This window comes from Ovis aries, chromosome 4 (assembly GCF_016772045.2).
Source record: "Ovis aries strain OAR_USU_Benz2616 breed Rambouillet chromosome 4, ARS-UI_Ramb_v3.0, whole genome shotgun sequence".
Classification (NCBI taxonomy): domain Eukaryota; kingdom Metazoa; phylum Chordata; class Mammalia; order Artiodactyla; family Bovidae; genus Ovis; species Ovis aries.
The window spans coordinates 12,541,175-12,663,070 of record NC_056057.1 but is presented as its reverse complement, the minus strand read 5'-3'; the positions used below and the strand labels follow the sequence as shown (position 1 = coordinate 12,663,070).

Below are 121,896 nucleotides of genomic sequence, written 5' to 3'. Positions count from 1 at the left end.
TTCTCTGCTCTGAATCTCTTCCTGTCCCCCTTTCTTGGGAGTGTTGATGACTCCATCAGTTATCCCTTTGTCAGTCATTCTCTTTCTGTGTCTTCTTTAAACTCTTCCTCTCTCCTGGACATTTCCCTTCTACTAATAACTCTGTTTTGTTAGTGAAGCCCATCCATGGACTGTGTTTCTTTGTGTTTAACGCTCCATCTAGTTCCTTCTCCGACAAGCTCTAGGAAGAATAATGTTGACTTTTCAGTCTTCACTTGCTCGACTCCCATTCTCCCTTCTAAATAACTCAAATATGTTGCCTTCTCTCCATCCCCTTGCTGTTGCCTTGCTTAAGGCATGATACCTTGCTGGAATTTTTTATCCTTTAAACTTTTCTCTCTCATGTCTGGCTCAAAAATTCAATCTTACAGCTTCCTGCCATTCCTCTAACCAGACTGAACTTTCTTAAATATAATAATGCTAAAAACTAGTTAGTGGCTCCATGTTTATTTGCCAGAATGTTAACTAATGCTCAGCAGATTATCTCAATGGTAATAATATATAAAAGAAACGATCTAATAGGAGACAAAATGAAAAATACTGACCACACTTTACTCCTTCCCTTCTATTTTTTTTTTCCTTTTTAACCAAATATCTATTTCCTATTGTACCACAGGAGGTCATGAGGATAAAGAAGAGAGGAAACAGGTTTGAAAAGGACCAGCACCATAGGAGAAACACAGTTCTGAGGTGAGAATATTTTGATAAAAACTGTTCCTGCTCTACTGTGTCCATTTTGTTGGGATTTTAAAATTTGGGTATAATTGACATTTGGCATTGTATGAGTTTCTAGCGTACAATGTGATTTTCTATCTGTATATACTGCAAAATCGTAACTGGTTAACATTTGTCACCATGCCTACATACATAAAGAATCTGTCTGCAATATAAGAGACATGGAGATGTGAGTTCGATCCCTAGGTTGGGAAGATTCCCTGGAGAAGGAAGTGGCAACCTACTCTAGCATTCTTGCCCAGAAAATCCCAGGAGAAGAGCCTGGCAGGCTACAGTTCATGGGGTTACCAAAGAGTTGGACATGATTGAGTGACTAAACAGCAACATACATACATGGTTACAGGATATTTTTTCTCATGATTAGAACTTTTAAGATCTACTCTGTTAGCAACTTGCAAATATGCAATACAGTGTAATTAACTATACTTCCATTCTGACCTGAGAAATTCTTTCTCTTCTTTTCCGAAATTTTTTTCTCTTCTTTCATCTGTGTCCTTGATTGTATCAGTAAAATTTCATTTGAGAATCTGGTATCATAAGTTTCCCTTCTTTATTTTTACCAATAAACTGCTCCCTCTTCACTGTTTACCCAGCGTATAAGCGCAAATACTTCCTATTTAAAGCCACTTCCTTAATTCACCACACAATCTCTTCTCCCTTAACTGTCAAACTTCTGGCCTGATCTTTTTTCAATTATTTATTAGTTCTTTAAATACTTGAAACCTGACTTCTGCTCCTATTACTTTACCTACACTACTTTCTGTAGCTCTCATATTATCCAGCCATACTAAAGTACAAGCCAGAAAACATTACATATCCGTTGCTTTTTTCTTAATATTACTCACTTAGCTTGAATACTTTTTCTCCTGTACTTCATATGCTACTTATTTAAAACCTTTCTTCTTCCCCCACCTTCAGCCTTAGTAAGGTGTAATTGACAAATAAAATTGTTTATAGGGTACAAAGTAGTGATTTGATATAACCATCCTTTGTGAAACGATTAACACAATCAGAAGAACTTTCTCCTGTAAAGACCTGTGCCAGGGGCCAGCACGAGGAACTCCGCCCATGGCACAGGTCATGAGGAAGGAGGCTTGGCATACGCAAAGGCGTGATCAAGCCTCAGAAAACCCCCTGTTCCCAAGCATCTACCCCCAAAACCAGAGTCTATCTACTTTACTGTTTCATGCTCTCGCCTACACCTCTGAGTTTATGGGGGGCTGACCCCCATTACCTCTCTCGGAGAAGGAGTAAATGTGCAGCTCCAAGTCAGTAAAAATTCCTGGGCATGACAAGAGTGTTTCAGTTTATGGACTCCCCTGAAGGTTATCTAGCCCACCTGTATAGGTTCGTCCAGCCACATGTGATTGTTTACAGCCTCCTGACCGTGAGAGGCACGAGATGTTTTAGACTTACTAAAGGCAGATTCTTTTGGGAAGTTAAAAATTATTAGTGTAGTGGGTTGGTTAGGAATTATATTGGTGAAGGGTTTTTCATTTGTTGTGCCAATAATTGCTGCTAATTCCCTGCCCTGGGAGTGACAAGGGTGTCTCAGGTCAAACCTCTCTGCTGGCAGACTAGCTTGTGTGACAGGATTATCCATACTCCTGCCACTATGCACATGTTTGTTTACTACCTCTCAACCGTAAACAGCACAGAGAGTTTGGGAGTATTTTGAGAATCTTAATTAGCATAGGGCTTTTCTCATTGTTGAGTCAATGATTGCCGACAGGCCTCCATATCCTTAGGCACCTGGGAATATATTAATCAATGTATTTGGAATATAGAATAGGAAATATAGTAGTTTTTAAGGTTAGTAGTACTAGACTTTTTGAGTTAATGAATTTTCTCTTTTGTAATAGATCACTGTACTTTGTTATAAATCACTGTGTCCTTGCTATGTAAAAATGTAACTGTATCACTATCTTAAGACTAAATAGATCTTAAGGGGAACATTGATGAAAGGGTTTTCATTTGTTGGGCTGATGTTTGCTGCTAAATCTCCATATTCCCTGCTCTTATAATGAATATAACTAATGTATAGGAGAAATAAGTATTAACCTTTAAGCATATAGGAAAAATAAGTGTTAACCTTTAAGATTAATCATGTTAACCTTGGGTTAAATAAATTCATTTCTTGATTGTAACTCACTACACCCTCACCCTATAGGAATGCAACTTTATTTGGAGGGTGGTGCCTGGTTTAAAAAAAAACACCCTTGGAAAAAATAAGTCTTTTGGTTATCAGAAAGAAAGGGTCGTAAATGTCAGCAGGCCTCATGGCCAGAAGATGATGTAAACCCCTAAGATCTTTTTTTATGTAAAGCACCTGATTTTGATAAAGGTCAGGACTTCTGACCCCCACGTGACTCTGTATTCATCCCTATGTGTAACAAAAGGTATATAAGCAAACCTAAAAAATAAAGAAATCGGATCAGTTTCCGGAAAGACTGATTCCCCCATGTCACTTCTTTCTTGCTCTCCGTTTTTCTGGCTGAATTTCCATCTGAAATGTGGGTACTCACCAAGCCTGCTAATTTCACCTGGGCTTCTAAGATCGGACTGGGGAAGCCTCAGTGCCTCCTCTCCTTCGGGAGAACGGAAAGATGCCTGTGGCCTATGTACGTGGTGATTGGTATTCCATGTAAACCAAGTTATTCAGCCTCTTTTTCTCTGCTAATTTTCTAATCCCTCTCTATCTGTAACTAAATAAGTTATTTCCAAGAACGCCGACTCTGTCCCCACCTTCGAATCACCCTGGATCCACCGGGGCTGGACCCCAGCAGACCTGCAACATTTTGCCTCTTCGCCAAGGCTCCTTGTGGGAATATGGCTCTTTCCCCGCACAGGGTTTGTCGTGGTACTTTTGTTTCTGGGTATGCTTCAGTATGCATGCAGCACCAGACAGCACCCAATCAGAGTAGGTGTTATATCTTCCTTCCTTGTGCATGTTGTGTTTATTGGGAAACTACCAGTTCTTTTGGACTGTATCCCACTGTGCCTTGTAATCTACTCAATTATTTTGTTTATCTCCCTCTTCTTCATTCCTTTCCCCTCCAGATTTTGTGCAGTGGGGCACAGGGAATTAGTACTTTTTGTTTTATTTGTAGGGAAAACTTGTGAAAGACTTAGAAATATACCACGATATTAGGGTTGTCTTCAATGGGAAATTGGGCATTGTCCAGCTTATCTGCTTCTGTCCGGTCTTTTATTGTCTTTGAATTATTTTGCATTGCTGTAAGTTATATAATACTTATAGTAATGCAAATGATTCTTGTCCATAGAAATGCAAATTGTATCTCATTGGGATTCAGTTGATTATTGCTCTGTGGATATTGAGCAGTTTTGAAGTTTTACATTTGTTAAGCAAATTTATTTCACCATTCCTAATGCCCAGATATATGATTCTTTGAATTCTCTTTTGAACCAATTGTAATGTCTTTCTGGTTCATTCATTAATTAGTGAATTAAATTAAAGCTTTGACACATGTTAATTTTATGTTATGAAAATCATGCTATATTCTCTTCTAAAAATTATCTTTTAATACATGAATATGCCTTGAACTTAATAAATATTAATATTTCTTAAGTTCAGATCAAAAATCATTTTAATGAAGAACATTGGAAAATATTGAGACACCTTTCTTAGAATTTTTAAGACTATAGGATACAGATGTATTTTCCAAAGTGAATTTGGCTTGTTTGAACAAATGAACAATTTCCTATGCAAGACTGACAAACTTGCTTTTATCACAATGAATTTTAATATTGGCCTTTTGATTTTTTGACTGAGTGTACCTCAAACAAAACAAAAGCCAAATATCTGATTTGTGTGTATTTAACTGTCAAAAAAACTAATACAAAATAGTAAGAAATTATGAAGTATTACACCGTTATTTTATTACATGCTTTTAGTTTTTTTTTTTAATCTGGAAGATTTCACCTTAAAAATTATGCAGATCTCAGTAATCATTTGGGAATTGTATAAAGTAAAAGTTTATATACGATATTGTATTATAGTCTTCAATATCATGTGTAAGAAACATATCATGGTTGGGAAACAGCTGGAAGTCAACTTTAAAGTCTCAGGTCCTTTCTGTCTAAATTCTCTGTTTATCCCAATTATATTCTGGTTCTCACACCATTTCAGCGTCTCTTTGAACTTTGCTTCTGCTACCGGTTGTGGTGTTTTCCACAGTTATCTGTACTATTGAGAAAGCTCTTCATTTCCTACCTTGGTAGAATCATTCACTTCACTGTTTGCACAAAGGTGAAAGCAGAAGAGATAGGGGGGAAATGTGGACAGATCAGAGAGGTTTTAGCAGTAAAACCTGACAGAACATGCCAGTGGATTGCTTGTGGGAAGATAAGGGAGGAAGAGAACCTGGGGTGATTTCTGTTTCTGCTTGAGCAACTGGTGGCTTCAGGGATCACTTACCTACGTGGGAAAGATTGTCAGAACAGTTCTTCAGTTTCTTCTTCTTTACATCAAAGCCCAGACAATCTAATACATATTAAATTTTCACATGTGAAATTCTGCCCTGCGCCTCCGCCATCTTCAGTACCCTTTCTCCAGGACAGAAATATGTATCATCCACTTTATTCCCAAATTACACAGTTTTCTCTCAGGTGAAATCAATGTTTCCTATCAACAGTTAACAAATAAAGGGAGGCAAGGATGATAGTACAACAATAATTTTGCCCTGAGTCTTAGTGGCTGAGACAAATTCTCCTTTCTGTAGAGTACTTGTTTTAAATTAGCTGGAAATTCACAGTTCACTGCTTTGAAAAAATCCCTTAGGGAAGGCAAATATGAATAACTCCCCTTTGTTTCTAAGGTGCAGGATGTTAACCATTGATCAGATCAGAGTGGGGCAACTTAAAGAGAAGAAAAAAATTCTAAATGACCTGCCTGGTTTCCCACAGCCTTCTGGCCCAAGTGGTACTGACATTTTCATTAAACAGGTTAAGGAAAACAGTAGAGGTTAATTGACTTAGTGGTGTCTCAGCTGAAACAGACAACACTGCCCAAGGCCTCAGGTAAGTCTAATGTTGTTAGCAGCGTTCTGGCCTTCCACTTTACACACTCTCACCTTTGAACGTCCATAAACAAATTAGGATCGCTTCATGTATAGTGCTGTGGAGCTCACAGAGATGTGTGAAAATGTATTAGGTAATGTCTGTAAAGCACTTTAAATGATTTATTCTTTAGCCAGTTATTCCTAAGGGATACTTTGTCTCACAGGCTTCTAATTGCCATCTAGCTAGATGATAAAGAGCAGTCTTCAACGAAATACTTGGTGGGTTGCAGGAGATGACTCATAGGTCTTTTACTCTGTGCACACAGAATATAAACTTACATTTCCCATCATGAAATTCTGCTTTTCTAGCTAGCATATTTTTTGAGGTGACATTTAGATATCATTTTTGGTTTGCAGAAGTGGCAGGTATAACTTTGTGATTGTTAGTGGAAAGTTTTTACTATGGGAGTAGAATAATGTAGTTAAAAAAAAAAAGGAAAAGCGTAGGCTTTGAAAGAACATTCAGGGTTTGACACCTGGATCCACCATTTACTAGCTAAACAATGTGGCAAATTGTTTTACCTGTTGAACTTCAACTTTCTTACTTGTAAAAAGAGGATAATAAGACCTATCACTCAAGGTTGTTTTTATGACTAAGTGAGTAATGTATAGTTTTTGACACTTAGGTAATGCTTAATAAAAGATTCCTTCTTCCTTCAAAGTTCACTGTCACTGGTAAATTTGCCAGAAGTTTTCTTAAATTTGTTCTCTACTGGTTAGCATATGTGCCATGGAGACTGAGTGTTTAATTAATAGAAAATAGCCAAGTCAAACATAGATACAGTCCTTTAGATTAAATAATCTTTAACCAAAGTCTGTTAAATAATACTCCAATATGATAGAGGTCCTATCACCCATCTTTTGCCTTATTTATAAATTTTTAATAATTTCTGCTTAACAGTCTGTTCTTTTGATCATAAATAACCTTTAGAGATTTATTTTTGATTGCACACACAAAAGGCTAGATTCATTATGCTTTGGAGTGGTTGTTTATGTAGTTCAGCCAAAGGTATTAACTGTCTCTGTATGCCTACTTGAGTGTTCAGTACTGAGCAACCGTAGAGCCAGAATTAAATTCTGCTGAGTTTTTTCATTAAGAAATGTAAGATTCAAGTAATTTAAACGGATACGACTGACGCGACTTAGCAGCAGCAGCAGCACGCTGAAGTTCCTGGCCAGCAGTAAGTCTGTTGCTTCTGACTTGTGTGGCTTTAACCATAAAATAGGTACCAGGCTAGTTTTTCTAGGTGGGACTGTAGGCATTGCTTTCACATATAAAATATAGCACTTGCTTGTTAATGATGGGGTTTCCATATCTGATTGTAATTTATTTTCAAATATGACTCCCAGGTCTGACTTTGTATGATGATGTCAAAGTCTTCAGTGTTGGGGTGCAAGACATAATCTTTTAATAAGAATTTGATACCTGGTGAAAGGAAGAGGAACCAGAGATCAAATTGCCAACATCTGCTGGATCATGGAAAAAGCAAGAGCATTCCAGAAAAACATCTATTTCTGCTTTATCAACTATGCCAAAGCCTTTGACTGTGTGGATCACAATAAACTGTGGAAAATTCTGAGAGATGGGAATACCAGACCACCTGACCTGCCTCTTGAGAAATCTGTATGCAGATCAAGAAGCAACAGATACAACTGGACATGGAACAACAGACGTCAAGGCTATATATTGTCACCCTGCTTATTTAACTTATATGCAGAGTACATCATGAGAAATGCTGGGCTGGAGGAAGCACAAGCTGGAATCAAGATTGCCAGTAGAAATATCAATAACCTCAGATATGCAGATGACACCACCCTTATGGCAGAAAGTGAAGAGGAACTAAAAAGCCTCTTGATGAAAGTAAAAGAGGAGAGTGAAAAAGTTGGCTTAAAGCTCAACATTCAGAAAACGAATCTGGTCCCATCACTTCATGGGGAATAGATGGGGAAACAGTGGAAACAGTGTCAAACTTTATTTTTTTGGGCTCCAGAATCACTGCAGATGGTGATTGCAGCCATGAAATTAAAAGATGCTTACTCACTGGAAGAAAAGTTATGACCAACCTAGATAGCATATTCAAAAGCAGAGACATTACTTTGCCAAAAAAGATCCGTCTAGGTAAGGCTGTGGTTTTTGCGGTAATCATGTATGGATGTGAGAGTTGGACTATAAAGAAAGCTGAGTGCCGAAGAACTGATGCTTTTGAACTGTGGTGTGGAGAAGACTCTTGAGAGTCCCTTGGACTGCAAGGAGATCCATCCAGGCCATCCTAAAGGAAATCAGTCCTGAATATTCATTGGAAGGACTGCTGCTGAAGCTGAAACTCCAATACTTTGGCCACCTGATGTGAAGAGCTGACTCACTGGAAAAGACCCTGATGCTGGGAAAGATTGAATGTGGGAGAAGAAGGGGATGACAGAGGATGAGATGGTTGGATGGCATCACCGACTCAATGGACATAAGTTTGAGTAACTCTGGGAGTTGGTGATGGACAGGGAGGCGTGCTGCAGTTCATGGGGTTGCAAAGAGCCGGACAGGACTGAGCGACTGAACTGAACTGAAAGGAAGACAGCTGCTTTTGGACCTATGCAAGTAACTTGGAGATTCAGTAAAGATATTTGGTTCTAAATTCTGAAGGAACTCAAAGTTAGGAGCCATTTTTTAAAATGTTTCATTTGATGTTGAAAGTTACATTTGATGTTGAAAGTTAGAGATCTAGACATAAATTGTTAATCCCAAGTAAAGGACTTCTTCACAAAAGGATCAGAAAATAGGCAGTTAACAAATAAATGCTGTCAGTATTCCAAACCAGATAACTATAGTTAAACTTCCCATTATCAATTCATTTAGCTTTATGTACATATTTCTTCTTCTGCTGTATCTTGGGTCATCAGTCTGCTTTCATGAAATCATCTCACTCTGAAAAAAGAAAAGAGTCTTGAAAATCTCAACTCATTCCCAAATATATCTGACAGTTGTGCAAGCAATGTCATTTTTATGCTCGAAAGTTGTTACTCATGAGCCTATTCATTGAACTATCATCAATTAAGAGTACAAAGTATATTCTTTCCCATGAGATTCTGAGATTGTCCTTTGCTGAATATTAAAATTTTAACCTGTGAGCCTTTTGACAAGCATCAGAAGATAATAGGAGTCATCTGTCAATGAGACTAAATGATTATGGTTAATATATTGTGGTAACTAACAATGTCAAAGCTGAAGATAGTAAAATTCTTTACTAAATGTAGTACGTAATTTTTTGTAAGAATTTGATCAGTGTTTTTCCTTCGAGTAAGAACATATTATAGACAATGACAGCACTGACAAGTCTCCAAGACCTTCCTATTCATTTTATAACTCATACAGTCTCTGAAACATATGTGAATAATATTTTGTCTATATAAAAATTTACCCTTTAATGTGACCACTCTTTTGATTGGTTCTTACAATATAGTTGAGCTAGTCTAGAAATACAGAACATGTCAAGAAAATAATTTGGGGGCATCACCTCTTTTTATAACGCAAAAGAATAAATCATCATGAATTTCCAGGGATCTTATGGAGAATTTCAAAGAAGTTTTGTTTGTAATGAAAATCCTGAAAATTTGATTTTTCTGAATATAAGATATTGTGGGAAAGCAAAATCAAGAGAGTTATCAGAGGACATTAGATAATTTATTAAGATAGGATCAGATGTGCCTGAGAAAGATAAAGTTGGCTAGCTGTTAAGCAAACTGACAATACAGTACAATATTCTAAATAAGAAGAAAGTAACACAGTTGAAAGGAATCTTAGCTTTTTCAGAAATGAGGAATGTTATGTTTTTGTTGCCTAAAAATAAAGTAGTTGACAAAGTCATTAAAAAGCACAGAAAACTGTTCTGTTAGAATGTGAAATTTCCAAAATGCAGACAGATCACACAGAATGTAAAAGTGTAGCTATTTACCACTGCTTGTAAAGAAGAGACTAAAGAGTTCAAGACAAACTTGAACTTTTAATATATAGAAAATTAAATTCTATATTTACAGTCAGTCAGTTCAGTTCAGTCGCTCAGTCATGTCTGACTCTTTGTGACCCCATGAATCGCAGCATGCCAGGCCTCCCTGTCCATCACCAACTCCCAGAGTTTACTCAGACTCATATCCATTGAGTCCGTGATGCCATCCAGCCATCTCAACCTCGGTCGTCCCCTTCTCCTCCTGCCCCCAATCCCTCCCAGCATCAGAGTCTTTTCCAAAGTCAGCTCTTCACATGAGGTGGACAAAGTATTGGAGTTTCAGCTTGAGCATCAGTCCTTCCATAGAACACCCAGGACTGATCTCCTTTAGGATGGACTGGTTGGATCTCCTTAGAGTCCAAGGGACTCTCAAGAGTCTTCGCCAACACCACAGTTCAAAAGCATCAATTCTTCGGCGTTCAGCTTTCTTCACAGCCCAACTCTCACATCCATACATGACTACTGGAAAAAACATAGCCTTGACTAGATGGACTTTTGTTGGCAAAGTAATGGCTCTGCTTCTCAATATGCTATCTAGGTTGGTCATAACTTTCCTTCCAAGGAGTAAGTGTCTTTAATTTCATGGCTGCAATCACCATCTGCAGTGATTTTGGAGCCCCCCCAAAATAAAGTCTGACACTGTTTCCACTGTTTCCCCATCTATTCCCCATGAAGTGATGGGACCAGATGCCATGATCTTTGTTTTCTGAATGTTGAGCTTTAAGCCAACTTTCCCACTCTCCTCTTTCACTTTCATCAAGAGGCTTTTTAGTTCCGCTTCACTTTCTGCCATAAGGGTGGTGTCCTCTGCATATCTGAGGTTATTGATATTTCTCCCAGCAATCTTGATTCCAGCTTGTGCTTCTTCAGCCCGGCATTTCTCATGATGTACTCTGCATATAAGTTAAATAAGCAGGGTGACAATATACAGCTTGATGTACCCCTTTTCCTATTTGGAACCAGTCTGTTGTTCCATATCCAGTTCTAACTGTTGCTGTAGAATTCTATTATTAAAATTCTATTATTTACATTAATATTATATTTAACAGTAAAGGATTCATGAACTCCCTGCCGTATTTTTTAACTTTTCTTATAAATAAGCCCATCAAGACTGAGTAAACTTTGTCAAAATTTGAATCCATTTCATTATTTCTAGTTTGAGACAAATACAGTTTTTTTCCTAGAAATGTATGTACTTTTCTATATTCAAGATTATTCTTACACAATCCTTTTTTGGATTAAGGAAAAACCAGAGTTTTAAAGATAAGACTACTCTTCTTTTCTTGAGAACAAAAATACATTTCACTGTCTTACATTCAGTTGCAATTTTCTGCTAGTATTGCTTTAGCAATCTTTGACATTGGTTCATGACTTTCAGTCAAATTAACTGACTTCTGTTTCACAGAGAAAACTGGAAAGGAGTATCAAAGAATCTCATACACATCAAATTAACAAAACTCATAAATACACACATAAAATCCTCTACAGTCCCCTACATCCATTTTCACCTTATAAATTAGCAAAATAAAAATAATCACTATCATGGCCAACACATTTAGTCACCATAAGAAACAAAAACATATATATATATACACACACACAAATATATATATGTATACATATATATGACAAGAGTGAACGTCGACATTCTAGGAATCAGCGAACTAAAATGGACTGGAATGGGTGAATTTAACTCAGAGGACCATTATATCTACTACTGCAGGCAGGAATCCCTTAGAAGAAATGGAGTAGCCATCATGGTCAATAAAAGAGTCCGAAATGCAGTACTTGGATGCAATCTCAAAAACGACAGAATGATCTCTGTTTGTTTCCAAGGCAAACCATTCAATATCACAGTAATCCAAATCTATGCCCCAACCAGTGACACTGAGGAAGCTGAAGTTGAACGGTTCTATGAAGACCTATAAGACCTTTTAGAACTAACACCCAAAAAAGATGTCCTTTTCATTATAGGGGACTGGAAGGCAAAAGTAGGAAGTCAAGAAACACCTGGAGTAACAGGCAAATTTGGCCTTGGAATACGGAATGAAGCAGAGCAAAGGCTAATAGAGTTTTGCCAAGAGAATGCACTGGTCATAGCAAACACCCTCTTCCAACAACACAAGAGAAGACTCTACACATGGACAGCACCAGATGGTCAACACCAAAATCAGACTGATTATATTCTTTGCATCCAAAGATGGAGAAGCTCTATACAGTCAGCAAAAATAAGAATGGGAGCTGACTGTGGCTCAGATCATGAACTCCTTATTGCCAAATTCAGACTTAAAGTAGGGAAAACCACTAGACCATTCAGGTATGACCTAAATAAAATCCCTTATGATTATATAGTGAAATTGAGAAATAGATTTAAAAGACTAGATCTGATAGATAGAGTGCCTGATGAACTATGGACAGAGGTTTGTGACAGTGTACAGGAGACAGGGATCAAGACCATCCCCATGGAAAAGAAATGCAAAAAAGCAAAATGGCTGTCTGGGGAGGCCTTACAAATAGCTGTGAAAAGAAGAGAAGCGAAAAGCAAAGGAGAAAAGGAAAGATATCAGCATCTGAATGCAGAGTTCCAAAGAATAGCAAGAAGAGATAAGAAAGCCTTCCTCAGCAATCAATGCAAAGAAATAGAGGCAAACAACAGAATGGGAAAGACTAGAGATCTCTTCAAGAAAATTAGAGATACCAAGGGAACATTTCATGCAAAGATGGGCTCAATAAAGGACAGAAGTGGTATGGACCTAACAGAAGCAGAAGATATTAAGAAGAGGTGGCAAGAATACACAGAAGAACTATACAAAAAGATCTTCACGACCTAGATAATCATGATGGTGTGATCACTCACCTAGAGCCAGACATCCTGGAATGTGAAGTCAAGTGGGCCTTAGAAAGCATCACTACGAACAAAGCTAGTGGAGGTGATGGAATTCCAGTTGAGCTATTTCAGATCCTTAAAGATGCTGTGAAAGTGCTGCACTCAATATGCCAGCAAATCTGGAAAACTCAGCAGTGTCCACAGGACTGGAAAAGGTCAGTTTTCATTCCAATCCCAAAGAAGTGAAAGTGAAGTGAAGTGAAGTTACTCAGTGGTGTCTGACTCTTTGCAACCCCATGGACTGCAGTCTATCAGGCTCATCCATCCACAGGATTTTCCAGGCAAGAGTGCTGGAGTGGATTGCCATTTCCTTCTCTAGGGAATCTTCCCGACCCAGGAATTGAACCTGGGTCTCCCACATTGCAGGCAGATGCTTTACCGTTGAGCCACCAGGGAAGTCCATCCCAAAGAAAGGCAATGCCAAAGAATGCTCAAACTACTGCACAATTGCACTCATCTCACATGCTAGTAAAGTAATGCTCAAAATTCTGCAAGCCAGGCTTCAGCAATACATGAACCGTGAACTTCCAGATGTTCAAGCTGGTTTTAGAAAAGGCAGAGGAACCAGAGATCAAATTGCCAACATCCGCTGGATCATGGAAAAAGCAAAAGAGTTCCAGAAAAACATCTATTTCTGCTTTATTGATTATGCCAAAGCCTTTGACTGTGTGAATCACAATCAACTGTGGAAAATTCTGAAAGAGATGGGCAAACCAGGCCACCTGATCTGCCTCTTGAGAAATCTATATGCAGGTTAGGAAACAACAGTTAGAACTGAACATGGAACAACAGACTGGTTCCAAATAGGAGAAGGAGTATGTCAAGGCTGTATATTGTCACCCTGCTTATTTAACTTATATGCAGAGTACATCATGAGAAATGCTGGGCTGAAGAAGCACAAGCTGGAATCAAGATTGCTGGGAGAAATATCAATAACCTCAGATATGCAGAGGACACCACCCTTATGGCAGAAAGTGAAGCAGAACTAAAAAGCCTCTTGATGAAAGTGAAAGAGGAGAGTGGGAAAGTTGGCTTAAAGCTCAACATTCAGAAAACAAAGATCATGGCATCTGGTCCCATCACTTCATGGGGAATAGATGGGGAAACAGTGGAAACAGTGTCAGACTTTATTTTGGGGGGGCTCCAAAATCACTGCAGATGGTGATTGCAGCCATGAAATTAAAGACACTTACTCCTTGGAAGGAAAGTTATGACCAACCTAGATAGCATATTGAAAAGCAGAGACATTACTTTGCCAACAAAAGTCCATCTAGTCAAGGCTATGTTTTTTCCAGTAGTCATGTATGGATGTGAGAGTTGGACTGTGAAGAAAGCTGAACGCCGAAGAATTGATGCTTTTGAACTGTGGTGTTGGCGAAGACTCTTGAGAGTCCCTTGGACTCTAAGGAGATCCAACCAGTCCTGATCTAAAGGAGATCAGTCCTGGGTGTTCTATGGAAGGACTGATGCTCAAGCTGAAACTCCAATACTTTGTCCACCTCATGTGAAGAGTTGACTCATTGGAAAAGACTCTGATGCTGGGAGGGATTGGGGGCAGGAGGAGAAGGGGACGACTGAGGATGAGATGGCTGGATGGCATCACAGACTTGATGGACGTGAGTCTGAGTGAACTCCAGAAGTTGGTGATGGACAGGGAGGCCTGGTGTGCTGTAATTCATGGGGTTGCAAAGAGTCGGACATGACTGAGCAACTGAACTGAACTGAAGACTAAGAGATCTTATAATTTTCATGGAAACACAAAATTCTCTGGGTAACCAAAGCAATCTTGAGATAGAAAAACAGAGTGGGAGGAATCAGGCTCCCTGACTTCAGACTATACTATGAAGCTACAGTTATGAAGATAGTATGATACTGGCACAAAAACAGAAATATAGATCAATGGAGCAAGATAACAAGAGAAAGCCCAGAGATAAACCCGTGCACCTATGGCCACGTAACGTATGCCAAAGTAGGCAAGAATATACAATGGAGAAAAGACAGTCTCTTCACTAAGTTGTGCTGGCAAAACTAGATAGCTACATCTACGTTCTAACGGAATGCAATCAGCACATTTTCCTAACAGTATATACAAAAATAAACTCAAAGCAGAGCAAAGGAAACTACAAACAAGATGAAAGACAAGAATTGGAGAAAATATTTCCAAGTGAAGCAACTAACAAGGGGTTAATCTCCAAAATATATAAACAGCTCAATATAAAAAAAATTTTAAAATGTGTTGAAGAACTAAATAGACTTTTCTCCAAAAAAAGACATATAGATGGTCAACAAACGCATGAAAAATGTTCAGCATTATTGCAAATGAAAACTACATTGAAGTAACGCCTCGCCTTGGTCAGAATGCCCATCATCAAAAAAATTTACAAACAATAAATGCTGGAGAGGTGTGGGGAAGAGGGAACCCTTTTGTACTGTCCATGGAAATATAAATTGATCCAACCACTATGGAGAACAGTATGAAGATTCATTAAAATACAAAAAATAGAACTACCATATGGCCCAGCAATCCCATTCCTGGGCATAAACTCAGAGAAAAACCATAATTCAGAAAGGTACTTGTATCCCAGTGTTCATTGCAGCGCTATTTACAATAGCCAGGATGTGAAAGGAACGCCCGTGTCCATCAATACAGGAATAAATAAGCTGCGGTACAATGGAATATGCAATGGAATGTTACTAAACCATAAAAAGGAATGAAACTGTGCCATTTGCAGAGATGTGTCTAGACCTAGAGACCGTCATACAGAGTGAAGTAAGTCAGAGAGAGAAAAGGAAATCACTTACATGTGGAATCTAGAAAAATGATATTTTTGCAAAGCAGGAACAGAGGCACAGGATATAGAAAATAAATGTATGGATACTAAGGAGGGAAGTGGGGGTAAGAGGAAGTGGGAGATTGGGATCGACATATATACACTTCTGTGTATAAAATGGTCTTCCCAGGTGGCTTAGTGGTAAAGAATCCACCTGCCAATCTAGGAGACACAGGAGTTGCAGATTTAATCCCTGGGTCAGGAAGATCCCTGGAAGAGGAAATGGCAACCCATTCCAGTATTCTTGCCTGGAAAATTCCGTGGGCAGAGAAGCCTGGCAAGCTGCAGTCCATGGGGCCACGAAGAATCAGATGTGACTGAGCATGCAAATGTATAAAATAGATAACTAGTGAGAATCTGTTGTATAGCACAAGGAACTCAGTGCTCTGTGGGGACCTAAGTGGGAAGGAAATCATAATCTAAGGTTTTAGAGTTAAATAAGGATCTGAAGTTGACAGGTAACTATTTGCTGCTGCTGCTGCTAAGTCGCTTCAGTCATGTCCACCTCTGTGCGACCCCATAGACGGCAGCCCTCCAGGCTCCCCCCGTCCCTGGGATTCTCCAGGCAAGAACACTGGAGTGGGTTGCCATTTCCTTCTCCAATGCATGAAAGTGAAAAGTGAAAGTGAAGTCGCTCAGTGTCCGACCCTCAGCGACCCCATGGACTATAGCCTACCAGGCTCCTCTGTCCATCGGATTTTCCAGGCCAGAGTACTGGAGTGGGGTGCCATTGCCTTCCCCTTGTAACTATTTAGAAAATCACTTATCAGAATTATAATTTAAGAATTTATGTAGACCTTTTGTATTTGTATAGCTTAATGATTGGGACTGAGAACTGAGATCCGCTGTATCAGTTTAACATAATATTTATTCCAGGACATTCTTGTCCAGGAATATAAAAGCTATAGCCAATTAACAGTTTCACTACTTGCTTCAGGAAATTCCTGAAGAGCGATTTATCTATACAGTTTATCCATCTGGCCAGACAGCTCTATCTCCTGTCAGGATAATAGACTGCTCACTTGGCAAAATAGGTAGCTTATAAAAAACATTATTAAGACCAATGTCAAGAAGCTGACTTTCTTTGTCTCTCAGTCCTAAACTATTAAGTCAAGGACTGTCCTACCTTCAAGCATTTAAGCGCCGATCCTCAAGTCCTTCCCCAGTCTCCCCATTTGAGACATCCTTAGAATCTCTCAAGATAATGTTCTCCCTTACTGCAGTGGGCCTAATAAAATTAACTTTGATTGATAAACAGAAACTGTGAGTTTAATAAATGTGCGTTGCTTTAAGCTGAGAAGTTTGTGCTAATATTGTTATGCAGCAATAAACTCATAAGACCACATTGATAAAACCAAGGGAGCATCGTTGCTGTTTTCAACCCAAAAGTTATTAAACCAGCCTTGTTTATAAAAGACTAAACCTTATTATATGAACTTAAGTTTTTATATTGACCTGCTTCTGCTATTGAGGTTTCTGTAAGATTCATTTTAAGACCCAGTTTTACAAGTTTGATTTATTTCCTGAGAAATATGGGAATAATGAAGTTATATAAGTGCTTATTTTTCTTATGAGCTAATTAGAATGGCACTATTTGTATTTGAGAGACTTTATAGTTTATATATTCTACAGACAGGAAAACATCAAAAATGATGAGAGGCAAAGGTCTGTCTCAGTGACATACACAGACTTGCTGAGAGATTGCAGCTTGAGTTCTACAGCTTCAGTCATAGATTAACATTAAATGCAGAAACATAAATACTCATTAAAGCAGATCTCAAGGGATGTTCTACTTTCAGAGAGCGTAAAATGTTTTCTTGACTGAGTACAGTTCACATATACTCGTGAACAAACAAATGCTAGCAAACCAGACTCTTTATCATCTCTTGCCTGTTTGTTCCCCATTATATTCTGAGCAAGATCATCTAATGATGAGATCATAAAAGCAGATTCCCTAATACCATTGTTACAGTGAGGAAAAAATTGTTGACTGTGCATAAATGAACACAGGATGCTTTCTTGACTATGAAATCAAGACTGTCCCAGTGGTCCAGTGTATCAACTTGGTCCATGGGTGCAGCTGTAAAGTTAGACAAGACTTGACTAGATGAATAGCCTTGGCCAAGAAGGAGAAAAAAGAAACAAAAAGTGTCTATGGTTTACTTAGGAACAATGATTTAGGCTGTTTTGATATCAAAGAATTTACGTGGGGAGTAGGATGGGCAGAGGGGCCATGTTAACTGATAACCTCGAACCTTGTCAAAAAGTACAAGTGTATATTTGCTGAATGTATTAAACTATGCTTATTTTTTTTAAAGGTAAAATTACAGCTTTCATACAGATCTAAAAATGAGTTGATGTTAAAGATTTAATTAGGGCTTCCCTGGTAGCTCAGCTGGTAAAGAATCCGCCTGCCTCAGAATCAGACTTCCTCACCTAACTGTTCCCCATTATATTCTGACAGAGATCACCTAATGATGAGATCATAAAAGCAGATTCCCAAATACCGTGGTTACAATGAGGAAACAATTGTTGACTGTGCATAAATGTACACAAGATGCCTTCTTGACTATGAAATCAAGACTGTCCCAGTGGCCCAGTGTATCGGCTTGGTCCATGGGTGCAGCTGTGGAGTTAGACAAGACATGAAGAGATGAGTAGGCTTGGCCAAGAACCAGAAAAAAGAAGCAAAGAGCGTCTATGGTTTACTCAGGAACAATGGTTTAGGCTGTTTTGACATCAAAGAATTTACATGGGGAGTAGGATGGGCAGAGGGGCCATGTTCACTGATAAACTTGAGTGTTAGTGCAACTGTCTCTTTGCTGAATGTGTTAAACTATCCTTCTTTTTTAAAAGGTAAAATTACGGCTTTCACACAGATATAAGAATAAGTAGTTGTTGAAATTTTAACTCATTAATGGGAAACTGTTGAGGTATTATAAGTTCAAGGCAGGATTTAAGAAAAAGATATTTGCAAATCAGGAATATTGAAATAAATGTGCAAATCAAAGTAATATTGGGTAGAACTTGCACAATTATAGACAATAATTATTGTGCATTGTTACCAGCTATCTACAACTTACAGCGCTGTAAGATAACTCAAGAATAATGAAAGGCTAGAATCAGATACCTGGAAAGATGTGATCCAAATGATACATACTCTTTTACATTGAAGCATAATTTTTTCCCTACTGTGAGCTTGACTCGCTTAATAATAGACTTGAGAGCTGCTTTGGGAGTAGAAACCATGCATCTGGTAGTTGCTCAGATGTAGTAGTGAGTGGGAAGGAGACGTCAAGGGTCACTCATTACATGTGTGGTGTTTGCCACGGGGTTCAGTGGTTGCTTCACAGGGGCTAGGGTAATCACCTGTAGGGTGTTGGGGTCGATGAAAGGAAAAACAAGGGAACTATCTTAAGAAGGGGTCATTTTAGAAACGCACGTTTTGTGATCGTAAAGAGGTCTTTTGGTAGTGATAGGGAGGATTGCATTATCCTTAGACCCACCCTTTTTAAGGCCACATGACATAATCACACAGCCTAAGTGAAAATGGTGTGCTTACCCTGCCTGGAAGCTCCTGGGTAAATCCTTTAGCTGCCTTTTCTGGAATTGACTCAGAGTATATCACCTTTTTTGGTGCACTTGGTCAGGAATCACTTGTGGACCTACGAAAAAGTTAAGCGGGAATTTAGGAAATTCCTAAAGGGAATCACAGAAGTCAATACTCATTACTTTTCTTTTTCCCCAGTGTGCATTTGATAAGAGAGTATTCTAAGGGAGAAAAAAAGTAGGGGGAACTGAAGACATATTACCCTTTCTTCTAAAAGTTTGAGGGAAAAGGCAATTATGTGACCAGGAACCTTTTTTTTCATATTTAAAACATGAAGAACACTAGGTTCTTTGTTTATAACCATATTACTGTTTGCTTAGCTTAAGGTCCTTTGAAACTCAGTTTTAAAACAAACATCTGCTCTAAACTTGCTGTTCTGGTTTCCCAACATTCCACAATTTCACCTTAAATTAACATATATTCTCTGTTTATCCATTATATGAATATGAGGTACTATATATCTTTGTTCCTTAAGGAAGGAAGGAAGAAAGGAAAGGAGCAAGGACAGTAATGGAGAAAGAGAGAAAAATAGGAAAAATGTGTGTGTTGGGGGGTGCGACACTGTAGTTGCAGTTTGATCACTAACTTGATACAGTAGAGCTAGTCTGGTCCCTGCTGTAGATCTAGGGTCTCCTTTTTGAGCACTGAGCAGCACTAAACCACAGCTTTCCTGAAACTGCTGTTTCTTTCATACCATCAGTTAGTCGGTATTATTCAGTGCCTCATATGTGCCAAGTCATGTACAGGAGGCTAGGGATATGGAAGTAAATTAAGGCCTCTTTGCCCTATTTAGAGATTTGTTCTTATGGGAGGTACTGAAAAATAAACACGCATAAGTAAAAGAAAGTTTAATATAGGATGCCAAGTAAAGGAGACCTTTCTTGTTACTCCTATATTCATGATTTAGAAGCCAAGTGAAAGTGTCTCAGTTGTGTCTGACTCTCTGCAACCCCATGGACTATACAGTCCATCTTTCCCTTCTGCAGGGGATATTCCCAACCCAGGGATGGAACCCAGGTCTCCCACATTGCGGGCAGATTCTTTACCAGCTGAGCCACAAGGGAAGCCCAAGAATTCTGGAGTGGGTAGACTGTCCTTTCTCCAGTGAATCTTCCAAACCCAGGAATCGAACCAGGGTCTCCTGCATTGCAGAGGGATTCTTTACCAATTGAGCTATCAGGGAAGACAAATCTGAGGTTAAAAAATCTATTGAGTGCTTCAGATTCTAAAGACAACAGCAGAGAACTGGGGGCAGATGTCACGTCAAGGCTTGGTCTGCTCCCCTTTCAGTCTCTCTCAGAGGGGATTAAAGAGGAATGGAGAGAGAAAGAGAGAAGCAGCTGTCTAAAGTAAGAGTGATTGGCATTTTCTTCTCTTCTACTTGGTGGAATTGGGGAGGTACCTCCCAAAAGTCAAGTGAGTGTTCGTTAACTCCAAGAGCCAAGTAAGAGGAGCTGCACGAAAGCTGCCTGCAGAGGTTGGGGGCGTCTGCAAGAAAGTGAGACTGCATCTTGTTTTGTACTGGATCATCGACTCACCCATGGTGTTGACCAGCCTCTGTGTCATTTTAACATAGAAAGGAAAAAGTTGGAAACAAATGATAGAACAGAGAGAGGAAGTAGGCTGTCCTTGAACCTTTGCATGGCATGGATATGAGAGGTCTGCAGTTCAAGAAGATGTACTAAACTGTGGATGGACTCAGGCTGACCTGGTACCTCACCTGGTGAGTAGGTTTTGACACCAGGAGCTTTGTGATATACTCCTACAACAGCTGTTACGGGAAAGTTGGAAGACGTGAGCTGGAGGGGCACTAAATGAAGGATCTCTGTGGGTTTTCTGAAGAACCAGCAGTTGGAGACTGTTTGAAAGGAGAGCACGAAGGCTAGTGGTTCTTACCCAGAGACACCTCAGTGACTGAGAGAGAACCACTGACAAGCGGCCTGTTCCCCAAGATCTTGGCCATCTATCCTGGTTTTCTTCCCCTTTCACTCCCAATTCCAGAAGCCCTAATATTGGTAGAAATGGAGAGGAACTGTGAAGGAACATCCTGAGAAGAAGAGTGAGGCTTAAAAATGAACTAGACGGAGTTTTAATAACTGGAAGCAACCCAGCATCTTTGAGAGCTGCCTGAGTTATTGTTAAGAGGCAGGAAAGGAAAACTGAACAGTGCGAAGCTGAAGCCAATGATTGAAAAAAAAATAAAACTTCTTTCATGCTTATTCCTCTGTAGAGTTCAGACTGTAAATAAACCACTTAAAAAGAAGGGGGACAGTTTTGTTTGGTGTTTATGCTGTGAAGAAAATAGAGTGATGAGTAGAAAGTAACTATGAAGATGAGTTTGGGTAGGAGGCCACTTTAGCTATGGTGATCTAGGGAGCCTCTTTGGGTTGAGAATTTCCATGATGATAAAGAGCCATTTATTCCAAACTCAGGGGCAAAAGTGTAAAATGACCCAAGGTAAGATTAAAAAAAAAAAAAAAAAAAAGACGAGTTTAGATAGTTAGGCACTGATAGAAAATACTTCTGGTAAAATGGGCAGAAAGCCAAGTAACAGAAAGCCTTGTAGGCCACAGTAAAATATTTTGATAGCAATTTTGCTTTCCTCAAAAAATTTTCAAACATTTTCTTGGACTTAGCTTCTTTGTATTATGGAAGACTCTGAATTTGTTAACATAGTTATATTTGATGGGTCACATATACCATATAGTTCTAAATACTTCTGGTCTCAGAAGTAAGAAAATATAAATATATCTTACATTTGCTCTCTTATGACCATAATGCTGCTCCTTTATAAAGATAGTTATAAAAAATTCGTTTCTGCTATTCGAACTTTCGTCTCATTCAACTCTTCCTTGTTGAATTCTTGGCCATCATGGGGGTGTACATACTTAAGTAGTTATAACTGATAACTAGCTTCCCTTGTAGTTCAGATGGTAGAGTCTGCCTGCAATGTGGGATACCCGGTTTGATCCCTGGATTGGGAAGATTCTCTGGAGACGGGAATGGCAACCCACTCCAGTACTCTTGCCTGGAGAATCCCATGGACGGAGGAGCCTGGCAGTCTACAGTCCATGGGGGTCACATAGAGTGGGACACGAGTGAGCGACTTCACTTTCTTTCTTTGCTAGAAGACTGAAATGATGGGTCCAGGCTTTGTAAATAATTCATATTAATCATGCCCAAAGAAAAAAAGAACAAACTATTAATTTGATAGCGAATGGAAAATGTGTGGAAAATAATGAAATCACGGCAGCTAAAAGTTCTACTCTTTGATGTATATGATGTAACTCCCAGAAGAGTAGACCTTTTCCTCTTGGACTTAGCTATAAACTCCAGAGATGCAATCTTTCCCAGGAGCAGTGCCTGATGTCTCTCATTAGAGCCAGTTCCTCCATAACCGCATTAAAGAATGCACAGACTGTAAGGAGGGTGTGCTCAGCCTTCTAGCAGCAATGTTCTGGGCTTCTTCTCTAATATGAACTGAATGTATGGCAAAATCCACCACAATATTGTAAAGTAATTAGCCTCCAATTAAAAAAAACAAATTCAAAACAACTTCTATCTGCTACACTTATGCAAATAGTCACTCTAAATCCAACATGATACTTTTTAGTTAATCCTGGAACATGAACTATCACAGCTGTCTCATGGAAGAAACAGAAAAATTTCTGTCAGTATGGAAATAACTGTAAAGCTCATGATAAACGAAGACTTGTGAATAGTATATCAGTTATTGCAGTCATCATTATAGCAGTGTATTTCCTTGGGTTCTTATGGGGAATTACTTTCTTTGACACATTCTTGGGAATTGTTTCCTATGTTCCATTAGCTCTGCGGGATGACATCCTAAACTGACAGATGCCGTTCTGTTGTTTTGTTAGCTTGCCCCGTAACTGCTCTTAGGGCTCCTTGTTTGAATGCATATTGCTTTCTCTTTGAATATCACCTGAGAATATGATTCATGGTTTAGTCTTAATGTTTTCCAAAAAGCACCTGATGAATATGAAAGAAGCTGGTTCTGGTGGAAAAAGTAATAAACAGCAGAGCTGGTGATCCTTGTTCTAGTTTGTGATCCCACTGTTAAATACATGACCTGTGGCAAGTTACTTTATACAGCATTTGTTTCTTTTACCTGTTAGCTTATTTTTAAAAATCCCCTTCAGTTTATGTTTTCTATTACCCTAAGATTTTTCAGCGTTTAGTAAATATTAATTCTGTAACTAAAAATCCTGTTGGGGAGACAAAATTGAAGTACAGAAATTATGGAAAATATATAATCAATTACTCACATATAGTATGTTGATGAAGGATATTGATTGCATGCAACAGGAGTCCACTGATTAAGCAAAAACTGAGGTTGTTGCAAAAGCTATCAGGGACTCTCACAATCAGCTGGAGGCTAGGTCAGGGACCAGGCTTGGGGAAAGGGAGGATTCCAGGGAACTCTGTAGAGCAAAGAAGTGGGAAATGCAGTCTTGTCAGGATTCTGCTGTTATGTTGTCACCCTGAATATGACTATCAGCCATTTGTTTTATTCTTCCATTACTTGTTCATAATATAGGATGAAAGCATTCAGTGGGCTGATGTTAGGTCGTGAGCCCACCATCAGGGTGTATTTAGAGATAGGAGCCTGACAGACAGGCACAGTTATTCTCTAACTGTGATAAATACACAAAGAAGAGAACTTATTTGCTAAAAGGATATTGGAGTGCTATTAAGAAGTAGGATGTGCTTAGTTGCTCAGTCGTATCTGACTCTTTGCCACCCGATAGCCTGTAGCCCGTCGGGCTCCTCTGTCCATGGGGATTCTCCAGGCAAGGATACTGCAGTGGGTTGCCATGCCCTCCTCAAAGGGATCTTCCAAACCCAGGGATCAAACCCAGATCTCCCACATTGCAGGTGAATTCTTTTACTGTCTGAGCCACCAGGGAAGCTTAAGAATACTAGAGTGGGTAGCCTTTCCCTTCTGCAAGGGATCTTTCCAACCGAGAAATCGAACTGGGGTCTCCTGCATTGCAGGCAGATTCTTTACCAGCTGAGCTACCAGGGAAGCCCAAGATGTAGGAAGGCTAATGACGAATGTCCACTGTGTATTAAATTGCTGAGGCTAGAGAAGCTAGTTCAGTTTATCCTGGAATTATTGAGAGACTTTATAGAAAATGTTGGATAAATAGATGTTGAGATGAAGTCCATGAAGGGAGATTTAAAATGTTTCACCAAAGAATCAAACACAAAGAAAAACGTGCAGAAGCCATCAGAATTCAGTCTGTGGGATTTTCAGTATTGTATCTAGTCCACCACATTGCATCTTTTAGTTCCCAGAAGGGCCTTATGGTCCCTTGTGGGAAAAGGAACCGTGTACCTCTTGACACAACCTATTCTCTAAACCTAGTAAAAATGTATCTTCTCATCAGAGATCACTTGTTTTCCAAAGCTCTGCTAAAAAGTGCAGTTCCATTTTCCCTGGGCACTGAGGAATTTATGGTTCCTCAGTTTTCCCATCCATTGAGAAGATATGTCATCCCCTATGTTATAAAAATAATAAGCACAAAAGTATGTGTAAAAAGAGCTAATGCTGGTGCCATTTAGTTGCTAATTCTTGTCCGACTCTTCATGACCCCATGGACTGTAGCATGCCAGTCACTCTGTCCGTGGGATTTTCTAGGCAAGAATACTGTAGTGGGTTGCCATTTCCTTCTTCAGAGAGTCTTCCTGACTCAGGGAATGAACCTGTGTCTCCCGCTTGGCAGGCAGACTCTTTACCACTGAGCCACCTGGGAAGCCTTTAAAAGAGCTAATACAAGAGAGAAGAAATCATACACATTTATTGCGGTTATCATTTATTATTATGTAACATTTTTTCTTCTCCCTTTTGACCAAGATTTGCTGATTAATTGGAATAGGGTGGTTTACATGGTAATATTGCTCACGTTTCTAGTGACTCTTCCCACAAGATTCTATGGCTGTGCATGGCAGCCATAGATTACTTTGACTAACCGGTCTCGAAGGCTATTGATGACCAGTAGGCCTACATCTAAGACTTCTGTAGCTAAGACTGTTGATGTTTAAATTTTTAACTCTCCTTTGACTGTAATATGGTTAGATCTTATTTCATTTTTCATAAATAAAAGTGAAACCTTTTGTGACAGCAACTTGAGAACAAGCAATGACCTTAATTGTCTCTGTCTCAACACAATTTCCAATAGACACCTAAAGCATGCTTCAAATATAACATTTTCATGACTGAACTGGGGGATTCTCCTGTGCTGAGCACACATATTAGGGACTCAGTAAATATTGGTTGATTTAATTCACTATACACCCGGAAACTGATAAAGAAGTGCTTTTTCGTGTTGGCTGTCACGAAATTACATTATGGATGTTTGTGGTAGTCCTGTGAAGCAGCGCTTTTACTTTCCCCTAGAAATAGCTGGAAAAGCAAACAACTGTCTAGATAACATGGGTAAACATGAATAAAATATATTTACAGAATCCTACCTTGATGACAGATTTGCAAATCTGTCTGCTTAAATGTTCAAGAAAGAGAAAAATTGCACAGGAAATAAATACCTGTGTATTTTCCTATCAAAGCTGGTGAAGCTAAGCATGTATGGTAAATTGGAAAAAGCCTGTAAAAGTCTGGGTTTTTTTTTTTTTTTTTGGAATGTTATCTTTTCTGTATTAGCTTGCTGTTCTTGGTGGCAAAATAGGGGCAAAGATTATTGACTATCCCTTTTTAAATTTCATTTTTCTTGCTGAAAGTGACAGTTGACAACTGACACAAGTGGGATGAGGAAACCAGGAAAGTGCATTTTCCCCCAACTAGATGTGAAGAGTATGTTCTGTTTGTAATACATTTCTGCCCATAAGGCCAACTAGGATGCCAGTAGCTGTGGGCTGCTAAGGTTAACTCTGATGCACAGAAGGCATAGAAACGTGAAGGCAGATCCAGGCTGTGAGAGGTGTGTTGTCAGGGCCAAGCCAGTAGCTGGCTTTGCAGACACCTCACAGAACCTTGCAAGGGGGCTTTATTTTGGTGAATTTATCACAGTGAGTGATCTGGCTCTGACTTGTCTAGGCTTGAAGCCCTGAAGCTTTAGTCATTTCATGAAATGGATGCATTTCTTAGTGATGGTTTCATGTAAAACATGTTCACAAGGTTGATATCCAAGATTTAGTGCCAATGTATTAATTTTTAATGGGAAGTGGCGTTGTCATACTAGTTAGAAAGCTATAGTCTCTGATCTTCCTTTAGATAATTGAACATGAGATGTAAGATTATAACCTGAAGCTTATTTGATGAATGTGAAATCAGAACAAAGGGGATTGGTTAAATAAACCATTCCTTAACTGTTAATGCATTCAGAACACAGTCAACTTAACTGGCCTGAGAGCTTTTCTTCTCTCTTTTATATCTCTTCTTATTAGTCATTGTGTCCTAAGCTTGCTTAACCATTTAAGGTTCATAGTCCCTCATTTCTCAGTCTCAGGGAAAACTGTAATCCTTCATGTACTGACTTCAAGAGAATTTTACTTTTAACTTTAACTGGTTATCATTTGAGCTTCCCTGGTGGCTCAGACAGTAAAGAATCCACCTGCAATATGGGAGACCTGGGTTTGATCCCTGGGATGGGAAGATCCCCTGGAGAAGGGAAAGGCTAAAGTGTAGTGTTAGTCACTCAGACATGTCTGACTCTTTGTGGCCCCATGGACCATAGCCTGCCAGAGAATCCTCTGTCCATGGGATTCTCCAGGCTAGAATACTGGAGTGGGTAGTCATTCCCTTCTCCAGGGGATCTTCCCAAACCAGGGATTGAACCTGGGTCTCCTGCGTTGCAGGCAGATTCTTGACTCTCTGAGCCACCAGGGAGTATCATTTATAAACTAAAATATAAATTAAGATTACAAGTACAGTTTTTAAAACTTATATATAGGTAGCACATAGAAGTCACAAGTATTCTCAGAATACCTGCGAGTTAAGCAAATTAAGTAATACTGAACTTCTGAAAAAACGAGTGGACTATTCTCCACTGTTAAAGAAAACTAGGAAGTGATTTGTCCAATCTCAGTTTTTGTAAGTGGGATTTCCTGAGGGTGTTCAAGGTAAAACGACTGGTTACAGAAGAGTCTGTGTTTGAGGGGAGGCAAGCATGGTCCAGTTTGAAGGAGAATCCTTTACTCAGGTAAAGGGGAGAGGAGTGAGCTTATATTTCTGAGAAGAGAAGCAAGAAAGAGGGAACCTGTTTGTTGGGAGGGAAGGTTTTCCAAATGCAGTGGGAAGGATACGTGCTTTGAAGTTATACAAACTTGTGCTTGAATCCCATCTTATCACTTAGCAATAGGGTAATGGTCGACATTTGCACAGCTTCTCTGCTCGAGTCTTATCACTATAATGAGGGAAGAAGACATCTAGGTTACAGCATTTATTATAACATCAAATGAAGTCCCATGAACAAAGTGCCTAAACCACTGTGGTGTTCAAACGCTACTTTCCTTCTCTTCCTAACCCATGATGTTTAATTGTAACCAGATTAAAAAAGAGGACTTCCAGGGTAAGACCTTTTTATTCTAGTTGATTGAAAGTTTCTCTTCTCTTAATGTGATCACCCTGGTAAAAAAAAAAACTAGAGAAGAGCTCTTTCACGCCTTGTCTGCAGACATCCCTGCCGGCAGTCTCTTTCCCTGATTCGCTTAGTGTACTTACCCTTGCTGTGATCACTGATAAGAGAGGAGACTGGTTCAATTTGGCGATGAGGAGGATATTTCACTGTGCCACAGTGGCAGTAATGATCCTTCTGCCCTTGGGGAGAGATTGTAAGGGTTACTGAGTTGGTTGAAAGTTTCATCTATATGGTTTTGTCCTTTTTCACTTGTATCCATTTAATATAAAGCTTTTTCTTTTCTTTTCTTTTTTTTTTAAAAAAGAACTTAATGGCATTCAAGGCTGGGGTCTGGAAATAGTTCATTTCATACATTGTTATATTCTCATTTGTTTTTCGGATCTTTCAAAGTTGGTCTGGTTATCTTAGCTTTTTCATTTTTCATTTTTTCATTTTTTTTTTTAGAATTAAGTAACTAGTGGAAGCTTTGGTTCTTAGACTTCTTTATCTTCTGGATGTTTTCTGAATGCCATAAATACAATATTATAGGGAATCAACAATTTTCTCACCATAGAGAATCAAATCTAATCTCACTAAACTCGTTTTTAAATGTAAGAGCCAATGCTGCGGGCCAAGGGCATAAAATGAGAATAGGAAAACAAGGGTATAAAATAAGGCAGATTGTTTTCTAACAGGAATATAGACATATAATTAAAATGATTTTCAAGTTGCAGGCACAGCCTAGACTTGACTGTATCCGGGAGGGCAAGGGACACAATGAATGCCTTGTTTCTTTGGCTAACAGTGAAAACATCTCATTAAAAAAAGTACATTTTCAACAGTAATGTCCTAAACTGCAAAGCCAATCACCCAAACAGAAGATATTTAGGCAAAATGTGGTTACTAGATACCTGTAAAGAAATCTAATTTGGAAAAAAATGCTAATTTCTTGATTTTCTGCAGTTACTACAGAGACCTCAAAGAATAGATATTTGTAGTTGAATTTAAGTTGTTGAAAACTCTGGTAAAGTTTTTCAAGTTGTTTTTATATAATACACGGAGTGAATCAGAGGTGAGAAATGTTCTAAATCAATAACCAGCATTCGAATGTGACTTTTATATAATTTCTCAAGAGGAGATCTGGAGACCCAGTGCATTGTAGCTTCTAGTCAAGCCCAGACACTTGTCACCTTGTTCTCTCAAGAGAAGGGCTTGAACACATGGGGATGACAAAAGGCTACCCGCTTGGGAGTTTATTGATTTTCACATGTTATTTTCCCTTCTGCTTGCCTCTCCCACTAATTTCTCACTCCCTGCTATTTCTTTCACTGCCAGCATGGCAGAGAAAAAAAAAATGTGGTTATTGGCCCATCTTGGTGGGTATTGTACATATTAGAACTTTGAGCAAGTTCCTATTTCTGTTCACAGTGCAGGAGTGCATACAGAGCGTGGAAGTGCTTCTGTGGCCCGAACGGTCTCTTGGTCAGAAAATGACTGGTATCCAGCTGAATTTTGAAATTGTTATTTAGAATGACCTTTAAACGCATTTGCTTTACAGATAATTAGAATTTAAATTAGAATTAGATTTCAGAAAGCCAGCAAAACGAGGTGGTTAAGGCATAAGCCCTGGAACAGAGTCTTGACTCTACATCTTATTAAGTGTGTAACCTTGGGTAAATGACTTACCCTCTTTGTGTCTTCCTTTCTTGATCTGTGTAATGAGGATGATCCTGGTATCTACCTGATAGGCTTGTTGTGGGTCAAATGTATTGATATGTAAAGTATTTAGAGTATGCTTGCATCGTGATACATACAATCTAAGTGTTTACTCTCACAGGGCCATACAATCTCTCATTTGCAATTCTAAAATTGAAAACCTAAAAGAAACCGGCACCTATTGTAGTGAACTCATTAAGTGGTAAGATCTGACTGGGAATGACCTGTAGCAATTTACAGGGACACTTTTCCCTCCTTTGTGTAAATACAGTTGTCCCTTGGTATCTGCAGGGTACTAGTTTCAGGCCCTGCTGTGAATACCAAAATTCTTGGATGCTTAAGTCTCTAATATAAAATGGGGTAGTACTTGCATATAACCTATACATATCCTCCCATATACTTAAAAGCATCACTAGATTACTTACAGTACCTAACCTAACATAAATACTTTGCATATAGTTACCAGTCTGTGGCAAATTCAAATTTTTATTTTTGGAACTTTCTAGATGTTTTTTTTTAAAGAATATTGTTAGTCTGTGTGTTGAGGCCTGATAGAGGCCATGACTAAAATAGGCTGGAGCAAGCATCCCGGAAACAGCTGAGACACTGCCCAGGCCGTCACTGCCGGTGACGGGAGGACTCAGCCTGTCAACATGCTCCCTGTAGCCTGGTCTGTGCCAATCGGGACGAGGATAGAAATCTCCTAAGAAAGCCCGCGTGCGAAAATCTAGCCAATTAGTAGATGCAAAGAAACCCTTGTAACCAATCCCACCTTGCCAATTCCCTGTCTTTGTCCTAAACTTATAAATACTACTGTAATCCAGGGCTCGGGGCTCTGCCTCTATTCCACTGTGTTGGATGTGGCCGGGGCCCTAGCTCGAGCTAGCAATAAATTCCCTTTTTGAGTTTGCATTGCTGTGGATGTCTTGTTCTCTCAGTTCTGGGGATTTGGACCTTGGGCATAACATGTGGTTGATTGGATCCCCAGATGCAGAACCCATGGATACAGAGGGCTTATATACTAATGACTGAAGAATTATTAATATGTTTGATTAAAAGTACCTGATAGCCTCCACTAAGGTTGTTACATAAGATAGCCGTGATTTTCTTAAACCTGAGACATTCTGAATTCCAAAAAATATCAAGTCCCAAAGATTTTGCTGGGGGATAGTCGATCTGTGTAGCTATTATTTCAAGTGGTAGAGTAATAGATGCAGTCTTGTTTTTGATTTGTTGGGCACAAAACAAATGGTTTGAAAATGTAGAAACTTTCTTGTTAAAAAATGTATTTGTTGAAGTGTGGTTGATTTACAATGTTATATTAATACCTGTTGTACAGCAAAGTGATTAGTTGTGCATGTATATACATTCTTTTTCATATTCTTTAACATTGTGGTTTATCACAGGATATGAATATATAACATTGTGGTTTATCACAGGATATGAATATATTGATAAGTTCCCTGTGCTGTGCAGTAGGCCCTTGCTGTTTATCCATTCTATACATAAGTTTGCACCTGCTAATCCCAGACTCCCAACCCGTCCCTCCCCTATGTCCCTTCCCCTTGGCAACCATAAGTCTGTTCTTTATGTCTGTGAGTCTGTTTCTCTTTTGTAGACAAGTTCGTTTGTGTCATATTTTAAACTGAAAATGTGGAAGTTTTCGTAACTCAATAGAGTTACCTGACACAGTGATACATGAGATTGGGGAATGGATATTCTGGTTAATCAAATATTCTAATTAGTGTAGAGTTGCTATATTCATATAATATCCATGGATATTGTAAATTAAACAAATATTTGTTTGCTTATTTGGCTGCATCTAATATTAGCTGTAGCATCTGGACTCCAGAGCGTGGGCTTCAGTACTTGTGGCATATGGGCTCTCTAGCTGTGGCACATGAGCTTTGTTGCTCCATGATTTTTGGGATCTTAGTTCCTGGACCAGGGATCGAACCCATGTCTCCTGCATTGCAAGATGAATTTTTAACCACTGGACCACCAGGAAAGTCCCTGGATTATAAATTTTTAAAGTTTGTATTGGGTGTTCAGTAAGTGCAGCCTGTGTTTATGTTGCAGGAAGAGGGACTCCTTCCAGGGCCCGAAACTTGGTTCTTGTCTAACACTCAGAAATGAATCATCCGAGGAGACACATGTGCTGACAAAGCAAGAGATTTTATTGGGAAAGGACACCCGGGTGGAGAGCAGCAGGGTAAGGGAACCCAGAAGAACTGCTCTGCCGCGTGGCTCGCAGTCTCGGGTTTTATGGTGATGGGATTAGTTTCCGGTGGTCTTTGGCCAATCATTCTAATTCAGAGGCTTTCCTGGTGGCACACGCATTGCTCAGCCAAGATGGATGCTAGCGAGAGGGATTCTGGGAAGTGGACGGACAGGCGGTGTCTCCTTTAGACCTTTCCCGAACTCTTCCGGTTGGTGGTGGCTTATTAGTTCCGTATTCCTTATCAGGATCTCCTGTCATAAAACAACTCATGCAAATAATTACTATGGTGCCTGGCCAGGGTGGGTGGTTTCAATCAGTGTGCTTCCCCTAACATTTATTGAGTACTTTCTTGTGCCAAATACTGTATTAAGCAATTTACATTTATTTTTATTTAATTTTCTCAACAGCTCTATAAAGCAAGTTTGCTCACCATCTCACTTTAGACAAAAAATAAGAGGTCACACAGGTGATTAGTAAAACTCTAACCTAAGTTTGGGCACTCTAGAACCTGTGCCCTTATCTATGAATTGATTATTCTTTGGTAATTTAAAATTTGTCACCCATGGTATTCTTGTGTTCAAAGACATCATTAGGAACACTAATAACAGCCTTTATTATGCCTTTACTATATCCAGTTGTGCTAAAAGTAGAATTATAACTCAGCTGTGAGTGAGTGCCAGTTTAAAGTGTTGATTCAAAACATCTCAACAAACATTGTTTCATTATATTTATTTATTCATTAGATTCATTACTCTGTGATTTTTGATTCAGGATGAAAGACGAATAAAACAGGTCGTCTTTTTAAGAGATTATAATTCCAGGGTAAGTGGTTCCCCACAGGTTAATAGATATGCTTAACTTTTTATTTCAATTTAGAGTTAATAATGAGGTGGTTCACATAAAATGTAAAATCCTTACAGCTGTATAGGTCTATTATTCCCCAACAAATCTTTATGTAATAATTTTCATATGTATTACCTCTATTACCTCACAAGAAAATCTCATAATTTTTGACCTAAACACCTAGGTATATTTTAACACATATAATTTTAAAGAAATTAAGTGAGGAAATAATATTTTATATTAGCTCAGATATTTAAGTTATATCCAAGTATTTTTATTCCTTTTTGAAGATCTGAATTTTTCATTTCCCTTTAGCCTGAAGAATTTTATTTAGCGTTTCAGCATATCTGTTAGGTGGTGAATTTTCTTAGTTTTCTTTTACTTGAAAACATTATTTCATGTTAGTTTTTGAAAGATGTGTTTGCTGCATATGGAATTCTGGACTGACAGTTTCTTCTTTCAACACCCTGAATATACTTTCATGAAATTCTGGCCTCTATAGTTTAGATTGAAAAGTCTGTAATCATCAGAATTATTTTCTCCTGTGTAACTGTGTCATTTTTTTTCTGACTGCTTGCAAGATTTTTCTTTGATTTTCAGCAGTTAGATTATGATATTCCTACATATAGCTTTTTAAATATTTATCATGTTCTGGGTTCACCAACCTTTTATTTTTAGGCATTTCACCAAATTTGGGAAAATTTTGGCCATTTCTTCAAATACTTTTTTGGCCATACCTCTTCTCATCCTGGGCTTCCAATACACATGTGTTAGATCTTTTGACATTGAGGCTCTATTAGTTTTCTTCTAAATTTTTTGGTTTATTTTTCAGATTGGATAATTTCTATTGTATTATCAAGCTGTTTTCTCTGTCATCTCTATTATTCAAGCCTATCTAAGGATATTTTTTAATTTGAGATTTCATTTTTAGTTTAGAAATGAAATGTCCATCACCAACTCTTGGAGTTCACTCAAACTCATGTCCATCGAGTTGGTGATGCCATCCAGCCATCTCATCCTCTGTCATCCCCTTCTTCTCCTGCCCACAATCCCTCCCAGCATCAGAGTCTTTTCCTGTGAGTCAACTCTTCCCATGAGGTGGCCAAAGTATTGGAGTTTCAGCTTCAGCATCAGTCCTTCCAATGAACACCCAGGACTGATCTCCTTTAGGATGGACTGGTTGGATCTCCTTGCAGTCTAAGGGACTCTCAAGAGTCTTCTCCAACACCACAGTTCAAAAGCATCAATTCTTCGGTGCTCAGCTTTCTTCACAGTCCAACTCTCACATCCATACATGACCACTGGAAAAACCATAGCCTTGACTAGACAGACCTTTGTTGGCAAAGTAATATCTCTGCTTTTGAATATGCTGTCTAGGTTGGTCATAACTTTCCTTTCAAGGAGTAAGTGTCTTTTAATTTCATGGCTGCAATCACCATCTGCAGTGATTTTGGAGCCCCCAAAAATAAAGTCTGACACTGTTTCCACTGTTTCCCCATCTATTTCCCATGAAGTGATGGGACCAGATGCCATGATCTTCGTTTTCTGAATGTTGAGCTTTAAGCCAACTTTTTCACTCTCCTCTTTCACTTTCATCTTCACTTTCTGCCATAAGGGTGGTGTCATCTGCATATCTGAGATTATTGATATTTCTCCTGGCAATCTTGATTCCAGCTTGTGCTTCTTCCAGCCCAGCGTTTCTCATGATGTACTCTGCATATAAGTTAAATAAGCAGGATGACAATATACAGCCTTGACGTTCTCCTTTTCCTATTTGGAACCAGTCTATTGTTCCATGTCCAGTTCTGACTGTTGCTTCCTGACCCGCATATCATTTACCATACTATTTTTCTTTGCCTCAATGAGTATAGTTATAATAGCTGTTCTAAAAATCCTTGCCTATGTTAAAATTAAGTACAAAATGGAGCCCAGACTTGATAATTTCCTGAGCAGACAAGACCAATTAAATCATATAAGTGTAACTTGATTTAGACTATTTTGCCAAACTAGTGAAATTTTTGGTTTGGTGGTTTTAATTTTGCTGTTTCTAGATTTTTGACATCTACTAACTTCAATGTTTGGATCATCCGGGGTTGATGTTTACATTTTCTCTTTTCTTTTGTTTATACTTTTTGGCTATTTTGAATAAGCTTCTCTGAACATTCATATATTAATACAAGTCTTTGTGTGGGCATACATTTTTTATTACATATATCAAAGATACATGGGATAGAATTTCTTGGACATAAAATAAGTTTCCACATCCAAAAACCTGCCAGACCACTTTTATCTATCACTCTCCAGCAGCATAAAAGTGTTTTAGTGTCTCCACATTTTCAATCATACTTGATGTTGATAAGTCTTGACAATTTCAGTCATTCTAGGAAATGTAGTGGCATCTCATTATAGTTTAATTTGTCTTTCTCTTGTGACTAGTAATGTTGACCATCTTTTGTTGTGCCATCAAATCTTTTGCTCATTTAAAAAATTGAGTTGTATGTGTTCTTATTCTAGAGTTTTAATTGTTCTTTATATGTTTTAGATCTTAGTCCTTTTCAGATATATGTTTTGTAAATATTTTCTCCTAGTCTGTACTTTGTCTTTCTATTTCCATAAACAGTATTCTTTGAAGAATAAAGTTTAAAATATACTAATAAAATTCAATTTATAGTTTTTTTCTTACTGATTGTGTTTTGGTATCATATCTAAAAATTCTTTACCTAATCCAGGTCACAAAGATCTTCTCCTACATGTTCTCTTAAAATATTATAGTTTTATATCTTGTATTTAGGATTATGATCCATTTTGAGTTAATTTTTGTATGTGATATAAGATATCTAAGTTTATTTTTAACATGTGGATATTTTTTCTGTTTTTTTGAAAACATTATTCTTTCCCATCAAAGTATCTTGGTGTCTTTGTCAAAAATCAGTTGGCCATAGGGTCTGTTTAGATATTTGTTATTTAGTTTTGAAACATTTGTGGATTTTCCACATACCTTTGTATTATTAATACATATTTTGCATGACTTGAAAAAATCAGTTGGCTGTAAATATAAGTTCATTTCTGGACTGTCTGTTCTATATGTCTATCCTTATTCCAAGACCACATTGTCCAGGCTATTGTAGCTTTATAGTATATTTCGAAATCAGGTAGTATAAACTCTCTAACTTTTTTCTTATTGTTTGAAAGTTTTCTAGCTACTATAGATTATTTGCAATTCTATACAAATTTTAGAATCACTTGTTAACTTTTAAAATAAAACTACTGGGATTTTATCATTATTTTGTAAATTCTGTAATTCAGACTTTGAATGTTAGCTCAAACTTGAATTTGTAACTCAATTTACTGTTAAATTTTAATGTTACTGAGATTGTGATTGTTTTCTTCATTTTGTTTTTGGATTGTTTTGCTAATATAGAGAAATAATATTAACTTTTTATATTAATCTTGTATCTTATGACCTTGGAAAACTTCTCTATTAGTTCTATTAATTTCTAAAGCATATTCCTTGGGATTTTCTACATAAAAGGTTTTAATGTCTGCAAATAAAGACTTACTTCTTACTTTTCAACCTGTATGCTTATAGTTTCTTTTTCTTGCCTTGCTATATCCTTTTGATATCTTTGTCTGCTCTGATCATCATTAAAATTTTGTTAATATCTTCAGCCAGAATTGTGTATTAACTATCCTTTTAACTCTGTCAGTAATTGCTTTACATATCTTGATATTTCATTACTAGGTGCATACAAATATAGATTATTATAAAATAATTTTGAATTGACTGTTTTTTAAAATCATGCTCTCACATCTCTGTTTATTTCTAGTTATTGATTTTTGCATTAAAGTTTTCTTTGTCTTATCTATCTATAGTTTCAACATCTCCCTTTTGGTTAGTGTTTGCATATAATCTCTTTTTCCATACATTTCTTTCAACTTTTGTTTTCTTACATTTAAGGTGAGATCTTAAATAAAATACCTTAATTTAAGGTTCTATAAGCAGTATACAGATTTTTAAAAATCTATTTTAATAATTTTGTCCTTCAATTGGAGGATATGATCCATTTATGTTTGATATTACTATTATTTATGTTTAAATGTATTATATTAGGCTTGATTTCATTTTATTTCTTGTTTGTTTTTTCCTTTTTGCTAAATTATTTTGAATTAATAAGTATATTATTCTCTTTCTGTTTTTATTTTCTTGAAAATAATACATCTGAAAATATTCCAGATAATAAAGATATTGCAGTTAATAAAGAGATTACAACATGCATTCTTGAATTATTACTATCTACATTAAATTGGAATCCAGCTTGAATCAGTGCTTTTACAGCTTTCTGGACAATGGAAGGATCTCATAAACATTCTCACCAGAGTAACTGTCATTTTTTGTGCTGTTGTTGTTATATGCCTTAGTTTCCATGTATTTTAAATCCCATAAGTCACTTTAAAAAATCAACTAATATTAACTGAGATTTACTTATATTCTAAACTTTTGATCCTTTTCCTTAATTCCTATATCACAAGATTTACAGCTTCATCATTTTTCTAACAGAAAAACTCTTGCTAGTATGTTTTTTAGCATATACTTACATTGAATTCTCTCAGTCTTGTTTCTGAGTTTTAGTTTATAACAGCTTGATTCATATTAATAATTTACAGAGCATAAGATGCATCCTTTTAAAGATTTCCAATTCATTGTTTTTTGTTGTATTTGTAGAGCTCTAAATATTCTGTCTTTATTTGTCAAATTACTTTGCCAACAAAGGTCCCTCTAGGCAAGGCTATGGTTTTTCCAGTGGTCATGTATAGATGTGAGAGTTGGACTATAAAGAGAGCTGAGTGCCAAAGAATTGATGCTTTTGAACTGTGGTGTTGGAGAAGACTTGAGAGTCCCTTGGACTGCAAGGAGATCCAACCAGTCCATCCTAAAGAAAATCAGTCCCGAATATTCATTAGAAGGACTGATATTGAAGCTGAACCTCCAATACTTTGGCCACCTGATGCGAAGAACTGACTCATCTGAAAAGACCATGATGCTGAAAAGACTGAAGACAGAAGCGGATGACAGAGGATGAGATGGTTGGATGGCATCACCGAATCAATGGGCAGGAGTTTGAGTAAATCTGGGAGTTGGTGATGGACAGGGATGCTTGGCGTGCTGCAGTCCATTGGGTTGCAAAGAGTCGGACACAACTGAGCAACTGAAATGAACTGAACTGAACTGAAATATAATGTCTAATTTATATTATTTATACAGTGAGAGTTGGACTGTAAAGAAAGCTGAGCACTGAAGAATTGATGCTTTTGAACTGTGGTGTTGGAGAAGACTCTTGAGAGTCCCTTGGACTGCAAGGAGATCCAACCAGCCCATTCTGAAGGAGATCAGCCCTGGGATTTCTTTGGAAGAAATGATGCTAAAGCTGAAACTCCAGTACTTTGGCCACCTCATGCGAAGACTTGACTCACTGGAAAAGACTCTGATGCTGGGAGGGATTGGGGGCAGGAGGAGAAGGGGACAACAGAGGATGAGATGGCTGGATGGCATCACTGACTCGATGGACGTGAGTCTGAGTGAACTCCAGGAGTTGGTGATGGATGGGGAGGCCTGGCGTGCTGCGATTCATGGGGTCGTCAAGAGTCAGACACAACTGAGCGACTGAACTGAACTCAACTGAAATGCTGTCTAACTTCATCATCCCTGAAGAAACCTTGTACCCATTATCAATTCATATTCCATTTTCTCCTTGTCCTTGGCAACTGATAATCTCCTTTTTGTCTCTATAAATTTGCCTATTTTGGACATTTCATAAAAATAGAATCACAAAACTGTCACCTTTGTGTGGCTTTTCTCACTTAGCAAAATATTTTCAAGCTTTATCTATATGAGCATATATAAGGACTTCATTCTTTCATATAGTTCTTTTTATATTCTGTTTATATCTCTTATCAGATACATAATTTGCTAATATTTTCTCCCATTATTTAAGGGTGTTTTCTTTTTTCATTTTCTTGGTGATGTCCTTTGAAGTGCAGATGTTTTAATTTATTGAAATCCAATTTATGCATTTTTTTTTTCTTTTTGTCACTTGTGCTTTTGGTGGCATATCTAAGAAACCATTGCTAAAGCTAGAGTCTTGGAGATGTCTGATGACTTTAGCTTTACATTTATGGATATAAGCTATTTGGAGTTCATTTTGTATGTGGTTCAGCTTTATTCTGTTGTGTGTGCATTTGAGGCTGTCCCAGCGCCACTTTTAAAAAGACTGTTCTTTTCCCACTGAACTGTCCCTGTTGAATATTCTTTCTGCCTTTTCACGTGAATGTTTCCTAGTTATTCTCTTTCAGTTTTCTGATCTTTGCCTTTTCTGCTATTAAAAATATGCATTGGATTCCTGATTTCAATTATTATCAGTTTTCATTCATACGATTTATACTTGATTCTTTTTAGTAGATCCCTGTTTTCTTATAAAATTCCCACCCTTCTCTCTGTTATAAAGAATACATTAAGCATTGTTATTTTAAAATCTGGTGATAACTCCAACAGCTGAATCATCTTTAGTTCTATATCTGTTCTTTAATTTTTCCTGCTTTTTTGCTATATGTTCCGATTTCTTATTTTCTCTCGTAACATCTGATGAAGTTTTGATATTCTGAACGAAAAATCAGAGTGATCATAGGTGATGATCTCCCCCAAGATAGTTTAATTTCATTTGACAGGAAGAGAGAGCTATGGCAGATCACCTTGACCTAGTGGAAAATAGATTCTCTACTCTGATGGGATTGGTCTTATTCTAAATTGCCTTCATTCTTAGGACAAAGTCCTTACTTGTAAGGTATAGCTTTTCCGTGGTCTCAGTCATGAGGGTGTTTCCTGTATCACCTCTACTTTCTGAGCCCTGAATTATAACCTACACGTCCTCAGTACTACCATACTGCCAGGGTCTTTGCTTCGCTACCTGTCAGACTACTATTTTTGGCTAGGTTTCTACGAGTCTTGCTCTGTGCATACGTGGTTTCAAAGATGGAAAACCCTTTGCAGAGAAATTGCATGCAGAATTTCAGGTACACTTTTTATGTGTTTTCTCATTTTCTTCAAGTCTACCCTATTGTTTAGCCGCTGAGCCATATCTAACTCTTTTGCCACACCATGGAATTTAGCCCACCAGGCTCATCTGTCCGTGGGATCTTCCAGGCGAGAATATGGAAGTGGGTTGCCATTTCTTTCTCCAGTCTACCCTATTGGATGCCCTCAACTCTGAATCCTGTCTCTTCAGCCCAGTGAGAATGTTGCAGCCAGGTCTGTCTTTGTGTTTAGCCTCTGCTTCTCTCTGTGGCAGCTCCGCGGGTGTCTTGAGGAGGATCACAGAGCAGAGAGGCTCCTCTCCGTGTGCTTGCCTTCTCTCCAGGACCGCTGCTTCTCACGTTCTCCCTGCTGTCAGTATTCTCTAATGTGTCAAGCTATTGTTTCATGCATTTTATAATTAATTTTGACAAGAGAATTACTCTGATATTTAACTTTGCTGTATTAACTGGAAGCAGAGTCTTCCCAGCTTTCTTCTGAGAAATATACAAGGAGAATTCCTACTTTCTACTATAGTATAATACTGTCATGACAGCAAGTAATACTTTTTAGAAAATAAGATACTTTCCTGGTGTTATAATTTGTGGGTTTTATCTGTGATTGGAAGACTTGGCTTTAAATCATAAGGAGAGTGCCCGAAAACTATATGTCAGTGCTATAACATTTACACAGAGATATGATGACTCAAAATTTATAAAAGCAGGCTGGGTTTCTTTGGGCCATATATGAGACCTCAACATACGTGATGTGTAATATGTTAAAGAAAACCTTGTTGTACCAATATTTTGATCTATACTTAATATGTCAGTTATCCTTAGCATTTAATTCACTGTATTTTTGTTGTTTTAGACTGTAAAACATATTTCAAAAATGACAATTTGAGTGGCCCAAGTCTCTTTAAAATGTCTCTTAAAAAGTTTGAGCAACTTGCTAAATATTCTCTCAGTAACCCCTTTTTTGATTTGATTTGATTTGATTAAATCTGATAGAGTACCTATTGAACTATGGATGGGGATTCATAACATTGTACAGGAGACAAGGATCAAGACCATACCCAAGAAAAAGAAATGCAAAACAGCAAAATGACTGTCTGAGGAGGCCTTACAAATAGCTGAGAAAAGAAGAGAAGCTAAAGGCAAAGGAGAAAAAGAAAGATATACTCATTTGAATGCAGAGTTCCAAAAAATAGCAAGGAGAGATAAGAAAGCCTTCCTCAGTGACCAGTGCAAAGAAACAGAGGAAAACAGTAGAATAGGAAAGACTAGAAATCTCTTCAAGAAAATTAGAGATACCAAGGGAACATCTCATGCAAAGATGGGCACAATAAAGGACAGAAATGGTATGGGCCTAACAGAAGCAAAAGATATTAAGAAGAGGTGGCAAGAATACACAGAAGAGCTATACAAAAAAGATCTTCGCAGCCCAGATAATCACGATGGTATGATCATTCACCTAGAGCCAGACATCCTGGAATGTGAAGTCAAGTGAGCCTTAGGAAGCATCACTATGAACAAAGCTAGTGGAGGTGATGGAATTCCAGTTGAGCTATTTCAAATCCTGAAATGATGCTGTGAAATTGCTGCACTCAGTATGCCAGGAAATTTGGAAAATGCAGCAGTGGCCACAGGACTGGAAAAGGGCAGTTTTCATTTCAACTGCCAAAAAAGGCAATGCTCAAACTATTGCACAATTGCACTCATCTCACACACTAGTAAAGTAATGCTCAAAATTCTCCAAGCCAGGCTTCAATAGTACGTGAACTGTGAATTTCCAGATGTTCAACCTGGATTTAGAAAAGGCAGAGGAACCAGAGATCAAATTGCCAACATTCGCTGGGTCATCAAAAAAGCAAGAGAGTTCCAGAAAAAACATCTATTTATGCTTTATTGACTATGCCAAAGCCTTTGACTGTGTGGATCACAATAAACTGTGGAAAATTCTGAGAGAGATGGGAATACCCAACCACTTGACCTGCCTCTTGAGAAACCTGTATGCAGGTGAGGAAGCAACAGTTAGAACTGGACATGAAACAACAGACTGGTTCCAAATAGGAAAAGGAGTATATTGTCAAAGCTGTATATTGTCACCCTGCTTACTTAACTTATATGCAGATTACATCATCAGAAACACTGGGCTGGATGAAGCACAAGCTGAAATCAAGATTGCTGGTAGAAATATCAATAACCTCAGATATGCAGATGACATCACTCTTATGACAGAAAGTAAAGAACTAAAGAGCCTCTTGATGAAACTGAAAGAGGAGGGTAAAAATGTTGGCTTAAAACTCAACATTCAGAAAACTAAGATCATGGCATCTGGTCCCATCACTGCATGGCAAATAGATGGGGAAACAGTGTAAACAGCGACAGACTTTATTTTGGGGGGCTCCAAAATCACTGCAGTTGGTGATTGCAGCCATGAAATTAAAAGATGCTTAATCCTTGGAAGAAAAGTTATGACCAACCTAGGTAGCATGTTAAAAAGCAGAGACATTAAACAAAGGTCTGTCTAGTCAAGACTATGGTTTTCCAGTAGTCATGTATAGATGTGAGAGTTGGACTATAAAGAAAGCTGGGTGCCAAAGAATTGATGCTTTTGAACTGTTGTGTTGGAGAAGACTCTTGAGAGTCTCTTGGACTGCAAGACGATCCAACCAGTTAATCCTAAAGGAAATCAGTCCTAAATATTCATTGGAAGGACTGATGTTGAAGCTGAAACTTTTCACCTGATGTGAAGAACTGACTCATTGGAAAAGACCCTGATGCTGGGAAAAATTGAAGGCAGGAGGAGAAGGGGATGACAGAGGATGAGATAGTTGGATGGCCTCACCTAATCAATGGACATGAGTTTGAGTAAACTCTGGGTGTTGGTGATGGACAGGGAAGCCTGGTGTGCTGCAGTTCACAACTGAGTGACTGAACTTAACTGAACTGAACCCTTTTTTGAGAATTAACAGATTCCTTCTATTGATCTTAGTTCTACCCAGAAATATTATAGTACATATAAACATAGTCATTGATATTGCTGTTGATGACTATCAAGATGTTTCTTCTACTGAATATTATTTTTAAAGTAACGATTGACAAAATATTTTTCTCTTTATCCTTGCCTAAGTGTTTGCAAACTGTAAGTATATCTACTAAGAGTCAGAACAAGAACTAATTATTTCTGCCTACTCACTATCATTGATACTTTGACAATTATCAATAGTCTTGACATTTCATTATAATCCACATAAGTGATAAGCATTTCCTTTAAAACAGAACCTTTAGTTTTATTTGGAGAATTATGGAAATAGCTATGACATTTAAAAAATTGTTTTCAAAAATATTTGTAATGGGGAAATTTATGAGTTGAAGACAAACAAAGGAGTGACTGTCTATATTTTCAACATAGTTTTAGAGTCTTTGGAGATTATCTGAACCTATAGGGATATGCAACTTTGTCTCTAACTAAGCTGTTTTACAACTTTGTACAAAGTTGTATAAAATGGATGGGAGCTAAGTCGCTTTAGTTGTGTCTGACTCTTTGCGACCCCATGGACTGTAGCCCACCAGGCTCCTCTGTCCATGGGATTCTCCAAGCAAGAATATTGGAGTAGGTTGCCATGTCCTCCCACAGGGGATCTTCCTGACCCAGGGATCGAACCTGCATCTCTTAAGTCTCCTGCATTGCAGGCGAGTTCTTTACCAATAGCATCATAATGAAAATAATTCTTGTCTGTAGACATGTAAAAATATTTTTCTAATAGAAGGAAAACATTTTCCTCCTGTGGAAAAGCCAGTTTTGCAAATTCATCTCAGTATTACAGATTCAGCAGTATGTCTTCTTTGAGATCCCCCTTTTGAACCCATTGAAATGGGCCCCTCATTTAATTAATGAGTTAAGTAACATCTTTGACATGTGTTAATTTTACATTTGTATGAATGACATTTGATCTTTTGAAAATTATCATCTAACCTAATGCTCCTTTGGGCTTGCCATTTATGGAAACTCTTAATGGAAAGTGAATTCATGTGTGGATGGAATCTAGGTAGATTTGAATGAGTATAATGATGGTCAATGAAAGTATGAAAGACAAGAGCTTGTTTCTTTCCCCAGGCTTGAGATAAAGACCCACTCAGCACAGGAAATAGGTCCTTAAGATCACAGAGATTTCTCAGGGTATTGTTACTTTAGTTTGTTTACCTTAGTAGTACCTATACAGAAATCTTTTTGCATTAAATCTGTTACACACACTAAAGTTATTTTTAATATGATTTTTGTTGTATTCTTTATTTCAAAGTCTGGTTTGTTTCTTTATTTCAAAGATTGGTGTAGTAACTAAAACTGCCCACACTTCTGATAACAATTACCAATAAGGAGGAACATGTATTATTATATATTTACAAATCATTCAGAATTTGGAGAATCTCTTAAGCCACTTACAAAATAAAATCTTTCTCAGTTCTGTACCCCTTCATCGGCACCAGAAATGCAAGGAGTAATTTCCCCATCATTAATACTACTCAAGTTGTCCAGGATTCATCTCTCCTATCATTGGTTTTCCCAGGGGTTCAGTGGTAAAGAATCTGCCTGCCAGTGCAGAAGATGCAAGAGATGTATATTCGATCGCTGGGTCAGGAAGATCCCTGGAGGAAGAAATGGCAAGCTACTCTCGTATTCTTGCCTGGAAAATTCCATGGACACAGGAGTCTGGCAGGCTACCGTCCATGGGGTCACAAAAAGTTGGACGCTACTGAGCAGCTAACCACACGTGCATGCATCTTGAATTTAAGAGGGTCTGCAACATTATAATCAGGAGGAAGATTTCCTCTATGGGTTATTCAAACAATAAAATCCTATCGTCCAGAAAACATCATCAAGGCTCAAAATCAGTAGATGAACCACTGGGTTCTAAAGTCCTTTCTTGTTGCTAAGGAGAGGATCACCTGGAGTTGTGTGACATTTTTACTCAAGTGAAGACTCCAGCTTATTCAGCTTGCGTTCACCATCTGGACACTTGATTGGTGCTCTTGGCAGTGGTTCTTAATTAGAGCTACCTACTGGTTTCTTCCCAGGTTGCAAGCTCTCTGCTTGGGCTCCAAATTTCCCAGGGCTCCTTTTGTTACCCTCTTTCATTTCATTTTCACCTCTTTCCAACTTCCTTTTTGTCAGGAATAAGGGGTGGGAGGGGCAGATCTGTTCCTCTCTATTTGGACTTTCCTTACAGGCAGTTTTTCTTTCCTTGTTTGGTTCCCTTTTTTTTTTTTCTCACAGTAAACTTTGATGGCTCATTACCTTTAGAGGTTGAATCATTAACAAGCAAAATATTAGTTCTCTTTCTTAATATTCAAACCCTGCCTCTAGGCAAGGAAAAATATTTGCATTCCATTATTCTCTGCATGAAAGGAAAAAAATTAAATAGTTTTAGTTTGGGTATTATAATAGTCATAAAATTGGAGTCTTGCCACAGAAAAGTATTTGATTAGGATGCTTTTAGGAGGTAGAAAAATTGATACTGGAGTTGACAAGCTCCCTTCATTATGCTTTCTCTTAGGTTCAGAATATAGAAGAAATACCGTATCAGTCTACAATCCCTTTAGAAACCACTTGAGTTTGATATCTGTTTGGAGTTGAAAAATTCTTAGATTTTTAGAATGGTAACATAATTCATATAAATTTATTATGTAACTTCTTCCAGAGGGGCCTGGGATAGCACTGGTTACTCAGAAATATTTTTTTTTTTTGCCATCAATGAATGGCAAAAAAATGAATATTCATATTCCATAGGATTAAGTCTTTAAATGGTCTCCTGTCATTTCAGAATATCTTTTCCTACTAAAAATTTCATATCAGATTATGTTTTGATGCCAAATAAATTAAAAACTTACCTCAGACTTTTCTGAGCTTTCTGGGTTTTGCAATTTTGATTAGAAGATGTAGGTTTATATTTCTTCAATTTTAACATGTTATCAATTTCAAATGATAGTTTTGAAAGCCCCAAAATAATTTACTATTATCCCATGTGTTTTTACTGTTTTTTTGCTATCTTAGTTTGTATACCTGATTTTATTATATTTTGGGCAGTGAACATGGTGTGCATAATATATTTTTTTTGGTTTTGTGTTTGTATTTGTTGAAACTTCCCTTGTGGGTAGCATGTGGTTATTTATCATAAATTTCTTACTTACATTAAAAAAGTGTTTATTCTCTGAGTGTGTGTATGTATTCATGTATATACTGATCTCTCTCTATATATATGTTTGTGTATGTATAGAAATATCTAAGTAGACACACATGTACATATTTATATATATTAGCAAATGTTGTTGTATTATTCAGACATTGTCCACCACACTTATTTTGAATCTGCTTGATCTATTGCTATCTGAAATAGGTATCTTAAAAATTCTTACTATTTCTATAAACCTATTAGTTTCTCTTTCCAGTCCTGAGTTTTTTTCTTTTCATTCTGATACATTTTTCGTTGTTGGGTGATAATATATTTTATTGCTTTTATGTGAATGAAACCATTCCTTCATTTCTTAATGACTTTTGCCTTCAATTCTTTTATTAATCAGACACTATCAGGTTTCTTTTTATTATAACTAGCCTGGCATTTTGTTGTTGTTAAATAGAGCTTAAATAGTTTAAATCTGTTTTGAATAATTTAATCCATTCATATGCATTAGAATTACTGATATGTTTAGAATTATTTCTGCTCTCTTATATGAATTTTCAAATTATTATCATTCTTGTTTCTCTCCCCACCCATTTCCTCTTATTTTGCATATATTTCTCTAGATTAGGGCTTGGTAAACTACAGCCTGCAGGCAAATCCAGTGCAGTATGAGTCAAGTTCAGTCATTAATTTTTATCTGGGGGATGTCTGTGGCTCCTTTTGTGTGACAGCAACAGGACTGAGTTGTTGTGATGGACACCCTGTGGCTTGCAAGATCAAGAATGTATGCTCTTCAGTACGTTACTGATAAAAATTGCAGAAATCTGCCTTAAGTAATTGTTGCGTAGATCTTTGCTCTTGAATGACATTAAAAGATGTGCTGCCTTATTTCTAAGTTCTAGGTAATATTTTTGCCTAAAGTAACATTTTTTTTTCATTTTTGATTACTTACAAATAAGCAGTTTATAAATCTTTGATGTGTGATCTTTTTGCATTTCTATGAAAGTCATGTTTTTAACTTATTTTTGATGTTGACCCTGGTCATATTGGTGTCTTCTACTTCTCCATTATGAACGCTTCATTTTCCTTTTTGTAATTGAAAGCTATTTTGGAGGGAGATATTGGATTATATCAATATCCATTCTTCATCAGACCCAGAAACCTTAGCATCTATTGACTACTCCCACCTGAATCAACTACCATATGGCTGTTGCTGTATGGTAATTTTCTATTTCTGTCTTTTAGTACTTGTTAATAGGAATTCTACTAAGAAAGTAGTAGAATTATCACCCCTTTTATGTATGTGTATATGTATGTATCAACTCAGGGATTTCTGTTTTATTCACTGAGTTTTAATCAATTCCTATTTGGACTTCCCAGGTGGTGCTAGCAGTAAAGAATCTGCCTGCCAATGCAGGAGATGCAAGAGACACGTGTTTGATCCCTGGGTTTGATCCCTGGGTCAGGAAGATCCCCTGGAGAAGGGAATGACTACACACTACAGTATTCTTGCCTGGGAAATCTCATGGATGGAGGAACCAGGCAAGCTACAGTCCACGGGGTTGCAAAGAGTCAGACACGACTGAGTGACTAACATTAAACATACTACTATCATTATTTTGATGCTCAAATTGTTTAATTTGGCCAGTATGAACCTCTTCAAAGCTGGCTCTTATGTCCTTTTAACATGCCCAATTATTCTTCTGATCTGTAACCAGATATATTACCCATTATGTAACTGGCCCACACCCTGCCCAGTTATTCTTTAACTACTTTCTTATATTCTGGCACACCAAGATATTCCAGGACCATCTTATACTTTTCTTGCCTCCATCCTGGAATCAGTTATTTCCCCAAGGATTTTAGGTTCCTTTAGAGGAAGATGGAATTTTGAAACTACTCTCTGGGCACTCACTTATGTTCATTGTTAGTTACTAGAGCATCGTTGCTTCTAGATGCTCTCCAAAGAAGGTACGAAATATATATGTGCATATGGACATATGTAGACACATGTTACAACACATACATGTCTATGTCTATTTATGTATCTATCCATAGAAATGTATAAGGTATGTTCAAACGTGAGTTCGCACTGATATCTCCAATTCCAGTTTAACAGCTCAGCCTTCTTTCTAGTCGTCCTCCTTTTCCTATTTGTAACTCACTTCTCCAACACTGAAAAATCTGGCTCACAGTATCATTAGTCATCTTTATAGTGTCGTTTATTTATTTATTTAGGCCCTGCCACATGGCTTGTGGGATCTTAGTTCCTTGCCCAGGGATCGAACCCAGGCCCACAGCAATAAAAGCACAAGTCCTAACCACTGGCCCACCAGGGAATTCCCCTATTGTCTTTAGTATAGTTACTTCTTTTCTCAGTCTTTCTGTATATAACTAATCTCCTGACCACAGGAGCCATATATTTGGCCTTTGCTCCCTCATCAGCCCTTCGTCACTCCCTTTTCCATCCTCCCCACCTCATGTCTACTTGGCCTTTGTGTCTACTGCCACCTCCTTGAATCGCTTGCTTGCTGCATGGCCCAACCCCTCTTCCGCTCCAGACTCACTACTGCCTCCTATGCTTTCAGAAAGTGGAATAAACCTATTAAGTCGAGGAAGAAGAGGAGAAATAAAGGATTTTTTCTTTTTATCCTTCATGGTCTGAAATGTTTGTTTCTAGGCCTGTGTTTTTTTTTTTTTTTTAATTTTTTGAATTGTCTTTTTTCTGGTAGCAGTGATGAACTCTTTGGACAAAAGAATCCTGTCACTTAGTTCTTAGAAATTCTTTGTCTCTATTTCTCCAACCATAGATCTTCCTTTCTGTCTTTCTTCTCCTCTTAGGAAGATTCATTGTCAGACATTAGAACTTCTGAATCTATTTTCCGTGTCTTTTAAAATTTTCTCCAGAGTTTACATCTCATTACCTCTGTATTATGTCCTGGAGGAATTCCACAGAAGTATATTCCAGTTTTCCAACTTACTTGGAAGTAGACCAACTATGTTAGTCAGTTTGTTTATTAAGTTGTATATGGCTTCTCTAGGGGCTCATTGGTAAAGTATCCGCCTACCAATGCAGGAGAGACAGGTTCAGTCCCTGGGTCAGGAAGATCCCCTGGAGAAGGAAATGGCAGCCCACTCCAGTATTCTTGCCTGGGAAATCCCATGGACAGAGGAGCCTGGTGGGCTACAGTCCATGGGGCCGCAAAAGTGTCAGACATGACTTAGCGACTAACAACAATGAAATTTATTAATGAGTACATCTTTCATTTGACAGAGCTTTAACTGATTATTTTATTACTATTATTTTTGCTTCATAACCACTTTTTCTTGTTTTTATGTATTTTATTGAATTTCCTGTTTTGTCTCTCCTATAGTATTAAATATTCTTTGAAGACCTTTCTGTTAATTCGTCTCGTTAAGTCAAAGTTCTTTTTTGTGAGTTGAATGACTGAGCTTGATGACAGTCTTTCATGGTGTTGCCATGGGATTAGTAGATCTTATTTGGATATTTATCTTCGGTGGCAGAATTCTTCTGCATGTATGCCAAGCAGTGACAGTTGCCTGCGTGTCCAAAATGACTTCCAGTGGTGATGATGTAGTTCTCCTAACACCACATAACATGGCTACAGCAAGGGCAGTGTTTTCTTTCAGGATGGCTGTCTTGACTTCTTAGCTCAGCAGCTGTGGTGTGCACCAGATATAAAGGTCCCAAAGATTTCTTGCCTGTAATGACTTCCAGTTGTGATGGCTTCCCACACAATGGATGCCTCTTATACTTATTCCTGTGACCTTGGCCCACTGCTATGGCTGCCGGTGTTTCTTTTAGCAATACTCCACAAGTCCATCAGTTCAGTTCAGTTCAGTCGCTCAGTCGGGTCTGACTCTTTGCAGCCCCATGGACTGCAGCACACCAGGCTTCCCTGTCCATCACCAACTCCTGGAGCTTGCTCAAATTCGTGTCCATCGAGTCGGTGATTCCATCCAACCAACTCATCCTCTGTCACTCCCTTTTCCTCGTGCCTTCAGTCTTTCCCAGCATCAGGGTCTTTTCTAATGAGTTAGCTCTTCGCATCAGGTAGTCAAGGAGCTTCAGCTTCAGCATTAGTTCTTCCAATGAAAATTCAGGACTGATCTCCTTTAGGATGGACTGGTTTGATCTCCCTGTTGTTCATGGGACTCTCAAGAGTCTTCTCCAACACCACAGGTCAAAAGCATCAATTCTTCAGCACTCAGCTTTCTTTATGGCCCAAATCTCACATTCATACACAGCTACTGGAAAAACCATAGCTTTGACTAGACGGACCTTTGTCAGTAATGTCTCTGCTTTTTAATATGCTGTCTATATTTGTCATAGATTTTCTTCCAAGGAGCAAGCGTCTTTTAATTTTATGGCTGCAGTCACCATCTGCAGTGATTTTGAAGCCCAAGAAAATAAAGTCTTTCACTGTTTCCACTGTTTCCACAAGTTCATGCCCACCAAGAATTCCTTTTCTTGTTAAGAATTAATTGCTTTCTTTTCTCTCCCCTTCCTTCCTTCTTGTCTTCATTCCTTCTTCCCTCCCTCCCTCTTTTCCTCCCTTCTTCCTCCTCCTTCTCCTCTCTCTTCCTTCCTTTTTCTTTATTCTCTGGTTTTGTGTGTTAGTCTGCATCTTAGAAGGAAATGGCAACTCACTCCAGTGTTCTTGCACGGAGAATCCCAGAGATGGGGGAGCCTGGCGGGCTGCCATCTATGGGGTCGCACAGAGTCAGACATGACTGAAGCAACTTAGCAGCAGCAGCTGCATCTTAGAACCAAAATCTATAAATGAAATTTAGTACCTTTTTGTTAATGAATTTACATAAACAATGGCATTTTGTGTCTTCTCCTTCATAAAGATAGAGTTATAATGCTTCTTTGTATTTGGAGTTTAAAGACTTTTCTGAGTCATTCTCATCAATCGGCACTCAAATGTAGCACCATGTGGAAAACACACTTCCTAGGATAGTGACTTCTTTAGTATGTTTAGGCTTAACACAGTGACACTATAATGTGGAAGAGCACTGGGATTTTGTCTGTATTTCCTATTTGATTGAGTTCATGCTTTCTTTTTATCTTTAAATGACTGAAGTATTTCCGGAAGTTAAATAGCTTTTCTTGAAAGTCAGCCAAAGATTTTTAATAGATAACTATTTGGGCGCCTGACTGTGGTTCTTCATAATCATGTGTTGCTTGTAACAGTCTTTCCCCACTTTGAGAATTTGATGATCTATTAAAAAGATCTGGCAATTTCCAGGGCCTTTAATTGCATCACCTGACTTCTGCCAGGTATCCTCTCTCACAATACTGTTTCATTTCAGTGGTTTTATAACACAATCATTTTGAAAGCATGTTAAGTGAAAATTTGAAATCTGAATTTCAGTCTGTGAATAACAGCATAGCATGTGACACCATGGCTGAAAACAGGGTCACGACTCAATGACAAACTCCTTTACTGGAATGTGTACGGACATTGGCATCACAACTTATCCATCAAAGTTCTTGGGACACAAAGTATGAAAAAGTTTAGCTTTAGTTAAAAAATATGGTATTCTTGTTATTAATAAACATCTAACACACTGAGTTAGAAAATAGAAACAAAAAGGGTACAATAGGGTAAAAGCAAGTAACTCGGTCTCTGTGTCAGGCAGGTCTCCTCTGATAACATGGAAAAGGAGAGAGAATTCCAAGTGGCTTAAGAAAAAGAATATATTGACTTGTGTAACAGAAAATCTAGGGGTTTGATACAGGACTTAAAATACTATCATTAGGACCTGGTTTTGCCATCTCTCTTCATTCAGCTATCCTGTGTTGTTGGCTTCATTCTCAGGCTGGCTAAGCCTAACCTCTCCAGTGTTCAAGTCCAGAGGAAATGGGAGAAAGCGTCCTCTGGAAATTTCCATGTAAATCCTAGGATCCACTGTAATGGGACCAATTTGGATCCTATGGTCTCTGACCCAGACTCCTGGGGGAATCTTCTACTCTGATTGACTAGGCATCAGGATGACATGCCACCCAAAATACACAGATCGAGACTCAGAGGGAAGATAAATAGTTTGCTAAGGAAAATTGTGCAATTTAACTTTAAGCAGCATGACATGATATTGGAGAGTCAACAACAACATGTCTTATAGATATGGTTGAATATCGAAGACAGAGAAAATAGATAAATAGGCTAAAAACTCCCAACTGTAGTAAGTAAAGGTGGCTGTGAGTTTCTATTTGATTACAAGTTATTAAATTATAAAGATTTTTAAAGGTCTCTAATTAGCGCTCTGTCATCAGTCTTACATATTACTTCTGTTCTTATGTATAGACTAATTTATTTATTTAAAATTTATTTAGAATTAAACTAAACAGAAGAAAGAAAGGAATAGAAATATATAGGAGTAAATTAGAAAAAGTAAATGTTTCATTAAATTATCCAAGTATACTTAAGGCTCTTTTTATTTATTATGATGACCTGGAACACTTTAATTGCATTGCTCTACTTGGCTCTAGTGTGTAGGTAAATAGTAGTAAAAAAAAAGAAAATCTGTTTGCTAGCAACCTAGGGGTAAACCAAACTATATTATTTGCTGTTCCCATAAATCCCAGATACAGTGCTCTAGGTTCTGGTCAGAACTCAATTATTCTTGTTTACTGACTCACCCAGTAGTATAAATATATGTAAAATATGATTGTAGTATGGCATTCCAGCCTCAAAACTGATTTATTACGCCTTCCTCTGAGATCTTAACACAGATAAAAATAGAACAGCAAGAAAATAAGCAGCTACTCCCTCTCTTAACCAGCAACAGGGTTACCCTTTCTCTCTGCCTCCTGCATCCACACCAGTGGGACCAGATAAACACAGAGAAGTGAATTGTTCTCCGCTTGGTCATAATGTCAAAACTGTGCTTGAATGTTATCTGTCTTTCAGCTTCACAAAGGCTTTTGCAATGATGAATGTAAGGTGTGGTCTGTCTTAAGACTATTTGCGTTATGGAAGGAAATTCTTGAGGGCTCTAAAGAAGCCCTAGGAGCAGTAACTGGAATTGTGGGAAGAGAGATTCTTTGAGAGCGAGGGGAAATGTCCTATCCCCACATTTTTGGTGGAGCAGAAAACGTAAACCAGGTGCTTTTTTCACAGTGTTTCTGCTTATAGATTTAATGTAGCTGTCTCCAAGTGCACCCTGGGCGTGTGTGTGTGTGTGTGTGTGTGTGTGAGAGAGAGAGAGAGAGAGAGAGAGAGACCTAAAGATACTACAGCCCTTCCCTCTTCCAGTTCATGAGAAGTGAATAAATAAAGGCTTGGCAGCCATCTCACAGAGGCTGCTGACACCTGCTCCGGACAAATCCCAGGGCAATGTGCTTTCTATCTTCACTCCATGTTCTGCACGAAGGACTGAACTTTGTTTATCCTTATCCCTCCATCCAGCTAAAGAGATTGTATTTCATGGCCAGCTGGTTCCCTTTGAGGCTGACTTTGGCTCCTTAAATATGATACTTGTCTAGATAAATGTTTAAGTTATTTAACAAAGGACATAAAAGCCCACCTTTTCCTGATAGCTTTTTTCCACTTCTCATTACTCTAATAGAGATCATTCGTGTTTGTTGGCAAAATTATTCGGTTTTGTTCCCCGAGGAACAGTATTAAAAAGACTAAATATTTTATTACTGTAGAAGAAATTCCTTTTACTTCATTAGTATTTGTAGCACTGTCCTCTTGAGGCAGTGACTATGACCATAGTAGGTCTTAGAGTTATTGGCTTTTATTTAATATAAGTAATCTCAACTAATTTTTCTTTTTTGGGGGGGTTTCCTTTTGGTGTATTTCCCCTTAGTGGTATGTAGTACTTTCCATACTCAACTTACCTACTAAGATGAGAGTGCTTCGAATTAAAAACTTAAGTCGTAATAAAAAATGTTAAGTACACTTGTCTCTGAAGATCCGCAGAGGCTTTCCAAACCCTGCAGTGAATACCCATAATGTCTATTGCAGTGCCTTGCACATAATTTGCATTCTGCCTTGCTTGTTATTTGAGTGAAAAAAATGAAAATAGTTTGAATTATCTGTGTAACTACCCTCAAATCATAATATCAGTGCTCTTCATAAATCTTCTATTACGGGTTATTTTGATGCTTTCGCTGCTCACTTTCTCAGAGCCCTAACCCGTCAGCATGGGCTAGATCCTCACGAATGCAGTGGACTCAGATGTGAGAAAGCTTCAGACTGTTTCATTACAGCCAGTTTGCCTGGTTTCACATTAAAAAGGGAGCCTAGAAGTGTACGTCCCTGAAGATCAGAAAGCAGCCACCATGAACTAAGCTAAATGAGACACCTCTGATTTTTTGGGGCATGACTGTAAAGCCAGAGATACCACAGTTTTGCAGGGAGAATGTACAGCAGAATGGAGTCAGGTTATCTAGGTTTAAGAACCAAGTCTTCCCAATTACTACTGTGTACTTGTGGATAAATTCTTGAACGTCTCTAGGCCTTAGTTTCCTTGCTTGTAAAGTGGAGATAATAATAGTATTTAACTCATAGGGTTGATGTGAGGATTCAATGAAATCATTCTACTAAAGGACACAGAACAGAGTCTGGCACTAAATGAACACTCAACAAATGTTAGCTGTTAAGTCCTGTCTGCCACAACTACTCCTTGACTCTGAAATACTAAAGCTCTTGGAATCTGCAGTGCTCGTTTTGGCACTTGATCATGCATTAATTCATCCATCACCATCTAGTGAGTGATTTTAATCCCCCTTAGATTGCTGAACATGGCTCACAGTGTTCAAGAGAGCAGATTGCCTAGTGGTGCTGCTCAGGCTAAACTAATCTCTGATAAATATTTACTCGAAACTCTAGGTCAATCCTAGATGAGGATGGGATGGTTGGATGGCATCACTGAGTCAATGGACATGAACTTGGGCAAACTCTGAGAGAGAGTGAGGGACAGGGAGGTCTGGCGTGCTGCATTCCGTGGGGTTGCAAAGAGTCGGATACGACTTGGTGACTGAACAACAACTAGGTCAATACTAAAAAAGCTAAAGGAACGTGGTACCCTGTTCACGAAGAAAAAGTGTCTAGCTTATGGAAGCCCTGCTTTCTTCCTCATTACTAGAATATCCGGCTTAATTATGGGAACCTACACCCTGAGAATGACACGGATAACAGAAAGCAAGTATAGAAGAGTCTAGAAACCTTACGCGTTGTGAGAAATCGTGGAGAGGACTGGTGACGCAGCAGGTAAGAATCTTTCTTTGATGTTAGGCACTATTGGAGAGCCTTGCTCTTTTTAGATTTCTGTTTACAGTCAAGCTTTAATCTTTGAGCTCCCGAGGCTGGACTGGGGTTATTTAACCATCAAGAGTTACACATTTTCGAAGCCCTTATTCCAGCAGCTACTGTGGCTTTTTCCCTAAGTTTTTTTTTATCGTCCTTGCCATTTTTTTTCCCCTTCAAAGAGTTCTCCCTAGAGGTTCCTAAGTTTTTATGAGCTTCTTGAGAGTGCCGACCGGTTTGCCAGAGGGCTTCAGTGTTGCTAAATCCTGAGTCAAACTCTCTGCCCTTTCCCCCAGGCTTAATAGGCTCAGTGGAATAGAAACACGCAGGAAATGGAAACTAACAAACTGTAAGGAGACAAGGGGCCCCATCTTGAGCATGAACTTGGTTTGCAGATCAACTCTACAGCTGTGCTGCTAACCCTACCCTCAATTTTAGACTGCCCTGGATGTTGAAGATTCACTCTGTCTCTCTCTCAACTGATTTTTAAAATTCAAATTACTTTAAATTACCAGTGGGAAAGACTGTGGTTTTTCTATAAAATAAAAAAACCTGCCACATTTATACTGTATTCAGTTTGGAGACTGAGTGTATAAATACGCGGATGAAACTGTCCGTGAAAGTACCCAAAACTGCTTTTTCTCATGATCTGATGTTGGGCATTACTGAATTTTGCACGTAGAAAGCAATTACTTTGATTTTATGTTCATTTTTGTTTCTAAAATCAGAGACAGGTGCCCTTTCCGACTGCTATTTGCAAGCATTTCCCCACAGGTTTTCTTGGCCCTGCAAGCTTTCTACTATCCTGACTGACTGTGACTATCATGATGGCTCAGCTCCGTGTTTTGGATGTTTTGCTAACAGTTCAAACTTGCTGTTTTCCCATCACAATTATATTCTCCATTACTTTTCATTGTGTCTTGTTTTTTAGCAATAGTTGTAATTCATGTAATTGTGGGATATCTGTTAGATGTAAACTCTTAGTCCTGCCTGGAAATATCAAATATTTAAAACACTGTATTCTTTGGAAGCACATGAGGAATAATATTTTAACAGATAGCTTTTATTCACTGAGCTGACATTAAGCTAAGGTAATTTTGTTACATGTTGTGTAATGTTCTCACTTGTGATTATTCCTGCAGTTTTCTCATTTTGCTTTTTTAATCACAACAACTAAAGGGCAACAAACAGCTGCTGGAGTTAGGGCTGTCAGACATTTTAAGCAGTTTTTCCTTTTGCATGAAACAGTTCTGTTGAAAATACTAAATTGTGTATATGTTGAGATTGCCACCCGCTGGTGGAAATAGAGAATTTCCATTTTAATGAGTAATTTAGGAAAACATATTTGTTTTCTGTTTCTGGAGTATGAATTTATAAGTTTAGGTTTAAAAATACATATTTTAAACTTTGCTAGAAGAATAAAGATTTTTATTATTCTGGAACACTTTAAAGCTCTCCTGGAAAAAATTAAAAACTCTATCATTTGTAACCATTTAAAAATCTTTATTTACATCTCTTGTGGCCCCTACAAAAGGGAGAAGAGAAAAAAAACCCCAAAACTCAGAATATGCCTAAGCATTATCAGTGGTTGCTGTTGACTACTAAGATTGAGGGAATAAAATAAATTTTGTTGCTTCTTTACATTTGTATGGAGTTATATTTTCTCCCCCTATGCAAAGCTTGTATTGCTTTAAAAGAAAAATATAAATCTGAAGAAGAAAAATAGCTATATTCGAGTATACATAAATCTAAATGTAAGTCTCACAAGGGCACTTGATAGAGTGTTTAAAAAAAAAGCGCCACCCTAAATCAATGCCACATTTAACTAAAAAGATACAAAAGGAACAAAAGCCTGGAGATTGAACTGCAGCTTTCATCACTCCACTAGCACAAATTTTAAATTCAAATGCATACATAAGAATTTATTATGTGATAAAGATGCCATTTCAAATTCATGTGCAAGGGTACCTCACATCATTTACCAAATATATTCCAGATGTGAAAAATTAAAAATATGCAATGAAATAAATTAAAAAATATAAATTAATATTTAGGCTAAGCAAAAAACAAAGGAAAAATTATAAAGGAGAATGTTGAAAATGTCGGTGTATAAGTATCACCAGAAAAACAAACGATAAAATATTTAGGAAAAATATTTAGAGCTTACAGAACTGACAAGTAAAATAAGACTTTTAAAAACAGGCCTGTGAGCATTTGAAAAGAATATTAACCTCATTACTAATCAAAGGATTACATATGTTTTGAAAACTGAAAAATTTAACTATAAAATTGGCCAAGATTTAAAAAATGTTATTATACTTAGTGTTTTCTGATAAATGTTTTCCTTTTCTGATAAAGCTTTCAAATATATGACATGTTGAAAGTGTGTTGCTTGGTAGATGAAAGATGATACAGACAAAAGTACTCCATATTATAAAACTCTACTGCTGTTTAAAATTATTCCTTAAAATACATTTAATAATATGTAAAAACACTCAGCTAGAATTTAGATTACAAATAGGGTTTAAGTAATAACAGTTTTATTTATATCTATCTCTCCATAAGGATATTATTTCAGAGTTTTAATAGTGATTATCATACTACCAAAATTATTGGTGATAATTTCCTTCTTCATTTATTTCTGTATTAAAAAATTTTTTTGAAAACAGTAAAATTGCAAATACATAAAAGGCTTATTAAAAATTTAGGGTATGAAATAATACAAGTAGTTTATTAGTTTAATAAAAATATATGTTATATGTACCTATGTATATTCATAACTATAGATTTAAATTATTTGAGAGTTTAATAGTGGTTATTTATATGGTTATTTCTATAATTATATTTCCTAGTTAGAGGTGATTATTTTCTTTATGATTCATTTTGTAAATATTTTACTTCTGATAAACAGAGATGTGCATTTCATATATATATATATATATATATATATATATATATATAAAATCTTTTAATTTCCCAGGTGGAGCAAATGGTAAAGAATCTACCTAGCAATGCAGGAGATGCAAGAGATGTGGGTCCAGTCCCTGGATCGGGAAGATCTCCTGGAGAAGGAAATGGCAACCCACTCCAGTAATCTTGCCTGGGAAATCTGAGAGACAATGGAACACGGTGGACTACAGTCCGTGGGGTTGCAAGAGTCAGACATGACTTAGCGACTAAAACACCATTATACCTCAATAAAACTGTTAAAAAAAGAATACATACAACTCATGTCCTTTCTTTCTAAAAAGAAAATTTAATATTTAAAACATTCAGTGTTTACCTTTTACTAGCTCAATATTTATTTCATCCATTTATTGATGTATAGAATACCCAAGATATTTAAAATATTCCCTCATTGGCATTTGTCACTGCAATGAATCAGCATTTTAAATCAGTCTACACACATTTGGATCTGTACATTATTTTCTATAGTGGGATGGTGGGCGGGGGGAGTAGAGTAGAATATTTCCATTTATGAAGATAGGTTAGTCCTTAAAAGGAAATTAGCATCATGTACAAGGAGCTGACTGCTTTGTGGAAATATTCAACCATTATTTCATCAAAAGAAAGTAGTTTCTTATGATTAACAAACTTAAGCAATCAAATATGATGACTTTTCAGAAGGAAACTTCTTACCCAGATATTAGAATATCTCATTAATACAAACTTGGCTTCAGCAGTAATATTACTGATTTTGTGGACTGTTAAATAGTCTATCTGTAATGCAAATATAACCCTAGAAATCTGACATCAATGAATTTTCATCAAGCAACTTCAGAAATAAATTAAATAAAACTCGATTCGATGCAGGCATTCTTTTCTGATAAAGCTTCCAAATATCTGGCATCCTAAAAGTGTGTTGCTGAGTACGTGAAAGCTGATACAAAGGAAAATGCGGTCTCAATCATTTTTCAATAAAGGAAAATATACAGTTCTCCTTTGTAACTGCACAAGGCCTGACTGGAAGGTAACACTAATATGTGTCCAGAGGTACAACAGTGTATCTGCCAGGCTTGCTGAGCTGTTTGGAGATCTTTTGCTCAGACTCTCCTGTGGGACAGCTGGATGTGTAGTCTGTTCTACCTTACTTTGCAAGGCTGTCTCACTCTGAAGCCCTACCAGCTAATATTAAAATAGTAACGCATGGCATAGACCTAAAGAATGAATGAAAATACTCATCCCCGAGGCATCTCGAGTTGATTATAATAAAAATTGCTTAATTATTTATTACTAGTTGCTTTATAAATTACTCACTCTGGTTTTGCTGAAGGGTATAAACTGTGAGATGGGAGTGAAGAGCTCGAGAGGTGAAATTGTTAGGGGATCTAAAGTTAAGGGTTTCATATACCACACAGATGCCTTTTGACTTTATCCTGTAAATAACCGTGAAAACAGGAATCTTTCAAAGGGGAACTGAAAGGTCAGATTTGTGTTTTCTCTGTATGATGGAGAATGGATTTGAGGGAGTCAGGAAAAGAGGCAGATAGTCTATAAGGTGAAAGGCGATGAAAGGCTGCACCACGGATAAGAGGAAGCACCAAAATATTTAAAAGATAAAGCATGTAGGAAGAACATTTAGAAGGATTTAGTAGTTGGGTGCGTATGGAGGCCAGAGGTAAAGCAGAAGAAAGAATGAGTTTTCTTCCTTATATAATTGGGTAGATGGTAACATCCTTAAATGGTACTGAAATGACAGGTGCTGGTGCTGATTAGAATGGGACACATAAGTGGCCGGTTGAGCTACTTTCCTAATGGATACACGCAATCATTCAGAAATTTTACAAGAGCAAATTGTATGGACAGACATACAATAAACAATGACAGTAAAATTACCGACAAAGCCCTCCGACTAAATCACAAAGAGCCTGGAAAACATAAGAACCTTTTTATGATGCTGATGTTAGGGATGTGGACAAAGACGGAACAATTAAATTGCATTAATTGTATTTGTTATGTTGCAATGGGAATGATTTTGCTTGCTGTCATAATGAGCTCTGCTATAATAGGCATTCGCCTTGTAGCCCACCTATTCATTTAGTAGAATGAGGTTTTATTTTTCCCCCCTTTTACAAAGTAAATACACAATAAGATTAAATAAATTTTGATGATTGCCAACAGATGGTGAAGGGCTCAAACTCAGACCATCTGATCTTTTGGTTTTCAGTTCTTTCCGGCTGTTCTTTCTACTTAATTACCTTCCCCTCACTTCCTAATCCCTTCCATGTAATTCTACACCAATATTGGGTCTAGCACTCTCTTAATTTTCTGCAGCCTATACTGCTTTCTGATGAGATATTTGGTCTTAGTATCTGTGTTGCTAATATATCTAAACAGTCTGGTTGTAGCAGAAAACCTTTCAATCCTACTTGAACCATGTCTTTTCTCAATTTATTAATTCAATTTAATGTTAAGAATTTAAAACTGTTTGATTCACTTCATATCTGACACAATGGATCAACCACCAGTAATTTTATGTAATCAAAGAACTATTTTAATTGACTTGTCTTTTGAACCCTTCTCATGAGACATGTATTTCTTTCAATCACTGAAATAGCCTTACTAGAGTGATATATGTGTTTTAGTGAGAAATTTCCTCTATTACATGAATGCATCTGTGCATCTTTTGTGAATGAAGGAGAGAAAGTATTGTGTAATAGGTATTTTAATGATATTTTAAGGCAATGCATAAAGGGTATGAATTTATGGACACTTCTGAGGTAATTTACCATAGGCTATGTGTGTTTATATAATCCATGTCTAGATAAAACCTTTCTTTTCTTTTGACATGTATGTTTAAATGTCCAGTTCAATGTAAGGAGGCTGTTTTCGTGTTCAATAGACCCTAATAGCACTGCTTCACTGAGGTAACCTAATAGAATTCTGTTGATTGCAATTCCTGCATTACAAAGGTGTCCGTGTGTTTCAGTCATGTTTAGCAGTAGCTTGTTTAACCAAATGCTTGTTCACTAGACATAGAAATTACACACCAAAAACTACATATTGTTAAGTATTTGTAATAATGCTTGGTTTTAAAGATACCATCTATATTTTTCAAATATCACTTAAAATAATCAGTTTTCTTCTGGTAATAGAAATATTAAATGTTCATTTACATTTTTTTTGAAAATTTAAGAAGGATACAGGAAAGAAACCTGACAATACCCATTTCTCATTAAAGGTGATGGTTATTAAAATTTTTACATGGCTCCTTTCTGGATTTTTTATGCATATGTTTATAAAATGAAAAATTTTAAACAAACTTGAACTTTTATAATGTAGACAGACATTACTTTTAACTTGTGTGAATTTTATTCTGCACGTGTGAGAGAGAGAACAACTTAAATAGATTTAAAAATTTTCCTGTTATCATTTGTGAGTACATGAAATAAGCATGAGAAAGGGGATAGGTATCTGCTGTTTCTCCAATGCGTCTCAGTTTCTCTGGCTTTTATAGTATGTGCATCTTGCTACACTGACTATGATTCTAATGGTAAAAATACATATTTTTCCTACAACCTGGTCAAAACTTAAGCCAAAACCTTTGATGCTCAGTCACAGAAACAGTTATCTATTCTAATACTAAAAAGAAAAACTGTCTTGAAGTTATAGTATTTGGTGTCCAAACTGGAGATTTTCATGGGCAGTCTTAGCCATATGAGATTTTTTAAATCATGTGCTGATTTTAAAATCTATTGCATGAGATGCAACTTCACTGTAATCTACTTGTTGTATCTAGTTATGAATTTTTTCTCATATCATTAAGTACTCTTTGAGAACATAACTGCTTTAACCAATCCACTATTTTTTAGATATTTGATCGCTTTCCAATGTTTGGCATTAAGTAAGGCTAGGACAGCTGTTGCACCCAAGATATGACGTGATAATCAACCATCATTTTTGCACATGTACTTCAATGCTGTTGTGGTATCTTTCCTTCAGGCAATTTTAACACTTTCATACTCTTAAAGTATAGAAGCTACGGAAACGTGACTTCACAATAACCAATGGGAGATTGCCTTTAATGGAAGAGGAGGCAATATGACATGTATTTTAAATACAGTCTTTTGATATTTGGGGGGTAGTTCTTGCCACAACAGCTCCTGTTCAGAGAGTTGGAGTAGCAGTTAGTCACATGAGCCAGTTCACAGAGTGTCTTTGCTATGACGTTTTTTGAGAGCTACGGTGTTCTGGTTCTTTCTGTTGGCTTCGTTCTGCAAACACCCTGGCATTTTCTCAGACTTCTGTGATTCACGTGCTTGTCCTTCAGACTGGCATGGCTGTCCTTCAAAGCTTAGGTTGCGCTAAACAGTTTCATTGGAGGATAGCTGTGTGTTGCTGTGACTTGGGCAGTAGAAAGAAAACCAGGGTTTCACAGCGTTTTGGGAAACTCTTCATGTAGCCACTCTTGCCCAAAAATCTTTAGGGAAATCAAGGATTCATCTCCTAGGATACATTCCTAGATGAGGAATAGTAACTTGTCAAAAGTATAAACATTTACAATTCTTTTGATACATACTGATCAACTTCTTTCCAGAAATTTTGTACCCATTTATGTATGAGACTATATGTCATAGTCATATAATGTCACTATACACACACACACACACACACACACACACACACACACATCATGCCAGCTATACATGGGGCTGATCTTTTGTCTAAAACATTATTTTCAAAAGAAGCCTAGCCATAGACCAGGTGAAGTTTTACTTCATATTTCTTTAATTGTTAGAAGAATTGAACAGTTTTTTCACTGCTTAATGACCTTTCATTTTATATTTTTTAATTTGTGTTCTTTGTCCCCTCTCTCACAAGGTTTTTGGTGCAAGCATTTTTAAAATAAAAGCTAATGTGTAAGAGCACTTGGTATTTAAAAATAATGCTCAAACTTGGTGAAATAAGACATGTATTTATCAAGAGAAAGATGTGATAGGAAGAGTGTGAGGATAGAGAGACAACATACATTCAAACAGAATGGCCTTTCATGGCCTTTATGCTCTCACCCCCTTTAAAAATTGCCCCATCCGTGGCTTCTGATGCCTAGGTGGCCACGTGTTATACCACATGACTTTAATGATCAGAGCTGATGGGATGTCGACTCAAAGGTCATGAGTTAATAGGCTGCCAAGGGATTTATGAACTACACTGCAATGTCTCCCTAAGGAACTAGAATAGCAAGTTAAAAAAAAAAAAGATTGCCAATTAATAGCTGATCTGAAAGGACAAACATGCAGAATATGAATGACCCAGATTAGTGGTGGAGCTGTAGAGAAAAGAGCCACAAATTCCTGCTCCTGAGATTGCTAAAGCCACCTTGAATAGCCACATTCCAGCTCCAGCTTCAGCAAAGCTGTTCACCTTTGCTGCTCTTATTCGCCTCTACACCTCCCTGTCTCTTAAGCTTCCTTGAATGGACCTCTATTATTTACATTTAAGTGACCCTGAAGAAACAGAATGATTCTGAGGACAAGTAACAGATTTAAAGCGATCTTATTTACTACAACTCTCTATATATCCCAGCAGAGTTATTTTAATAGTCAACAATTCTTTCATTTAACAATTTGTTCAACATAAAATCATTGAGCATGCTGTCTGTATTAGGTGTTGGGCTAGGTGGTAAAGGAGATACAGAGACGAATCAGACAGTCTCTCATCTAGAAGCATATGGTTCAATTGCGCTTTTCTACGTAGCGTGGTCTTTCATTACTCCGATTGTCAGATCAATGGTGACCAACTAGTTGCTAGGCAACTTGAAATCCAGGAATACAGGACTGATGCAGCTTCATTATGATATGAATTCATCTTTGAAATGTTTGTCAAGAATTGTGAAGGGTCTGGAATTTTCTTCTCCTTTAAAGCGATGATGTTAGCCTGCCAGAGTTTAATAGATGCTGGCAGAAGACGTGTGACTTCTGAGTCAGAAAAGGACTTTGTTACTCACAGCAAGGCAAGTCACATGAGCTTTATGTTTCCTTCTGGTCCTCTTGCCCCCAGGTCTCATGGGGGCATGGAGGGCAACTCCATGAATGTGTCATAAATGAGGAACACCAAGTATAGGGAACCCCTATCTTTTACAGTGAACTGTGATCAGACCTGCCTGACATTTACCCTGTAGGGAAACATCTTTATTATACTGGACAGTAGCTTGCCCTCCACTGTGGAAGAAGACACTACCTCTGTCTCCCAAGGATACTAAACAAACATTCTTGAAAAGACAGTCCAAAACATAGACAGTCAGTGTATGGCAACCCACTCCAGTATTCTTGCCATGGACAGAGTAGCCTGGCAGGTTACAGTCCATCAGGTTGCAAAATGTTGGATACTACTGAGTGACTATCATACTTTTGCTTGCAAGACATTTTACAGAAATTTTATAAATCCATAGAGAATTGTGTTCCAACAATATTGTTTCTCTGGATACTTTATAAAACAGTTCAAATGTTTGGTGCTTATTTCTGTTAACTCTTAAGTATCTACTTATTCTGAAATTGTCCTGTATTTCCCCATTTTTAGCATATTCTTTTAAGTAGGTGTATTTACCAAAACTGTATTTTTTTTTTTGCTTGTTTGTTTTATTTGACAGAAACCAATTTTCTGTAACTTAAACAAAAAAGAAAGTTAGTTGAAGGACACTGGATTATTTCATAATTCGAAGAACAACCCCTGACTAGTGCTGTTCTGGCACCTCATCAACAGAAGTCCATCGTTGTCTCTGGAGTATAGTCATTAGCATGCCTCAACATCAGTGGCTCTCAGTCCCTGCCGTTCTCCACTCCAAGTTTTAAATTCTCAGAGGAGAGGAGTGGAATGGGCCAGCCTGGCTAAGACTCTGCCTCTGTCTTTTCAATTATGCCCCAGGGGGAGGGACCGAAAAAGCGCACTAACCTAGTAAAACTTTGTCGTTCCCAAATTAGGAGAGAATTTCTTGGCAGCTTTGGAAACCTCCCGATTGCTTTCTTCTATATCTGAATTTTTTTTTTTTAATTTGACTTTACAATACTGTATTGGTTTTGCCATACATTGACATGAATCCACCATGGGTTTTGATTGATATTCCACTGCTCATAGAAAAATACAGTTATTGTTTTATACATTATTCTAGTTCTTAATCAATTAAATATATTTTGGCTTTACGTGTCATTTTCTTAGCCATCTCCTGCCGTTTCTCAATTTTGGGGACTGATCTAAGCCAATTTACTGATTCAAGAGTTTGGGTTAAGTATAGGTATTTTTTGGTGGTTGAGAATAGGTTGGACTATATTGATTTTCTTATCAATCTTGTTGTCAAGTGGTATGCAACAAGCAGAGCAAGGTTTAGCCCAAATTTTGTTACTATTAAATATTTATTAGTCAAAATATCAAGATCATTATGTCAACTATGAAAATTTATTTTTAACATCTTTCATGCTAATTAATATATATATTCTGGTATAGATTTCAATAATGCTGTTTGAAATACCAGAGTAGCCACCTCTATAACTGTGAATTTTCATAATTAGGGTAATTCCAAGATTACTTATTCAGCCCTGGAATGTGGGGTAATGTTACCTTATTACATATATGCATATATATATACAAGAGCCCTCCTACAGAAGTATTTTTAAAATAAATTACCAGACAGACAATACAATAAGGTCGAGATATAGGCATTTAGTCATGCACTCATGCTAATTTCCAAACTCCTTTGTAATTAACATTCCTCCTGGCCAGATTAATTGGGTTTGCAATAAGTAATCACATTTGTAATATTGCAACTGTTCCCAAATTAATTGCTCATGTGTTCAATGAGCCATTACATGTTCTCATTTAAAGCAGCTTAAAGAGTCCATGATTTTAAAGCTGTAGTCCTAAACATTCTGGGGAGAGGGGAACAGAATCATCTAAGAATATGTCAATAATATGATGGGAGCAATAAACCAGTGGTTCCCGAACTTTGAGAGGACATGAGAATCACCTCACTACTCATTGAAAATATAGATACCTTGGCCCCACCACCAGCAGTTCTGATTAAAGAGTTATCATGTGGGGTCTGGAAAAACTTGGAGGAGCATCACACACTTTCTTTCTAGAAAAAAGCACATACTCACATACTTCCAACTTTACCAGTGATTTTACTGTGAGTTTAGTCTAGTACAAATTTTCTGGAGACTCATTGCATATTACAATGACTGAGGGAGTTTTAAAACAATATTTCAGACCAATTAAATCATAATATGAGTGGTATAGGGTGACTAAACTGGTTTTTTTCCCCAACTGAGAATGGAGACTAGAGATTTTCCCCAACATATTAATTTGTTTACTGAATTAGACTCGCTTGACAGATACCTAGCAAAAATGATAATAAAAAGAGCTCAGTTACCCTATAAATCTTACAAAATACACAGTTTAATTTGCGTATTGGTGAGAAGGCACATCATGTTTGGCATTGATTTGTCTTTCTCGCTTCAGAGGTTCAAAGGATTTAGTGGGCTTTGTCCTCTGATTTGATAGATAGTTTTCACAAGCTTGAGAGAAGAACATCACAGCTCTTTTTATAATTTATGACAGCAAGGTGAGTGTTTATTATATTATTTTAGCTGAAGAAAAATCTAAGAAAACATATGGTGCTTCAAATTGACCGTAAGTTCACTGTATTTTAATAACAGGCCCAAGATAAATATTTGTTGTGAATAACCTAGAAAAATGGTTAAATGGGGAATTTTCTAGATGTTATCTGAAGAAGGTTTTTAACAATTTTTTTTTTGATTAGGAACATATTGTAATGAACAAAGTGGTAGATGGAAACTTTAGTTACACTGATAAAGTTCTTGAAATTATTTTAGACTTCTGTATAACAAAGGAAGGGAGACTGATAATCAGTAATAGAAAAACCATGTTGGAAATAACTCTAATCAAAGCTTCTTCTATGTCTCTTTGAAGTGGATCTACTTATAATATTACTCATATAGACATTCAAAGCACTGGCAATAATAGGTGATTTAATGATGTTTAAAACCCTTGAATAAATTTATATAGAACAAGAAATTTCCCAGAGGACATGAATTTGATAATTATGATCATTTCTTGTACTGATAACTCTTGAGAAAGGATTACTACTGCAAGAGACAAAATTTAAAAAAAAATCAAATTGTGAAAATTAAGTATCAGAAGTCTAGATTATTCAAAATGTATGAATTATAGCCCATTTATATAGAAAAACTGGCTTCCAAGTAAGCAAAAGAACCATTTCTATGCTCAGAAACTTTCTCTCAAAAGTTGGAAGCTCCTAATGGCATAGGGCAGAGACGAGTTAAGTGCAAATTTGTTCTATTTGTCAGAAATTTTCTTTTTTTTAAACTGTCAAGGTGGAATCGTTATTGTTGTTTGTTGTAAAAAATTGAAAAGATTTCCAAGCTTTTAATAAAAGCACTTCTTAAAGCTGGATTGTGGAGTGGTATTCACCAAAATTGTGAGGGTTTGGAAGTTTGCCGGAATCCATTTGTGGAAGAAAAAAATTAAAGGGCAGTGGTACTGTTGTTTTAGGTTGCTGCTGTCACAGAAGATGGCACCTGTGGAAAGGTGATTGCTGTTCTTAGCAATGTAGTCAAGGGCTTTCGGAGAAGATCCAGCCTTGTAGGAGAATGATAACAGTGGTTGCTGGGAATTTGCTCTACACAGGTCTTACAAGTTTCTCTGCATTGGTATTTCCAACCCTAACAGTCCAATGGGTGGTATCATCATTATCACTATTTTATGGATGATGAAATGGTGGAGACAGGATTTAAATCCAGGCAGCTCTGCTTACGAAGCCCCTGTTCTTTCTCTCACACCATCTTCTCTCTGTTGCATATAATCTTTAAACCCTCTTGTTTAAACCCTGAAGGATTACTCGCTGTACTGGGGGGCAGAATTTGTAGCATGAGACAGCTCTGCTTACCTAAAAGACCATTCTCCTTTTGAGCTTTATGTTTGTCTCCTTGGGATTTCCACTTATTAGCTCCATGGGAGAGAGATTAAGGATAGATTAGAGGGGTAAATTGAATTTTACGCCAGCTTTTTCACTCTCCTCCTTTACCTTCCTCAGGAGGCTCTTTAGTTCCTCTTCATTTTCTGCCATTAAGGAGGCGTCATCTACATACCTGAGGCTATTGGTATTTCTCTCAGCAGTCTTGATTCCACTTTGTGTGTCACCCAGCCCGGCATTTCGCATGATGTGCCCTGCATAGAAGGTAAATAAACAAGGTAACAATATACAGCCTTGATGTACTCCTTTCCCAGTTTTGAACTAGTTCATTGTTCCATGTCCAGTTCCAACTGTTGCTTCTTGACCTGCAGACAGATTTCTCAGGAGGCAGGTAAGGTGGTCTGGTATTCCCATCTCTTTAAGATAGAGGGGAAGAAGGAAAAGAGAGCATTAAGGACATAAAGGTAGACCCCTGTGGACACTGTCTCTCCACCATCTGGAGAGAAGGCTATGTGTCTGGGCAGGCAGGAAATAAGTGCGGGAAGTTCTATTTTCTCCCAGATCTGAGTGTTCACTCTCTGGTGATGTGCACGCAGCAGTGTTAAAAGGCTGGGATGTTCTATTATCCCGTCAGCAGGGGGAGCAGCGAACTTGAAGTGGTATCCCGTAGGGAGAGAAAGGCAATCCACTCAGCACGGTGGTGTGAGTAAGTGTTCTTATCCTGCCTGGCATTAATAGATTCCATGAAAAAAATTACTTCCGTTTTCTTCCATGCTGTTTATGCATAATTAAGTCATTGGACACCACCATCAATGCTGCAGCAGAAAAAAAATTTAGTAGAAATATACATTTCATGTCTATGTTCAGTAGTAGGGAACATCTATAAATATGTACTGAATTGCAGTTTTAAAGATATCTTTCTAGAATCCAATGGGACTGCTAATTCTGTCCAAGATTAGTCTTATACCTTGGACTCAGAATAATATTTCTGCTTGCGGACAGCCAGATGAAGAAGAGATATTTGGTTCCATGAGGTGACTTGAGGGTCCCTGAAAATCGTGTTCCTATTATTGTCTTTACAACCTCTAACAGTGGCCAGGTTTTAATCCCTTTTAGGTTAAAACTTCTTTTTTAAAAAAAATAGATATCACCAGCATCTGCATATTTTACATAAAGAGAATAGCTCATTAATTGTTCTCCATGATTGACTTTGTTCTCCATGATTGACTTTGTTCTCATTTGAAGAGGTTTTGTGGACTGGTGTATTCTGATGTTGCGGAGTATAAGGCTGGGTCATAAAGCATATGCTGAGACTTGTTGAACATGGGCCAGAGGGTCTATAGGAGGAAAGTGGAAGTGAATGACAAACCTCCCTTTTAATTTGGGCCATTGGTTTGTTCTCTTGGGTCTTAGGAGAAGCAGCATGAGTATGAGACCCAAGATGAGATATGAGAGTCATAGTTTAGAAAAGTCCAAGTTTAATGAAGTGAGTAGTATTTCTTCTGGTTGGTGGTTTATGACATCATTTTCGGTCTTAGACCCCTTGGAGTAGCTGAAGAAAGTTGTGGACCCTTTTCCAACAAATATGCATATGTGCACAAAATTTAGCCCTCTGTTTTAGGAATTTATTGATGTTCTGCCCTGCCCTGGAGCCTGCCACAAATCTTTGTTTAGAACAGTGGTCTCAGAGATGTGGAGTGGATAGGTGGTGCACACCAAGGGGTGTGCCAAATGATCCAGAGAAGTGTGGAATTTTCTGTTTGTTTTTTTTTTTTTCTCTAAAAATTTTCTCTTTGTTTTTATTTTTTCTCTAAAAATTTTTTCCATTTAGGTTTTATATTGCACGTAATATATTAGTACACATAATGTTATAGTATACATATAACGTTAGTATATAAAGAGACTAACAAAATTAATTGTAAGAACTTAACATTTTTACTGATAGGAAGGCACAACTCAAAATTGATCGACTACCAATTTAGAGAATGGTGCTAATTAAATTTAAATTCTAATCGCTGCTCCCCCTAAACTGGAGGGCCACGGATAGGATCTTAAATCAAGAGGTGACTACAAGTGACTGGAAGTTTTGAACCTGACAATGACAAGCACCATTTGTCTACACTTCATTAAACACTTTCACACTTGTCCTGTGTGTTTCTCCCAGTGGTCCTGTGAGACAGGCAGAGTAGGTATGCTCATGGAAATCTCTGAGAGCAGAGATTCGTTAACCAAATTCTCAGAAAACTCTAGAGACCCTCCCAAGGGCCCTTGGCTAGTCAGTAGTGGAGCTGGTGCTCATAACCTTGGCTGCTGATCACAAATTATGTGCTCGTTTGACTGAACTGTGGGGATAAGCCAATCATTATGGGCTGCCTGTGGCCCCCTTGCAGCAGTCACTGGTGCTCCCTGAGGATGCTGAGTTGTTGGCTCCCTGGCTGATCCAGGCATATGGACAGAAAGCCTACTTTAGTTACTCGATCAGAGGGCCAGGAAGCTGAGCTCACAATTCAGCATTAGCTCTCTCCTGTTGGTACTGTAATACCAACATATTTCAAAACAGATAGAGGGCTCTGCAAGGGTTTAGATACTTCTATATACAAAGAAGATTTACAATGGGTTATTAAATGGGAGTTTTGAGGCTGGCTTCATGGGAAGTGCCAGCCACTCTTTCTCCCAAATTTCCCCAGGTGCCACTGTCAAAGGCAAAGCACTCATCTAGATGGGTCATAGTTCTGACCCCAAATGACATTTCCAACTTTCCTTATATATAATTCAATTTCTGAACTTCCTTTTCAGTGATATTAAGTGGAATAGGTTAAAAAAGTCTTTGGGCATTAAAGATATAGATGTGTTCAGCATTGCTCAGGTGTCTCCACTTTTTGCCAGTGCATTAGCTGTATTGATTTTAGAATTTTAAATGACCCTTTTTTACCAGACTTGATTAATATCTCTTCCCCTCATCTTAGCTACCTAGCTCCTTCACCCTCTCCTGTGTCATCTTCTTTCCTCTCATACTGGCACAAATTTGAGGCAGCTGACCTTCGTATGATCAAAGGTCAGCAGATGTTGTGAGGAGGGTCCCTGGAGTCTGGTGATTAGCCTTTAAAGAGGGGATCTACCATTCCAGGGCCAAGCCTTCAGGACATTGCCCAGCACTGGGATCAGAAACAGTGGGCCTCCTGGCTTGGTAAGTACCAGACTGTTCTACTATGTGGCCTCCAGAGAAGAAACATTTAGCCAGGCAGAGGGCTAGAAGGCGAAATGAGATCTCTGGCGAGAGCTAGCCGGCCAGTCCCAATATCACTGTTATTGCATGAGGCTAGGGTCAGTTTCTTGACACTTCATCGCATTAATTAACGGAGTTCTCTGCTACTGGAGGACACTTCATTTAAAATTGTGTTCGCACGTTATTTTATTCTCTCTCTGCAACTGAACTGCGAGATCCCTGAGGACGCTGCTGTGTTATGGGTTTGTGCTCCTCTCCCCAGTGTCCCCCAGAGTAGCTGGGATGTGAGGAATAATGACACGTTAGGTCAGGATTTTCCTTCTTTTTCAGAAGGAGGGGGGTGAGTGGGAGGATGATCACCCTTCCTCTGGGGTTGGTCACTCCTCAACCAGGATCGTTTTCACTTGTGACTGTGTATTTCTTTTCATGATATTTTAAATTTGTTGTAAATGACAAAAGTAATATAACTACATTGCAGCAAATTTGGATAATTTATACATAAAATCATTTCTATTGTTAATACATGAATATACCTACTCTTAGTATTTTTATATGCATTTAAAATATTTTTAATGACAGTGTACCTGAATATATTTTAAAGACTTTGACATTCTGTTATCTTTTTTCTTTTGATTATCCTCATAAATGTTACTGGGATATAAAATTTTATTTCACTGTTTTCTTATTATCTGTTAGATATGTCATTTTGTCCTCATTGGTATTTATTAGATATGCCATCATTTTTTTCCTTATTGTGATCTATCAGGTATACCATTATTTAACCATTTCACTATACTAGTCACAGGTAGATGAGTAAATGACTAGTAAGTCATTAGGAAATCTCCCTATTTGGATATAGTTTGACAAGTTATTATCATGGAGCATAGTTCAGGCTCATAGTTGGCAGGCAATAAATGTTGGTTCTATTCCTGCTTCTCTTTCTCCCTTCTTTATGCCGTCTTTATGGTTGTTTCTTATACTGCAAGCCTGAGCATAGCGTATTTTTAATCTAGAGATTTCTAACTGATTATTATGTAAATTTACCTTGGTTATTTCAATTAGCAATTTGTGGGGAGTACTAGTACTATGATCGCAAAGGTTCAGTTTTCTCTCTGTTACTTGGTCAAGGGTATTGATTCTTTCTTTCTTGCCAGACATAAAATGTTAAAACTACAAAGGATTGTTTGAAGTAACCTTATCCAATGGTATCCCAATTGGTGCACTGTCAGAATCTTTCAAGGTGCTTCAAGGAATGCTAATTCCTTACTAAGTCTTAATTTGGTGGCTGAGGATTGGGAATCTGCATTTCAATAAGCATTGCAGTGTTCTGATTTTGGTGGTAGAGGGACCATAATTTGAAATTATCGTTTGGTTAGTAGATCTTGCTAACTTTCCAGAGTTAATTTTAGATTTTTCTCATGTTCAGTCTTTTGCTTTTAAAAAACTAATTGAATCTCAAGATGACTTTATAGCAGGAGGCAAATATTACAATCACAATTATGTTCTGCAACAGGAAGTAAGTTCTAAATGAATCTTAACATTTTCCTTGACACGCCACTATGTTTAAGTGTATTAAAGATGTCATTGAAAGGTGCAGGGGAGGAGAACGAACTTGATTTGGCAGGTGGGTGTTCACGGTACTATTATCCACAAGTGTCTGTGCTGATTGACAGCTCACACATTACCTCTTAACAGGCACTGTACTCAGTTGCAGCAGACTTAAGTGTACGGCATTTTTCACTGAATATTTGAAACTGTTTTAGTTAATAGTATTAATTGTGCATAGACCAACTTGCAGCCACTGTTTCAAAGTGCTTAATGGATAATAAACCAAAAGATTCTATGGACCTCTACTTAGAGTAAATGTGGGTCAACCTCTGCCATGTTGCTTAGATGTATTTTGAGTAGGGCAAACGTTAGTTCAGAGAAGGAATCTTCCCCATACTGTAGATAAATAGCGAAACTCAGGAAGGTGAAATGCCCAAGGTCAGTTAGCCGGAAGGAGCTGAGCCGGAATTGGAGCTCAGATCTCCAGGGTCCTTGTTCTCTTCTCTTTGTACCATACCAAACTGCCCTTTTTGCAGAGTTTCTATCTAATGAGAAACACTTATGGCTGGTGGAGCTGCTATAATCTATATTTGTATTGAGAAGAGCACTGAAGCAAGGAATTCTACTCAATATTTTCTTTGGAAAACCAAACATGCTTTATTTCATTTTTTTCACAATTTATTTAAACATCTCACATATACAAAATAGGTACAATTTAATTTTTCTGCTTGTCCGAGAAACAAGACTTCTTGGGAACCATGGGAGAGGATGAAAATGAGACTGGCAAAGAACAAATGCTGAATTTAAAGAAGAGGACAATGTTGGGCAAATGATCCACTTACTTTGTGGGAATAAGATGTAAAGTACTGATGTTACGTCAAATGAAAAAAAATACACAATACAGCTCAACAGCAGAGGAGTGTCTCTCCTCGAATTCTCCTAGCACCATCAACATTCTTCAAGTATCTGAGATACTGTTAATTAGCACCTTCGTATTTTGAACAAAAAAGCACAAATACCTCAGCTCACGTCTGGTCAGCACCTCACAGTGTGGATCACACTCACAGGAAAGTGTTTTGAGGTAGTTTAAACCTTTGGAAGTTTGGGTTTTAAACTTCCCTCCGTGGAAGATACTCAAAAGCCACAAGTGGTGCAAATGTTCATGGTTTTTATTTTTCAATTTTTATTTTGGTTTTCTTACAAAGGTTGACATTTTCCACAACAGGTGTAAGAGTGTTGAAAAAAAAAAAAATTCCAAATCTTTTGGAAAGGGGGGAAGGGAGCGGGAATGAATTAAATTGTATTGCACAATGCTCTGATCAATCCTCCTCCTCTTTTGCCCACAATTTAAGCAAGTAGATGTGCAGAAGAAACGGAAGGATTCAGCTTTCAGTTAGGAAAGAAGAAAAAGAAATGGCCAAGAGAAATGTTTCAGATTTCCTTTTTCTTTAATTTAGGTTGAGTTTGTTTATTTGAAACAGACCGGGCCAATGTTCAATCTGATTTCTTGGTCAGCGCCACCGATGTCCAAAGGTGCAATATCAAGGATAGGCAGGCGAGATGGCTTGTTTGTTTTATACTCAATGATTGTCTTCTTCCATTCATTTGTCTTTTTCTGTTTAAAAAGAGAAGACAGGAATAGGCATAAAGCAGCACTGTTATGGAATCTAATCACCCTGTATCATATTATATAATTAGATATATTACACACAATTATATTGTATAATATATAATTATATAGAACACATATTTATAGAGAAATATATATCAGATATTATTCATATATAATTATTTTATTATGCATGTGTTGCTAAGTTGCTTCAGTCATGTCTGACTCTTTGCAACTCTATGGACCGTAGCCCTCCAGGCTCCTCTAGGTAAGAATACTGGAGTGGGTTCTCCGGGGGATCTTTCTGACCCAGGGATCAAACCCACATCTCTTATGTCTTCTGCATAGGCGAGTGGGTTCTTTACCAGTAGTGCCACCTGGGAAGCCCATTATGTACTATATTATAAATTACAGCCTGGGGCTTTTTAACCTCAAGTAATTGTAAGTTATGGCTTTACATCATCATTTTAAAAACATGTGAAAAGAAAAATAATACGTGGAACATAGTATATATTTCAGTATTTCGGAGAATTTCAGAAGGCAAGATCTGATAAGAATGCTCTGGATTTACCATCTGAATTTAAACAAATGTATTTATGAAAGAAAAATAAGTTAGGTCTCTCTTTCATCTGTTCATTTAATGGTCTAAGCTCCACTATCCCACTTCCCAAATTAATGTTATTCCCATATTCCACTATTACTTACAGAGCAGCCATCTACAAGAACAGTGTAAGTGAATCTGCTGTTGCCCTCGGCAACAAGTTCGACATCATTGGATCCTTGCAGAATGACAGCCTTTTTCAGGTTGCCAGTTTCCTCATCCATGTATGCAATGCTGTTCTTGCAATGATAGGTGATGTTCTGAGAGGCATGGTTGGCCAGCAGACGCATGAAGGCAAGTTGGGTAGCCATTTCCTTGGTGGTTACTCCTTCAACATTATATTCAAACTACAGAGAGTAAGATGGGAATTCCAGTTAAATGAAGGAGGACTCAGATACTAAAAGTCAAATTAAAAAAAATATTCTGGTAAAGAGAAGAAGAATGGACTCAGGTATGAACCTGTACTTTTAAAGGAGACTCAATTCACTTGTCTTTGAAATAGTGGCTACCTAGAAGGAACAGAGGAACTACCATGCTGAGGCAAGCCATCTCAAAAAGGGACCTATTTCAGATAAAGCTTCTCTCTCTCTACATATATGTTTCCTTTAAAAATAAGAGAGCAAGAAGGTAGAGATTTAGACCCTTTTATTTTCCACCAATTAAGTTGATGAAAACTTTCAATTAGAAATTCAGAAAAGCTCACATCTTGAAAACATATGTTCCTGGATACTGGACTAGATGATGGCTTGTACCCCTTCGCACTATGTGACATTGTCACTTTCTCCAGTGACTATCAGTTAAGTCATATTTGAATAATAACTTCTGGATTGTATGGACAAGTCCAATCAATCTAGCTGTAACATGCAATCCAGGAAGTAACAGAACCCAAGAACAGAGCAGGTTCTTTTAAAAAGCCCATTTTGGTAAAAGGCCGAAATGAGGATAATTAAAAAGCAAAGAGTGCTAGACAGTATTCAGTAGGAAAAGGAATGTTTATAAAATTCCTTACCTGGGTGCCACCATTGATAGTTTCTCCTACCCAGACATGCTTCTTGGCCTTGGAATTTCTGTACCAGTTCTTGACTGGGATGTCTTCAGGTTGAGCCCGGATGCAGGTTTCGCCAGTAGAGAAATCACAGTATACTTTGATAGCATCCATAGTACATCCTTGGTTAGGGTCAATCCAGTAGTAACCTTAAAAAGAAAAAGACCTAGGTCATAAAACCTCTCACTGAGTGAGAGGAGCATAGGTTCTAATAATTACTACTGAGAAATTCTGATTCCCAAAAGTAGCATTTTTGATCATACTGTTATATTGTCTACTCCACATCAACAGGAAGAGGATGACTATTTTCAGTATTAGACAGTGCTTCTTCTCCTCTCCATGAAAGTCAAAATCAGGGTAGGTATTACCATGGAAAGGGCAGAAATACAAATCGAGACAATCTTGAAAATGGGTGCTGGTTGGAAAAAGAAAATACTTTATTAACTGGGTAGGATTTTACACAATGCCATTTGGACTCACATACCCTTTCATATCAGTGGGAGATGACTTTGAAAGGCCTGACTTGTGAGAAGGGTCATTCTGACTGGATATCTCAACCTACCACTGCTCCATTCTGGGTGGCTGAGTCTCAAGTCTCGGCACGTGCGAGCTGGGTTCTTCCTAGAGCCTTCTGGAGTAAGAAGGGTCTCAATCTGGTTGTTGAGAGATTTCAGAGTAGCATCAACTTCATAATCCTTGGGTCTGAGAGAAGCTGGTGAGCGAGGCTGGTCAGCCCTGTAGAAGTCTCCATCAAAACCAAAGTCATAACCACCACCACTTGGGCCAGGAGGTCCAGGAGGGCCGGGGGGACCAGGAGGGCCCTGCAGAGGTGGAAGGGAGAGACAAGAGGCTCTGGATTTGGTCATGGTGAAAGACAACAATGATAACAGGTTTTCCATGGAGATTCACACAAAAGCATGCCCTAATAAGTAAAACAGAATCAAATTCATGTAATAACAACTTGCTCCAAGGCATACCTGCAGGGATGGGCTTAAAGAGTTCATCAGGTACAGATAATTTTTATATATTTTAGAAAGCAGGGAAATGGGGGACTACTTTAATGTGTTGTTATCACTGTCTTATATGCTTAATCGCTCAGTCATTTCCAACTCTTTGCAACCAGGTGGACTGTAGCTTATCAGGCTCCTCTGTCCAGGGAATTCTCCAGGCAAGAATACTGGAGTGGGTTGCCATTTCCTCCTCCAGGGGATCTTCCCAATCCAGGGATTGAACCTAGGTCTCCTGCATTGCAGGCGGATTCTTTACTGCTCTGAGCCACCAAGGAAGCCCTCCACTGTCTTGGTTTGGTCTAAAGAAGATATTCCCATAGGTCAGTGATGCCCTTTATTATTTCCCCAAATCATACTTACAGCAGGACCTTGGCTACCCTGAGAACCACGAATGCCAGCAGGTCCGACTGCACCAGGCTGTCCAGTGCGACCATCTTTGCCAGCGGGGCCAGTAGGACCAGCGGGGCCCTAGGAAAGAAGGACAGCAAGTCTGTGTGCGCCAGTGAACACCCCACAAGGGAGACAGCGGTCTGCCTGCCATAGGCTCTTCTCAGAGATAAACATCTCTTAGATCTACCTACCCTAGGACCAGCAGGACCCACAGCACCGGGAGCACCTTGATCGCCGTGATGACCCTTTAAAGAGAGAACAGGAAAATCACACCTTTAGAACATGTGTCGATGAGCAGATTTTAAAAAACTGAACAGAAAATTTTAGCTTCAATGGACTCTGGATTGAGGAAATTAAAAATGTAAAATGGGCCTCTTTTCTTTCATTATGTCTATTCAATTATTATTTTTTTTCTACAAGCTATTTCACAGTGCAGTATTAGTCATTCCTCTAATTATATTTATTTAAGTGGGGCTGAAGGACATTGTTGCCAGGAGATCTTAGTATATGTACATTTCTATCTCCTCTAACCCTCACCTTTCCATGTTGGGATGAAATAGCATTATCTCTGAGCTATGGAATTGGCCAGAGAACAGGAAATGAATATGATGTAGGACATTTTAGAACAATAGCAGTAAAATTCAGAGGAAGTTCATTAGCTGAAGGACTTTAAGATCTATATAGACATAAGCTGTTTCTCCATACTGTACTTACAGCAAGACCCGGAAGACCTTGCAACCCATTGTGTCCCTTTAAGCCAGGAAGACCTCTGGGACCCTTATCACCAGGCTCTCCCTTGTCACCTCGAATACCTTGTGGGCCCTATGAAGAAAAAGAAGGACACACAGGACATTTACGGTTAAAAAACAACACTCAGTTCTTCACAAATATTGTTCAGTCTATTTACAAACATAATTCAATATGTGAAAAGTCTAAAAGCCAGGTGGGTGATACTCCCACCTCTTTCCTTAATCCTCTTTAATTCAGCTCTCTGTTAAGTGGCTAATCTTTGTGATTGAAAGTCAAAGTGTTAGTCACTCAGTCATGTCCCACTCTTTGTGACCTTATGGACTGTAGCCCACCAGGTTCCTCTGTCCATGGAATTCTCCAGGCAAGAACACTGGAGTGGCTGCCATTCCCATCTCCAGGGGATCTTCCCTGACCTAGGGCTCGAACCCGGGTCTCCTGCAATGCAGGCAGATTCTTTACCCTCTGGGCCACTGAGGAAGTCCAATCTTTGTGATTATTTAATATCAATAAGAAGAGATTTGAAATACAAGAGATTAAAAGCTGTCTGTAGCAACTCTCAACATGGACTAAATTTTAAAAATATATATATAGTCTATGTATTATTTGTCTTCTTAATGGACAGTCTAGACTGATCCTCCCTAAATGCTGCGCAGAAACCTATATGTACATACACTGGGACCTCTTGGGCCAACAGCACCAGCAGGACCAACAGCACCGACAGGACCCTGTGAATCAGAAAAGAAAAACACAACTTAGCAGCCAAGATCCTCCTCCCTAGGCCGCCCCCAGTTCCCAAGCATGGGGAGGCCGGAGTGGAGCCCGATAAGGATGACAGCATTAAGGGGATGCTGTTGACACACTTACCGGTTCACCACGGCTTCCGTGTTTACCAGTGGGACCCACGGGGCCTTGAGGGCCAGGAGCACCGGCAGCACCAACAGGACCCGCATTACCGGGGTAACCACGCTCTCCCTATGGAAGGCAAACATGAAGCCCAGCATCAGTTTGGCATGTACCGCAGCCCCCTTTGAAGTCACAGACAATGACGAGGTATACTGACCTTGTGTCCAGGTTGACCATCGCGGCCTGGGGGACCGTCATTCCCAGGGTTGCCCTGTGAAGACATCACACCAGCTTAGGCACTTAGAGAGACTGTAGCCCACCGGCCCCTTACAGTTGGGCTACCTGCCATCATCACTCCCAGTGCCCAGTAGAGAACCCGCTTTCAGGCTGTTCAAAAACAGGAACGAGAAACTTGCAAACCTAGATTTTTTTTAGAGGTGTTTTTATAATCTTTTGGCCACCTTGAAGTATGCTACTTAAAGACTCATTCCAAGTTATCTTTAGTATTTTCAGTCCTGAGAGTGGTTAGTACAACTAGACTTCAGCTCAGGCTACAAAGTTGCACACAGTGATGTACTGCTAAGTTAGATTTTACAAACCAAATGTTGGACTCACGTCACGACCAGCTTCACCAGGAGCACCATTGACGCCAGGATTACCGACATTACCAGGGGGACCACGGGCCCCAGGTGGGCCTGCAATGCCGAGGGGGCCAGGTTCACCCTAAAGAGGCAGAGAAGACAAAATTCCTTTCACTGGATGGAGGGCTAGTCTCATTCTCCCAAAGCAGTCCTAGTCAGGGGATTCCAGTTTTGAAACAGAAGATAAATGGAAAGTGAGGGGCCACCTAATGGTAAGCAATGTCATTAGCGTCATCCTTGCCCTCCTCCTATACACTGAGATGGTCAGTTGTATGTACTTTGGGAATATCCTAAACAAAGTGAGCCTCATTTCATCTGATACTCCAGATTAAAATGAATTCATCAAGGTGAGAGAGTTTATGGAGATTAGATGCTTCCTAGTTACTGTCACATACTAGGTTTAATGGAATGATTCAGACCTTGCAGAGTTTCATTCTTGCTCTGGGATAAATGACGCTAGCATTTCGTACTACAAAGGAGTAAATGCAATTAGAGCTTGCATTGTTGTTAAGCATGTAAAAAAGAACAAGAATTGTTCTGCATAATGGTAAGCTGTGTCTTTCTAACATGTGTCTAAGGGAGGTGGTATTAAAGCTTCTCAGTTAAGTGACATGTGATCTGTATAAAGAAATGCCATGAATAAAAAAATCTTAAGTGGAGTTATTCAGTGATCAATCTGTCACAGTTGAAGTGGCAGCTTTTAACATCTTTTATTATGTTAATGAGGATAAGAATGGTGTCAAACACTTACCACAGATCCAGCGACACCTGGTAGACCACGCTCACCTCTGGAGCCTGGGAGACCCAGAAAACCAGGAGCGCCAAGAAGACCTTGTGGCCCTGGGGTTCCAGGAGGTCCCTAAACAGCAATAAAAATAGTGGGCATTACTGGAAGGCCCTATAGGATAATACAGGTTGGTCTGAGATTCTGAGAATGGGTTTATCCTTAGTGTAGAAAAAGGCTGTGCGCCTGCAGAGTCACTGCAGTCATGTCTGACTCTTTGTGGCCCCAGGGAGTGTAGCCCACCAGGCTCCTCTATCCATGGGATTCTCCAGGCAAGAATACTGGAGTGGGCTGCCATGCTCTCCTCCAGGGGATCTTCCCAACCCAGAGACTGAACCCATGTCTTTTAAGTCTCCTGCATATTGGCAGGCAGGTTCTTTACCCCTTGTGCCACCTGGGAAACCCAGAAAAAAGGCTAGTGACCTCCTATTAGTAGGACATATCTTTGGCTATCTTTTCTCCAGTGATGACAATTAGTTTCCATTTTGGCATGTATATTTCTTTGTACCTGGTTTCTCCTTGTGACCAGTGGAATGGCATTTAAAAACACGAGGTTGGGATTAACGAAGTCATCACAGAGTGGGGGAATAGAGTCATAGAATTTACGCTGGGAAGCAGAAATTTTTGACCTTGGCCTCTAACTAAACCAGGTCTAGTAAAATCACTTTTCAGAGGTGGCAATAATACTGCACACTGCGTGTTTTAAAAAACTGATAGCTTACTGAGATTGATTAATTTACAGTAGGATGACCACAGCGATAGAAGTTTGCTCTAAATCCAGTACCAGTAAGGTACCCTCAACAGCTTAAAAGGCTCTATTGATAAAACAGCGGGTTCACTCACTTATTGTTACCTCCACCCAGTGCCTTCTGAGTATCTACTGAAGCCCTGACACCTCGATATCTGTTGGATAGATTTCCTGGCTCAACTGAGTTCTACTTGAGAACCTGCAATACTCATCAGCCAATATATATGCTGCATGAAGATTTGTATATGGGACTTATTTTAATTCAACACAAGGTATTAAGAAAGAAGAGTCTGAAATCACTTACAGCAGTACCAGGCTCTCCAGAGGGACCCTTCTCACCAACAAAGCCAGGAGGGCCAGCAGCACCTGGCTCTCCAGTTCGACCAACTGGACCTTGGTCTCCACGAGGCCCACGGAGCCCTTCTTTACCAGCAGGACCAGGGGGGCCAGGGGGGCCAGAGATACCCTGTGAGCAAATGTATGAGGTCACTTACTTTCTGTTAATCATCATGGAGCAGGGAGAGAGCAGCTGAGGTTTTAATATTAAAATGTCAACAATTTGAAGCCACAAAATAATATCCTGGCCATTTTGGAGAAATGTTTAGACCTTTAAACAATCTTTCTTATAGAAAGAAGCAATTTTCATCTTCCTTCCTGAGGCTGTAATAAACTGAACAACTGAGGCAGAGGGTATGGCAAATGTCTGTGAGGAAAAGCAATGCTGTGGCCACAGTTGCCAGCATATTGGAATCAGAGCTATGCTGAGTTATAGTAGTCAGCTGCAAATGAATGGGACTGTGGGTTTTGGCTACTTGTTTCTTTTCGAAGAAAGCCAGTACGGGCATTTTGTTCATAATTGAGGAATCACATATGCTCCCAACTAGGTTTAATTAAATGCCTACAGGGAATGAAGATTTTCCTGTTATGAACCTGTGAAGGGGTTCCAAGAAATCAACATCTCTGCTATTTTTTTTTTTCCCCTGAAACCTTAACCGGAAGACTTAATCCTTGGTAATTAATTAAATTCTCTTGAGTCCTGACAGGAGAGTCTGAATCAAAATTAAATTAGAGGCCAAACCACCTTTAAATTCAGGAACAATTATACTTTAACAATGGAGGCAGAATGTTGGCCATAAAGGGTAATTAGATATAGAAATAACTGATAAGTGACTAAAACTGTCTTGATTTTTAAACAGAGACCATGCCCCTAAAAGGGGCAAGGGGACTTGTGTTCATATGAATAAAAGCCTCTTAAACTGATATTAGAAAATATAACTTCTGATGATTTTGCCTTAATGATTCAGAACAACTGATTTCAGATGAGGAAAGTCATAGCAAAATACTAGTAGCATGTTTCTCCGTAGAGAGTTTCTTAACAGTTTCCTACTAGAGGCTAGGGGTTTTGGCTAGAGTAAATAAATGAAGACACGCTTGGGAAGTGATTTACTCACAGCGGGTCCAGGGGGACCAGTCCGTCCAGCAGCACCAGGGAAACCAGTAGCCCCCTAAAAGCCAAGCACATTAAAATTCCACAGTCAGCACCAACTCCGGTAATCTGGGTAAGAAGGAAAATCCTCAATACATGTAACCAAGGGTGGATCAAAGAGCAGGGAGTGACAGCCCTGGAGAGGGTATTATTTTAACCAGGACCCTGAAGACCCTCCATCTCCGCACATCTTCCTGACCAGCATGGCCCAGATTGCAGTGCACGTGTTTTGCATTAAGGCTCTGATAGTTCTTTCTGAAATGCTATCAGATTATATGATGGTTATAAAGGCAAGACACTATCCTATATACATCAATGTGTATATATTAGTAACTCTTAACCACCTGGCTGGGTGCTAAGGGAATGGACATGGAGTAAGTCATTTTGTTTTCAGAGGAAGGTACAGTAAAAGACCAAGGGTATTAACTGCTGTCCAATGAGAGGAGGAAGGAGTCAGTGGAGTTCATTCCTAGGGAGCTCTGGGTCTCTAGGGAGTCAGTGTAACCCAGGGAAGGGACTTGGTCAGGCAGAAGAGGGGTGTATCAATAGAAGGATAAAAGGTACCAAAGAAATATTTTACCCGTTTCACAATGAAACTACCTGGGTTTAACCTTGTTATTACTACCTCAGGTGAAGTGGTAAGAATATACAGTACGCTGAGTTCCAGCTGGAATTTAAATTAACATTCCAGGAACATGACCCTTAATTTCAGTATCAGAATTTCTCTAAACAAAGTTAGCTTGAGCCTCAAGACTCCCCTTATTAGAGTCCAAATTACCCAAAATTTCCAAACTCTCTAGTTGTCCCTAATAGCTTCTGAAGGAAGAAAAACGATACAAATCCAGGGTAAGTACTCACAGGGGGCCCTCCATCACCACGACTTCCAGCAGGACCAGGTGGGCCATTTGGACCCTACATGGAAACAAAGAAAGATGGGGTCAAATCACAAAACAACCTTTTTCACTCTTTTCTTCAAATGGATTATTTCCATGTCTAGTAGAAGTAAATCTAGAGATTATCTTTGTTACATAAAAGTCCCACTTCAATGTTACCACCTTTAGGGGGTTATCCAACAAATGAGATAAAACAATATTTATGATACTTTTATAATATGTAAAGTGGGTACACATGTGTTAGCTCAGTGTAGTCTTCTATCTGATATGTTCCGTGATGTAAGCACTTGATTGATACATGTTGTTACAAAATTTCATGGGTAACTGCCCAGGCTGTGTTGACCACTTGTGGGTTCAACTTACAGACGGACCAGCAGCTCCAACGGGGCCTGTGGGACCAACAGGACCATTTTCACCCTTGGGTCCTTTGGTTCCTCTCTCCCCTTTAGCACCAGGTTGACCAGCAGCACCCTGTTGGACAGAGACAGTTACAGTTCAGGTGTTCCAATGCACTCTGCTTGTTCACTTGGGGTGTTTCCGGATTAACTTTCATCGCGTGATACTCACAGCAGGACCAGCAAATCCGTTGGGGCCAGCGGGACCAACCTCACCACGTTCACCCTAGGTGGGAGAAGGGATTGCAAAATGTCTTAGCAAATCTCAGATTCATCGGTGTCTAATAAAAGTTATGAGTGTCCAAAGTGATCCAGGTTTCTACTTACAGGGCTACCACGAGGACCAGCAGGGCCAGCAGGGCCGGCGGGACCAGCTTCACCCTACAAGGGGACCAAAAATGAGTGCCTCAGTGCACCTCCCGCAGATGCTCAAAGAGGTAGGCAGGAAAGAAAACAGAGGTAGCCAGTGGGTTCTCGTCAGAGTTCACAGTTGCATCCAAAAAGGTGACTAATGCACGTCTCAGAGATAGAAATGAAATGGACTCTTACTCTGCCTAATGTTGTATTCATTTTGGAGGTTGAAGGGGTATTGGTCATAACACGTGTAGAAATATTATAAATCAGTGTCCACAATACCAGAAGGAGGATGTTTTAATTTTGAGATGGACACGAGGCTGATCTACTTGCGGCAATTTGCACAATATAATAAATAATGTCTATTTTAAGTGGATTGTTCGATGTGAAATGGGAACACATGTATTGTATTTTTTTTTTTTTTTTTACAATTGAAGGCTTCAGCAAAGCTCAGTACATTAGGATATTGTTAATGGGCATCCCCAAAAGACTTTCAAACAAATGATAGGGATTAAAGTATAGCTCAGATACCAGGCACATGTATAGAAAGGAAGAGAACTTTAACCAAGGAGCATTTGTTCTCTGCTGCCCCATACTAACAGGTGTGTTTTTGAATAGATGGGCTTTATACAAAGGCATAAAAATGAATTTTTAGGGCCCTTTGGGGCCAGGGCAGCAGGGAATTTTCGATATTACTATCAGTCAGAGAGTTGCAAGTCAGTGAAAATGCATGCTTACCCGGTCCCCATTGGCTCCAGCAGGGCCAGGAGCACCAACAGCACCGGGAGCACCCTAGACCCCAAAAGAGAAATCTTGTCAATAACACCCCATACCGTCAGAAGGAACACTTACCCTCTCCCCTTGCTGTGCTTATTCAGTAGTGGAACACTTTCACTGGACACTTGGGACAGACCTCAAGAAAGCCTTTGATGCACTTCAGTTCTAATTATCAAGGCCGCAGAAGCCACTCCAAGGAGTAGAGTTACTGCAGCGGTGAAGGTCATGGAAATGTCTAGGTTATGGTCAGATTAGGAACTGCAGAGATCTGAACTCTCTGCTCTTTTAAAATTCCCTGGAGGGTAGCCAATGACTAGCCTTGTTAAGAAGAGTTAGGACTATGTGATTCAGAGACAGGACTATGATGAATGTGTCCCAGCACTGAGAGAGAGGGGAGAAGAACCAAAGGGGCTTATGGCCCAGAAAAGCCATGATGCCAGTATTCCAGAGTAGGATTATTATACCTTCATGGGACTCTCATTGGCACCTCCACGCCATTAACAGTTAATCTTGGGGCTGCTCTTAAATGATAAATTCTTAGGGTATATAGAACCTTGTTAGAGGATATGGCTTCTTAAAATGTAAGAATTACTGCTTTTTTTTCCCTAAAGCCCTATGATAGTTTAAACAATAATGTTCTGTTAAAGCCAGAGATTTTGGGGTGGTAGTTTGTACTTGGTACAGTTAAAACTAAGGAAGGGAGACAATTCATAATTTTCATAATTTTCAAGGGAGTAAGTCCTCTTCTGAATTTTTCTTTTGGAACATGTAAAATGATGTGATTGGAATACCCTTTTACTAACCTTGACTCCCTCTTTTGTCAGTTCCATTTTGGAAAGCTTCTCAACTCAAATGGAGTGAAATGTTTCAAAAAAAACAAACCAATGTAAGTACAAACAGAATTCTACTCACACGAGCACCATCTCTGCCAGGGCTACCAACGTCACCTCTGAGACCAGTTTCACCCTAAAAGTATAAAGCAAAAGCAACTTTTTATTTCCCAACCAAACTTTTGAATCAAAATTGGTTTTTTTTTTTTCCTACAGAAGAGGCTATAATACCTTTATTCCTTTAAGATATTTAGTCATGTTTTGATTTCCTACCATATTCTAAAAAATCGAATGGCAATACTCATCTGATAGAAATATGGAAGGAAAAAAATAACAACAACAACAAAAATTCAAGTCCCTTTCCAGATTAGTGTTAACTATTCTTTACTAATTTCCATGCACCCTCCTGAAGCATAATCAAGTGAGGTACAAACTCCTGTGGACAGAATTATAAGGCAACATCACAATGGGCTTCAGCGGCCGATCCCTCTTACGGCTTAAGTAGTGCAGCAGCACGGTTGACAGCTGTTCAATATAGCTTCTTCCCATTAATTAGGGCAGGCGGAGGCATTATTGTTAGTGGCATTAAAATGAGCCTCATGTATTACTCAACACCATCTGTTTGCGTGAAATTCCATGGTAGCAAGGAATTTTGCCAGATTGGTGAGTTTAGAAACACGTAGGTGCTAGGCGGCAGAGGGAAATGTATACAGATAAGATATCAAAATGCTACCAGACCACCTGCCAAGAACTGTTTAAAAAAAAAAAAAGGTTAACCTTGTGCAGCCTTGTTTGCTAGAGTTCATCAACAGTATGTGTTAAGGCCCAATGCGGAGACAGTACCTTTTCTCCCTTGCCTCCAGGAATGCCGGCCGCACCCCTCTCTCCTGGGAGTCCGCTAGGACCAGATGGACCAGCAGTGCCTGGAGCACCAACCACACCGGGTTCGCCCTTGAATCAAACACATGCGAAATCAATTATTTCTGTGGTGAAAAGAAGAAAGGGGAGAGAGGAACTCTTGAAGGTTCCAATTGATACATTTAATGGAGAGCATTCTCTCCTGCTTAGAGAGACACAAAGGAGGCCTACGGAAGGAAAGAGGGGGGCTCTAAGTGAGGGAGACGCTGTTAATGACCGGGGACTAAAGAGAAGGGGGGGGGTGGGAATGGGGGCCGCCAAGTTTTCTATAACCTGCTCTTAAAGGAAGGCAGGCCTGCAGGAGAAGACAGGACGACAATGGGAAGCAGAAAGTGAAGAATGTGTCCCACAAACATGTTTCAAGGTGAAGTCTCTTAGCCTAGACAGGAAATGTGGAAAGAGACCTCATCAACCAGGGAGATGTTTACATTTTAATCTCCTTAAGAGTGGGGACTATAGCTTCCATTTTTCTATAACGCCTTACAATTCCATGTACTTAAAACCTGTTGACTGGCTTCCGAGATAAAACCCTTTGAAAGTACTTTCTCAGAGAACCAGTATTTCCATTCTTCCTTCCTCTCGCCCTCTTACCTTATTGTTATGTTTTCCAATATCCTTCCATATACCAAAATAGCTTTTTATAGTGACTCTTTACCCCTTAAAGGTAAGAATCAGAAGCAGTATAAATTGCCTTCTCTTTACTGCAGTTGAAGTAATCTGTTTTTCAGAAATGTATAATTCCATCTATTTTAAGATCTAAATCACAGGTTCTATTTTGAAACGCAAGTTTTCAGGCTTAGGTTTTGGAGATGAAAGTACTGTCCAGTTAGTTTTTATCATCATAAATTCTCTTATTAAAATTTAGTTACTTTTTGAAATTTTACTCTAGGATGTTGGGAAAGTAAAATTTCATTCTCCAAAAATTGTGTCCAGATATATATGGTGTTTCTAGATTAAGACAAAAGTATGAATAATGTAATGAAAAAAGAGTAAAAACCCGTACTAATTCATTTATGTGTGTAGAACACTGGGGTTTTGCTTCCTTTGGAATAATTTGGGTCTACTAGAATCAGACTGTTATTTACTGTGGTGGAAATCATTACCGTACTGAAAGTAAATTTTAAAAATCTGAGAAATAATTCATTTACTATTATAAAGGATTTTACTTATTCTAGAGCATACTGGGCCAAACCAGCAATATAGAATATCACATTTTACCTTGTTCCCATCAGGCCCTGGGGGTCCAGAAGGACCTCGGCTTCCAATAGGCCCAGTAGGCCCAGCAGCACCGCTTTCACCTGGGGGCCCACGCTCGCCCTGTGGGAAGGAATCAGAAGTGTTGTGCTGTTCATCATTTTCCGAGATATCATGTTATACATCAGAGTTCATGCTTGTTTAGCTTCTGAATCCCAGCTCTCCATTTACAAGCAAATTACAATTACTTTCCCATAATTTCTCTACTAGTAAAACAAAAGGATGGGATGAGATAATCTCTAAGGTTTTATTCAGTTCTAGTGGTCTATGGCTACAAAGTCAAAATCTGTTGCCTCTCGGGTGTAATGTTCAACTTTTAGAATTCATTTCCTCTTTTTGTTTTTTTTCTGTGATATTAATAGATCCATAGGTAAAAACAGATGCCAGTTATACACAGTATTCAAAGGGAAACATTGTATCATTTTCAGTGAAAAGCAATACCAGGTGTAAATAAGGTTATATATCTTCATATCTATGTTCTCTTTTTACAATTGCACACAATAGGGGTATAACAGGTATAAATATGTATATATGTGTGTGTGTATACATATATATATAAAACAAAAAATATATATATATATGAAATGTGTATATTTGTATATATGTCTCTTTATTTTTCTACCTATCTAAACACGTCCCAATTTGCATGTAAATATCACTACAACATAGCATTCTATGGTTCAGAATATTTAACATGTAAGTCCACACTGTAACTGTTTCAAACACCCTTGTTACAATTTGGTTCTATGGTCCTAAAGAAGTGAAGTTGCTCAGTCCTGTGTGACTCTTTGCAGTCCCATGGACAGTAACTTAGCGGGATCCTCCGTTCATGGAATTTTCCAGGCAAGAGGACTGGAGTGGCTTGCCATTTCATTCTCCAGGGGATCTTCCCAGTGGTCTCATATCACTACATTTGTGTGGGCATCCCAGCTCTATGGTAACTAGCTACATAACAGGATACTATAGGGGCCAACTAATCTTTCCAGTTAGTCTAATGACCACAGACAAATTATATAAATTTATTTAATTTTTTAAACAAGAGTATGCTCATGATTTCAGATTTTAGGCTTTGAGTATCAACGGGCATTGGAAAAACTGACTTTAAATCTTAATAGGATATTACTTTTCCTTAGCTCAGGTCAAGTCACTGTCATATAAACATATCTCACATGTATGTATAAGTCACTGGATATAAAACATATATTAGTTCACTTATTTTTTTATACCTTGTGGATTTTTAATAAGAAATATGGGCAATTAGATACAAAAGTCTATTATCAATTTAGAAATCAATTTGACTACAGAAGAGTATCAGAAATTTGTTGTTACAAGGTCATCAGTAGTTTTTAGAAGAAAGCACAATATTTGTTTTAAAAATATTGTCAGGAGTTTATGAAAGTAATACTTACTCTTGCACCAGCAGGGCCAGGGAGACCAAATTCACCAGGGATACCCTAGGCAAAACATGGGAATAAATAAAGTATGACATTTACGTATTTTCTCTAGATCCACTTACGTTTACGATGTTTAGAAAATTTTTGAAAGAGTAAAATAAAGCCAAGTGGGCTCTACCTCCATGAGTGTGTAAGTACACAGGCTATTAGGAACAAGAAAACTTTCTTGGTATATGGAAAGATAAAAAAAAGTGAGAATTCCACTGATATGAAAGATAGATCTCCCCTAGAACCTGGTAGCAGAAAATTTTAGTTTCTCATTATTTAGTGTATTGCTTTTTTAAAGGTGACAGAAGACTCTTCTCCTTTGATAATATAATAAATAATGATGATGAACAGTATCAGACATTGCCTATTTTTAGTTATATAACAGACTGCTCTCTTAATAGAAACAATCATATTCTGCCCATTACCTAGTTAATTGTATACCCAAGTGTATCTCCTTTATTACTGACCAGCTGTCTCCTTAATGTGCCCCACTGTTGACAAAGGAGAACAGGCCACAGAATGTAACTGAATTGAAGCACATTCATCACAATTATAGATAAAATGACTCAGAGCTCATGCCCTGATTGTGAATAGCGGTGTCATGTCTGAATGCCAAGAAAAACATTAAAAGCAATTTTTCAGGGCCTAGTTTGATGGAAAATCAGTGCATTCACTTCTTTTCTGTGGAGAGGGAAATAATCTGTATTTTAACGTTACCAAGAGCAATACCAAAAAGTAAGGCTATTAAATGGAATGTTCATGATATATTTCACTTCCATAATATGATGTTTCATTCAATCCTTAAAACAAAGTAATTTGAATGAAAATGAGTAACTTGGCTCATTCTCTCCAACAGTACCAAAACACGTGGAATACTATCATTAACGCATGAAATATGAAGTTTCCTTTTGTACATCATAATTGCACTGCAGTAGGATATTAAACAGAGAAAAAGTCCCAAGTTTAGGTAAATTTATGATCACTTGTTTTACTCACCCTTTCTCCTGGTTTGCCAGCTTCACCAGCTGTGCCTGCAGGGCCAGGCAGACCCTAGATGAAAAAAATACAAACCTCCATCTTTATGACTATATTTGGGGGGTTTTCTAATAATTGGTTTTGGGGGCAACTATCTAATATCAGTATGATCACTAACCACTGTGTGTTATGAAGGGCTTATAGAAAAGTTTGCCTTGAAAAATATGTACCCTTCTTTGCTTCAGTTCTTTTTAAAAACTTTTAATTGGAGAATATTTGCTTTACAATGCTGTGTTGGTTCCTGCCAATATTGTAAATCAGCCATAAGTATACATAAGTCTTCTCCCCCTTGAGCCACCCTGCCTCTCCCACCCCAATCCCACCCCTCTAGGTCATGACAGAGCACCAGGCTGGGGGCCCCTGTGTTACACAGCAGCTTCTCACTTGCTATCTATTTGCTTCAGTTCTGAAATCATGTTCTGTGTGGTGGTGGGGGTGGGGGGAGTGGTATAGTGATTTACAACTGGACAGTCTGACCAAAGTAATCATACGGACCCCGAGTCTGTGTGTTTTAGCTGACTTACCTGGAAGCCTGGAGGACCAGCAGGACCTTGTTCACCCTTTCCACCTTGGACACCCTGAAAGTGATAGGAAAGATTACATAGAGGCATATGCCACCCTTGCTTTCTAGCTACATAACTTTCAGACTGGAGGAAAAACAGAAATGGCCATATTTGTGGGATTAGATTCATTTTAGGGCAGAATAGGACAAGAGTGGGAGAATACTTACCTGTAGTCCAGGGGGTCCCTGAGCACCATTGTTGCCATCAGGACCTGGAGCACCCTAAAATGTTTAGCAGAAGGGCTCAGTGTTAGTCACTCCTGAGTCAGACAATATAAGGTTCCCTAAAGCACGTGTGACTTCCTCAAAACAAAGCTTGACATTTTAGCATGAAATAAATATATTGTGGGTCCCCAGCCAAAGCCCAAATACTGCCTTCTGACTTTTTGATATGGCTTATGGGAAATCCATGGATGAAGGGCAACTTATGAAGGCCAGAGAATTCTACTAGCATATTCATAGCTTTTAAATCACAAAATGAATTAAATAAAAGCCAAAAGCACCCATAAATATTTCTGACTTAGTATACATTCTAATTTGTTCTATAGCTCACTGCCTTCTAAGTGTGGTTAAAGAGAAGACATTTTTTGATTGTATAAAGAACCTTGGGGGTACCATCGTAGAAAGAAAGTGATGGAATGATATGCAATGGCCTCAAAGATGTGTTGTTGTTGTTCAGGCGTGTCCGACTCTTCGTGACCCCACGGACTGCAGCATGCTAGGCCTCCCTGTCCTTTACTATCTCCTGGAGCTTGCTCAAACCCATGTCCATTGAGTCGGTGACGCCATCCAACCATCTCATCCTCTGTTCCCCCCTTCTCCTCCTGCCCTCAATCTGTCCCACCATCAGGGTCTTTTCCAAGGAGCGTATCCTACATGAATAAATACCACGTGGATAGAGCCACACAGAAATGAGCACCTACCCGAGGGCCAGCAAGACCAGCATGACCTTTTTCACCAGCTTTGCCAGGATCACCCTATAATAAACATTTTAAAAACATACATTTAATGTCAAATTAACCATGACAATTCTGAAATATGAATGTCTTATTTTTTTTAAGCTTCCTCATCCTTGAGTTCTGTTATCTGAGGCATGACCCATTGTTGTGCAGCTCTAGATTACAATAAGGTCCACCTGTAAGCAGCTCAGGATGTGAGCTTTCACAATGACATACTGGAGGCCAACTTTTAATGTGGTAACTGGTAAACTGCAGTTTTCTTGTGTTGAAAGGGACCCCTTGAGGTAGAGGGGACTGATGCCAGAGAGAAATGAGAGTTTTGATGAATTGTGATGTAAAAAAGTGCTGAGGGAGAGGAGGTGGTGGTGATTCTTACAGTGGGGCCTTTGGGTCCAGGGAATCCGATGTTGCCAGGCTCTCCTCTTGCTCCAGCTGGGCCAATGGGTCCAGGTCTGCCATCAATACCAGGGAGACCCTGAAACCAGAGTTTATTTCATGTTCACTCAGCATCTACAGGCTCTCACAACCTCAAGCTTGCGATTCTGCCATGGGATGAAACAGAATCATCTTCTGAATGCATAGAACTTCTTCTAGAAGATGTCAGTAAGTTACGAATCCATTTTCCTTTTCTGAATAGGATGTCACACACGCACCCAAGTCAATCTCATCTGTACACAATTCCCCCCTTCTCTCTTTTCCAAACCTTATCACCCTCTTCAATTTTCCCTGCCCTGTTTTTCTTCTTCCTTTTGCTCCTGTGCTCATTTGGACTCTGTAATTACAATCTATTACTTTGCATTCCCAGATTTATGTGTGGCTGATACTTATTTTCAGTATAAACGTCTTCATGTGTAAATAAGCTACAGAATAGACTTGATAAGGGTGCAATAAGTGTCCTTGAAAATATAAGTGATACTTACTGCAGGACCTTCTTTACCAGCTGGGCCAATATTTCCAGGGGAACCTGGGAAACCCTGTAAAACAAATGAGGATGCTTTCCTATTGGCACTTTCAACATGTACTCAAGGTTCCAATGAATTGAAATGTCACAAAAGCACTTTCCTCCCAATTTTTGTTTGTTGCCTTAGGGCAAAAATTAGGGATATTAGCCCTAGCCAGGAGGTATGAAAAAGCCCTGAAAACTTTCTTCATTCTATTTTTAATGCCTTTCCTTTTATTGAATTTTAGTGCAACCAACCCATTTAAAGATATCTCAAGAAACTGTTGAGCAACACTGATGGGCAAAACATATATGTTTTTCTATCTTGTAATAGAAAAACAAATACTTTTAGTAAGCAGTTTTCAAAGTGGATTTTTTTTATTGCTATGTTTGGTGTCTCTATTACTTATTTATGGTACAATTACAGTTGATACCCATCCATAAGAGATAATGGAGGCAAAAAATTACTCTATTGCTATGGATTAGAGTGTCTACAGCTCTCAAGGTCATTTCTCCATGGCTAGTGTGATGCTGAATACATTATAGCACTTTGTGATTGCTAGAAAAATGACTCACTTATGAATCTAATAAACTGATAATGTATAGTCCTAATACATTTTGTGAACACCTTATATAAAACTCACAAATTGAGATAAAAGATTCATGCTGATAGGAGAACCAACCTAATTTGGATATATTAAAATAAATCTATTCTTCCAAAAACCTCACAGCCATTGTATCAAGTAATAAATAGGACATTTATGAGCTAACTAAATTCATCAAAATATCTACTGGGCTTTGATAAAGTTAAATTAAAGAGAGAACTGTCAGCAAGTTTACTAACAAATTAACTTTTGATTTTTTTTTAATTGTTGTCTTCAAATATTAATCATCCCTTTAAAAAAGGAAACAGTGCCAGGTGTGACTTTCTCAGAATCAATCTGAAACTTACTCGGGGTCCCATGAGGCCAGGCTCTCCAGGGCGACCAGAATCTCCATTGGGGCCTCGCACACCAGCAGGGCCAGTTGCACCACGGCTACCAGCAGGGCCCTATTTAAAAGAAGAGGGAGGGGAGCTTGTTAAAGCCAATGTCATAGCCACCACCAGAAGCCTCAAGTTCCTTTCCAGGATATGAATAATGGACACCCTACCATGACACCAGCTCTGCCGTCAGCTCCAGGCAGACCACGGGAGCCTGGATTTCCCTGGAACAAAGCACATAAAACACAGAAGAAAATCAGGGAAAATTCTTCCATCAGGTAGAGTAGAATTTATTAAAACATGGCACACATGCAAGATATCTTGATGCCCTTCAGCAGGGGATACAATAACAAACCAAGCCAAAAAACTTCCTCCAAACCCCGAAGGAATGTGTGGGAGAAGCATTCTGCAAAGTAGGTCAACTCTGTTTCCAGACCAATTTTATAACATATCAAATTGAGAGGCAGTGATTTAAGACAGCAGATGGAAAGCAGATGCCTCCTTCATCTAGAAAATGCACTTGGTAATTCTAACCAATTCCCAATGAAGGAGTGCCTCTGGCGTGTCTGGGTGTCAAGAGCGTTTGGACCTACCCTCAGCCCAGGAGGTCCTGGGGGGCCAGCGGGTCCGATTTCTCCAGTGGAGCCTCTCTTTCCTTCTTCACCACTGGGGCCAGGAGGACCTGGCTGTCCAACAGCGCCCTATTTAATGAAAAAAAAAAAAAAAAGAAACGCAGGAAAATAAAATTTGTCTTTACATCCAGCTAGAGAAAAGCAATAACTTAAAAAAAGTAGAAGTATTACTTTTTGGATTGAAACAGTAGTAATTCCATAAAATTGTGACTACAGAACTACTCACAGGCTCTCCCTTGTTGCCGCTCTCTCCTTTCGAACCAGCTGGGCCGGGCTCACCCTAGGGTCCAATACAAAACAGTGGTCAAATGACAGACAGCTGTCACAATCCTCTCTGGGAGACAAACATCAGGGACTGTTCATGAGTCAAGGTAACGCGAGCTTTAGTTCTCTGTGAAATTCGCTCAGTTCACATGTAAACGACCTACAGGGGAACAGTCTTGACTTGAAAGGATGAGACTGGTACAGCAGAGATGTGCTTCCCTGACCTCTGGGTGATGGTCCAGGAGAACAGGAGGGGTGTGTGTGTGTGTGTGTGTGTGTGAGAGAGAGAGGGGGGACACACAGTGTGTGTGTGTGGGGGGGGGGAAGACAGTATACATACAGGTGCCTGAACTTATAGAAAAAATCCAAATTAAAAATGCTGGAGAGAAAGAGAATGATTAGATGGTAAGCGTAAGTCTAGACGGGGATGAAATGATGGTAGGGACGGCATTTGAGAATGAGGGGAGCATCAGCCACGGCCACTTACAACAAGTCCTCTGGCGCCAGTAGCTCCGGCAGCACCAACAGGGCCAGGAATACCCCGGGGTCCAGGGAGGCCGGGAGCCCCAGCAACACCGGGAAGGCCCTGGGGAAGAAAGGCAGCAAGGTCCATCACCAGACAATGAGAGACAGCGCCCATTAAACACATTTAAAGCCACAGCGGCATATTTTAGCCATATACTCACAGCAGCACCCTTAGCACCAGGAAGCCCATTGGCTCCGGGGTTGCCCTGTAAGGAAAAGGAAGGGAGAAGGATACGGTTCATAGGAGTATTTCTGTTCTTCTATGATCCTGCCTTCACTCCTTTCATTTCCTTCCTCCTGCTTGGTTAGATTAACGACAATGGCTACTTACAGGAGGTCCAACAGGGCCAGAAAGGCCTGGAAGACCCACTTCACCACGGGGACCCGCGGGACCAGCAGGGCCAGGGTTACCAACAGGTCCAAGTTCACCCTAAAAGCAGGAATAGACACCGAGGCATTAGCGAAAAATGAGACAGCATATCTCTGGTTTTAGGTCACCAAGTTTTATGACATTTCTTCAGAACTGCAATACTTTCCCTTATGAGGTCTGGTACCACAGATAATTCCAAGAACAGAGGAGCCTGGCAGGCTATAGTCCACGGGGTTGTAAAGAGCTGGACACAACTGAGTGACTGAGCACGCACCCCAGTTGCGGGTCTGCATTTCTATATTTCTGGTCCGGTTTGACCATCTTGGCTACCACTGTTATCTACATCTACGTCTGTCTCTCTTGGTAGAGACTCTGGATCTCAACTACTCAGTTCCAGCTCGTCTGAGAGAGTACACCAGGGGAGCCCCGTGGAGTCAGTTTCCATGCTACCATCTTTATCTATGCCCACCGTGCTCAGGGTGCAGAGAGAATCTATTTCAGGTTTAAAGAGAGAAAACCAGCTGTTCTATACCCAGTTTGAAGGAAGGACCAATTAAGCTGCTGTTCTGTAACTGGCTACTTGCAAACATAGTCCCTTTCTTTCACATCACAATAAAAAGTGTTCAAGTAATGACAGTGGTCACCGGCATTCTTACCTTGGGGCCAGGAGCACCTGGGAAGCCTGGAGGGCCGGCAGACCCAATGGGACCCTGAAATCACAGGAGAAGGTGGTGAGAAGTTTCCTCCCAGTAAATTCACAAAACAGTAACAGGAGACTGAAGCGGCTTAGAGTGGTGTGGTCACCGTTGATGTTGGCCAGAGAAAACTGACAGCTAGTTTGTTATCAATGGTATATTATCAGAGGGAAGCCATTCCAGGAATCCCAAGTGAGGTAGATTTTATTTTACATATCAATTTCAAGCCTCGAGGATAGTAGTTCTTATAAACAGACCCTTCAGACAATATTTGGCAAGGTGTCTAAAATGGCGTTATTTCACAAGGAATTAATAAAGAAGACAGCTCCATCCCACACTCCCAATCCTTCCAAATTCTTCAGTGTCACAACTTACAGCAGGGCCCACAGGACCCACACTTCCATCACTTCCACGGGCACCCTATGAAGAAAAGAGGAAAAAAAAGTCAAGTGCAAAGTTAAATGGCAGATATTAGAAGCTTATAAAAAAGAACCAAACTGGAAGCACTCACAGCTGGGCCAGGGGCACCAACACGTCCTCTCTCACCAGGAAGACCGCGGGCTCCCTAGAAGCAGAAATATTTCCAATGAAATCCAGAATTGCTAATTCAAGGAAAAGTCACAGGCATCATTTGCTTTTTTCCAATTTCTAACATATGCAAGAATCCACTGGAAACAAATAGGTCTTGTTCTAATTCCAACTAAAAGGTAATGGATTTCAATTAACTAGGCAGAAGGCTATTAGAAAAATATCAAAGACTACAATGCCAAGGGGAATGGTAATTAGCAAAAACATTAAAGAAGTTCCAGCTTGCAAAGAGTCTACACATTTTTTATTTACAGTAAAGTAATCAATACTTACCGTTTGACCTGGAGTTCCATTTTCACCAGGGGCACCAGGTTCACCCTACATGGAAAAGGAGGATTGAGTTTTCATTCATTTTATATATTTATATATATATATTACTTTTTTCTGATTGGGTAATTTTTACACTATCATTTCAGTTTCAGCCATTCATGTATTCAGGTAACATTTCTTATATAGACTGTTTCTCAATTATGCCAACCACGTAAATTTTAAAAATGTATACAATATGGGTTTTTATTGAGATAATATAATATACCACAGTATTAGGGAGATGTGGTCACATGTTATTTACCCTTTCCCCAGTTTTCCCCTTCGATTTTGGATATCATTTAGACGAGGCTTATGTATGAGGCATGGTAACATAAAAAGAGACAATAGGGTAAATTGCTTGCAACATATTTACCCTCTTTAAAGTTATTTTGAACACAGTATTTTTACTTTTATAAAATATGCATGAAAATTCGAAGTTTCCTAATATTTTACAGAGCTGTATTATTTCCAAGCTACCTTCTTGAGTGAAAACCACGGTGGTGGTGGTGGTGGTGGTAATCTAATACTATGGCATGTGAAAAGGAGCTTTCCTTCAAGATAATCTAATTTAGATATAGAAGAAACCTGGTCGGTGAGACCATTTAAGATGCTTCATTTCTAGGATTTTTATCTGAAGTGTATTCTTTGTGAGTGAGCCCTAGAGTGGGAGTCAGGAATTCTAGCCTGTGCCCTCCTACTGGATGTGTGACTTTGGGCAAGTCACTCATTCTCTTTAGGCCTCAGTTTCCTGCATCTGCGAAAGGAGAGCGCCTCCAAGGCTCCTTGCAGCCCTAGCATTTGATGGTGCTGTGATTAGTAGTCTGAGCTATTATCTTAGGCTCCAGGGAGGGGAAGTTTGACCTTATCCATTTGTGTGGCAGCTGCAAAGTTAGAACATAGTCTCCATATTCATGTTCATTTCTGGTCCCACTAGTATTCGTTACTCATTAATTTGTAATTACGTTGGTATTCACTTTAATATCACATTATCTCCTTAATAGAAGAGAGAACATTTTATAGTTGAAAACGCTGTCAGAGAAGAGCCGGGCCAAGAGATAACACACTTCTGAGACTTTAATTACCTAATTAAAATTTTTTTGAGTGTGCACAGATAAATCACAGGAAAGAGGCTGAAAAGTGTATTGTGACATGAATGTACCTATCTAATTAGTGCATGGCAGAGGGGAATTTGCAGTTTAAACTAACACAGTGTTCTAGTATCTGATTATATGTTTATTTACTTTTATTGTGGCTGCAGAGAACAACTGAAATTACAGGAGGAAAGGAAATGGAGGAAGACACTATTGACATTATTTTTATCTTAATCATTTAATAGGTATTAAATTAAATGAATATTATTCATAATTGGCCTTTTGTTATAGAATCCCATAGTCCTGACCATTGAGGGATTTAAAGTATTGAGGGAATCAGATATTCTTAAGAATATGAGTAGCCTTCAGTAAAACATATTTTTTGATGGTGACAGGAAATTACAATCGTTTTAAAAACAGGACTTCTGATTTAGTATTTACCTTCACACCTGGGGCACCAGGCTGTCCCTTCAATCCATCCAGACCGTTGTGACCCTGAAAGGCAAATCCTCATTATTAACATGCTATTCCATCACAGTGATCGGTCAACTCAAACATCTTTTGTCTGTGCAGTTACTGTTTCTCTAAGAACCTTGTGACTGCTTCAGGAGAGTATGAAGTCCCAGTGCCCCAGCCCCTGACAAACTCCCTCTGTCGCCCTAGGTAAGTCACTAAGCCTCCCTCACTTGAAAGAGAAGCATCAAGAACTAGATGCTCTCTCACGTACTTTCCATCATTAATAATTTTATGATCTTCAGACAGCTTTAAATGCCTCTTAAGTTCCACCCATCTTATGTAGTTTTCTCTGTAGGATCCTCATTTCTTGGAAGCTATGAACAGACTTAAAAAAAAAAAAAAGAGCTACATTCCACTTTACTTTCTGGCCACTGTACTCTTTAACTCTCTCTCCACTTGGGCAAATTCCAGGAATTTGGAACCAATATGTGTTATCCAGAAGTTTAAAGGTACCTGAGGGGTTTACTAAAAGTAATCAACATTTTCTCTTTTGTGGGTAAAGAAGGTGCTCACCCTAATGCCCTTGAAGCCAGGGAGTCCAGGAGTTCCAGGAAAGCCACGAGCACCCTAAAAAGAAACACAGACGACAGATGACATTTTTATCCTAAATAAAAAGATCCTGATTTCTTCCCTCCAAAGTGTTTCTTCTCATAGAAGTCCAAGCTTGGAATCAAAGACTAGCATATGTGTAAGCACAGAGAGGTGACTAAGATGCTATAATTTGAGTAACTAATCCTATGATACTCTTAGAACCCACAATTTAGTTGTTTACAGTAGGCTTGCTGTCATTAATGTTTCATTATTAGCATTAATAAAAACTATGCATTCTCAACTCTTTAACTTAACTATTCTTTTATTTGTTGGATGCCCCCAGTGAGTGTCATAAGTACGACATCTACATTGCCACTTAGCCTGATTCTAGTTTTAGCAATTATTTGATACATGAGATACCTCTGATGTTTGGACTAAATGCTGTTATAAAAAAAAAAAATCTTACCTGTGGTCCAACAACTCCTCTCTCACCAGGTCGTCCAGGTTTTCCAGGGTGACCCTAAAACATCAAAGCATCATAGGGTAAACCTTTTCTTAGTAAACGATCAGCTCAAAGTGGGGATATCTTGGTTTTTACAGTAGGGGGAAAAATGCATTATATAAAAATATGGATCCAGATACGTATCTAATTAACAATGATATTTCCTTAAATACAAGAAAATTAATCATTATTTCATTAAAACATTATTTTCCATATGGGGAGAATTACATCAGGCATATTCAGCTTTTGGCAGAATCCTTCATTTGGATCTAGAGATTCAATTTGAGGCAGGAGAATTTAAATGGTACACTTGGAAATGCTTAAGAGTAAATACTTACATCCTCACCAGCCTTGCCAGGAGGGCCAGGTGGGCCACGAGCACCAGCAGGACCCTAGGAAAACAGAAGACCCCTCATTTTGTTAATGCTATATTAATAAATCTTTTGAAAAAAATACTTATCACACAGGGGGAAAAGTACTCACAGTCTGACCAGGTTCACCAGGCTCACCAGGAGGTCCCTGGAAACCTTGTGGGCCCTACAAGAAACACAGCAAGTCACATTCCAAGCCTTTATTTAATTCTCTGTCTTCTTTACATAAGAGACAGTACAGGCTCCCGGTACTTACAGGGGCTCCAGAGGCGCCAGGAGGGCCGCGAGGTCCCATCAACCCCTGTGAAGAGGACAGACACAGTCAGCACTGGCAAGTCATCCTGGCTTTGGGGTGGGTTAGACAGGACCACCTCGGCAGTGCCACAGTCTGTGATGCACTAATGAACAGAATTGTCCTGGTTTCATTTCTCAAGTTTTTGTCCCTCCCGAGGAAGCATTTACTGATCCAAGTTTCTTCACTGTTTCTCTGCCTTTGCTTTCACCTTTTCTCCTAACCCAGAACATAACTTGGTTAGATGGCCTGGCCACCGGTTCCTTAAATTCGTGTGCAATTGGGCATACTGAGGTTCTTCTAATGAAATGAAGTGACTCAGTCTTTGCTTGGTACAGACTCTACAACTACCGTGCACTCAGCCAGTGAAGCATTTCCACCTGGATTTCCTTAATCATAAGTCATCTCCTCATATCATACCTAACTAAGAAACTGGTGTTTTTCTTGCCACAAGGGGCATAAGTTGCAAAAGATTGAAAGTCTTTCTTAATGATTAGAGGGAGGTTATAATCTTTTGTTTAATAATCTTATGTTATAATCTTATGGCTCCATTAAAGGCTATTAGTGGTGCTGAAAATGTCAAACCAAAGTGGATATAGTAAGGGGTGAAGGAAAAATAAAATACTATTGAAAGTCCTACTGGAAGAATCTATTATATGTTACTATTATTGAAAATATGGCCCAAATGGCAGCAGACTGTTCTCCCCTTGGTTCTTCATTCTGTAGCACACAGAGTCAGACCAAGTGTTGCTGGTTCGGGAGCTGCATACACCCGTGAGCCCCCTTTGCAAGGCCCATGCAATTTCTTCTCTAGGGGCCATGCCTCTAACGCTGAAAATACTGTACAAACAGGCCTCAGGTAATTTGTCTATGGGGACTCTGCAGTCAAGTCTGCCCCACTATATTAATGCCCAGAGTGAAACAATACAGATTTTATTAAAAGCACATCATTTTAATTATAAGAATTATGGTGTTTTTTTTTTTTTTGGTTTTAGAAATTGCTTCCACGTTAAAAGAAAAACTGTCACTATTCAATCAAAATAATATTTTCAGGGGTACATTAAAAAATAATTTTCCTTGACGCCATGAATTTTTTTATTATATTTATTCATTTTTTCCGTGTATTTGCAACAATTTCATTTACATAAAAGGTAGTTTATTTTGTGGAGGCTGTTGGGTAGAGGATGATTACTCATTAATTCAGAGAAGAACCCTTTGGGGTTTTATAGTTACTGATTTTCCAACATGGAAATTTATTTTAATGCTTTATTGCTGCCTATCTTGCCTGTTTGTGAAACAAATATCTGTTGATTACATATGTCTGTGAATGCCTGTCAATGTGCCAGCTTAAATTATATTTCACTGATATTTAAAAGTAAAACATGACACTTTCTGCCCACCAGAAAGATGTTCCGAAGTCAGGGAAACCTAAAATCCATATTAACTTTCCAGACTTATGTAGGTGTTTTGTTTTTTTTTTTAAATTAATGAGTTACTTTTTTTTTTAGCTTCTTCTTAAGATATGGGTACTGCTTTTAATGCCCAGCATTAGCTGAAATGGCTAGTTTCAAATATCTAATATAAACAAAGCCAAGAGAAAATCTCTACTTCCTCATTTCAGCTATGAATGCTTTAAATTACCAGCAAAATCAGGAAATTGGAAATCATCAATTAAAGGCATATTACTTCTCAAGTGAGAGTTTTAATTTACAGAAAATATTGTCTTGCCCTTACAGTGTATTAGCTTATTGCGGACCATTAGCTACAGCAGAACATCTTTTGAAGACAGAGCATTGCATACATTGTCCAGGTAAAATTTATATTTTAAGGACTATCTTAACTTTGGGCAGATAAATACTTTTGTTTGCAAATAATTAATTAAAAAATCACTAAATTATGTGTGGATATGTACTAAACTGCAGCGTTTAATCAACTTAATGTTTTTACTTGTAGCAATTTTCCCCTTTATTTTATACACATGAGTATATATTTTGCATTTTCTTATCAGTTTTTTTTCCCTAACAAAACTCACTAATGCTTGTGAGAAGGTTTACTTGTAAAAGACAGACTTTTATCACCACAGTCATATTCTCTCCTATACTGATTTATAATTAATCAGACTTTAAAAGGAATTTTTTAATCAAAAATGGATAAAAAGAAACATTTCCTATGTTACTAATTCCTTGAGAGATGGTGAGAATCTGTCACAGTCACTGTTTGTATCCCAAAGGCATAATAGAGTTTGGGTCTCATCGAAGATAGCTGGTAAATACTTGTTGAACGAAGTAATGTTTTATTCAAGTACTAGATACATAAGCCATGATGTTGAATATCAGACATCTTGCCTGACGTTCTGTCGTTAACCACATGTATGTCCTTGGGAAAGACCTTAAACTCTCTAAATAGAAAATGAGCTTCCTCGGTGACTCAGATGGTAAAGAATCTACTTTCAATGCGGCAGACCCGGGTTATATCCCTTGATTGGAAAGATCCCCTGGAGAAGGGAATGGCAACCCACTCCAGTAATTGTGTCTGGAGAATTCCATGGACAGAGGAGCCTGATGGACCCTAGTCCATTCGGTCACAAAGAGTCAGACACCCCTGAGTGACTAATGCACACACACACAGAAGATGAATGGGCTAGACTAGACCTTGCTGATCTAAACTAGAACTTGCTGATCCTTTCCAGCAAGTTCATAGAACTTAATAGTTCTGGGTCTCTATTGGTTGCTTAGAATTCTATGCAATATTAAAGGGCATAAAAAAGTTAATTAGAGTGATCACTCTTCTAAATTAAATTGGTTTGCTTAAATTATGGTTACTATGTCCACAGATTATTTCTTGGAAATAAATATCTGATCTATTATAAGGAGGCATGTTTGTAGAGAAAATGGAACCCCCTTACCTAAGCTTAGATTTTTATAGATTTGTATACAAAAATAGCTACTGCTTTTATCTGATCTGAGTACTATTAACCTAGGTAGCTAAATAAATGGCTATGTGAACTTTAAAAATAAAGTAAATTCCCTATTTAGTACTTTTTTGGCTGAGATAAAAATTGGAGATAAACATACCATTGGTCCAGGGCCACCTCCTTTTCCATCAAACTGAGCAGCAAAGTTCTAGATGGGAGAAAAAGAAAAAACATATATATAAAATAATTATTGGCCATATAGTTCATTTTTCTCATTCTATTTTTAAAGATTTTTCTGTTGATGTTTAAAAGGGAGCAGTATTTTTTACATCATTCTCAATTTAGACTTCCCTACTGAGCTAAATTCCTAAAAAAATTCAAGAATTTAAAATTTAGGGCCATCCCTAGTTTGAAATAGGGAGCTTCCCTACATTATTTTGAAACTTTTCTTGCCCTGTTAACCCTCTCACTTCAGTCTCTACCTGTACACTGAGGAAGAGAGCTTTCTAAACTTTAAAAGTCAGTGGGAGCCCCTGATAAATTAAGCAGAAACCAAGAGAACAACTTTGCATTCCCACCTGTTGCCCTGTTCCTCCGGAACTACACAAAACGACTAAGGGATCTTTTTCTTGCTGTAGTTTCAAAAAGAGTATAAAGAGTATTCAAGTTTAGAGGAAAGTTAAATTAAAATGCCCCTTGGAAGATTAAACTTTTAAAAAATAATTCACAGTAATAGCTTTACTGTTAAAGATCTCTCTTATAGTGGTAGATCTATTAAAGAAGGTGCTTTTTAATGCACTCAGTAGATAAGCAATCATAATAAGATCTTTGGGGGAGAAAGGTCTTCTTTTACTGGCATATAGTTGGGTATTAGAATCAGGCTTCTGATTCATAGTGCTAACCAATTAAGCAAATATGTTTTCCTTCCTGCAGTGAGGCCATTTGGCGCTCATACCATTGTTAAAGCATAAAGCTAAAAGAAGATATTAATGAAAAAGGGAAATGTACTTTTCTCAAATTAGTTTCAAACAAATTAAACCCAAAATGGCTTTGAATGTTGGTTCTGCAGACTTCAAGCCAAGGAGAATAAAAAGAGTAGGATGTTTGTGAAACTGCTTAAGATCAGGGATTTCATTTATAATTCAATCTAATCAAACTTTTTAATAATGCAACACCTCTTATTTGTGCCCCATTGATAAAAGATATTAAATTCCCAAGTTAAATAATGGTCGCAAGGGCTGCAGCTACCTTCAGTGAACACAAAGACCTGTCCTGTAATTGACAAGGGTGCAGAAAGAGACCTGCCAAAGCAGACTCTTGAATGAAGAAACCAAAGAAACCAAACGAAATAAAATACTATGCTAATATCCAAATAGCAGACTCTCCCCCAGAACCACTAAAAATAAATTCCCCAATGAGTCTTCTTCCAATACAGGTATAAGAAACTGAAGTTAACGATACTTAAAGACACCTTACCCCGCCAAGACCAGGGGGGCCAGGAGGGCCAGGGGGACCAGGAGGGCCTGGGATGCCGTCATCACCATCTCTGCCTGGTGGGCCTGGTGGACCCTGTGATGGAAAAAGTGAACTACATTAGGGCTAGACAAACTCCATGGAGACCTGTACTTCAAAAAGGAGCCCTCAGAATCCATGTGACAAGATCGGAAGTTGGTCAGAAGGTACACGTGGTGTGGATGTTTAAACTGCCACATTCGTCACTATTGACATGGGTCTGTTTTAGAAGGAGGTTTAGTAGCTGGTGTCCAAAGAAGACACAAGACAGGATAGTTCCTCTTGGAAGAGGACTCTGTCAGCCATTTGATATTGAAGCATAAAGGAGCTCCAGTATTCAAATAAAGCTAAAACTTATAGCTATAAATTCATATGGTTAACAGTGCACAGTGATATACTATGTATGTGTGAAGTTGTTCAGTCGTATCCGACTCTTTGTGAGCCCACGGACTGTAGCCCGCCAGGTTCCTCTGTCCATAGGATTCTCCAGGCAAGAGAATACTGGACTGGGTTGCCATTTCCTTCTCCAGATATACTGTGTATATTGACTGTCAATTTCTAATTGATGAATTTACTCAATTATTTTAGTATGTTATGTGTGAAAAGTAGATGAAATGACAATTAATAGTCATCACAGCGTAGAAAATCCTGCAGTTTTCCTACCATTAATACTATTTATGTTAAAGTAATTTACTGACATAATCCTACCTGTAATAAATTGCTTGAGTGGAATACATTTAAGTCTGCACTTCTCAATGGATACAAGGTATGGGTATTTATATATTGATATCACATAAATATAGCAAGGAGATCTAAGAATACCATGAAAAAAATGCAAGCCTAACTTATACATTTATTAATTTAAACAGAAACATGTTGTTGACTGCTGGCTTACTATTACATTCAGCCTACATCAGAGATCTTACTTGAAAAGTAAACAAAGCATGTTGGAAAAGGGAAGGGTCATGTTGTAGTGGGTAGGCACATCTCCCTTATGGATGTGTTGGACATGTCACCTTAAAGCAAAGAAAGACCATGCAAAGAATATGGCTGTCTATAATAGGTTTGCTTTCTTAAAGGATAATCTTGACCTAAAAATAATATTGATTATATAGAATTATGTTCATTCACTTTCTGTAAGGCATTATCTGCTTAAAAGGTAGGCAATTATCTGGATACATAACATTTTGATAAACTGTCAGACTCCTGTATTCTAATATGTAGTTATTAAAATATGGGCCAAAGCTCTTTAATGGTTCAAAAATTACACACCCTTTCTCCGCGTGGTCCTCTATCTCCACTTGGGCCCTATAAGGAAGATACAAACAGCACAATAATAAATGTCTAAGCAATTTCCAGTGAATGAGCAAAGCATTCTTGATAATGATTAGTCAGGAGGCTGATCTAACCATAGTGTTATCAGATAGGAGCTATAAAAATAGCACAATACAATAGATAAAAATATTTTGTTTTTATTATAATTACATATAATTTTGTTTTACACTGGGAGATTGGAGGCTATAGTCTCCCGCATTAGGGCCAATATTGTAACCACTATTTTTAGAAAGATAATTTCTGTGGATAAAGTTATTATTTTGTAATGTCAATAATAGCATATTTATATAGTCAAAGCTCTTTAAAATAAACTTTTGTCTACTACCTATAATTAATACTCGGTTCATCTCTAGAACAAAAATCTTTTCTTTTTTTTTAGTATGTAAGTCACCAGTTGTATAATATAAATATAATTAGAGATGACTCTGGAAGAGAATAAAGCTTTGTTATCTTACATATCAAAGCTACTTCATTTTATGGTTTAGCTAGTGCATATTCATATGCACAAAATCTTGACAAGGTATTTTCCTTCTGTAGTGTACCATAAGTTTAGTTAAACTCTAAGTTATCTCTGATCATTTCAGATACAGAGACGTATTAGAGTCTTACCTTTCTTGCAGTTGCCTAGAAGAGAATAAGTAAAAAGATTATTATGAGGAAAATTGTATAAATTTTAAAATGGCTCCCATTTCCATGTAGTATACAAATATACTTACAAATTATACATACTGCACATGACTATTATCTTAATATTTCAAAGTACAATTTACATTTTACCAATAAAAAATACGTACAGATCTCAGATACATACTTACCTATAATTATACCTGAAATTCAGTTCATGAGCTAAGAATTTGTTCATAATAGTCTTGCAGGTGACTCCAGGGAGTGACAAAATTCTCTAGCTCGATGAAGTCTAGCTTCCAACCTTCTACTGAATTATTTATTCTTCTTTTCTTGTGGGTGTAGGTTTTAGGGTGGCCTTATTCAGTAGCCCCGCCCACTTTGGAAACTGGGGTGGGTACTTTCTAAGGCAACCAGAAAGGTTGGACTACCTTAACTCTTCATATTTTTGGAAATTCAGGTTGGTCAATACCAATATAGCTTCCTTTTCCTTCCCCAGAGACGACTAGTGTGGCCAAGGTAATCAAAGTCTAAAATTAAAAATTCTAAAAATAATTTTACTCACCTCTTGTAAGGCTATAGAGAAAAAGGGAAAAAAGAAATAATCATTAGTATTATTTCACTGATCGCCAGCAGTGATTAACAAATGGGTATACTCGTCTATAAAACTGACTGACTTAATTAAAGGACCAGTTGTATTTTTTATTAAGAATATTCTAATGACTTGGAAATTATGCAGGTCAAAATTATGGCAGGGATCAACAGGACCGTTTGTTTTACATATTAATATGTAAATATATTTTGAATTAAATTGTTAATTATTTACTATTTTATAAATGCTGTGAAATATTAATGTATCTAAAGGATACTTGTAATATTTAGTAATTATGATGGTAAATTGCACAGTGACTCACTGAATGCGAGCAAAACCAGTAGATTGATGAGGAGTAATTTGTAGTTTAGATAATTTCTGATACTTAGAAATTTAAAAGGGGGGAGATTTAGGAAACTACATTACCTAAAGCAGATTTTGTTTTTTTGTATAACATTAACATTACAGTGTTTGTACCATTCTTAATGTCCTTTTTCAAAAGGACTAATTTGTGAATTAGTCACCATGAAAATGGATTCATTTGGACATCTGAAGTTTTGCTTTAAATAGGTTCACTTAAATTAGGTAAGGTCATTTTACCAACATATATCACTTTTGGCCCTGAGAAAGAATTGCTCTGTATAAATGGAAAAACTGCATTAAAGATCTAGAAAAATAATGGGGAAAATACACCAAAGTAGTATCCTCCCCCTTTGCCATAATTGCTCTAAGTCCTTAAAGACTGAATTCCGCTCCTACAGTATAAAAATTACAGGCTAACACAGGATATAAATGTGGCCAAGTTGGCAACAAAATGAATCACCCCAAAAATTGCTTTAATTAGGTGGCCAAGAAGTGTGTCATTTGGAGTGAGAACATCTGTTGTAGCAGTCACAATTGAGGAGGGTGGACCACATCCAGCCCTGATATTTAAGGGCAATTTATGAGAATTACTTTTAAATTAGGAAAATGATATGTTTACTTCATTGTGTTCATCAGTAGGAAGAATAATTATGCCTGGGCTTGATTAACGGAAGTCCTCATGGTTTTGGAAATTTGCCTTCTAATTATTCAGACTGAGCCATTTTGAAGAATGTGTGTTGGGCAACTTTTATTCAGACTGGGGTTGGATATTGATTAGAAGTTGAATTGTCTTTTGTATCTTCAAACTTCCCTAGGTCTATTTTCATCTTTAGGAGAAGACCCTTTTTCCCCACCACTCTCAGATCTCATAAAAAATGAACCTGGTAATGTGAATTTGTTCAATGCAATTATTCCTTAGCATTCACAGTGTGTATACTAAAAGTGGATGCAGGGAGGAAACACACACACACAAACGCTTCAGTGATGATGCAACGGTAGACACCGTGGCATATGGGTGGAGCCAAGTTTTAGAGTGTTGGGTGTGGCCAGATACCCAATCGAGTCATAAAACCTACAGCTGGAAAGCAGCCTTGGAGTCCATCCAATTTCTATCCTGTGTCTTAGAAAAGGCTCAGTTTGACTCGCCCACAGTCACATGATAAATTATTGGCAGAGTCATGGGGAAAACCTGGGTCTCTTGAGACCCAGATCAGTGTTGATAATTTCCCAACTTGCTAAGTTCAGACTGCCTATCACAGGGAACATGTTAAAGAGATAACTCTCAGGCTCAACAAAAGGCAGGGCAGATTTTAGCTAAATCATGTTACCATTACCATGATCAGGTAATGAAATGAGAAGTTAATTACATTTCAGGAAGTATCCATTTTCCTTGCCGGGAAACACTGGCTAGCTTTTGGGACTGGGTTCAAGGAGAAATGCAGACATACTCTGTATAACCCTGTGGAGTCTTTAAATTGGGGATTCCACGAGCCTTAAGCCCTGGTCCCCTGTGCCCTCCTTGTCCTCCCTCCAGAGGGCGCCTCATGGTCACCATCATCCAGACCAGTCTTAAAACACCCAGAGAAGAAAAGTCTTTAGGGCGTGAGTGTTTTTTTTTTTTTTTTTTAATAACTTAATTAAAAGGTTTTCTAAGCCAGGCCTCAGGTTTCGCAGAGGTGGGCATCAGGGCAGTTATAGGGCCTTTTAGGTGGAGGCCTTTGGCTTCCTTGCTCATGTCAGATAACATCTCATCCTTAAAAGAAAAAGATTCTCTGCTCCCTTTGAGCTTTACTAGCTGGAGGATCCAGATGGAAGTTCACAGCTTCAGTCCGAGTTAAGAGAAAAGTTCCCTAACTTTTGGCGAGAGTCAGGAACCTCTTTTGATTTTCATTTCTACAGTATTTTCCACGTTTCTCCTATATGCCAGCGTTTCTCCACATGCCAGAGAGCCTGCCCTCCTAGCTGTCCCTGAAACTTGGCGAGGTTTTCCATTTCAGACCAGGTTTTCCTGCCCACCCCTCTAACCTCTTCCCCAGACTGCCCGAAACAAGCTGAAGGCACTTACATTGGCATGTTGCTAGGCACGAAGTGACTGCAAGCAGCAACAAAGTCCGCGTATCCACAAAGCTGAGCATGTCTACCACTCAGACATGCAGACTCCTTGTGTCGCAGAGCCCCTGGGTCACCGGCGGAGGTATCACCTGGCGGGCGCAGGCATGCAGTCGTGGCCAGTACCTCCAACTTAGCCGAAACCTCCTGCCGCCTTGGTGCTAAAATAATAAAGCCCGGATCTGCCCTATTTATACGGCCCAAGTTTCTCCGGCCCGAGGGTGCCTCCAAAAGCGCTTCCACCAATGGGAGGGCTGGGGCTGGGGGCCCGGGCAGCCACAGCTGGGAGGAGACTGCGGGGGCGCCGAGGAGGGAGTGCAGCGGGGGGAGGGACGTGGCCACGGGGCTGGCTTCTTAAATTGGTTCCATTCTTTTTGAGGACGTGGACACTTTTGAGGCTTTCAAGGGGAAACTCTGACTCGCTGTCTGCATACCTCCGCCCTCCCCATCCCCCCTCGCCCCGGCCTTCCTCCCCGCCTCCCCCCCTCCCCGCCCTTTCCAAGTTTGGAAACACTTATGGACACGTCGGAGGGCTCTGCTGACACCGACGTGGGCAGAGTTTGCAGCTCTCGGGGGCAGCCCGGCAGCTGGAGAAGGGACGGGAGCCCAGAGATCAAAGCGGGAGCTGTCCAGCCCTGCCTACCTTGTGCCCTGCGGGCCACCGGCAGGGTGGAGGGCCCTGGGGGCAGAGGACCCGAACGGGTCCGACAGCGTGGCGCACCCGGAGGCCGCCCTCCTTCCGACCCCTCCACCCTGCCCCTCACCCCCGCCCCGCTTTTCTCCAACTCTGGGGCGTGTGTGCGCCCACTTTTTCAGAAGTAACGCTCCCTCTCTCTTCTGACTCCGGGGAAGGATGAAAGGGGGTTCCGTTTGTTGGAGGGTGGACCTGGAGTCCCGAGGAGCCCCACTGTTGAAAGGGAGAGATGCGCGCTGGTGGCAGCGGGCCTCCCGCACCGGGGAGGATGGGCTTTGCCAGCAGACCAGATCGACCAAGTCATCGGAGAAATCTTAGACCTCCTGGCCACTCTCTGCTGAGGCTGATCCTAAACCGAGGCTTTGGGGATTATCTGACCCTGCGAAGTGATTGTAACTGACCGACCTGGACTCCTCTCTCACTCGCAGCCTCTTCCTGAGGTTGCATGGAAAGTGTACCCTCTCCCTTTCAGGTTTCTAGTCTCCCCCCTCCTCTTCTCCACAGACTCCTTGTCTGGATTTACCAGCTCCATCCCAAGTCCAAACTCAAGAGTCCCCCAAACCCACCCATCCGTCTTCCCCTCTCTGCCCATTCACTGACCCCACTCTGAACAGGAAACGCCCAAGCACCTCCCAGCTCCTCTCCACACCTTGGAGAAAAACCTTAGGCCATCTAGAGGGACTTCTGATTTGAGTTTGGGATATAGGCTGTCTGCTCTGGTAACACCTCAAGAAAAGCTCCCACCAGCGTGGATGTTAGACCTCTCCCCAACACCCAACCTCCTTCACCCACCAGGGAGAGGAGGAGCTGGGACCTTGACCCTGAAGGACTGGAAGTGAGACACCGGAACTCTTGAGAATCCAGGATACTGAGTGCAGTCAACGTCAGCAGACGGCCCTTTCCCCAGCCCTTTAGAGATTCATTTCAGGCCCAGAGGAAAGGCCATTGGTCTGGGGCTGCGTCCCTGCTTGCTCAGCACCCCCAATGAGACAACCATTCTCTCCCAGAAGGTAGCACAAAAGGGGCATCTTTAGGTCAATTCTGTCTCCACCAAACAGAAATGAGTAGGCTGTAGTTCCTTTGTAATCTTTTTTCCTTTCTTTCCCCCATCTCTTCTCTCCTTCCGCCACCTCTCTCCTGTAAGGAAGAATTTCTGCCTAAGTTAACTCTATCAGCAGCTGCTATAAAATAAACTTTTCTTAAACTAGTTGCTTCCTCTAAACTTACAAAGTTAGTGGAAATAAAAGAGAAAAATCCCAAAACTAAAAAAAAAAAAAAAAAAAAACCACCCCCAAACCTCTTATTCTAATTAAGAGCACTGATGTGGGAGATAACTTTAGAAGACATTTTGAAATTGCAGTAACTGTTTGGGAAATGTGATTATAATTTACCTTTTAGCATAACAAAATTCCCAGCAAGTTTTGGAGAATTCGAGAAATTCGAGCACACGTTTATAAACTAAAGGAAAAATCTCTCTGCAGAGTAAACTGATAACTGGAAAAGCATTCCTGGAACCTGATGCAAATAGCTAACGCTGCCCGGCTCCCTCCCTGTTGATGTGGCAGAGTTTGAAGCTGGCAGTCGTCAGCCATTTGGTGGGAGGCCGCGGATCCAGAGGAAACAATGAGAATGGAGAAAACTGAAAGGGGATTTTTAAAGAGGGAGACATTTTTGTTCCAGCAGTTTTTTTACACATTATTTTGACCTTCTCTTTCTCGCCACTTAGTGAGGAAGATAGCTAATTAAATGTTTGTGTTATTGGAGGGGTTCTTTAATGCTTATAAATGTAAGCATTTGTAATCTAAACGGATTTGTAATCTAAATAGATGTCTGTTCACTATTTTGTGCTTCCAAATAAAGGAGAATCTTTGTGAATGAGTGGGAGTTGGGGGTGGGGGGGGGGGGGGTGGAGTGGGACTGGGAAGAAAACTGACCCAAAGCCTAAACTGAGTGTCTTGGGGATGGCTGTGATGATGTGGGTGAGTGAAGGGAAGCCTAGGTGATGGGGTGGGGGGGATTGGAGGCCCAGTAGGAGGAAACAGAAGAGTAAGAGAGTAAAGCAGGGTTGAGGCAGAGAGCGGAGGAGGGGAGAGGAAGAAGAAAAGAGCTAGATAGCAAAGACCTCTGGATTTTGCCGTTAGGCAGTTAACACCTGGGTTCCTGTTCCTAAATTGTTCTCCATTGAAAATAAGATGATCACTTCAGCTCCCTGCAACTCTCAGTTTACAAACCAGGCCACACCATATAGTTTGGCAAGAGGAGGGTCAAGAGACCCACTGATTTAAAAAATCCAGAGCAGACCTAGAAGGGTAGGATGCGGGGAATGGAGGCGGGTGGCAGATGCCTAATCATGGCTGATCCTGTTGTATGGCAGAAACCGAAACAACATTGTACAGCAATTTTCTTACAATTAAAAAATAATTTAAAAAACATGCAAAAAAAAAAAAAGTAAAACAGCCTGATAAGACCATGCTGTCTTATGCTTTTATTCCTTTTTTTCCTTTGATCAAGCTTCAAACTGACATTGCCTTTCAAACATTTCTGAGGATCCACTCTGTGGAAAGCACCAGTACACTGTCTTATTCTATTTCTAGGTAGGATGGTCTTTTGCTAAGAAGGTATTAGCTGATCATTAAGGTGGTAGCTGAAGAGGTTTGAGGGCTGGCTTCTCTCCGTGACATTTGTTTGGAAGACATGGAGATTCCTGCCCTACATCTTATCAATTGGAACATTTGGTTATTTGCACAGGACCAGAGGAGTATTCACTGAATTATTTAGTACTGGAACCAGGCGTTGTGCTAACTGGTGGGTACAGAACACGGTCACTGCCCTCAGGGGCCATGGCATCTGTTGGAGATCAAGAGACAAGTGCAGGGACTACTGTGATGGGGAAGCACAGGGTGCTTCCAGGTGTTTATGGGAGGATTACATCGACACCTAATCTAGATTTAGGTGGTTGTCGTTCAGTTGCTCAGTCATGTCTGATTCTTTGCCACCCATGGACTGCAGCATGCCAGGCTTCCCTGTCCTTCACGATCTCCGGGAGTTTGTTCAAACTCATGTCCGTTGAGTCAGTGATGCCATCCAACCATCTCATCCATCTCGATCTTCTGTTGCCCCCTTCTCCTCCTGCCCTCAGTCTCCACCAGTGTCAGACTTAGGCGGGTGAAATCAAAGAGGGCTTCTTGGAGGATGCAAGAAGCTCAAGCCTTAAATATGAATAGGATCAGAAGAGATGAGGGAGAGACCCAGTCACAGAGGGATTAGCAAATTTGGCAGTTCTTAGGAATGGAAGCCTTTTAGCACAGTAGGTTTGTGAAGGGAGAGAGAGCAGAGCAAGGAGCTGGAAATGAGACCGGTGGATTCAGAAGGAACTAGATCAGAAAGCACCCTTTCAGCTGTGTTCTGGAGTCTGTGTTTTCTCGACTAGGCTACGGACAGTGTTTGGATGATTTTAAGCAGAAAACTTGTGTAATTAGAGAGTGCTTTTAAGAAGGATGATTGTGGCTGCAGTGTAGGGAAATGAGTAGAAAGAGAACTCAGTGGAGACAAAGAAGCCAGTTACGAGGCTGCAGGTGTAGTTCTGAAGGATAACCATGGGGGCCTGGGGTCGGGCTGGTAGAGTTGGAGAGGAGCTGGCAGGCTCTGTAAACCTTTGGGAGTAGAAGAAAAAGACTGCTGTCTGGTTGTGGGTAGTGAGGGAGAAGGAGTTGGGGAGCATCAGGAGATTTCTTGCCTGAGCAACTGACTGCCTTGGAGGTACCACCCACTGAGCAGGGAAACATTTGAGGGGGAAGACTTGGAGAGAAGGAGGGGGAAGATAAAGAGGTCAAGTCTGGCTGCGTTCAGTTTTAGGTGGTTATGTCCTATCCACAATGGTGGACAGGTCTCATAGTTGGTTTAGGCCTGAAATCCAAAACCCTTGTACATGGCCTAGACTGATGAATAAGGGAGTCAGCAGATTACTGATGTCACAGGAGTGGATGAAGTCCCCAAGGTTGTACATGCAAATGGAAGTTGACATCAATAAAACCTAGGACAAAAGCTTGAAGAGCTCCAGCATGTAGGCAGCCAGCAGTAGAAGAGGAAAATCTATCCTGATGACTGAGAAGGAACATCCACACAGGATGGAAGAAAACCTTAGTGTCTCCATCACAGAAGGAAAGGAAATAGGTTGTTTGGGGGAGGAGAGCAAGAAAGGTCAAGTAAGGCTAGAAAGACAACAAATTAACAAATTGGAGATCACTGGTGTCCTTGGTGAGGGTGGTTCCAATGGAATGAAATCCCACTGAGAGAATGTGGAAGAATGAGGAAATAAACACATCTACAGTAGAATTTATGTTACATCAGGAGGATAAAAGAGTTGGGAGAGAGCTAGGGTATAGGTTAAATGTGATGTTAGGATTAATGTGGAAGGGAATTTTCTGTGTTAGAATGATACTATCAAAGCAGATGTTAAATCTTGACACAAACCTCATTTTACTTTTTTAAAAGTTTTTTAAAAAAGTTTTCTATTTATTTATTTTTTTAAAATCTATGTTAAATTTGTTGCAATATTGCTTCTGTTTTAAGGTTTGGTGTTTTGGTCTAGAGGCACATAGGATCTTAGCTCCCTGACCAGGGATTGAACCCACCCCTGCACTGGAGGGTGAAGTCTTGATCACTGGACCACTAGGGAAGTCCCCAGACCCCATTCAAAGCCTTCCATTGAAATGTTCTCCTTCCTTAGGTTTCTGACTTTGTATTCCTCCTTATCTGCTTCATGCGAAGAGTTGACTCATTGGAAAGGACTCTGATGCTGGGAGGGATTGGGGGCAGGAGGAGAAGGGGACGACAGAGGATGAGATGGCTGGATGGCATCACTGACTCGATGGACGTGAGTCTGAGTGAACTCCAGGAGTTGGTGATGGACAGGGAGGCCTGGTGTGCTGCGATTCATGGGGTCGCAAAGAGTCGGACACGACTGAGCGACTGAATTGAACTGAACTGATTGAAGCAAAGAACACCTAAGAGCTTGCGGGATTTTTTTTTTTTTAACTTGGTAGTGAATAATCAGTTTTGTTTTTTTTTTCAGGAGATCCCTTTAAAATGTGTAGACAGAGTCAATTTATATCACAGTTTTCAAATCCCACTTTCATCTGAGGGACTCATTTGGGATTCAGTGCCCTATTTTTCATGTTTGCTGCTGCTGCTAAGTCACTTCAGTCGTGTCTGACTCTTTGCGACCCCATAGACGGCAGCCCACTAGGCTCCCCTGTCCCTGGGATTCTCCAGGCAAGAGTACTGGAGTGGGGTGCCATTGCCTTCTCCGATTTTTCACATTTAGAAATATGAAATAATCACTTCTTTACTTAAGTACAACTCATGTTCTGGAATGCACAGATTGTGTGGCTGTAGGTGTTTTGTGGCATCTTGTTATTGACTATTCCAAAACCGGTAATTCAGAGGGATATATTAGGCTACGTAAATTTCAGCTTTTAAGCCCACCTTTTTCTTTGAGGTGGTTTCTTATAAGCTATCAAGGAGAAATTAGGTGTTACATTTCTTCAGCTAGTTCCAAATCCATCCCTAATTTGAAGAGCACCATAATGCTGGTGCATTCCAAAAGACCACTCTGGCTATTTGGGACTTTGGTTGTCTTGGTTTCCAGACTCAAATTTTTCAGTTCTTTTCTAGTGGCTGAAAGAAATAAGGAGACTTCAGCTTCAGTTGCAGTGGAATTCTGGGTGTTGTTAATTGATTGATTCACCTATTAAGTTGAGAAAAAGAATGATAAAGACTTAATTATATATGATACCACATTTAGAATTTATATAATTTATATTTCATTTAAAAATAGCAAATTAAGTTATTGGTATTACTGACAGACTCTTTATAGAGTCTAAACTTGATTTTGCCCTTTGGAATTCTATACTTGCATAGATAATCTTCTAGTTAATGTGACATTATAACCACCTATTATACAGTGTGATAAGTATTGTGCTAGTAATTTTACATAAATTATCTCAAACCTCCAAAAATCATTATCTAAATCTTGGTGGGGTATGTTGTATTATTCTCAAGTTTACAAGTAAAAAGAAAGGAGATTTAGGTGAAAAGATTTGTCTAAGCCTTCCCAGATATGCTAGAATGGGTCACATCCATTCTTGGGTTTGGCTTCATTGCCTGTTGTATGTTTTCAAAGACCTTGAAATATACATTTGAAAAATGCAAATGAATTGGAGACTATGGAACTAAATGTAAATTCCAGTTGTTTTCTTCACTGATGGTTTGCCACTTAATCCACACACTTAAAATTTTATTTGTATTAATAGGTAAGAGTGGTAATCAACACATGAAATTTACTTGAATAATATATGAATATTTTATGTGTATATTTTGGCCACCTCACCTGATAGTAACACCTAATTACTCCTTGATAGCTTATAAAATTTTTATTTAAGTCAGACTTATGAAGGACAAAGTTATTGAAGAATAGGAATAAGCTAACTTTTAAAAATAATAAAGCCACCCAATTTTACAGTTGGAAGACAACTTAGATATCATCCAAATCATAATCATAATTATCCTGTGTGGAATCAGGACTTTTCTTTTTTAAAAATTAATATTTATTTTAATTGGAGGCAAAGTACTTTACAATATTGTGGTGGTTTTTGCCATACATCGACATGAATCAGCCATTGGTGTACATGTCTCCCCATCCTGAAGCCCCCTCCCCGCCTTCCTCCCCACCCCATCCCTGGGGCTGTCCCAGAGCACCGGCTTTGAGTGCCCTGCTTTACGCGTCAGAATTGCACTGGCCGTCTATTTTACATATGGTAATACACATGTTTCAGTGCTGTTCTCTCAAATTAAGGGATTTGTTTTTCTACCATATTTCTAATGTCTGGCACATGTCAGTGACACAGTGGGTGTTCCATAAGTTTTACTTGCATGAATTAACACATTTTGTAAATGAGAAAACATGCCTAGAGAGGTTATGTGGCTGGCTAGCCTGTGGTAGACCTGTAACCAGGAGTCTTCTGATTCACCGTCTCCTGCTCTTTTCTTCAGATTAAAATCACATTTAGCATTTGTCTGGAATACTTTGCAACATTTAGCCATTACAATAATCTGAACGTTACTTATTATTTTACAGAGTATAAATTGAAGCTCAACAAAGAAAAAAATATTCTCCAGATTAGTGGTTCTCAAAGTGTGGTCCCTGGATCAATAATACTAGCATCACCTTAGAACTTGTTAGAAAAATTGCATGCCTCATCTCAGATCTACCAAATCAGAAATTTGGGCTGTGGGTTAGCAGCAGTCTGAGTTTTAATAGCCCTCCGGGTGATTTAGTATTGAGGGATGTGACTATTATGGTTAAACTTGAATTATTGTTGTTTTTCACTCGCTAACTCATGTCCCACTCTTCTGTGAACCTATGGGCTGTAGCCCACCAGGCTCCTCTGTCCATGGAATGTCCCAGTCAAGAATACTGGAGTGGGGTGCCATTTCCTTTTCCAGGGGATCTTTCCGACCCAGGGATCGAACCTGTATCTCCTGCATTGGCAGGTGGATTTTTTTTACCACTGAGCCACTAGGGAGGCCCCTAAACCTGAATTAGATAGTTCTGGCATTGTAGAGAACCGATGTGAGTATGACAGGAGAGTCAAGTGGGAAAGTCCAGTTAAGGAAAGCGGAAGTTGCTCAATCGTGTCCGACTTTTTGCGACCCCATGGACTATACAGTCCATGGATTTCTCCAGGCCAGAATACTGAAGTGGGTAGCCTTTCCCTTCTCCAGGGGGATCTTCCCAACCCAGAATCAAACTGGGGTCTCCTGCATTGTAGGCAGATTCCAAAGAGCTTCCACCACATCCTTTTTTAAAAAATAATTGATCTATTTAAATTGGACGCTAATTACTTTACGACTTCCTTGGTGGCTCAGAAGGTAAAGCGTCTGCCTACAATGCGGGAGACCTGGGTTCAATCCCTAGGTTGGGAAGATCTCCTGCAGAAGGAAATGACAACCCACTCCAGTATTCTTGCCTGGAAAATCCCATGGATGGAGGAGCCTTGTGGGCTCCAGTCCATAGGATTACAAAGAGTCGGACATGACTGAGCGACTGCACTCACTCAATTACTTTACAATACTGTAGTGGTATTTGCCGTACATGCACATGAATCAGCCGCGGGTGTACATGTGTCCCCATCCTGAACCCCTCTCCCACCTCCCTCCCCATCCCATCCCTCAGGGTCATCCCAGTGCACCCGCCCTGAGCGCCCTGTCTCATGCATCAAACCTGGACTGGCGATCTGTTTCACATATGATGATATACATGTTTCAGTGCTATTCTCTCAAATCATCCCACCCTCGCCTTCTCTCACAGAGTTCAAAAGTCTGTTCTTCACAATTGTGTCTCTCTTGCTGTCTCGCATATAGTCATTGTTATCATCTTTCTAAATTCCATATATACGCATTATTATACTGTATTCCACCACATCCATTTTTGCTCTCTAATATATCTGTTGACAGTGCATCTTTTCTTGATTCTCCTTGGTTCAAGAGGATGGGTATCTGAAAGGCTATTTAGTTCAGTTCAGTTCAGTTGCTCAGTCGTGTCCGACTCTTTGTGACCCCATGAATCGCAGCACACCAGGCCTCCCTGTTCATCACCAACTCCCGGAGTTCACTCAAACTCACATCCATCGAGTCAGTGATGCCATCCAGCCATCTCATCCTCTGTTGTCCCCTTCTCCTCCTGCCCCCAATCCCTCCCAGCATCAGAGTCTTTTCCAATGAGTCAACTCTTCGCATGCGGTGGCCAAATTACTGGAGTTTCAGCTTTAGCATCATTCCTTCCAAAGAAATCCCAGGGCTGATCTCCTTCAGAATGGACTGGTTGGATCTCCTTGCAGTCCAAGGGACTCTCAAGAGTCTTCTCCAACACCACAGTTCAAAAGCATCAATTCTTTGGTGCTCAGCTTTCTTGACAGTCCAACTCTCACATCCATACATGACTACTGGAAAAACCATAGCCTTAACTAGATGGACCTTAGTTGGCAAAGTAATGTCTCTGCTTTTTAATACACTGTCTAGGTTGGTCAAAGGCTATTAACTGTTCTTTATTCACAATACTGTTAACATCAAAGGAATACTGTGTTTAGCCTTTTTTTCCTGCTCCAAACTTTGCTCTTTGGGCAACATAACATTTACAGTGGAAAAATTTGTGCTAAAGGATATATTACCTTAACTCAAGAAACCTGAGTGTGATTGGCCTAATGGTTAGAACATGAAGTTCTTGTTTGTAACATCAGTTCATCTCTGGACCAAGTAACTTCTCCTGTTATAGTACCTTGGAATTCACCACTCTTTGCACCTGGGGTGTAATTCCTTGGGTAATTAAATAGCTCAGGTGAGACAGGAAAGATTCATGGTTTATTGCAAATCCATTACTCATTCTAGAAATCCCACCCCCCCCCCCCAACCCAGACGAAGCCCAGGTGATGTTTTGAAATGTTTTATTTCTATATTGACATCATAGACATATGCTTCTATTCCCTCTTTCTCATGTCATGCTTTGACACTTCAGTTAAAATGGCACTCCACAGCCTTGAAAAATGGACTTTCCTTCTGAAGCACCCAAGAGAGTATCTAAGAGGATAGATCTTCCTATTCAGAATGTGCAATATATTGGGCTAAAACAATCCCAGAAGTCATTGTTTTTGCCTGTGAGTCCCTGCTGGGTTTTCTGACAGGTTCCTTATTTTACAGCTGTAGCCATCTAGGCACAACTGCAAAGCCAGTCCTGTCCAGACTCTGGAAACAGGCCCTGTCCCTGCACATGATGAATTGAAGAAGCTCCATTTCTGGCATTCTCTAACTACCCTTCATTGGATTGGACTCGGTGGCACTCTTCTTTTAGCTGAGCTTCATGCATCTGAAACCCAGTCTCCATGGTAAGCCCATTCTGAGAACTCTTTTTATCTTGTGCCCCTGATTTATCTGTGTCCTCTGTAATTGGCTTTATTCACTCCATTCACTCATTGGTGCATTCAATCACTCAAGAAACCCGTTGTCTACACTTGGGAAGGCCATGTACACACTGCTGTATTCAAAATGGATAGTCAGTAAGGATCTATTGTATAGCATATGGAACCCTACTCAATGTTACGTGCCAGCCTGGATGGGAGTGGGGTTTGGGGGAGAATGTGTATGAATATATATACAACGTATACCTATATATGTGTACCTTCACTGTTCACCTGAGACTACCACACATTGTTAATCAGCTATACCCCAATACAAACTAAAAAGTTTAAAGTTTGAAATAAGAAAAAAAAAAACCCCAAGTCTCTAAAAAAAGAAAACCAAACGTATTTTCTAGGCAAGATGCAATGTTGGAAACTGGGCTTGGGCTAGGATCTTGGCAACTGGCCTTTTCCGACACCCTGGAGACAGGAGTCTTGCCCCTGAACTTCAGAGCCATCTCCACGTTCATGTCTGTTACTGTGGCAAACCTGCTTGCCTGGCTCTGCTTGCTCGGGGCTCTCTACTTCAGCGCCTGTTGCAACACCTGCGTTCCTTCCCCTCACTGTTGGCTTGCCTGGCTGGGCCCGGCACATCCTAGTTATCTCTGTGCTTTCCCGCCTCCTAGCCTCAGCTATTGGAGAAGGCAGTGGCACCCCACTCCAGTACTCTTGCCTGGAAAATCCCATGGATGGAGAAGCCTGGTAGGCTGCAGTCCATGGGGTCGCTAAGAGTCGGACACGACTGAGTGACTTCACTTTTCACTTTCATGCATTGGAGAAGGAAATGGCGACCCACTGTAGCGTTCTTGCCTGGAGAATCCCAAGGACTGAGGAGCCTGGTGGGCTGCCGTCTATGGGGTCGCATAGATTCAGACACAACTGAAGCGACTTAGCAGCAGCAGCAGCAGCAGCTTCAGCTATTGCCTGCTGCTGAGCCCACTGCTGTCATGCCTGCTCCCAGTCTCCGCTTTTCTCTTAGAATCTCTGT

The 121,896-nt window shown here is 39.1% G+C and overlaps 1 protein-coding gene and 1 long non-coding RNA gene across 2 annotated transcripts; one reads left to right on the top strand and one right to left on the bottom strand.

Moving 5' to 3' along the window:
• The first annotated feature begins 633 nt into the window (after positions 1-633).
• On the top strand, positions 634-67,223 carry LOC132659661 (uncharacterized). The gene is made up of 3 exons (XR_009600324.1): positions 634-729; positions 54,935-55,059; positions 58,076-67,223. It is a non-coding gene; the product is annotated as an uncharacterized LOC132659661 (long non-coding RNA).
• Positions 67,224-73,450: 6,227 nt separating this feature from the next.
• COL1A2 (collagen type I alpha 2 chain) lies at positions 73,451-110,364 on the bottom strand. Its single transcript, XM_004007726.6, has 52 exons — positions 110,158-110,364; positions 107,703-107,713; positions 107,123-107,137; positions 106,451-106,486; positions 105,143-105,235; positions 103,827-103,874; positions 100,717-100,761; positions 100,573-100,626; positions 100,428-100,481; positions 100,054-100,107; positions 99,570-99,623; positions 98,982-99,035; positions 97,414-97,458; positions 97,064-97,117; positions 96,928-96,972; positions 96,514-96,567; positions 95,819-95,917; positions 95,649-95,693; positions 95,450-95,548; positions 94,925-94,978; positions 94,660-94,767; positions 94,237-94,290; positions 94,037-94,135; positions 93,065-93,118; positions 92,521-92,619; positions 92,109-92,162; positions 91,354-91,407; positions 91,148-91,201; positions 90,585-90,638; positions 89,556-89,600; positions 88,111-88,209; positions 86,818-86,925; positions 86,057-86,110; positions 85,106-85,159; positions 84,341-84,394; positions 84,186-84,239; positions 83,982-84,089; positions 83,584-83,637; positions 82,691-82,744; positions 81,544-81,705; positions 80,459-80,566; positions 79,682-79,789; positions 79,284-79,337; positions 79,088-79,195; positions 78,895-78,948; positions 78,188-78,295; positions 77,665-77,718; positions 77,444-77,551; positions 76,636-76,894; positions 76,038-76,222; positions 75,133-75,375; positions 73,451-74,433 (listed from the first exon to the last, which is right to left on the bottom strand). Exons 1-52 carry the CDS (start codon positions 110,225-110,227, stop codon positions 74,287-74,289), a joined length of 4,095 nt encoding a protein of 1,364 aa, XP_004007775.1. The 5' UTR covers positions 110,228-110,364; the 3' UTR covers positions 73,451-74,286.
• Positions 110,365-121,896: the final 11,532 nt, after the last annotated feature.

What these genes read in the sequence shown, in the direction of transcription:
- COL1A2 (XM_004007726.6), bottom strand. Translation starts at nt 110,227, where the DNA reads ATGCTCAGCTTTGTGGATACGCGGACTTTGTTGCTGCTTGCAGTCACT. An exon ending in GAGGTGGCCCTGGACCAATG is followed by an intron (nt 100,762 to 103,826) that starts GTATGTTTATCT and finishes TCCTCTTCACAG; the next exon opens with GGGTTGATGGGACCTCGCGG. An exon ending in CTGGTGCTAAGGGTGCTGCT is followed by an intron (nt 95,549 to 95,648) that starts GTGAGTATATGG and finishes TTTCTTCCCCAG; the next exon opens with GGCCTTCCCGGTGTTGCTGG.